We start from the raw sequence: 123,155 nt of genomic DNA on the forward strand, positions 1-123,155 counted from the left end.
CCTACGGGAAAGATTATGATTTTATGTATTTATGTAAAAAAAAGACTCATTAACATGACGTATTTTTATTCAAATAACACGACAATTGAGTAAAAAAGACTTAGCATATATTTGAGTATATTTTGTTTACAGCATATTTTTAGTCATGATAATAAAATGATTATGTTTTTTAAAAAATTAATAATATTATTATGCATTACTTTGGACATCGATCAAAACATAAAAGTTATGTATTATCGCTTTAATTGCGAAATGATTACTTTAATGATTTTAACAAAGTGCGTATATTTAAGTTGCAGCTACATAATAAGGTGAATTAATTAAAATTGAACTCTTGACATTTTCCGTATATACGAGTTTAAATAAAACTGTATGGTTCGTAAACAAGATGTTTGTATAAGGATGCATTTGATATTTTATTACATAAGTGGTAACGAGATACACGAAAAAATTATTAAATAAAGTCACTTTACAAAGATGTTTGGTTACATAAGTGGAAAACTATCAAAACTTTACTTACTTATATAGTAATGTAGTATGCCTACCTACTTACTTATTAATAAAATGTTTAAATATAAATAAAACTTACTGGTATATCCTTATCTTACGTATCTATTTAATTAATCCCTTTCATTATATTTACAAATGCGTATTTCAAAAACTATACTTATCATAATGAGTACATGATTTGCATGTGAGCGAAATAATTTGAGTATACATACATATAGTCACGTTTATATCCCTTGCAGGGTTGACAGAACCAACAGTTACATATACCTATTACAAACACAATTTAAATTATATGTAAGTAGGTACTTGCTTCTTTTCAAAGAAGTCTAGTGGCAAATAAAAATCGAATAAATATATAAATCAGTTATTAATTGTCCAAAACATTTTACCTAAGAATACTTAAATACTCTATTTATAAAAAAGATATAGTGAAAAATACTTACTATAATAGGTATAAAGGTATATATAGGCATAGGTAGTAAGTACGGACGGATATAAAATCATGCGTTGCTTTATCACAGGGTAAACATTAATTACATTAAATTAAAATATTCCTAATAATACATATTATATTTTCATAATAACATTCTACAAGTACTAAGACTACAAGTACTATATCTACCGGAAATTCGTTCAAATAAAATGAGTTTAATAACTGACAAATTATAATCGTTGTCAGCTTAATGGCGACAGTAACTCTAGCTTTTTCCGCGGAGGTTCCAATAAAACAAAAAATATATTTTACACGCAATAAATCCTAAAATCGATTTAAACATTCAGCCTCGATAATCCAAAAAAATAAAATAATAAACAGGTAAGTAAGTTTCATTTTTATTTCTTATTAAGCCCAAAATGTCTGTTATTTTGTGTCCTACCTCAAACTCATTCATTTCACTCATAAGATCAGATAACACTCGGTTCATGCACATTGTATAATCATGTGTAGCAATTGTCCTCATCGGCATGATCCGAGCAGTCAATGGTGCCATCACAGAGTTGTTCCAGGGTGATGCACCTTCCATCCACGCATCGCAGTTCCCCGCTGGGACAAGGGGAAGCGCGGTGGATGGAGCCCATGAACTCTGGCGCGTCTGGTAGAGTCGGGAGCTCGTCAGGTTTGTCCGTTATGGTGCTGTTCATTTCCAGAGACGCGGGAACTACCTCAGTTTCTTCATCTTTAGCCACTTTCTGAAATAATATTAAAAATGCATAAACCTGTCACTATTTTAATTTCATTTCCATCATTAAGCTGAACGAGACCTTTCAGACTTTTTAAGACTGTTGGCTCTGTCTACCCCGCAAGAGTTATACTAAGCCGGGTTAGTATATATGTGTACATACACTTGTGCACACAGTGCCGTGTGGTTCCCGGAACCAATAGTAAAAAGATTAGGACCACTCCATCTCTTTCCCATGGATGTCGTAAAAGACGACTAAGGGGTAGCCTTATAAATTGGAATTCTTCTTTTAGGCGACGGGCTAGCAACCTGTTACTATTTGAATCTCAATTCTATCTTAAAGCCAAATAGCTGAACGTGGCCTATCAGTCTTTTCAAGCCTGTTGGCTCTGTCTAACCCGCAAGGGATAAAGACGTGATTGTATGTATGTATGTATATGTACATACACTTTAACTGAGACACCAAGCTGGGTTGGATTGCGTAAATTATAATTGGAGTAAGTAATTGATTGTGTTCTTTCCTATGTATTTACAATAAATATGTTACACACAAACAAATAGTTCTGTCTACTTAAACTCTGTCATCTCCCTTATCTCTGCATGTTCCCAGATGCATCTTTCTGAGAGTGCTTCAGTCTAATAAAAAAAGGTATTTTATATGTTGCGGCAGCAGTAAAAATTACAATAGGCTATTTGACAAAGTTCTAAAAACTATCTAAGGGTATTTATTTGTTTACTAGCTGTGCCTGCGACTTCGTCCGCGTGGAATAGTTATTTTGGGCATCATTGAAGCCCTCAAGGATGCTCCTTCCCCGATTTTTTTCACATTTTCCATTATTTCTTCGCTCCTAATAGTTGCAGCTAGACGTTATCCAAACATATAATAAAACTGTAACTGAATTTTGTCTGTACATTGAAGATATTTAAGAAAAAAAATATATAAGGGGTCTTTTTATGGTCAATAGAAGCCAAAACAATTTTTTTTAGAATTTTTGTGTCTGTTCGTTTGTCTGTCTGCATGTTTGTACGCGCATCACGCAAAATCTTCCGAACGGATCTGAACGAAATTCGGCACAGATATAGTTAGTAACCTGGATTAGAATATAGGCTACTTTTTATCCTGAAATTCTATTCCAAGGGGATGAAATAGGGGATGCAAGTTTGTATGGAACTTCGTCATTTTTAAATCGATATAAAAAGCTATTAATAATTACAATACATAGACTGATAGACAAAACTGTAGTCAAAATCTATACTCAATATATTATAAAGCTGAAGAGTTTGTTTGTTTGAACGCGCTAATCTCAGGAAGTGCTGGTTCTGGAATTGAAATAATCTTTTTGTGTTGAATAGACCAATTATCGAGGAAGGCTTTAGGCTATATAACGTATCACGCTGCAACTGTAAGGAGCGAAGAAATAATGGAAAATGTGAAAAAAAACACGGCGAAAATTATTCACCCTTGAGGGCTGCAATGATGCCCGAAATAACTATTCCACGCGAACGGAGTCGCGGGCACAGCTAGTATAGCCTAAAGCCTTCCTCGATAAATGGTCTATTCAACCCAAAAATAATCTTTCAAATCGAACCAGTAGTTCTTGATATTAGCACATTCAAACAAACAAACTCTTCTGTTTTATAATATTAGTATAGATAAATTTAAGTGTCTATTTAAACTAAAAAAAATATTGTAATTGATTTATAACCAGAAATATGTACCTACAACTTACAAAAGAAAAAGAAATGAAAATAAAGTTGAAACGCCTGTGCAATACTATCTTGCCGTCGTCGGGTCTTCCCATACTCCCTTAGGGGAGTCGGAGTAGATTGGTGAGGGCTTTTGGCCCTCTTCAATGGCATCATCGCTGCCTACGACTGCAGGCAGGTCGATGGGGCGGCCGTGACGGCCTGGGTCTTCACGACTTCATACACTGGGAGTTCCCATCCCATCGGCGGCGGCGTTGTCACTGGTCGACGACGTCTGCCGCAAGGCAGCGAGGGGAGAGTTTCACCCGACGGCCCGGAGGGCGGGCGTGGAGCGGCGAGATGCCGCGCAGGTGGCTGTGTGATGACGCGTCCACCCTCTCGAATATCTAGGTTCTCCCACTTCAGGTCCCTGCGGATCGTCGAGTTCCTCACGCAGCGCGGGGCTCCGACGACTGCTCTGAGACTTTGGTTCTCTTGGGCTCTAAGTCTTCTCCTGTTGGGCAGAATGCGTACCACGCCGGGGCCGCGTACGTGAGGCGGGATCTGACGTACGTTTGGTAGATCCCGAGTTTCATCCTCAGGGGGAGGCTGGAGGAGAGAACTGCGTGAAGTCTCCCCCTGGCTGCCTTGGTCATGAAGCTTGCGCTCGCCTCGCGCCCCTTTTCTACCCTGCCGCCGTTAGCCGCGTCGAGCGCGGTAACCGTTACGCAAAAATAATCCTTATAGCATGATTCAGTATTTACGCGCGATGGCTTGCTAGCGTATTTCATTTCATGTATAACCCTAGATTACTAACCTTATTTTTCGACGCTTATTACGAATCTTCGTCGTTTCGACTACGATATTTTTCAAAGGGCATAAAAGGTTTTTTTTAAATAAAACATGTACATTTATATTTTTATTTTTAATGAATTATATTTATTCTTATTATTTATTGTGTTTACATAAACTAAAACAGCATATTTATTAATCAAACAGCCTTATGAATGAGATCATAGGTTTCATGCAAAGTCAGCAACATTAACATTTTTAATGTGCTTGTTTAAGTAGTATAAACAGTAAATGTGTAAATTTTTTGAAAAAATATTAATAATAACAAATGAAATAAACTAATGAAATGAAAACAGTGGTAAAAATCTAAAGACTAAAACATTTGTGACACACGTCGAGTTTGTGCTCCCCACACAACGATTTATTGCACTTGGTGCAACTAGTTTTAGTCATCCTTCGCTTTGCAGAGGGACACAAGGCACATATTTTCCTTTTTTTTTGTATAGGAGGTACATTAGGCGCATTATTCTCTTCAGTCTCTAGTATAGCATTCGAAGTACTACTTCCTGGTATGATTAAAATTTGTCTAATTGAATCGCGCAGACCAGTTTGAAGAGTTGGTATTGTAAGCCTTTTTTGTATGTGCGATTCAATTAACTTGTGATGTAGAGCTTTTAGGTAATCACGCCTCGATAATGGTTTTTTGTTAGCCTCTACATTGTTAGTTACATAAATAACGTAACTATTTATAAATGCAATATTGAGCATTCCGTAAAACATGCACAACGGCCAGCGCCGTGTTTTTCTGCTGCAAGAAGCAAGGGAACACATCTGGTCGAAAGTGTCTACCCCTCCTTTGGTTTGGTTGTAAAATTCAACAATTGTAGGCTTTTTAGTATTGTCATTTATTGCGCCTTCTTCGTCACATGACGATAGTAAAAAAATTACTTTTTGGGGTTTTGGTTTGTAGGATAACAGAGTTAGTTCCTTGTCATAACAAAACATAGCAGTTCCTGTTTTTCTCGTGCGTTCGTTTTGCAACTCCACAGGTATCTCTCTCTTATTTGCTCTTAGAGTTCCAACCAAAGTCAGTTTATATGGTTCTTTTACTAAACTTTTGGCTAGAGGTACCGAAGTGAACCAATTGTCCATAGTAATATTTCTATTTGTGCCGTGAACAGTGCGTGTTAATTTTTTTACAAAATATTCACCTAGTGGTACTCCATCTGTTTTAGTAAAAGAACCCAGATATGGCTCTGCATCTATCATATACTTTGTAGAATTGTCTACTGTCATAACAATTTTTATACCATATTTGTTTGGTTTGTTTGGTATATAAATGCGAAAGGGACATCTTCCTCTAAAACCTAGTAATTGTTCATCGATAGTAAGATAACTACCAGGTTTGTAATTCTCACGACATTTAGTGATGAACAGATTCCATAAATCTCGAAATGGGGCGAAAACATCAGCCAGCTTTCGTACTAGACGCGTAGATTTGTCGTCAAATCTAAGGCAGTTTATTAGGAACTCAAATCTATCACAAGACATTGTACTACGATACCGATTCCCACAAAATGTAACGTCAAATAATTCCCGAGATGGTAAATTATTGTCTTTCATAGCTGCAGATAATGTAAGTACGCCAATAAGGGCTCTAATTTCATCAGCATCCGTCGGTCTCTGAGTAGCTTTTATATTTTTGTATTTTTGGGACTTCATTTCTATTTCTGCATTGGTATGAGTCACAATGATGTCAATCATGTCATTAGTCATAAAAAATGAAAAGCATTGCAGAGGGTCTAATTCATTTTTGCAGGAACGTATTGGTCCAGGTCTAACATGAACTATATTCCTTGAAGCTATTCTGCTTTTTGACCTGGACTTTTGTGATGACCATTTGTGTTTGTCTTTTCCACGAAGAATGGTACGTGGCGGTTGTAATATCAAGTCACTGGATAGTACTGAAGAACTAGGTATCGAGCCTTCAACAGATTGTAAGGGAGAAGAATTACCACTTATCTGAACATCTTGACCTGGAATTTGCTGCTGGTTCATATTAGAAACTTCATCTTCTTCATCAGTTTCATAAGCAGGATCAGCCTCAAGATGGTCTTCTCTCTCACTACCTGACGAGTATTCATTATCGCTGTCTTCTTGCGATAATATCTGGCGAATTAATTCTAAAACAATACAATAATAAATAGAATTAAATAAAAACAAAACATAAATAAAACCAATAAAAAAATAAGTCAATAAAACAAAAACATAATTCAAATATACACCAACTCAATAGTACAAAATGTTACGTTATTACTAACCTTCGTCGATGCGACGAGCCATGGTTGCTAAAATGGCGCTCACGGGCACGCTGCTCCCGAAACACTACCGTCCGTCGCGGGGGCAACGGGTCAACTGAGATTACCTAAAATATGGAAGCCGTACGATCGCGCGCGCAAAAGTTATCGCGATTTCAGTAAACCAGCGTCGTCGAATCGACGAAGGTTCGTAATCTAGGGATAAGTTTGGTGTTTCTATACCGATTTCGATGATTCTTTTTTTATTGAATAGATACTTATATTAACTTTTAAGAATTACGAATGAGTGTGAGTGTTATTGGTATTATAAACATCAGAGTAAAGAAATATAATCAGAAATATCCGAACTGCTAAGCTATTAGGAATTACACGTGTTATTGTGAGTCAACTATAAAAGATAGACTTATGCTGTCGGAATATTTTTTTAATTATTTTATATAGAATATTTCCGTTATACATGGTTTCGCTTTATCTTTAACCATTAAGGCTGCACACGCGACGGAAGCTTAAAAATCAAGTAACTTCTCCCGTTTTCCCAATATTTCCTTTCACTGCTCTGCTCCTAGTGATTGTAGCGTAATGAAAAGTATACTATAACCTGCACAGGAGTATGAAGAATAACTGTACCAAGTTTCGTTTAAATCCGTCAAGTAGTTTTTGTTTCCATAAAGAACATACAGACAGACAGACAGACAAAAATTTTACTGATTGCATTTTTCGCATCAGTATCGATCACTAATCACCCCCTGATAGTTGTTTTGAAAATATATTCCATGTACAGAATTGACCTCTCTACAGATCTATACTAATATTATAAAGCTTAAGAGTTTGTTTTGTTTGTTTGTTTGTTTGTTTGTTTAAACGCGGACAACAAACAAATCTCAGAAACTACTGAACCGATTTGAATAATTCTTTCACTGTTAGATAGTCTTTTTATCGAGGAAGGCTATAGGCTACATTTTATCCCGGATTTCCTACGGGAAACGTCAACAATGCAGGTGAAAGTTGAATGGGTCGGCCATCTGCGAGCTTTCCACGCGAACGCTGCGCAAACCAACAAAGATATAGTAAAACAATGTACTAAAGATGTGAAGTACTCACTTTTTGCCACAAAAAAGTCCGCGAGAGCATATATCTATCTCTTAAGGTTTACTTACAATAACCACTTTTATGTTCATTTTTTAAGATTATTTTTTCATTATAAACATAAGTTATTTTGAAACCAATTTTCTTTAATTCAGTATTAATCCTTATCCAAATAAATATATTTATTACTTTCGGCTTTTCATGTAGACTAAAATTGCCATTTACAGTATATAAATCAGACGAATAGGTTTTGAGATATAGTCGTTATAAGCAATTTGCAGCGAAACATTTAATACGGCGAACCAGCGTTCTTTCTAATACGCGTGACCGCGTGACCCTATAATTGATAAAGCCGAGGAGGATGTTTGCAAAAATAAATATACATACATACATACATAAACTCACGCCTCTTTCCCGGAGGAGTAGGCAGAGACTACCTCTTTCCACTTGCCACGATCCCTGCATACTTCCTTTGCTTCATCCACATTCATAACTCTCTTCATGCAAGCTCGGCGGTTTCGGGCACTTTTGACCTGACCCTTCACCAGGACGTCCTTAATTTGATCAAGATATGTTCGTCTAGGTCTTCCCACCCCGACCTTTCCCTCCACACTCTCCTTGTATATCTGCTTAGTCAACCTGTTTTCATTCATCCTCTCCACATGACCGAACCATCTCAACATACCCTTTTCTATTCCTGTAACTACATCTTCTTTCACATCACAACATTCCCTTATCACGCTGTTCCTTATCCGGTCACTCAATTTCACACCCAACATACTCCTTAACGCTCTCATTTCCACTGCATTTATTCTGCTTTCGTGCTTCTTTTGCCATACCCAACTTTCACTCCCATACATTAATGTCGGGACCAACACGCCCCTGTGCACAGCCAGTCGAGCCTTTTTGGATAGTTTCTGACTGCTCATAAAGGCATGCAAAGCTCCATTCACCATGTTCCCCGCGTTCATAATCATAAATATGATGCCCAAAATAACTATTCCACGCGGACGAAGTCGCGGGCACAGCTAGTTTATTATAAGTATAGATAAGGAGCCCTACAAAAATACTTTTCTGCCTTTATTACAGCTATTTCATCAAAAAATGGAAAAAGAAAATGAAATATTCAAATATGCCGCCAAAACGCGACTTTTAGCAATATGGCGGCCATAGCATGCAGTGACGTAAATTTCGTGTAAATATCATACAAAGCTTGTTGGCGTTTCGAAAAGTTTTGATTTCCTCTTGTTTTATTTAACTTGTGCCACGTCATATGTGTGAAAATTATTAAAATGAGTTCCTATAAATGTTGTGCAGTGCCTCAATGCACTAATACAACAATAAAATCTCCTACGAAACTGTTTTTTTCTATGCCGATGGATTTGAATATTCGTAAGAAGTGGTTTCAGATCATGATCTCAGATCAGTGGTTACCAAAATATACTTATATTGATGTTTTCACATTCCTCAGTTCGGCAGCATAGAAATCTGGATTGTCTTTGAAGAAGACAATCCAGATTTCTTCTTCCAACCATTATTGCGTCCACTTTTGGTAGGTTTCAACTGTCAGCTTTCGCGGAATTGGTTTCCATTATTAAATACCTATGTTATCTGAGTAAACCTGAGCGATCAAACACTTATAAAATCTTGAAAAATAATAGCGAACACTAAGGAACGGTACGATCCACAGTCTGTTTATGGATAATTGACGTCATAATAGAAATAGCCAATCACTTTCGTTTTTAGTCACGTGACAGCTGCATATAAAAACCTAATTTTCTGAGACGGATTTTGTTTAAATAATGCAATATTTTTATCTCGCGTTATTATAAATCGCTCCAAAAAAATAATATTAAGACTGATGACATAAAAGAAATGTATATTTTTAATACAGTCAAATAGCCTATTTCTCACCTTCATCAAAGCAGCGCCATCTATGACTCTGTCAAGCTTATTCTTAGATTTGTCGATATAAGTAGACACCTCTTCTTGCGGACGAGGCGCTCTCACCTTCGCTGATGGCATTTTCGGCTCATATTGGCTAATCTCTGGAGATTTCTGTGATCCCTTGTCTTCTTTATCAGCTTGAAACTCTTCGAAAAATAGATCACCCATATTTACGTCTTCTCCTGACTCATTGTCATTTGTTTTTTTCGTAGATGTCTTATTTCGTTGGCTTATTCTATCAGAAGTCTTCTGAATATCATTCATACCATCGTCAGCAGGTTTGCTGGGTTTTTCTGTGGTTGTAGATTTCATCATGGGCCGGGAATACGGCGTCAGTCGAGAGGGAGAGGGTCTGCGAGTAAAGTTTCTCTTCAAAGCGTTGCTACTGTCGCTGGTGATTAGTAATTCCTTGCTGCTGTCATTGTCTCCTGGAAACATTAATTTTATATAGGTATCTACAGAGTACTCAAATCTGTGCAGATTAATGAATTTGATATTTAGTCAATCTATCAACTAAGCAAATTTTTTTAGAATGATAAATCCAACTAAACGTAGTCTTGTGACTTTAAGCTCTTTCTCTTCAATAAAGTATAAAGAAGTAATTTATGTCATGTTTGTACCCTTACCAGTTTGTTGCAGCTCTGGCATCCTGCTAAGACGGCGTACAGTAGGCGCGGGCGCCGATCCTTCGCCCTGTTCACCCGGTTCGCGAACATCCCGCCCGTCCCCTGCCACCGCCACCCTGCGCCCTCCTCCCACTGCCGCACCCCCTCGCCTTCTGTTCTCGCACATATCGTTTGACTCGTCTTCTCCACCCGGGCAGTCAAAGTACCCGTCGCACAGCCACCGCTTGAGGATGCAGCCGCCAGAACTACAGCTGGAAGCAAAACATTTATTGCAACAAAAAGTGGACATGATTTAAGATGTACCTTAGATATGTCACTATCCAAAAATTAAGAAATTTATAAGCTGAACCGATCGGAACGTTAATACTTAGCACGCAACCTTGGCTGAGATGCATTGGCGGCAGTTCAAGCGCAAAGTGAGACATTAAAAACACACTTGGAAGTCTGTTAAGGTGGACAAATTACCTACTCGTTCGCTCATCCGTTTCCTTAACATATCCAATCCCAAAAACATACAAGTACAGTTGTCTCTCAGAGCAAGGAGTATTAGCTGAGAGATATTGGCCACAATATTAAGCACATTAAAAGACATATGAATACAATACCGAAACTCCGACAAGGCGCACAGAGTGCACGCGGCCTCGTCCTCTCCATTGGGGCAGTCCTGGTTTCCATCACACACCCAGTCCCGCAGTCTGCAAGTCCCGTCTCCGCAGGGGAACTCCCGCATGGAGCATGGAGCCCTGGCAGCAATGCATTGGCTATTGCTGTATTGTTCGCAGTCAAACATTGACCCTAGCTCTTGTGGAATCAAACCTTCGCAACTGTCCACGATGGCTGAAAAGAAATAAGGACAAGAATTTAATAATAGTATAGGCCGCCGTTAAAAATTAATAAATTTATGAAATACCGCCAAGATAGAAAGTTCTTAAAGCGTGTTTATATAGATTATGAAATGAGCTCCAGCTATGTTGTAGGGTAGGATCCCATGGGTAGATAAGCGCTTTACTTACATTTGCATAAGTTCTGACAAGGCATCTGTCCGGGGCTCGAGACCGGACTGCATTCAGGCTCGAGCAGCGCGCAGGCGAACTGGCTGACGCGTTCGCTGCAGTTGGTCGCAGCCAGATACTCTAGCTGCGGCATCAGCACAGTCGCTTCTACGCCATTGATGCTGACGGGAGGTCCGGCCAAGTCATAGGGTAGGATCCCGCGGCAGAGCGCCAGGCGCGTCGAGCGGCAATGTGGCACTGAAACATAATATTTTCTTGATGAAAAAAAAAATGGATAGCATCGAAAGCATAGAGTTCTAAATAATGACCCCTTTTTAGTGAGCGGCACACATTTTCAGTGGAGCGAGTTTGTTCAGCTCTTTTTTGTCTTGTGTGTCCAATATGATGGAGTATTTTGGATTGTTATAATGATAGAGTCAAGAAAGATTGCGCTGTAAGAGAGGAAACGTGAGAGCAGCAAACTCCTCCCATGATTTTCATATAACGGAAATTTATATATATAGAACTGTTGGTAGAGCCATGGTGGGAGAGTATGTTATCATGATAGTAAATACTTATGAAGTACAAAATTAATTGTAAAAAGTAAGTCAAGCAATAATTTGCAATAAATGCTATTAGATAGTGAAATAATAAAGTGCAGATACGACGTTATTCACATAACGAATACACAAAACTGAATTTATAAAAAACTGGCACTGGATATTTTAACAATTTTTTTTCCGCTTTCTGTCATAATAATTTTCCTAATAATGCTCAACTTACCTTCTAAGTTTACGTTAACAGGATACTTTTTAGTGGTAGTGTCGTCTCTGTTTTTCCATGTGGGTAATGTAGGCGACACCCGGGTATTGTATGTTGAGCTCTGAGTAGTCGTTCTCATCTTCCCTACATCTTCGATGGAAAGGCCGAAAATTTTGGAATGACCTGAAGTGAAATTGACGTCAAAGTTCACCGGTTGCTGGCCGTAGTATTCCTCAGCTTCTGGTTCTCTGACTACTTGATTTTGCTTATTATTAATATTGTTTATATATTCTTGTATGTTTAACGGCCGATGATCCTTTTGAATCGGTGGATGCGACTTTACAGGTACTTCATCGACAATAGTTGTGTACTTTTCTCCATAATTAATCAGATCATTGTTAGTTTCTGCTTTGAATATGGTTTCCGTACTTGGATTTGCAATAGCAATTGCATCTCTAAACGAGATTGCTAAAGGCTTTTCAGGTTTATGTGTTATATGTGGTTTTAGTGTTGAGTCTTCGGGTAGCAAGTTCTTTTCATCTAATACTTTTGGAGTCCTTAACTTGTCAATGTCAGCTCTCTCATTGCCATATTGTACCTCTGGCGTGATATGGCTGGGAAATACCGGAGGAACAGGTAACTTCCTCGTCGGAACTCCTTGCCCGGACGTAGCTGTTGAAGTAACTTCATTTTTATCATTGACTGGATCGTAGAAATCTATTTCCGATATCTTTGGTCCTGTAATTATGGTTATTAGATGTTTGTTAGAAGAGAAGTGCTTACAATTTATCCAACGTAAGTGTGAGACAAAAGAACATGTTAGCATACAAAACATCACAACAAAAGGCAACAAAATGCTAGTGGTAATATGAAACACACTTACTATACGTTTCACACTTAAAATACAATTTAATTACTAATAGAAAATTTTACCAGTACGAGTACGATTTGGCGTCGTAGTTTGCTGCTTATCTTTCTTGCCCAGAGGTGCTCTCGTGCTTGGCGCCTTGGTTTCCTGAGGTCCATCATAATGTACCGCCTCCACAGCTATGGGGTCCGACATCCAATACGTAGAGTTCACTCTGTCGAGGTCAGACTCCAAGTTGTCTGGAAAAGAAATTATTAATAAGACAACCATACAATATGGCATACAGTATTAAAATATGGACAACACTCAACGGCCCATGCTGAGTTTTATGCATATGTCGTGGATTCGGTTAATATAATAATAAACACAATTTAACGAGCGTATCCACTAACACGACTAAAGACTAATTTCTTAGAAAGTTACAATAATTTACGGCATCCAATTTAAAACCTCTGGAGTCAGACTCAATATCATTTTACTTAGGAGCAAGGCTCTCCTAAAATGATATTATTAAAATAAATGCATTCATAAGTGTACGAGTTCACTGCCTTTCAAAATTTTTGTTACTTATCAAATCATCTAGGTCGGATCTTAATTTATCGAGAATTATTCATTCCTTAACCTTAACAAACATATGTATGTGCACACGTCTTTCAAGAATCAGTTACATCATTTAGGAATGATCATCTATCTCACCAAACATACTCTTGAAAGTGAAGATACAAAATCGGTGAAAGCAGAGTTCAAGATGTCATATACATCGTGCTCCGACGCGGGTTAATCTCAACTAGACTTGCGGCATTAATCCTTGTTACTTAACCAAATTATACGACTACGACCTATTGCCCGCCATTAGTTTTCATTAACAAATCACTGGTGGCTTGAATATTAAATGTAGAACTAAAAATACATAAACAACCCGTATTGGTACGGTATAAAACTCATATTCACGGCACCAAGCGAATTACTAAAGTTGTTTCATCCGTTCATACATATCTTTATAATTTTTGATTTGTTAGATACTAACTCATTTATCTGCTCTTACAGAACTTTGAAGAATTTTGTTGCAATGTAATAAAAATTTTCTTTATTGAATAATTTGACAAATCAATAATTGTTCTAGGTTTCATAAGTTTACCTATCGTGTATGAATGTAAAACCATGCATTGGAGGTCGATGCCATTCCACACAACTGTGACTTAAACAGGGAAAGGCAGGTAATTCAGCCTGACTTTTCTGACGGAATCCTAATAGATCATTAACTTAATTTGCAGTTACATAACTTGATGCTAGCTCGTTTAAACATAACATCATAACCGCACGTCTGACAAGTTCTAGTATAAAAGCTACCTATTAATTCAAAGTTCCGTTAACGTAAAAACAGGAAGCAAGGATGAAGAATATGTATGACATGAATATATAAGATTAAAATATAAGAAATTCATGGTTTCTTATATTGACCAAACTTTAGGTGCATTACGGAAAACCTTTTCAAATAATGTTCACCTCATTTATTCTTTCTCAATTACACTGAATTTGAGGTACTTACGTATGCTCGCAAACGCTGTCTTTAGCTGATACGAACGTCTAAGAATGCAGTTGAAAATGTACTCTGATGGTTTGTACATTAAAAGCATAATTACTTCATTTTGATAAAGTATACCCGAAAAATAGATAGGAAATCAATAGCACATAGACATAACATTAAAGTACGACGACCATAACGACCAAACGAGTAATTTATAGGTCAGTTGCCTTATTATTCAGATTCTGAGTATATATATACATTGTCAGATACCTCATGTACTGTATGTGCCCCATAATTTCACGCACTGGGTGCCTCGGGAACCAATTTAACACTCATGCGATTATCTCTAACTACTTCATAAATCTCGGCCACACCTTGAATGGCTAAATTCCAACTTCTTGGCGTGATATTGATTGGTATTCATTACTTATGAAACTATTATACAAAAAGGTATAATATGTTATGTATTTGTTCGATAAAATAACCATATAGAGTTGGACGCTACTTTGAAAATGAAATCTTTTGCGAAAACTTAGTCGTTAAATACAAAAGGGCGTAGCCGTACTTAATAATACTAAATGTATATAGGTAATTATACTGTAGACAGTACTTTGGTTGTACAGGCTTAAAACTAAAAGTTATAATCAAAGGCGCTATAATGCATCAATAACAATAGATATTATAATATGACAATGACATAATGTATGGCCAAAAATAATGTTTATTGTTACATAGCACTGACATGTCAAATATTTTTGTAGTGACAGCATTATAATATTATATGCGAGATTTTAAAAGAGAAATCTGTTTTCATAAGTGTACATTACGATAACAATAGTCGTCATCACGAGAGCTTTTCATCGACATAAGACTTATACAACTGTAAATACTATTTATTGATTAAAATACATTGGTAATCAATTTGGTATTCTTGTTTAATTTGATAAGAAAAACATGGTACCTTCGCTCGTGGTTTGTGTAACTTCTGAGGTTAAAAAGATTTTTGTATTCGAAAAGCCCCAAACGTTTAATTTAAAATTTTAGTTGGGACCGAGATTAACTACTTTTCGATCTTATATGTAGGTACACTGGTACATATTACAATACAATACAAATACAAATTATCTTTTTTGCCCTTAAAAAAGCAATCTCTTCCAGCCAATCTTTGGGTAGTGAAAGGTAAAATCCTGGAACCGGGTGGGCAGCATACATACATAAACTATAAATATAAACTTACACATATTACATAAAATAAATAAATACATAATGATATACATTCCTATATAAAATAGCTTGATTAAAATAAATATTATTATATACAAAGTAATGAAGAGAGATACTACTTCTTCAAGTTCGTTTTAAAGGGACCTATTGTTTGTGAGGTGCGTATGTCATCGGGTAAAGTATTCCACAGACGAACAGCCTGAACTGTAAAGGATTTAGAGTAGGCTGCAGTCATATTAATAGGAGTATTGAAGCGAACAGCAATTAGACTACGGGAAGTATGACTGTTATTCTAAAGAAAAAAGGTGAAGCGCTCTTTAAGATACTGAGGAGTAGAAGGAATGAAAAGTACAGAAAAAAGCAGTATGAGAATGTGATAGTTGCGACGAAGCCTGATTGGACTTTTAGCCACTTGTGTTGTGCATATTCTGGATTTTAAGTGTTTTTAATTAATAATGTTGAACCAATTTAATTATCAACTGTCGCTTCAAAGTACAAGGAGCTTAGAAGAAAAATTCGGCAGTACGAGTATTTACAATTACGACACTTTATCTTTGGCACCTCAGTTATTTCCTAGCAAAACTAGTATCATTCTAATTACTAACCTTAGTCACATACAAAAGATATGCAAAAATATTCCTTTTAGCCTGCAAGTGCAAATGAATATACCAAACTTTCCAATTCAAAAATTTTTGATATGACAACAAGTATTGCGACATGTCGTCTTTTGTTACCGGAATCGTAAAAGTAGGCTATTTGAATGCATATAATTTTCAGCTAAAATGTTCTCGTAAGAAAGTAGTACGTGGGTGTACAAAATGCTGGTGTTATGGACATCTCGTGTTCCGAGTATAGAAAACAATGCTGTGGTCAACTGGGGGCAACTTTCCTTTTTACTGATCCTCTGCAAATAAAAAAGATTTCAAAGCGACAAGGCAGAGTCACGTTTGATCTCGGGGTTCCTGATCATAATCTGAATACCATTATGTATACGGTAGGTACCAGATTTTTTTAACGATGCGGTAAAACGTCTTTAATATTATTAACCTTCTATGGGAAACTTAAAAAAAAATCCTATAACTGCTGTATTATAGCAGCATTTTGAGATGCAAAGATGAGTTGGTAGTTAATTTGGTGAATAAGACATAATTTTTTTGTTTGAATGTAAAGACAAGTACAGGGAATAGGTATTGGTAGAACCCTGTACAACATCCGATACCACGCGTGAAAGTGTCTGAATATTTATGGAGAATTTCGGCCTTAAATCAAAACTCTAATTTGCACATGAAAAAGCCTGCAATTGCTTCGAAATTATTTATCACCTCTCTCGTCTTTTACGTGGATCATTATTCGACTTTAACGCTCGCATTAACCTTAAAGCTTTCTATATGCAAATTATGACATTTAATTAGGGTCGCTAATTGCAAAATTACACATATCGACAGTAGCTAAATGACAGTTACAATTATTTACAAAAAAATCATGTAACATTACATCTTACTGAATTAAGATCCCATTTCAGGATAATGTTAGCAGATGAAGATCTATGGTGTGTTGTAACACTAGTTGTTAGTTTGTTACCACGTTTTTCGATGTGTTACGTTCCGATCACCTCTGACACCGCGCGTGCCCAAGTTTGCATCTCATCACATAATAATAATAATAACTTTCGACACGCTGACTCAAATAGATCGCCTTATTGAAATCTCTGACATAACTTCTTCACAAGCTACCTACCATTTGCATTTAAATAGGAGACGTACTACTACATTTGTCAATTGAAGAGGCATTGGTTATGTAAGTGTGGGTAACAAAAAATAAATTGATATGTTAATATTAATACTGTTGTTCATTGCTTTCATCTTACCATAAAACATGTTTTAGCCCGCCACCTCACCAGCTTGCTGAAACCGACCTCATCGTCTACTGATACCTATATTAGTACTAAATGTCTGTTCTAAATAGCTATCTCACCTGGCATGAGGAAGTAAACAAAGACAGCCAGAGCGACGCACACGAGCAGCAGCGCTACTGGCCATCGTAACATACGCAGCACCCTCACCAGCTTGCTGGAGCCGACATCATCGTCTACCGGCACTCTATACAGGCTGTCCGGATGAGAACCCTGTAACAAAAAAAAAATTGTTCTTAAGTATTGCGTTTGTGGACCTTAGTAGATCTAATGTTTTTCAGTGTATGTATATCAATATTCTGCTACTAATAAGTAGAACTTACGTACTAGATAGTAATAAAATGTTATAAATACCACATATCATTACATACATTAAAAGCAGGAAGCTATTAAAGTATCAAGAGCACAATAAAACATATCTCACATTCTTCTAATCATACGTTTATAATTTACGGTAAAACGCATTCAGAATTAGGAATAATATTAACATAATCAGCGCAGTGACGTCCACACATAGACTCATAAAAGTCCACTATATAAAGTTATAAAAACTTTAAAAAAAGCAAGCAATATAAAAGTTTTTACCTCACAGAAAATGATAAAACACGTTTATATAATTTTCTCTGAATTAGAAAAATTGTGCACAAATATTTATTACTACATAATCAAATTGTTCTAAATTAAATTCCAATACTCTTGTAATAACATTGTTAAGGCAAATATTACTCCCGATAATCGGTAATTACTACTAATAGGGGCCCCAATATGGCCATATTGCCCCACGGTGGAGATGACTAGAAATATGATTTTTAGAAGAGTGAAAAATGAAAGCTTATAACATACAGTCGACTGCGGATATTATAGGTACACATACATATATATAAAGTAGTACACCAGGGTCAGATCAGGTTAATCTGGCCTTAACTGTACTTACATAAAATGCGGAACCAATTTACGTCAAACAAATTTGATTTCTTTTGAATAGCTTTCAATTATAAAGGGATTACTATTTTGAAGCCCTGTCCTTTTCACTTCAACATGTCCTCGTTAATATGAATGAAAGAAAATTATCTTACCTAAAGTTCGCCCCTGGCAAACCCTACAAAAGTTACATAGATAAGCAAATATAGACCACTGTACGCGAAGGGGACATTAAGAAGCGAAGGCCAAGAAATTAAACGTACCTAAGTAAGTATAGTGTGTCAAGTCCTTAGTTTGCCTCGAAAACATGGAATAAACCCACATTACGTAACATTCACCAATTAGTTTTAAATAATCACCGGATTTAACCTTTCTTTTATACGACACCCTTTTAACCAAATAAAGAAAACTATAAAAACAAAATTTATGTGTGCGTTTATGACTGTAATCTCTCGGTAGCGGTATTAATAACATTTAAATTTATAATTTTATTTATAGTGTTCGTAAATATTTTAATCTTTTTGAAAACAAAAAGGGATGGGAAATAGTTACCATTTCATAAAGTTTCATTTCGGTAAAGTTAAATACGTAGTATAGTAGTAAGTAGTATATAGACAAAAGGTTTAATGTTATGTAGTTAAATAAAAATATAGTGATTGAAAAGGTAAAAGTGCGTTTTAACTGATTTAAATATAAACCAAGCAACTAGTTAGAATTATTTATAATTATTTTATTATAATTAATAGGTATAGGATACTAGTCGTCAAAAGTAATAAAAAAAGTAGGATATAGGTATTAAAAGAACTTATTTTCAGACAAATAATATGCATATAAGAATCTATGCGTCTCTTTAACTAAGAACGTAATCAAAATATTAATAATAAAATAATAATAAATACCTTTATTTTTTTATGTATAATATTATATTGTTATTTACATAAATATAATTTGATATGTAATGCCGTGGGTAAGCTTTAGTGTTGAGCTTTGGTTTCTTTATATTAGAAGTATCTTTAGTTTGATATTATACTTAAAAGTAAGATAAATATATCTTAACTTGCATGACTTACTAACAAAGTATGATATTAAATTCATGTCTACTATTAATACTTTAAGGGCTTTCGCTCTTTCGACAACCCGGAAGACTGATACCAGCGTAACACATACGGTTAATCAAACCTTGCACCGGTTGCAATAGTCGGCTATCAGTCTCATATCATAATTTTATTAACGAGCACTAGGGCTACATGCAACGAACCATTAATTCATATGTTGCATAACTGGTCCGTGATAGACTTGATTAAAATTGTAGCAAAGCCTTTACAAGTATAGCCTAGCTCTGGATCTTCAATATCGAAGTGAGAGCGCGTATAACGAAAGCTCGTCGAAAAATCTTACCCACAGTATATATGTATATATATAAATCTAGGTATACATTGATTTCGAGCTTTTTGCATATTATTATTCTGATGATAACTCTATTTCTTATTATTATCCGTAAAGCAAAAAGAAGATAGATAAATCAATTAATTGATTTATCTATCTTCTTTTTGCTTTACGGATAATAATAAGAAATTTTAATTTAATGATACATTTAATTTAATGATAATTTCAATTAATTGGTGTATTTTTCTTATAAGTTAAAAACTTTATAAAAATAATTACAAGTATGTCGCTTGTGTAAAACGGTTGTCTTTGAAAATTTTAAAAATATAGATACCAGTATATTAATTGACCGCCTCAGGAGTTCTTATTTGACAATTTGCCTTAATTGGCCAATTTGCGCATGAATTCCTACCTGGAAACTATATTCCATATGTCTGCCGATTAGTTGCGTGTAATAAATTCCACATAGCGAAAGCAGGAGTGGTCCACATGAGACCAATTAATTCAATAAAATTGTCTGGTTATCAGTCGAAGTCTAGGTGGAGCAACATTTTCTTAACCGAAGGATATGTCAAGCAAGAAGATTTGTGCAGGATTTCAACATCATTAGGCCAAAATGTAAAGAACTAGATGAAAAGTGTAATGTCAACTTTTTTATGTATTTAAAACTTAATTTTTGGTACTTTCGAATTATACGATAGGAAATACATTAAAAAATATATCTACTTACACATATTCAAAAATCCGGAGTTTTTTAATTTTGATTAGTACGTCACAATCGAAAGTGAAAGTGTGTAGAGAACAGACAGAAAAAGTCGAACTTACATTGTATCTTACCTTAGCTGCGAATTTCTTTACTTCCCTAGGTTTCGCAAAATATTTGTCAAGTTTGTTCTCGTAGCCGGGTATTACTTCGGTGACTTGTGGGCTTGAGGTGCGGATTCTGTATGTTCCGTACTGCTCGCCATGCTCCGAAATCGTGGGAAGGTTACCGTTTGGCGAACTACAGCTACTACTCGATCTAGAATACGCATAATTAACAGAGCCGTCCGCAGGGTTCTTCGGCTTTTTCGTAAAAGCGTAACGGCGTGGTCGCTCTTCCGACGGTTTCATATCGTATGTCTCGAATTTTTCAGCAATGTAATTTTCTTCAACATCCGTTGTAGGCACGTATCGCAGTAACTTTGGCTCCTTAACTCTTTTTTCATATTTTATCGAATCCGTCTCGTTATCAATTTGCGCCATGTTCAAGGAGTGTTGAAGTTCATTGGCCGTTCGATTTGGTTTTCGTTTGACTTTACGTTCAGCTGTCCGTGTGTGCACATGGTCGGCGACGATCTCCGAATCGGAGGCTGGTCGATCGCCGTAGAGTACATAATTTCCATTGACCATTGTTCCATTAACTTCAAACTTTTTAAGATTTTATGATTGGACTACATTTGAAGTCTAGCTTAGGGCGAATTTGTCGCCACAGTTTTTTGAATTCACTTTATATTTGTACAATTTAAACTCGGCATTAAATTTTCACAAGTTAGAACAGTATCTGTAGATCTTATCACTACAAAAACTATTGCAGTACTGTGTGAATGAATGCATGTGTTTCAAATACGGTTTATTTGTTTGTTGTTTTGTGTTTGTGATTACGACTGGTACAAAATTCTTTTGGTAAAATGGGCAATATTTAAATGGAAGTTGTTGATGTACATTTCCTGTTTTTTGGTAAATATTGACAACATGATACCTACATGAGAGACAATGGTATTAGTTAAATCAATATATACAGTAGGTACACAAGATTCGATATTTTCTAGTGTTGTGCGTGTAAGAGATATATTTTAAGCGTTTACTGGCTTACAGATATCCTGGGAGGTGAAAAGATATAGAAAAATGCGAAATTTATGCGCGTGATATAGTATACCTACACGGTATACTTATGTTTCACTATCAACAATAGGAAAAGTATATAAAAATCTAAAAACTAATTTATTACTTCAAGAATTTCTATCACAAAGTTTATTGGCTATTATTGTGATTGCGCCACGCTTAAATCAAACGGCTAGTAGAGCTGAGAATATGCGCAATGTTGTAAACGCGAGATAACATTCGAAGCGTTATGTCGGCCATTATTGTTTAGACGCATTTTCCCGCGCTTTTTGCCCTGTTTACGCGGGAACGTTCCCATTGCGCGTGCGCGACAATGGCGCGGGACAAACGAGAGTGAACGCGTGGGTTGTGCAACGAACGGCTGTTTTATGCAACTGATGTGCCGTTAATGCAGTCTGCACTGATAACTTAGGTCGTTTGTGTCGTTTCCTAGATGCTGCATAGTTATTTTAATGCATAGTTACATAAGGAATCACTCGTAAGGCACGTCGGTAGCCCTTTGAGGGATAAATTGTGTAAAACTGGAAAACTCTGATGGAAATGTATGTGCTTTCCTTAATGTTATTCTGATGATGTTTGAGATGTAAAAAAGATACCCATAACTTTGAAGTTTAATTTAAATACACAATACAAACTTAAAAAAACTGTTCCGTCAGATATACGAGAAAGAGTAAAAATTACACACATACTTACATTTTTTTTTCAGAAATTGCTTTTGATCGCGTTTTCACACATACGTTGAGTCATTAAATAATAAATAAAATAAAGTTTTTTGATCCTGACATAACTCTATCTCGTTTATAAATGGGCGAAATTAAATAACTTGAATAATATAGTACAATATTATATACGTAGTATTGCAAGCGTGAATGTAAACAAAAGTATCTACTAATATTTAAATACAGTCGTCATAATGAAAAGAGGCTTCGACGTATTTATATCAACGTTCTAGTTATATGCTACTAATATTTATTTATGTAAGTCATTCTCAACATACTTATTTAATACGCAATGGATCTTTGTTGCGTCTGCAGAGATCCAAATTCCTCTATAATTACGGAACTCAAGACCTGCAATTCACCTAATCGTTCGCATTGTATCATCCATGGAATACAAATCTAATCCTTGAACTATGTTCAGTGTAGGCAATATTTCGTAAGAAAATACAATGCTCCTCTCTATGCCAGACTTAAAGTTCGACTATAATTTTATCAATAGATCTGTGACCTAATTTTAAATTAATGATATGTCATCTCGCACTTTAAGTAAAGTTCACAGGCTTCTTTGTATCTTTGAAATGAGAGATTTCGAAACTAAAAAGCTATTTAGATTGTAAGTAATAGCAACAAATTATTCATGTATTATGTTCATAAAAATATGAAATGATTATTTGGAAGATACCTGCTGTTGTCAGTTAATGATCTTTGAACTTTATTGTTTATTATATTCCTTTATAGAAACTAGAAGCAATCATAGCTAGGAGTTTTTCATTCACTCAGATCGTATTTATTGAAAAATAAAATTGTCTTGCAAATTAGACACGCACGATATGTGTTAGACAATTATCACAAAACTCCAATGTTAACTTGATTTGACTTGATTTTTAAAAACAATGTGTAATATATATTTTTTAAACTATTCCATATTAACGGAAGGATTATAAAAGTAGAGTCGTGCTCGCACTATTAACTGCAATTACATTACGCGTCCTGTTCACAGCACAACATCTTTGAAGGTTAATTTATACAAATTGTTTTCATTATTTCCCTTGTTTGCCTTAACTCAGTTCGATTTACAGAAATTATAATTATTATTCCTAATAAAATATGAGTTAATATTTGAAATAAAGTTTTTTGGTAACTCTTTATAACTCACGTATACGATTCGTATTCATTCCGGAACTTCGCATTCTCTGAAGGTTATACGAAGGATGTGCAATTACTCGTCATAAAAATGCCTATTATATATGACTATATCTTTAAATATTTGTAGTTAATAGGTCTGTTATTTTTATTAACTCCTTGCGATTAATTTCGTAAAGTATCTATGAATGAAAGATTAATAAGTCGCTTTTGCACGGGGGTTCGCTTCTGTGGGAATTTCCAGAAAAAAAACCAATGTTACTTCAGTAGTTCTATTCTGTTACTATTCAAAATTTCGTTTAAATTGGTCTAGCAGTTTTAAAGTTAATTCGTAACAAACAAAAATACCTAGAAATCTCTTCTAGTTCTAGTTTCGTTTCTAGCTATGAGAACCATTAAGCTTATGGTAATTGAACGCGATTCATGGTCGTGTGTGTAACAGTTTGCGCAGAGCAGTTTTTCCTTTGATAGTAAATACTAACTATGTTATATTTAACGGACTAATACGCACAGTGATCTAGGCGTCAAGCAGTCCATAATGTGTAGCGGTACACGTACAGTAACGTCGTCACGTGTGAGTGGCGACCGCGGCAGAGTCAGCTGCGGGACTCATTATAACCTTACGGTTGATATATTTAATCGGACAATTGTATAGTCGTCTCTAATATCATACTATCCAAGCAATTACCGAGTCAAATGTACCATTTCACTGCATTTAAGGATCAAACTCGCAAATTTGTCATCGGGGACAAATGTAATGCAGCGTGAATGCGTCGGCGCAAGCATCGCGCGTGACCAGTGATTTTCATTGATTAGGGCATTAAACTGTGACATTGCGAATTAGAATATCGATGGACTACTCGTAATCGTAACACCTTATTAGTAATTACCGTAATTTCAAGAGAAATCAGCAGCCGGTCGCTGACTTCCACTGTAGCTGTATTTTGTAACATGCACTTATACAAATGAGGATATGTGCTCGGATGTCGTTTATCATACTCTAGATTTCAAGGCAGATTTGTGTAATTTGAATATTTATCATATTATTAGATTAATTTTCAATTGATAAAGTATATTACTCAAAAGTTATTTTCAACTTATAAAAATGTTTATAATATAACTGTATTCAATGCAGGGGCTTACGAAAAGCAATAATCCATAAACAAAACAAACAATATAATATCGGAAGATTAATAGTAAATCATTTGCTTTTAATTGATAAACTGAAGACAATAAAACCTTCTTGCGTATTTATGTAAACGTATCTAGTGGATAACGCCCTCGCCGCCCGCCTTTGAATTTCGTTCGCCCAGCCAAATCTATTTTGTACGATCCAATAAATAATTATGGTAATCTAAATAAAAAACAAGTAACATTATATCTTTTAAGTAATTGTTTTAGGGATTATACTTTAAGGCGATGGTCTAGCAACCTGTCACTATTTGAATCTCAATTCTATCATTAAGTCAAACAGCTGAACGTGGCCGATCAGTCTTTTCAAGACTGTTGTCTCTGTCTACCCCGCAAGGGATATAGGCGTGTTTGTATGTATGTATGCCCTTTAAGGTTTTAGTGCAAAGGTGTAATCGATGTATATGAATCTCTACATGTGACCATAACAACATAAAAATGAATGTATCAACACAATTGAGGAATTCCAAATAGTCCTTCCGATTGTATCAACAACACAAACACAAAACCGCACTAAGTAAACAAACAAACCGCATTCACAACTTGGCACTAAACACTTCACCGATCACTGATGCACTTGTATGCAAGCCAACAAGCGTGGTTGTCAGAGCAATGCTGCGCATGCGACTGATCCACCAGGTGCCACACACCACCGTTGCACCACATCGCATTGTCTTGACATCGTGGTAACCTGTGCTTTACGCAATCCATTATAATCAAGAAGATAGATCCAGCGAGCCACTAGAAGCCCACTGAACTAAAATTTGAACAATTGTGAAGTAACTGGCATGGGAGACGAAATGGTTTTCGTTGGGAATTATAAAACAAGTCATAACAGTAGCTAATTAGAGGTAATCAGATACGTTTTGACCTCTTTAATAGAACGACAACTCGATAAAGTTAAAGCGAAATAATAACTATAAGCATGAAATTGCAGAATTTAAAATTGTCAAAACATTGTCAAATCTTTTCATCCCAGTATATTAAAATTAACATGATATATCTCAAGTTTTTTAAGCAGACATTTAGTACGATGAGAGCGAGATATGATGTATGAAAAGGTAAACCTTTTCACTTTACTTACTGACTCTCATTAGTATAGCAAGTTTGCAGTAATTTACTTGTCACATAGTTCTTTGTAGAATATTGCTCTAAATTTCTCAACTGTGAGAATGCTAAAACAGCAGATTTGTCATTATTTTAATTCAAGGAGATTAAACATACTATTGCTTCACTTTCGTGAGAGCCTATTCAAATTAAAAATGTTGCAGTACCCTAGGGAAATGAGTAAATAATGCAACCACTTTTTACTCAGAATTGATTGAATTGGAACCTGATCTATGAATAAATTAAATGAAATATTTTTTACTAGACAAATCAAATAGAAACATATACCTACCCCTAATGTTGCCTACCGCTGCAATCCACAATTTTGCATTAAAGTCTAAAGTAAACATGTTTTCGTAGTCATTTCTAAACAGATATATATTGTAACACAATATTCTTCCATCATGTTGATTAAAAATTTGCTAACTAAAATTCTCCGATATTATTATTCTACGTAATAATTGAAAAAATCATACATTGCGTGCATTACTAGCAATTAACTTAAATTAACTTTAATGTTTTTGTTGTCTGTCTCGATTTTCTCTTACAATTAAATATGTACCTAACAAAACGCATCAATATGCGTTTAGGAAGTTATAAATAGATGTAGTCGGGGCAGAAATCTCAGAATGTCATGACGCAACTGTTACTTGTACGGCCTCTAGAGTAAGGAGACACAGTAGCTGGTTACAATTGAAATGACATTTCTTACGTGTGCTAATTCTCATAGGTCTAGGAAGTGTCCATTGCACCTCGAATTTGATCTCACAGCTTACATACATATATCACGTTTTATCCCTTACGGGGTAGATACAGTCAATAGTCTCGAAAATATTCAAAGGCCTTAGTGTATATTAATTGCAAATCTAAACAATTTCCTTTTTAAAAAAGAATTATGTTATCTACATGCATGTATATGATCACACCTCTTTTCTGGAGGGGTAGGCAAAGACTACGTCTTTCCTCACATACTTCTTTTACTTTATCAACAATCATCATGTAAAGACATCAACTGAGCTCAAATTGAGTGCTAATAAAAAAAATTATTTGTAAAACTAATTACCATTCTTAACCATATTCATTATATTCACTGTTGAAATTTACAAAAATAACCTTCTTTTGGGGTAGTCATTGAGGGTTTACAATTGCAGATCAATATATCGTGCCGTGTTGTAATACGGAAACACGCAATCTTTAATCGCATAAAAAACTCTTAGGTACTATTGTCGTATGAAAGCTTTCATATTCATTGTTATTATTGGCCTGAATTCTGTAATTGTGATTTCTAATAGAATAATGTCTTAGTGAAATCAATTGTTAAAAACTTGTGAACAAAACATTGAAAGTAATTCATCAGAAACTAGAGTGCACTCGTGTCTCGTACCCACGTGAAACGGTAAATCCCGCTTATTTCCATTACCGCAGGAATTTCGGGTAATTCTCTCTTTTTGCACCCCTAGACCATTCAATCCAGGTCACTCCAAGTAAAATTGCAGACACACTACAAGTAAGTCTTCGAGAAAAAGAAGAAATACCCTGAGACCACATAAGGAACATATTATTATTATTATACTTTTATTCCAAATTTGAAATCTAGACTAAACCATGGTCTGGCTGCATGTCGATAATGACTTCATTGTCCTCTTTTATACTATTTTATACCTATATGTGACTTGACGCGTAACCTGTGAAGACTACAATTATGCAACCTTATATAATAGACTTATAGATAATTCTATAGTATCTTATTCCCGTGCCAAAACTATATTGCCATTAAATTGCTATATATTTCGATTAAGTAAGACACTCATATAGAAGAACAGTTTTTTTTGTATTATACCTACACTCATCTTTTAACAAATTGTGAACAAAAGACATAAACGACTCTTACATATAGTGTTTTCATTTTTTTCCCTGTAAAGCTTGTGTTTATTATTTTCTTCTTTAGACAATAGCAATACTTACTACGTTTGAATTTAAATACTCAAACATGAAATAACATTAAACACAACAATAAAAAAAAAAACCTGCCCTATCACTAAACTAAATGTTATTGTACTAACAATTTGAAACCAGAGCTTCTTCGTTGCAACACTAGCAGAGAATTCCCATGGAAATGTATTTTGGTTAAACAATATAGTAGAAATAATTACTATAATCGTTTCATTCGACTCACTAGCTAATGTATGAAGCTTGTTGCTCAACTTTGTTCATAGCGCAGTTCGCATTGTAAGAAGTATTTTTTTATTTTTTTTAAAAAAGGCCGGTAACAAATATATTACCGGTTTTTGTAATGAACGAAGCTAGATTGTCTAAATTGCAAGTTTTACTTTAATATACATACGTTTAATCACGTCTATATCCCTTGCAGGGTAGACAGAGCCAACAGTCTTGAGAAGACTGAAAGGCTACGTTCAGCTTGTGGCTTTATGATGCAATTGAGATTCAAATAGAGACAGTACATTATAAATCCCAAGTTTATAAGCCTACCCCTTAGAAGCCAATTGGCAACGACATCTATGGTTATAAACTGGTTCCATTCTAACGTGCTGAAAACCACACGGCCTTAGGTATTTTTTTAAAAAGGTTATAAAGGTTCAATCTCGGATAATTATCTGTATTCATATATGTATCAAAATCGGTTGTTGAAAGCAAAATAAACAGTGTATATAAGTTAAATATGGGTAATCAAATATTACAAGCTCTATTAAAAACAATATAATTTTATTAAGATAATCATGTTTATAAATCATTGTTATATATGTTTTCGCCATATTTTAGTGAATTCAGTAACATTTTCTAACACTAATACCTCAATTAATCAGTTGTGTAATTGTCTGTGAAATATTGTAATTTTTCACGTCAGTGTAACGTAAACATATATTTGGTTGGATTCGGCAGCTATAATTTAAATTGAAACCAGTTATTTTGTTTTATTGCTGTTAATGTTATGACGCAGACATAAATCAGGTGGTTCACGCCTAAGTTGTTGTTAACTTCGATCAATATTAGTATAATATTATGTTACAAATGTTGTCGGGAAAACGGCTGATCCTATAAGAATTGTTATTTATTATTTGCACTACTACTGATATTCATTTATTGACAACATTAATATTTTTTCCCCATAAAGTTTTTGAATACTATAATTACATTGTTGTCTTAAAAGGAAACAACCCATTGAAAAATATTGTACATTTTTTTTTATTTAATAGACTAAATCTTGTCTTTGCCTTATCGCAATGGTAAAGCTCGGCTATAACGTTGCTTTACTCTTTGATTGGAAGACGTGATAAACGGATTATTTTTAAATGTTAACTCGATGCCTGAGGCGCCACTCGGAATATTCATGAGCTTAAGAACATCATAATAATTGCCCTCTGCTATATGATGTAGTATATTGATTAATGGCAACCTTAATAAAAATTAGGTTAATATCATAGTAATGAGCCGTTAAAGATAAAGCTTTGTTTCATGTTGAGAATGTTATTTTCTGTATAACATAAAGCAGTTGCCTGGAAGAGTTTGTAGTAACTTTTGTGTTATTTTTGTATAATATGTCCTATATGCTCTATGTTGCAATGAAGTGACAAAAAATCTGCCACATTCTGCTACAATACAAATCATTAGGATTTAATTGACGGCCTTTGTGGCGCAGCGGTAAATACGCTTGCCTGTGACACCGGAGGTCCCGGGTCCCGAATCCCGGTCAGGGCATGATGAGGAACGAACTTTCTCTGATTGGGTTGGGTCTTGGATGTTTATCTATATAAGAATTATGGTATCGTTGAGTTAGTATCTCGTAACACAAGTTTCGAACATACTTCGAGGCTAACCCAATCTGTGTAGTTTGTCCCATTTATATTTATTTATTTATTTAATATTTAATTGACCTTTGTATTTGACTCATATTTGCTATCAGTGAAATTACAAGTCAAGTATAACTTCTAGAGTATTATATTATTATGTATATATAGTTTTCGGAAATAAATGATATAACAAAACAACTAGATTACAGAGCTGTTAACCGAGATCAAAATGTGTGTTAAATTCATAATTAGAATATTCTATGTTTGTGTTGAAACGTTATTATTCAGTTTCGCAGATAATCTTGTGTGAATCTGTTTTTTGAGATAAGAAAACATCACAAATATGATTTCGCGGGATAATTAACATAATTGGAGTGGTCGTTAGCATCACTTTGGGTTGAGACGGAAAAGAAATTGTATAAAAAATGACGACAATGTCAGAAGTCAGTAAGTATTGGGTCGCGGACCAGAACGAGGTAAACATTGTGTAATCAGAGACGCCTGTTGGGTTGTGTTGTGATGTCTACGGCGTGGGCTGGTTCATTTTTAATTGATCAAAAAAAGAAACATATAACGAATAAATCTATACAACAGTTAGTGTATTTTAATAACTAATAATGTTAGCTAAAGGCAATAATGTTCATTTCATTACAACATATCCTGGTGGAAATAAACAAAGTGACAGAGAACCAAAACCAAGTAAAAATTAACTTCAATAAAAAAACTAAAACAAGGCCAATCGTAAGAAATCAATCACACACAATTAAGTAGGTAGTCAGAATTAAAACGTTAAGTTAGTTCGGATTTTATCACCACTCCGCCTTAAACTGAATACCAACATATTGATAGGATAGTAATCTTCGATCGATTGCTCACCTCGACTAGTCAGGTCACGAGGTAATTTTAATGGAGCCTATGGGGCAAACCATGCCTCATAATGCTCAACACATTGCTAAGAACACCGCCTAGCATCTCGGTTCTAAGCGACCTTTGTCTGGCATTTGGGGTACCAACACAAATTCTGATTCAAAGGTTAAACTCTATGCATCGAAAACGAATGCCAAATAACTGCCGGGTCAACCCGATGTGCAGGAACTGACTAAACTGCAAATATAATTAAGATTAAATTCAAATTCAAAATTTTTGTTCATTATTATGGAACATTTCAACAACACTTAATAACAGTCATATCTCTTGATTTCATAACATTGGTAGACGTCAAATTAATTGCTCAAAACTAAATTTACTGCCGCTTCCAAAACGTCAGTGCAGAAGAAGCGGAAACAAACTGCGCTGTAGCATTTTCTTCAATAACGTCAACTTTACAATTATCGAAACTTAGAAGAGAAATGTGGACATCAACAACTACTGTAAATCATAGCGAAGAAAATGACGCGCTCAGCCATTAGCAGCGAAGAATCTAAACCGCGCAAACAAAGATTTCACGGATTACAGCATTAATACAACCTCCGACTCAACATAGTCAGGAGCCGCGGTTTCCCACGCATATCACCTAGCCTGGCGGAAGATCTTCCATTTGGTGGCAGTCGGGCCGAATCATCGCTCCCGCTACACAATTAACTGGAAAACAATAAAAAAAACTAGATAACTTAATAAAAAAGCGGCAAGTCGAAGTTTCTTCTTAATTCTACTTAATCAATTTTTTACGTGAGGCTATCACTTTAGAACAATTGAATAACAATCTACAGATGAGTTACATACTTTTAACAGTTTGTTATCTTACTGATGTGAAATGCTTTTAATATTTCATAACGATTCAAAATTTAATGTGTTCCATTTGGTATGTCCATTTTGTATGATGATTTCAATCGATTATGCGGTAGCGGGTCACGTCACGAGTGGCGATTTAAATGAATCGAATGGGCAGGGAATCGTGAGTCGAGATAAACAAGAGCGTACGATGTATCGGGAGGTCAACTTGTTATAGCAGTATCCGGCTGGTGTCATTCTATATACCTACAATAAAGAGACAATGTAATAAATATCATGACCTCAGGGTGTAGTTATTTCATCTTATTTAAATAAACTGTTCGTATGTAATGTCTAACAAAGAATTGTTTTGTAATATGCATCTGCATCCTCGCTTAAATCTCGGCGAGCAAAAGCTTAAAGTTTACAAAACTTGCTTGAAAATTGCAGCTCGGAATATTTATTCGTAGAGCAAAGGCATTCATAAAATCTTAGAGTTCAAAATCTATTCATAAATGAAAAGAATATTGGAAGTTATATTTTAGTCACAATAAGAAATTAAATTAATAAATGAACTTTGATGTTCTTATTATCCAAGTTATTATGGAAAATTTACATAATAACATATACCTAAACTGACAGTTCGAGGTATGATAAGTAAAAAATCTGATAACTATTAATAGCACCTTAAAAATAAAAAAATCTGTTTACGATTATTGTGTAATAACTTTATTACCATACATATGTATACTAAAAGAACAGTAACTATATATACGATATTCTAGATTTTGCGGGATGCTTCAGTTTCTAATAACCCACCGACAAGAGCCTTCAGCTCTTAAATATGTATAAGAAGAAGATAATGCAGTTTCGCCCTATAGTGATTTTCAAACATACTCGTAAATAGCATAGTATACAAGAAATAATTTAGTTAAATATACAAATTTGTAGACTGCAGTTGGATATTCCCGGATGCGGAATTTTTCATCAGTATACGAAAATTTTCTGACATATTTGCTTTTATTAAGTGTATAGAAATTTTAACTGATGTGAACGTGGAAGTCATCAATAAACGTTATGTACGGATGTGATTGACAGTTTAATAACATATCTTATTATAATGCTCACAACTTATTATTTTCTTGTTCGTTCATTCTTAAATAACATAAATTACCGAGGAAGTTAATATTTGTAAATGGTAAAACTAAGTGGCTTTAATGTTTAGTTGAAATACAAGGTAGTAAAGTAAGTAGTACTTAATAATAAAATGAACTCAACTAAATATAAAAAGTGAAGTAACACAATACATAGTCTAACATGAACCTTACTAAGCCCATGGGAATTTAACTCGCCGCATAAAAATACAATAATTATTACATATTCAGAATTCTTTGCTCTATATATACAGTCAGTGTTACCATTAGTCATTAGTGTTACCAAGATATATGTATATAATAAACTAGGGAAATAAAGAAATTGAGAACCTTCCTTTTTAAAAGTCACTTGAAAAAAATGGGATTGGTCTGACAACAGAGTTATTGCCTTGACTTGTGTATATACATATACTTTCTGCCGAATTATTCTTTTTGTAAATTTTTTGATGTATCATGATAGATCGCACCTGTTTTCGGAATTTGTTTCAAAAAAACAACAAAGAAATCTAGAGGCCTGAATCATTTGAATCTAAGAGGGTGTTTAAAGAAGTAGGAACTGAAGAATAAGATATTTTAATTTCATGATTTAAAATGAAACAGAAATTTGGTACAGAAATAGATTGGTTTAGAAATAATTTAAAGGCGAGGAACTTCACGAGACTTGTCACCATTTTAAGATGAAATATAATTAGTTTAAAAGCGTTTCTATATTTTTTTCTGCTAAAACAATGTTGTCAATCATTTGCGAAACATATTCCTGGCCATAGGCCCTGACACGTTCCCACTAACCGCAACTATGAGACCTCCCGACCTATTGAAAATGAAAATTGCAAGAGCTCAATATCTACCGGTCTTTATTTATATGATGAACAAACCAACAATAAACTTGTTAACAAATAACCTTTATGTCCCTCCTTGCCAATAAAATGATAAAAGACCAGAACGTTATGCAGGGTTCGTAAAGAAAAACTTGCATTTTTTTATTCTATCAAAATATATTTTATATTTTGTTTTTTTTTATTATAATAATAAATGAGTTCCATATCCGGAACGTTTTTTTATAGAATAAAATTTCAAAGATACATTCACGGAGCAAAAAATAAATGAGCACATGACATAAGTTTGTTCAAAACAATGAATAAAACAAATACGATTATTTATTACTAGAGGCCGCCCGCGACTTCGTCCGCATGGAAACCCTATCAATCCCGCGGGAACTCTGGGATAAAAAGTAGCCTATGTGTTATTCTGGGTCTTCAGCTACCTACATACCAAATTTCATGGTAATCGGTTCAGTAGTTTTTGCGTGAAAGAGTAACAAACATCCATACAAACTTTCGCCTTTATAATAGTAGTAGGATATTACTTAACAGAAAAAAATATGTACGTAACAAATTACAATTTTGTAGAATCCAGTCCTTTGAAGGTAATGTTATGTTAAAGTAAGCGTCCAATCTCGAGCACAATTTATAGCCATATCATATTAAAGTAAAAGTAATGTAGACTGTGCTTCTTATTTATGTTGATCAGATTTGTTAATGATGCCAACAAACATATTACTTACATTTATAATATTCTCGCAGCAGCTACTTACATAATTCACTCAATCTCACTCATAATGTGAATGAAAAAGTGAATGAAAAAGAAAAATATTAATTGTACAATTATAATTTTGACCAAAAAATTCTTAGTAACATTTATCGCTCACAAATATATATATTTTCAACTTATATAGTTTCATAGATTTAAATTATGTTCTATTGGATATAAGTGGATTCCTCCCTAAGGCTAAGACTTATAGAGGTTGATAAGTTGTCTATTCTATCAAAAGCCAAACAAATGTTAAATACGCTAATTTATTGATCGGAACATTATTACTACAGAGCACGCGATTTTTATTCTTTATCTAGAATTATATCTTAAATTATCTCAAGCCTATTTACCGAATAATGTCAATGTAGATAAATGAACCAGCCTGTGAGCTGAACGCTGCACGTAATATATTAATGCACCATTAATTTATATTCCTCAGATGTACAATATACCAATGCACGAACAATTACACCGTCGAAATACATTTAGTAGATATATTTAATATTTGTACATGACCCTGGGGTCAGGCGGCACTCCTTGGAACCTAGTCATTTGAAGTTAGTTTCATATAACATTACTCACATGGAGTGCGATTTGTTTGATTCTAGACTGATGGACTGGTCTTTAGAGGCACCGCCTATGTTTACTATAGAATTAAATAAACCAGCCAGTCATCATGCAACCGTGCATACTTAGGTATTATTAACTTGAGTATACCTGCGCCTTTACACGCGTAAAGCTAAACATCCCGTTAATTTCCCTTTTCGTGACAGTTTAGGAAAATTCCTCTCATATATATCCCTAGATTACATGCTGAATTTCAAATGTCTAAATCTTGTGCTGTGCGTTATTAAGTCAGTCAATCAGTTTCCTCTATTACAGCAGTTACAATCGTTACATATGTCTATCGTCTATATCCCTTGCAGGGTAGAAAAAGCCAACTAACGAAAAGACTGAAAGGCCACGTTCAGCTGTATGGTTAAATAATGAAATTTAGACAGTGTTAGTATAGTGTACAGGTTGCGAGCCCATCGCCTACAGGAAGAATCCCAAGATTATTAACCTTTTACCTTAGTCCAATAATTTAAACAGATGATATGTATAAGAATGGATGTCTTATAAACATATGATTAAATCGCGTTCTTTTTGGAGGATGTCGTGGTCCTTGGCTATCGGCAGGTCTTCAAGAGTATCAAACGCGCCGCGCCAGGGTCGGTTAGATAACAGAATCTCGACCTCCTACATTGTTACACTTACCTTTGTTTGGTGAATGACTTTCGCTTTACAAGTAAACACATGCGACACGGTTTCGTGAATACGAGCACCGGACCGAGGGTATATTGCACCATTTTTATGTAGGTATACGCATGTCAATGCATTTAGTTAATTCTATCTTTAAGAGGTTTACAATATATTTCTTTTATTTTATTCTTCGGATAGACAAAACCGGACCGGTTTTGCTTATCTAACCTACTAGTTAATACATCTATGACTTCGTTCTCACGAAACTAAGGACAATATTTCCGTAGGAATAGTCGGTATAAAATTTTAGGAAAACGCAGTCAATGTGCATTTCACAATTGTTTGGGTTCCACTAAGGAAAACTTCCAGAGAATTCCCACATGAATAAATATTTCTAACGGATAAGGTAATACTTATCCATACTGTAAAATGTTTACAGCAATAAAAACATTCACATATTTTTAGCCAATTATTTATTCTAAATATTGGTATGTAACTTCATTAAGGTTGAGTATTAAAAACAAAGTATGGACTTATACGTTCAAGTTTCATTATATTAGAGAATTTACGCATCAACCATAAAAGGGAATTACTAAACCAGACGCGGCTAATTTAATATTTACTATTGATTTAAAGTCACGTGAAGATTATGATGTAATAATTTGTTCAAAACATTGATAGTGGTATCTCGTTTGTTTGGCTTATATTTTGTTTAACGAACAATTAGAACATAAATGTCCTGTCTTGTTTATAGCGATATATTTTGTAACAAATTACACCGTATAAGTGTACATTAACTTATAAAATTAGAACTACTTTCTTACTACCGGCAAAAATAGTAAGTACATAACAGTTTTTATTTAATAAGTAGTATGTACGGATAAAACACACGGATTGCCTAGCCTGAATGTTTCATGCAATCAACGATGCGCTTTCTGAAAAGACAAGCCAATTTATATGATAAAGGACAGGTCACAGCAGCAGCTTATTTACACATGTCTAAATGACTCATTACAATGAGCTAGTAGGCGCCAAAATAAAGTGCACCTGCCAAAACTCAGCTAACAATGCATGCTCAGTACCCACGCACCGGATGAGTCACTCAGATTGATTGCCTCACCTTGGCACATTCTTTACCAGTAATTACTGGAATCTGTTAGATTGTTAAATGTTAGATTTACTAGGCATATATGTATATGGTTGTGCCGCAGTCGTGGTGGCGTACCCTTTTTATTCGTTTCATTTTCTTTCGTGTATTGTGTCTAAGTTTTGTGAAAAGGTTTTCAGCTTAATAAACTGGAATTCTCAATGTTATAGTTATCCCTTTAATTTTTCATTTACTACATACTATATTTATGTTACTGAACTAGTTACATTAAATTAAAACAAACAAAAGATTAAACACACTTGTTTCAATCTGTTGCACAAATCTGCCTCGGTATTGAAAACTGTAATTAGCAAGCAATCACCGATTTCTTCTATTCGCCACGGTCATTTGCTGGAAAAGCGCAACGATTGCCGATAACTGATAAAATTTACTATCAATAAAATAACCTACTTAAGTAATAATATGTATGTGTGTTTGTTTTGAAATACAAACAGTATAAACATTCATATTTATCGATTGTTGTAAAAAGTTTCATTATAACGTAAAATATTTATTAACGTAGAATAAATATTTCTAACGGATAAGGTAATACTTATCCATACTGTAAAATGTTTACAGCAATAAAAACATTCACATATTTTTAGCCAATTATTTATTCTAAATATTGGTATGTAACTTCATTAAGGTTGAGTATTAAAAACAAAGTATGGACTTATACGTTCAAGTTTCATTATATTAGAGAATTTACGCATCAACCATAAAAGGGAATTACTAAACCAGACGCGGCTAATTTAATATTTACTATTGATTTAAAGTCACGTGAAGATTATGATGTAATAATTTGTTCAAAACATTGATAGTGGTATCTCGTTTGTTTGGCTTATATTTTGTTTAACGAACAATTAGAACATAAATGTCCTGTCTTGTTTATAGCGATATATTTTGTAACAAATTACACCGTATAAGTGTACATTAACTTATAAAATTAGAACTACTTTCTTACTACCGGCAAAAATAGTAAGTACATAACAGTTTTTATTTAATAAGTAGTATGTACGGATAAAACACACGGATTGCCTAGCCTGAATGTTTCATGCAATCAACGATGCGCTTTCTGAAAAGACAAGCCAATTTATATGATAAAGGACAGGTCACAGCAGCAGCTTATTTACACATGTCTAAATGACTCATTACAATGAGCTAGTAGGCGCCAAAATAAAGTGCACCTGCCAAAACTCAGCTAACAATGCATGCTCAGTACCCACGCACCGGATGAGTCACTCAGATTGATTGCCTCACCTTGGCACATTCTTTACCAGTAATTACTGGAATCTGTTAGATTGTTAAATGTTAGATTTACTAGGCATATATGTATATGGTTGTGCCGCAGTCGTGGTGGCGTACCCTTTTTATTCGTTTCATTTTCTTTCGTGTATTGTGTCTAAGTTTTGTGAAAAGGTTTTCAGCTTAATAAACTGGAATTCTCAATGTTATAGTTATCCCTTTAATTTTTCATTTACTACATACTATATTTATGTTACTGAACTAGTTACATTAAATTAAAACAAACAAAAGATTAAACACACTTGTTTCAATCTGTTGCACAAATCTGCCTCGGTATTGAAAACTGTAATTAGCAAGCAATCACCGATTTCTTCTATTCGCCACGGTCATTTGCTGGAAAAGCGCAACGATTGCCGATAACTGATAAAATTTACTATCAATAAAATAACCTACTTAAGTAATAATATGTATGTGTGTTTGTTTTGAAATACAAACAGTATAAACATTCATATTTATCGATTGTTGTAAAAAGTTTCATTATAACGTAAGAATAATTTTTTATGCCTACTACAATGGCATTAATAATAAGAACTTAAGTTAAAATTAAAAAATTAAAGTGAAAACTTGTGAGTGACAAATAATTCTCATTTCTTCCACAAACATGAAAATAATAATAACAAACGGGAACCTTAAAGTTATAGACGTACAAACTTTACGCATGGCAACACTACCCATCTTTTTAGAAATGCCGTATCAATCATTTTACTAATCTACATTATTATAGAGAAAATATTAAAGACAAACATGTTTACTACTAAAGCTAACTTGATAACCTAATAATTTGGTCAACATATACACTATACATTCCACAATTAAATATATTAGCATCATTTGTAAAACAATTTATTATCTACTCCACTAATTCCTGATCTCAGAAAAAACTGAAGACTATTATGAGAATGGAAAATTTCTTGAGATAAATTGTTTACCAATGTGTCTTTTAATAATACATTATAGACCCCACATCGGGTAGGTAACAACAGCATTATCATAACGATACGATGGTAGAGTAAACAGTTAATTATAATATTTTTCTTTTATCTTCTGCATACATATGGTTGTGTAGTTTATATATAGCATTTGTTATCTAAATGTTGTTTCTATCACATATGCTGTGTATTCTCTTATCAAAATTCTATTTTAGGTAACAATAAATGTAAGTAAGCTTGTAAGGGCATATGCATCAGCCACTGAAATGATATGTAATTACTCGAGTATTTTTCTTAAATCGAATCAATAATTCAAAGTACTTAACACGAACAATTTCTGTATGAGGATACTTACATGTGATTTACTTTTCACCGATACTGTCTTGCATGTGTTTTAGCAAATTTTTATTTTAATAACAATATAAATAAATCTAAACATTCTAATTTTGCAATTCAATATCTACAATATCATCCGCGACTTGGCGATGCAATTGATTACAAGTTGCATTGTATTTATATAGATCAGAGTTTCTGCTTCGCGAACTCCTTAATAAAAATGGATGTAACAACTGCTAAATGCTTGTTAGACTTCGTTTCGTTGTTTTCTTAACAAGTTGGCGCAAAGTATTACCTATCTCCTTTTTTGTCAGAGGCAATTTGATCCAACGTACAAAAGTTGTTAAACGTGTATTATGTAAGGTTTTCCTTTATCTAACAATAAGTAAATATCGCATTTTGACTATAAAAACCTCGTCAGTCACACTATAGTACATCTGCGACAGTCGTAACAAAAAGATATCATGTTGATCACATGCAAAAACTACCAATTTACGACTATGTTGCTTAACATATAATTTTCAGCATTCGGTTTTATTTGATTTTTAATATTTTTGTTCTATACATATTCACTTATACTAAATTCGTAGACAACGTTGCTATCATAACTCAAACTACTGATAAAAAGTACTATGGAAACAATGTTATGTGTTTAATTAGTTTGACTCGCGTGAAAATATGTTAAACCAACGGCATTATTATAAAAATAAACAGATTTTGCTCAAAAAAATCAGTCTTTATAGCACAATAGGTACGATTAACCAATTCGAATATAATGTGTCCATTCAAAAGATAAGGCCTTAGTTGAAACAACGATACAAACGATGAATATTTTATTTGTTCAACAGAAGAATGGCTTGTTTACAATGACAAGAATGCGTGAACTCGATAGAGGTACAACAATGTAAGTCATCGAAGTAGTGATGGACAAGTCAAGGCTCCCGCGTCGGTATTGAAAAGGAGACTAACATGGCCGGGGCGGAGTCGCTGCCGTGCGGGCTCCGTGTGGCGCCCAACATCACAATAGACGACATTTCGCAATGGAATAACACCCTAGTAATCTCACCGGTCGACATTCACACATTTCAAGTATTGATGAATGAAGTAAATGTACTGCGACTTGGCACATTCAGTGTTGAAACTACTGTGCCTAATCTTAGATGCACATCAGCGCAATTTGATGTACCGCGCATACGAATCAGTTAAATTGCCATATAAATTTAACAACATAACGAAAACCACTAGAAGAATTCGAAACAAGTTTAGTACGTTGCATAAAATTTATAGACTATATTAAACATATTGCGTTAGATGTATCTTTACGAATACCAAACAGGTTTCCTATGAAAAACTCTGAGTGGCAAGGTTACTCGATAATTATGTAATAACGATACTCTAATGATGCCTAAGTCGAGGTGCATGTTAAGGATAACTGCATATCTGGGTAATGATGACACTGATTCGGTTCACACCTGCACACTTCGCCTTGCCCGGTCACCGCTCTTCATAACATTTAAATATATTATGCGACATACATTTGCATATTAAAATCGATCTGTACTGTACGAATTTAGAACAAACAAGCAAAGGTCTTGAGGTTTATAGGTTTTAAGTTATAAACCACTTATTTTATATGACTTTTTGATAGTTTTATTGACAATCTTCGCCCCGCCCCAGTTTTTGGAAGTGTTACCTTTAATAAGAAATACTTAAACGATATTTCCCCCTAAGATACCACAGTCATTAAGTGTTTCAAGAAAACTAACCGTACACAAAATTGTGGTCACCTATTTTTTAGGATAAATTGTACCTATAGGTTGAAATCGAGTGAAGAAATTTAAAACGGCGCGGTTATTAAAACGCTTCATTACGCTTGATATATCTAAATTAGTTTACACAGAATTAAGTCTATGTGCAAATTTAGGATATGCCAAAAGCGATTTTTGTTTGAAGAGCGTGGGAACGCCGATACGTTCCTACGAGCGGAATGCGCGGGCGCCGGCGGCCTGCGGTCGCTAAGTGACGCAACATCGCACGCGGTCACGGGCAACATGCAAGTCAATCAGTATACATAAATCCGACATTTTATGGTTATAAAATAATTAAAACCAATCATCGGTTCGCCTCATATAAAACTGTTGGAATAACAAAAGATTTTGCGTAATCTTTGTCGGGTAGGTATAGTAACGTAAAATGTGTGAAAATTCTTGTTTATTTTTATAAAACAAAGTTTCGATTTAAAAGAAAAGCTTAAAACAAAAAATTAAAAATACCTTATTTTGTTTTAACCGAAGCCGAAGCAATAATTTTCTTAATTTTGTAGATCAATGTCGTAGCTACTACGCCTTAGCTACGACATTATTTTCTTCCCGTTGCGAGGGCTACGAATACGAATTCGCTACAAACCAAGAAAGGTTCGTTTTTCGTATTACAGGAAATATTATAATCTTTTCTCACTCTAAGTAAAAAGTGGTTCAGCTGTTCAAAAACAAAGTTTTAACAGTGCCATAGAAATCGAAATAAAATATTTTTACATTATTCCGAACACAATGTTGTCTGAATAAACCAGCAATTCATATTACCACGCACATTTTACAAAATATATACAATAAACACATCGTTGAATAGTGAATATGGTACATGTACGAGTAGATATAATTGCTATATGTACAAGAACGCAATTTTGACAATACGCAGCAAATGTTCTTACGTTTGCTTATTGACTTATGATACACTTGTGCTGCTTTTCTATACGACGGAGATAGTTCTAGACTTAGCACTAGACTGTCGCGTGACTCTCACTAGTCTACCGGCTGGTATGTAAATAATGATATATGGATCACAAACCAACTAGGGTGTGGAAATGAAACTACTGAACAGATTTCCATGAAAATTTGCAATCTTATATCTTTAAAATCTTAAACATTAAGGCATAACATAAAAAGTTAAAATTTCTAGAGATTTAAAGCGGGCCAAGTCGCGGGCAATAGCTAGTTAACTAAAACCTACATTTAACTTTACCGGTAACAATGTCAATTGGTTTAAAAAATGGAAAAAGATGTATGGGTGTTATAAGTTTGATGTGTCTGTCTGTCTGTGGCATTATATGTAGCTACCAAACATTTTATGTAGCTACATCATTATATGTAGCTACCAAAGGTCATTTATAATTTATTATACGCTGTTGTTTTCTATGCCTTATTTAATTTATGTAAGATATTCTCTATGCCATTGTTCCTCGTTCGCAATTGATAAGACAATGTTTGATTGTAATTATATCAAGATCTCGGTAACTTTCCACTGCGGGGTGCCATTTACTTATGTCATATCAGTCCTAATCGTCTCTGGACTACTTCGATAAGACCATTACTATTTACTTAGTAATTAGACGTCAGTTTCTTTGCTCAAACTTGTAATTTAATTTCTCTCTCGTTAAAGCGTCAACCCGTTTACTACAGGCTTCTAAGCTTGCTTCTAGGCTCTAAGACAGCCTATATAAAATAACCAATTTTATATGACTGCATAGGCTATTAGCCTGAAACCAGCATTGGGAATTTAAAGTACTTATTACTCTTACCTTTATTTGCCTCATATGAATTCTACAGGAAACGACGGAGAGTTTATTTTTTCTAGAAATTTTTGCTTCAAAGTCTTAATTTAATTCATTCAAATTCCTAATAATATATTCTTTTTTAAATTTTATTAAAATCTTGAAACAAATCGAGCTCGTGTATTATAATAGATCAAAACTAAACAGTTGCTCTTGAACTTCAAATATCTATTAAACTCAGCACCTAAATCAGTTTACCATCAATCGGCACCCTTGTATATCACGACTGTTAGTTTCCAGTCAAATAGGTCAGGAGGCATGCACCGAGCGTGCTCGTCGCAAATGTCATGACATTCATGCTGTTGGCAAGGGCGTCGCCGATTTACATCCTCGTAAATAAACGATTGCCACATTCTGAATTACAATGCATCTTCGATTCACGCTTAGGGCGCATTATTTATGTAAACAGCTACAATCTTTTGTTTGTGCCGTTCGTATGTTTGGTTTTGGTTAAGGCGGGATAAAACGTTTGGACAATGATTACACAAAGAAACCCTTAAACTGATTTATTGAAGATTTAAATCCGCTTGTCAGTTAAAACCAATCTCACTCGGAATTTAATAGTTTATTTTTCATAAATAAAATGATACGTAGGGCGATGCTTAAGGCACAAATTCGTCAATTATTTTTAATTTACTTAAAAGTAATCCAGTATTTTTAGATTTGGTCACGATCACGCAAGCAAATACATTTTTGGTGCATACCTAATCGCAGAGGTTGTAATTCTGTAACTGAAGTGAAATCAAGGTGCCTTCAGCCTATTGGCAATCGATTTAATACGCTCAGTAGTCTTATACTATTGGTTAAAGCTGTATTGTAAAGTAATCTAAAAGATTTACTGAATATCTATACGATCACTCGATTTAAGAAAATTTGGGAGTTCTACGGGGAATGAATAATATAAATATAGATGAAGACGGACATCGACGGTTTTTCTATTGTGAATCTACTTAAAAATATTGAGAGTAATCGGGAGCGAGCGAAATCGTCAAGAATGTACGAAAAAAATAGTGGATGAAGTAAGGAGGATTTGCAAGGATCGTACAAGTATCTGCCTGAGTTTCCACTGTATCATGTTAATGTAGTTATGTATGTAAAGATGAACATCCGGAACCGACCACAAATCAAATAAGATCGCGACAGATTACGGGCGGCGCGGCGTTGCGCTCTCCACAACTAGCCTGCTTTCATCGTATGTAGGTACTATACTGCACTTGATCACTGCGCATCTGAGGCGCATGACATGACTTCCGCATTACATAATTTATCATAAATCTTTGTTTCGCCAGCGATATAATATTTCATTCAATAATTACAGACTGCCTCCGAAGCCATTGTTCGTCTACTTTCCCGTGTAGTGAAGATGTCTTTAAAGATAAATTTATATCGACGTTGAGCAATGCCATTTCAAATATGCAAACGCACATCTTTATTAATGATCTTCTAAGTTATAAATTGAGAACAAAGCTTAACATAGACATAATTGGAAAATTTAAGATATTGGTGTGACGAGCGTCACCAATTAAAAACGCTTAACTTCTGATTTTTATTGATAATATTGTAAACTTTCAGGTATTTAAGAAATCTTAAATAGGAAAAAAGTCCCCCGCCTCCAAATTTATTTCCAACCTTCAACTTCAGCGTTAAGAAGACCCACAGATTATAACATACCTGTAAAAAGACTTAATGGTGAGCAATGAACGCATTATAATAAACCTTCAAAGATTTTAAAAGAATTCAAGATGAATATAGGAAAATCCTATTTCCTTAAAGAGGCTCGTCAAAGAGAGTAGCTCAAGTAATTACGCAATCGTAATGTAGTTATGTACATAGATCACAAACAGTAACCCAAAAGATAACGTCTCAGTAATTAATCGTGCAGCGTTCCACTGCGTCTTGCGGAAAATTCCATATCGGAGTCAGATGAACCGAGGAAAACCGGAGAGCAGTGGCTTATCAGCCATGGCAATAAGATTAGGATTCATGCGTTAGTCATGCCATTTTGTAATAAGCCTTATCACTTGCGCACTCCCTGATGCAACTACAGCTTTGATACTACTTTTGACCTAAATTTTACAGTTAGAAATATATTATCCCCCAGATGGAGAGAGTACTGATAAAGAATGACATGTAAATCTTTTCAAAATAAACGTATAAATGTGAATTCTAAAATTTTAAACAGCTATATATTCGGGCTTTAAAACAAGTGACTTGTGCGAAATTATTTAATTTTTTATTGATTAGGTCACCTGTCCAGTCTGACCAGTCTAATTGAGAACAAAGATGGTTTTACAAAGCCATGGATATTATGTTTTTACATCTAAATATGACTCGTTTATTAATAAATGATGTGATCAGGGATTCAGACTCGTAACATCCTGGCACGCGGCGAAGGCGGGGCTACACTAAACAACCTCAATGAACTTTTATTGACCTCTCTTGACTGACTGTTGTGACTCAGTATAAACTTTACCCGATCTTTGTTTATCTTTTGTATACTGTAATCTTAAAGCTATCCATTACTTTGATAGCTTTATGGTACCTGTGACGAAAAGGTCTATTGGCTGATGGCATCTATCTACCCCAAAAGTAGGCAAGGCAAATTTGGCAAGGACGGAATTCTTGAAATATCCCCGAAAGCGCAGCCCAGCAAGTCCCAGTTTTTTTTTCTGAGAAGCTTTATATTAAATATTGTAACTATATATATGGATATACTCTGACGCGTACAAATTACATGCCTAATTGCCAACCTTCTTAAAAAAATGGGTGCCTTGGGATGTCTTCTTATTACTAATAACTGTTACCTTGAAAATTGAACAGCGAACCGTAAAACACTGATTGTGGGCTTCAAGATGATTCAGATAAGGTCTGTCAGATGATCAGCAGATGGCATCTGTTAATGATATTTTATAGTTCATTTTGTGTCGCAACCTCGCCGACGTAAAGAAGGTATAATGGGGTCGGTTGCGCACGCGTGACCTATAAGGCACCCTTTGATGTCGCGATTCGCCACGGGGATTAAAGTTTTTAAAGCAATTGCAAGCAATGTGTCATAATGGCGATGAGATATAGATATACATAAGAAAAATCTCGCCTCTTTCCCGGAGGCCGGGTAGGCGGACAACTTTAATAGAATAAACGAGTTCATAAAAATCAAAAGCAGAAAGTTCATCTATACAATCTTACAGTGATTATGATCGAAATTCTAAAAGTTGCAAATAAGCTTTAAGATCACGTCAATATATAGGTAATGTACATTTCTTACACATGAAAAAACATTTAAATTTACAGCATATTATACACGACAGTTGTCACAACAAACCAAAACAAAAGATTTCAATTGATCATGCGATTTTTAACGTGAGAAATGGCCGTCGACAGATGAGAAGTCGGCCACGTTCATAAATCACTTTAAGTAAGCTTTAAATAGAGGCTCGTTGGCCACATAAGCTCACATAACCAGATAATTGCTGTTACAACTGATCCTCGGATATCTTAAAATCTACGTCAGATGATGAATGATAAGCAAATCCTCAGCTTAATAATATATGACGAGCGAGACTGACAATCTTGTGATGTAATTTATCTATAGGGATCTTAAATTTAATTAATAACGTAGTTTTTATCACCTCCGTGCATTTTATTTGTAATATCCTAAATTAATTATTACAATAACGTATTTTTCTTCTTAATGTATTATAATTTTTGCGCGTGATTTCGATCCCGGGTGATTACCAGGAAAAGTAGCCTATGTTACACCTGAAGTCTTTGTCTGTATCAGTGCCTGATATCGCATCACCAAATTGGAAAGTTTTTGAATTTTTTCGTTTTAAGTAAGACCAAAAATAGTTTCTCTTTGTAACATTAGTATGGAATATTCAATAAAAAATTACTGAAGCTATATACAAATAAACCACATTTATTACATATGTATTTTTGTCCGTAATAAAATAATCTAAGCTAAGAAGGTCTTACTTTGTCGAGCTGTTTACATATTTCACGGCACTTAACCATCGCAGCAAATTGCACCTAGTTACCAGTTAAACAAATCCTATATAACGCTTAAATATTTATCTATTTGCCTAAATTACACCCCGTGGATACAAAACAAGTATAATATTATTTAACGATATGTTAACGACGTGACAGTTGGTAGCTGATAATTGTAAGTGCTGCTACAATGTGAGACTATTATCACTAAGTATTATTTGGTATTTGAAATATCTAATATTGTGTCAATGTCTACCCACACTGGTGGAATTTAACTGATATCTCGACCAACCCCCCCTTGGTAACAAATATAATTGTCCTCATTAACTTTTGTTTGTTAATTACAATAAATATTTTTGATCCATGCTCCTAGATATTAAAGGTCAACAAATATAATCTCGTAAGTGATAAATTGTCAAATGACGTATTTGTTTCAAAAAGAAATAAAGTAAAAGAAATTTTAATCTATAAATTCACTTAATTTACAAATTAAGGACTATTCATAAATAATATGTATACGGTATAGCTTCTTGTGATGGTAGGATTTGTAGTATTCTACTAACCCATTCGCAAAATCAGGAATAGGTATTTCACAAATTTCTTATTTCCTTTATATCACACACAATTGCCTAGTTTTTGTTGTTCCACTGACCATACGTTACCATTGGTCAAACAAAGTAACTTTTTATTTACATAACTCAATTATTTTATGGACCAAAAGTGTCAAGGGGTTTCCTAATGCCATTAAAATGTACAAACATGCTAACAGAAGACAATTGTAAGCGTATCAAATTCAGTGGCAAATAGCAAAATTATCTGACAATCATTGTGTAAGCACCATTTGGCAACGGTTACGTGATGGGTCCGCTCATCAATTGCTCATTTTATCTGCACTGTAAGTCACGTCAATGGGTGGGTATCTTGGACCAACAGACATGAAGACAAGACCACAAATTAATTTTAATGCCCAGTCTAGTAGTGCTCTTACACCTAATGGCGTAATGCGTTCATTGCCCTAATTCTCAGTTGCTAATCGATTTGAACTTCAAGTAAAACATTACGATGAATTCACTCGTGTAAGATTCTTTGTTATACAATCTCAGATAGTTATCAAGAGAAAAGAAAATAGTCTGGAAATGTCATAATCCCACGATATTTGTTATTTAAAATAAGTCCTGCCAAATCATCTAGAAGCTATAAACTGATTGCTTAATTTGACAACAAACCTATTTTATTTATTACTAGCTGTGCCTGCGACTTCGTCCGCGTGGAATAGTTGTTTTGGGCATCATTGAAGCCCTCAAGGATGCTCCTTCCACGATTTTTTTTTCATTATTTCTTCGCTCCTAATAGTTTAATAGTTGCATCTAGACGTTATATAGCCTAAAGCCGATCGATAAATGGTCTATTCAATACAAAAATAATCTTTCAAATCGAACCAGTAGTTCTTGAGATTAGCACATTAAAAAAAAACAAACAAACTCTTCAGTTTTATAATATTAGTATAGATAAATCTAAGTGCCTATTTAAACTAAAAAAAAATATTCTAATAGAATTATAACCAGAAATATGTACCAACAACTTACGAAAGAAATGAAAATAAAGTTGAAACGCCTGTGCAATACTGTCATGCCGTCGGGTCTTCCCATACTCCCTTAGTGGAGTCGGAGTAGATTGGTCAGGGCTTTTGGCCCTCTTCAATGGCATCTTCGCTGCCTACGACTGTAGGCAGGTCGATGGGGTGGCCATGACGGCCTGGGTCTTCACGTCTTCATACACTGGGAGTTCCCATCAGCGGCGGTGTCGTAACTGGTTGACGACGTCAGCCGCAAGGCAGCGAGGAGAGGGTTTCACCCGACGGCCCGGAGGGAGCGGAGTGCAACGGCGCGATGCCGCGCAGGTGGCTGTGTGATGACGCGTCCGCCCTCTCGAATATCTAGGTTCTCCCACTTCAAGTCCCTGAGCATCGTCGAGTTCCTCACGTAGCGCGGGGCTCCGAGCTTCGTCCTCATGGGGAGGCTGGAAGAGAGAACTGCGTGAAGTCTCCCCCTGGCTGCCTTGGTCATGAAGCTTGCGCTCGCCTCCTGCCCCTTTTATACCCTGCCGCCGCTAGCCGCGTCGAGCGCGGCAACCGTTACGCAAAATAATCCTTATAGCATGATTCAGTATTTACGCGCGATGGCTTGTTAAGGTATTTTATTTCATGTATAAGTTTGGTGTTTCTATACCGATTTCGATGATTCTTTTTTTATTGAATAGGTACTTATATTAATTTTTAAGAATTATGAATGAGTGTGAGTGTTATTGGTATGATAAACATCAGATTTAAGAAATATAATCAGAAATCTCCGAACTGCTAAGCTATTAGGAATTACACGTTATTGTGAGTCAACCATAAAAGATAGACTTATGCTGTCTTGGGATATTTTTTTAATAATTTCATGTAGAATATTTCCGTTATACATGATTTTGCTGTATCTTTAACCATTAAAGCTGCACACGCGACGGATGCTTAAAAAATCAAGTAACTTCTCCCGTTTTCCCAACATTTCCTTTCACTGCTCTTCTCCTAGTGATTGTAGCGTAATGAAAAGTATACTATAACCTGCTCAGGAGTATGAAGAATAACTGTACCAAGTTTCGTTAAAATCCGTCAAGTAGTTTTTGTTTCTATAAAGAACATACAGACAGACAGACAGACAGACAGACAGACAGACAGACAAAAATTTTACTGATTGCATTTTTGGCATCAGTATCGATCACTAATCACCCCCTGATAGTTATTTTGAAAATATATTCCATGTACAGAATTGACCTCTCTACAGATTTATTATAAGTATAGATTTATAAAAAACAATCGGAAACGAAATTTTGTACTGCTTTAGTAAGATTAAAATTTACCTATATACTGTAGGTTTAGTGATTTTATGCAGTTGCGTTATTTAGTTGCAATAATATCAACAATTGAATGTCCATTACATTTTCATAACTTCAGGTCAACATATAAGATATCTAGGGGATTTCTATTCAAAGTTGTTACATAACATTGCTAAAGAAGATAATCTGCGTTTGCACATAATGAAGTTGCTTTATGAGTTTTCTAAATTGTGGACCCGCAAGATCGTGACCGTGATGAACCTGGTAGATCGTTTAGTTTCTCTCGCTTCCATACATCATCTTGACTTTCTCGTTCGAATTCTGTGTTCCTGTTTACTTTTAAAAATAAAAATGAAAAAAAATCTAATCAGAAGATAGTATCTTTGTGATACGTTCAGCCTAAAAAAAAACTAATTATGCTATTTTGGAAAATCAAGAATTTTTTTTTTCACACATCTTACCTAATAAGTTGAAAATTGTCTGTTTTTTCTCAACTTATTGTAAAATCGTGAATTTAAACTGACCTTCTCTAAGAGAAACTAAATGGAGAACACAATGTACCTACGCACAAATATATACGTCTTCAATTTAATTTTATTGTCTATAGTACCGCTTGTTACATTCCTGTGTTATTTACTTGTAATTTAGCGCCTATAGAAAAAGCTTTTGATGTCTTTGACCGCCAAATGATCATATTGTCTTGTCATTTATAAATGCTAAACCGCAAAGTGCAAATTGCGCAAACTTATTCTCTCTCAGATATAAAATTGATTTATGCGAATATATTACTTATATTTGTTTAAGAATAGAATTCTATAGCCAGGGATGATATGCAAGCTAATTAACTCAAAACTTGGCTGTAGAAGACCGACCAAATACCGGTTACGAAGTCCCACAATTAAGGCTGCAACTTAGGAAAACGGATGGATGAAAAACTAGGGAGTGAAACTGTTCTTATAGTTATACCGCCAATGATATTACAAATATTTATGCGAATCAAATTTACGACCAGATAACCTTATTTTTATCTCATGAGAAATTAAACAGATTTTAATTTGTATTCGTGCCTAAAAATGTTAAAAGTTATAAAAAGATATCTTAAATTTTTTTTTGACAAGGTAATATTTCGTCAAATATGAAAACTGACACTTAATGTGCATATTTCACTTTTCTCATGCATAAGTTGACATCCTGCAAAAGTCGTTTACACTAAAAGATAGAGCAGAATCGTCGTCGCTCATTGGCCAGCATCAACGTAGGACCGTGATAACCCCGCAGAGGAGGCCGGGCCGGGCCAGCAGAGTCGAGGTCTATTAGATTACAAACCAATCGCTTGATAGGGTTAACAAAGGTGATAAAAAAGCAGTAAATAAGATTGCCCCATTTTTTTTCCGCACACCACTATGTTGACTTCCATGAGTTGCTTTTTTATTGTTTTTGCACATGCTCTGTTATTTTACGCCCTGCCAATGAGATTTATTTTGTTATAAATAAGAAGCCTGTAAGTTAAATCTTCTTCTTCCTTCTGGCTTTGGTCCTGGTTGCATCCTCACCATTCTGGAAAGGAGCCCAGGTTATGCCTCTAACCATGGATCCTGGATTGATTGTGCCCGTATTGGATCGATCATGTTTACACATCCTTTTGCCTGATTGCGCAGGTTTCCCTTACCGTTAAAGAATCGGTTAGTATTCAAACTAATGTACATTACTTCGAAAATACTGATTGGTGGGATGTGGGTGAGTGAGGTGTGCTTTTAATGCGCACCCGTACCTTACCGATTCGACCACCGGCGCTCTGCGATCACCTGTATGTTCAAAATCTGATGTATTTCTATTCGAGTCAAAATTATTATAAGACCTACATTATTTGAAAATCCTCTTGATCTTGCTCATCCTAAGAAAGTAAAACAAAATAATGTCTCTTCTGACATCATATTTAAGTGCGTACCTATAGTCAATCTTAAAATCTATTGCGAATCACAATAGCCAATACGAGGTTGTATCAGTATAAAGTAGGTAATTATGATTTCAGCTAGTGATCTAGATCAGATTACAAGTAAAAATAACAAAACACCAACGTAATCGTGTTGTTGCAGCGTAGTATAAATAAAAATGAAAACTATATAAAAACATGGCGAATGTGAAAGGCGACGGAAACGGTAAAAGGTAACAAACAACTATACCGCCAATTAGGATAAGTACAATTTTATCAGTCACAATCACAGCCAAACACGCAAAGAACGGAACAAAAGAAGCCACGATAGACTTGCGTGGTTGTTTGATTTTGTTCTACAGACTTATTTGACTAGACGATCTTCTAGAGTTCATCGTACTATAATGAGTCCTGATAAATATTTTTATCGAGTTTAAAAAAGTAAAAAAGTACCTTGTATTCATTAAGTTGTTATTGTAACTTTTTATGTCAAACTTAAATCTGTTCAATAACAATTCTACAAAAATAAAAAAATGGTAGACGCTACATACCAGTTTTTTGTGAAACTGATAAGCACTGCAACCTATTTATAAATCATGCTCTCAGTTTACGTTAACAATGTTATATCCATATTTTTTATCTTCTCGGTTTCATCCAAATCATTTAAGCATCAAATTTTATCCACTCATTTTTTTTCAATATTATCATCAGCCAGCCACGTAAATTAAATGCGCAGTTACGAGCACTTGCGATACTTTATATAACCAACTTACTGCGCAATAACAGAATTATCAAATTCTACATCGACCCCTCATACGGCATTATTTGTATTATCTTTAAGTACTTAGTGAAATTTGATTTTCTTTTTAGTTTTAGTCTTTTTTGTTTTAAATGATTAAGAAACTTAATAAGGACAAGACAAACTTCATCAATATCAGTATAGGTACTACATATAATATGACAGTTAAAATTGAATGTCTGAATACATTTAATATTTTCCAAAAAACGAATAGCGGGCGATTAAAGAAAAGTACATAAATAATAACAATTTTTGGAATTTTTGTCTTCTGTCTGTCTGTCACGGATTCGAACAATTTTCACATGAAGATTACATATTAGGAGCGTGGTCAAACTTTGTTTCGTCAGAATCGGTTAAGGGAAAAAGAAGTTGTGGTCAGTTAAAAAGTACTTACTGTACCTACTGTTTCAAAACTTTTTATCAGAGTTGTATGCGGTTTACATGCGTTTTCTCGGGATTCGGAAACGTTAACCGAAACACAGCAATGCACAACAGCCCGGACCGCTGGGTCTAGAAATATGAAACTGCACTAAGAGAGGATTTCCCTAAATTCTCGCGGGAACGGTAAGTACCGGGATATTTTGTTTTAAATCTAAATACATTTTTTTTCATCGTCCCCTAATGTCCCTAAAAACATAAACGGATCACGAGCATAGTTCTATGAAATGCCCTTATGCACACCATTAAATACAGCTTTAAGGACGCGGAACATGTAAACACGAGATAAGTAGGTATCAACAGACATAATTTTAACTCCCCAAAATCACTGCTTTTATTCAACATTCAAGGCAAGCAGATAAAATATTTATTTAAACACATAGCAACAAATCCGAGCAAAAACTTCCGTAGGCATTGATAACTTATCAAAATGACTACGTGACACTTGTAATTAAGTCATTGGATTCTTCTAGTATAGGAAAAGTGGATAAACCTGTCTTAGGAGCGTGGTTACCTGTTATCACACGAGGAAAGTGCTTTTAACTCGTTTGGCGACCTGTCAGCTGTCACTGATGTCACACTCCCATGACAGAAAAGGGTTGGGTACTATACAAGCCCAATGGCCCTTTGTGACCAGTGAAATCTTCGTAACTAATAAATTACCATTATATAAAATTAATGCCTTATTCTATAACACTTTCCACTCTCCGGTGATACATACTAACAAAATGAAATTTTATTTAAATTTTACGTTAGGTCGTCTTTCATCGTAGGTATTCTTTTTATACTTTAATTTAAGTTTCCGGCTTAGAAATGGGACCTTTTGATCTTGTCTTGTGAAGGCAGCTGAAGAAGAAAATCACTAACATAATAAATAATTAATGTCAAACCAAATATATACTCAGCAGGTTTAGTACTCGTACCATAAACATTTATCTTCAAGTTTTAAAATATATATTTAAAAGTGTGCAAAATTTTAGTTTATTGTGAAGAATGATATCGAATTAACATAAAACGGAACATCGATTTTGTAAATAGGAACAGATGGAGTTAACGTTTTGCAAATAAATAAACGTTGCATATAAGAAATGCACTAAGCACAAATCACTCTTAGGTACATCAGCTACTTATTTGATGAAGAAAATTCAGCTTTGCAGAACATCCAGCATTTCTCGTTTTTTATGCAAAGCATCAGCGGATTTCCGTTACAACGATCCGTCTAGACAGGTGAATAGAGAGGAATCGTGCAGAATACAAAATACATCGTAGAAAGTGACAGGTTTCTAAATATTTATCTGTAGTTATCCCATAACTTACATGTTACAACATCGAACAATTTACAACCATGGTATTAATATTAGCAAATAATTAATTAGGGTATGTAGGCACCTAATTTAATACGTACCTACGTACATACGAGTATATCAAGTCTTTATTCCTTATGGGGTAAAAAGAGTAGAAAAACTCGAAAAGACTCAGACCAAGCACATTCATTATTAATTACTTTTTAGAATTTATTTTTTCTTGGCATTTTTTTTACTATAATCAAGTTATGCTTGAAATTTGATTGAAGTTGAGATAGAACGATTTTCAAAACTGAAGAAGGTAATATTTTAAGAAATAAGAGAAAGCTCTCAATGAGACTTTTTATATTGGTTATATTACCTATGCTTTAGTTTTAGATAGGTTTATAGCTTCACTGACGTGGCCCGCAAGTAATCGTCGTAATTATACAAATAATCGGTCACAAACAGGACACGACATACTTCACCCGATGATTGTTCATTTGTATATACATATATTTAAAAGATAAAGGTTTGATAAGCCCGTCTCGAGCAAGTAGGGCGCTGATTGTAGGCACGTGACCGAAGCCTGCCCACAGAACACTTGTAAAACGAAGTGACTACTTTTTTTAGCTTTTGAACTACAAGTTTTCTCGTGACCCCTAGTAATATTTCTTCTCCAAAAGAAATATAAAAAAAGACTAACCCTTTTTATTAGACCTAGACATTTTTTCGAGGGTAAATTCGTGATTATGCTTACTAAACAGATTTGGATTAAAAACTACATAAAAACACAGCTTAACATAAAACCTATCTATAAAGTGTATTGATCTCTGGATGACTTGCTGGCATAGATAAGCGCTTGCTTTGACGCCAACTTTTGAAAGAAAATTTCCCCATAAAAGTTACAATTAGTGAATAATGGTGATCAATAATGAAGCAGCAGGCATAATACCAACGCATTTAATCCTCTTACAGTAATCTGGGATATATCACTCCTTCACCCTTTGTATACAATATAAGTATTATCGACTACTTATTCAAAACTGTATTGTTTAAATGCGCATAATTTTCCATGTATGTATCGGCCCACGTAAACATATTTATCTCTTTGTCAGTCACGGGATTATATTTGAAATTTGTGAAGCGTAAGATTCTACATAGATATGATCACGTCTATATCCCTTGCAGAGCAAATAGTCTTGAAAAATAATAAAGAGTTTCAAATAGTGATATTTTTTTCTATTATATGGCTTTTTGACGCTTTAACTTTAAATAAGCTCGATAAGGCTTAGACTTCATATCAAACTACTACTACTACTCTACAGGCTACATACAGTAGTTGTTTTTGTATATGTTTCATTAAACAGTAGAGTGTCAAAATGTCAAAAGCGTCATTTTTATCACCAGCAACGTGATAATTTTCCTGTTGCAACAAATACTGCGTGTTATACATGCGCAGCTATTATACCTGTACAAGTTCACGTCTGTCTGTCTGTCAGCTTTCACACGAGAACGTCAAAATAATCGGATATAATGCTACTGCTACTGACAAGCCAGACAGCCTAAGATTATCTGACAAGGGGAAATTTGTTAACTTGATATGTACTAAACTTGTTCCCTTTGTATTGTGACATCAACAAGAGATTACTTCTACAAGTTTTACAAAAAAAAACAGGAATGATTATTGCCACTTTTTAATGAACCAATCAGATAATGTCTTTAAAACGTTTATTGTATTTTTTATTTATATCTTTAGATGCGGGCATCAATGAAGAGGCATAGTACTTAATCATACAAAATAAAAGTACAAATTTGTTTGCAGACACGGAAATAAAAATAAAAACCAAAATTAAAATAACCAAAATCCATTTACTGTTTTATTTAAAAACTTCAGTCAACCTAAGGCATTTTTTGAGATATACGAATCTAGTGTAATCTCTTTACTCGAAAGAAGAAGTTAGCTAAAGAATGTTCTAGCACAATATGTTCATGCTCAGAAATGTATTGGTAAGTAAGAATTATAGAACGAATTCGTCCGAGAACATAAAAATCTAACTACCATTAACTTTATAAACATGTAAATAATAATCATTTTTGAGTGCATTACACACTTAATTGCCACTCCTTTTACACGTACTATTTACTTCCTCAATAAGCAACAACAAAAAATACATAGGCGTGCGCGTTACATATTTATAAAGGTTAGTAAGAAGTTCATTAATTCTATATCATCTAGGAAGTTTCATGTTATGTCATGGGCCTGACACAAGACAACATTTTGTTTTCGTAAACTAATAATTAGGTAAGTTATTATCATAAAAATTGTTACTATAAGTCCAAAATTATGTCGTTGAATTTCCGAAATAGTCTTGTTAGTTTTCATAAATATCAAATCAACAGATTCTTTATATAAAAAATATTAGTGGGAACACGTACAGCTCAAAGCTTTTTTAATCCGTTTAGAAAAGGTTGAAAAGTGTTCTTTACATACAAAATCAGTAGAGATCATAAATTGGTATTTATTAAACTGTTAAACTCTTATTTCGAAATCAGTACCAAAAATAAACCCACGATCTGTAACGAAAGTTTAATGTGAATACTTTAAATATCCTTGATAGCTCTGGTTTACTTCTCAACGAAAACCATGACCTTTCACAGGCCCCGGTTAATGAACTGAAATACTACAAATATTCACGTCTCTAATTGATTTAAGCAAGCCCATATATACCCACATTAGATTAAACAGATTTAGTCCATATGAGGTTAAGTAAACGATTTAAGGAATATTTACTTGAATATTTGAATATTGAATTGATTTTTTGGGTGGCACAACATATTTCTTTAATTCCAATACTCAAAAGAATGTGCAGTAATTGGTTTACAATACTAAACACTAAGTATATTTAGACCTTAGACACCAAACCAAACCTTAGACTGCCAAGACCTCAAACCGCTTCGAGTAATGACAAAAAAAAAGAAAACCATAACCAAAATTTCAAAGGGCAAATATTTCTCAGAAACTGATGAACCAAAAAAATACCGCTTATTAAAAATGTCACGGTCATTCGCATCCAATTGCCTACTGCGGAAAGCTTCGAAGCTTTGTAAGTCGCGCCAGTTGTATGCGAAGCGTCCGTGCACTTTGACATTGAAAAATAATAATAGTCTTAAAACGTGACTGGGAATATTTTCAAAGCAGATAACTTGGCAGGTTTAAAAATGCATCATTAAAGTAAAAAACAACTTACGAAAAAAGACAACTCATCAGAACTGGTTGCTTAAATACTAAATTATTCAAATTTCTTGAAGTAAATTATAATTTATTAATTCGAGATAGCTTCCATTTTTCAGCGGACACTGTTACTTTCTAAAGTTTTACTAGAAGGAATCATCGAACTGGCCCGGCTTTAATAAGAAAACGATTCATAAGGAAACATAATAATAAACTACACCAATAAGAAAAACTTAAGTTCGTGAAAATTAATAAGTAAAATATAAGTCAAAAGTATCGTTTTGATAAGTTTTGATGTAAGCTAAAGTCACACATTCATAGTGAAACAATACGTTTCCAACGTATCCTTTTCTATCAATATCAACGTAGTTGATTTTAGGTGATCTGTCATCCAACCACATTTCAGTTAGCTTTGTCATCGAGATTCAATCGTGACTGCATCAGCCTTCGTATGCTTAACCAGGCTAAATAAATTAGAATACAATAGAGCGTAATATACCTGACATGCAATTAATATGCAAACAACATGTACATAAGTGTCCTGTGTAATTTAGGACCTATTTACATAGTAGTTTGTGACTCCTTAATTTATGTTATTATCTGCAGCTTTCAAGTTCAACGAACTGGTAAATAATTAATAGTTACTATTTAATAATGTCTTTATTCCTTACCGATAGTCTTGAATAGATTGAAAGACCACGGCTATATAATGACAGGTTGCTAGCTCATCGCCTAAAAGCATAAATAGCCTTTCCCTTGATTGACTTTTGTAATCGGCACGGAAAGAGAAGCTGACACACACGTATTATTTCTCTTAGCTGCCAAAACAGCATGGAATCCTACGCTAAATTAATCTCGCTTTTACAACATCAATGGGAAATAGATGAAGAAGTCCTATTTTAAGTAGGTACCACCACACAGCAGTAAAATTTAAATTTGTTGATAAATTGATAAAAGTTAGGAAACAAGAATTTCAAGACTTTTTTCTTTGAAAGTCGTGATTGCTAAGGATGATCAACTTTCTGCATGAACAAGAGTTATTGCGTTCTTACAAGGTTGATGTCCATTTCGACTGACCACAGAGCATGTATCTGTCAGTTTAAAAAACAATTACATCAGAAATCAACATGTTAGTACATCAGATTATAACGATTAGAACATCATAACTTTGATAACACGGAACCTGTCATTCATCTTAAATTATTCAATCCACAGAACAGATAATGCATGGAGTGGGCCCAACCATGCTTGTCTACTATTGATATTTAATGTTAATACGTTATTTTTATTTATATAATTGCCATCACTTAGCGCTCTGTTAGTTAATACTGGGGAGCAGTCTATTAATAATATGAAAGTAAATGTATAGTAAGAAGTTCTTATTAACCTTGTCTAGTCTTCCAATTGTACATGTTAATTATCATAAAATTTACGCCATAAAAAATATGCCGGAATCACGATTAACGCTTCAGCAAACGCGATATATAGGTATATTTCGCACCCGAGTTCCGTTCCGAGCCAAGTTTGTATTCCTTATGTTTTTTGACTTGATTTATAGCTATAGTAAGTACATTATTTGATGATGTATTGACATGCTAGAGGATTCGTTATCTTACATACCTAGTTCAATTTTGTTGTCTGTCTAGCTTGTTATATTTAAACTTAGGTACTTCATTTGAAAAACACTGGGAAAACCGAATGATGACAAAAAGAGAAGTTATGATACTTAAATGGAGGAAATATAGTGCATTGTCAAAGCCTTGACCCGTAGTGACCGTGGTTCTAACCTGTTCTAGACTCGAACTAACTGATGTCTCAACAAACTTACGCGATGATGAATATAAGTAATATTTACTTTCCGCTGAATTGAATGAACGTGAATTTTTTTTTTCATTTTCAGCATAGAGCCCTTGACATTTCTCGTCATCAAGTGGCCTGCATGATTATCTAACAATTTTCTAACACACATTCTTGTAACACATAGTTTTTGTGTTCCATTGCTAAGCAAAGACTCCACCTTTTTCTTCTAATCGTTTCGATTCAGTGCTATATCTTTTGACATAATTAAGATTGAAAAGTATTGAAGCTCGTAATGCCTTGCCTGCCCGAATGTGATGTAAATAGTATGAAAATTAACAGGGGTATTGCACATTTGTAACCAAATATCATGGGTTACAACAAAACCTATTGGGAACATATGCTTTTCCCAACAATCATCATTGTCAGGGCGTGAAAAAATTTGTGAGAAAGAAATCTTATAGGACTGTAACGTATCGATTGCAACGCGTGTTTTGCAAGCCACTTTCATTGTATTGTGTACATTTGACTGAATTGTTACAACTCTAAAAGAACTTCGTTGGTCGTACAATTTAGGTGCCCGATCAAAAATAAACGTCAACTTATTACAAACAGGTATTTGAACCAGCAGCCAGCCAACTCATGAATTTGATTCGAAATCGAAATTCGATCTCGATTCGAAATTCAGGTACCTGATATTATAAAAAAGGCATACTTCTATTTATAATATTATACATAGAAGTATATGTGTAGATAAGTAATGTACAAATTCTTTTTTAAGAATGAGCTTTACAGTTATTTCTTATAAACAATCCGTTTATACTACTCGTATTTGAGAATAGTATTAACACAGATTATTCATTTGTCTAGCCATTCAATTGACTAACACGATAAAGTCATGTTAAGTTACAGGTGACAAATTGTTACATTGGAATCTAAAGGACAAAACATGAATATTAAACCAATCAACTAATCAAGATGATAGTTGAATTGATTTACTGATGGGTGATTGATTTCTGACACGCCTCAAATCAAACCGCATCTGACTTGCTCAGTCAGCTGTGAAAATAAAACAATGGAATGTAGTTACAAATTGATTAATTATTGTGGGCTGATTGTTATTGAAGGTGAATAATATTAGGGTATAAATAATAAAGGTGTAGAATGTATACCAATAAGTGAAGGTAGAAGAAAGCCTTGCGAGTCATACTTAGGAATGTCCAAGTCTCACGACTACTTGTAAGGGTTTAGGTATTTGAAGTTTGATGCAGAATGAATAGAATATACTCCGGATCATTTAACTATGTTTCTCGTGTTTATAGTTGGGTACTATTTATAAGATTTGACTGTCTAGCCTATCTGTAAAACTATAAAGATTTAGCATCGCTCATATTTTAAAAATACTCATTTTTCTTGCTATGTATTTTAGCAGTGATACTCATTTTGATCTCTCTTAATATTTTCATTAGTGATTTGAGCTTTAATGATTTACCAAAAGAAATGATTTACCGGGCAACTTTAAATCATCGTCATTTACGTTTACCACAAGTTTTTATATATCTTTTAATAAAAATTAGGAACAATAAAATTTACATATTTCTAAACAATATCATACTGTCTCCATAATATCAAAACTAGGTATTTAAGTGTAATGAGTCACAGTGGTCGAGTTAGCAGTGTCCAGTGCAATGGTCGTAGGCATTGTAATGCTAATGGATGTGGCCTCTGCAGTGGCCTGCCACGCATCATTCACTCGACTGTTGCAATACTCCACGATACAGTGATTCTCAATCTTTTACTCATCGTTAAGCTAAGAAAATAGCAAGACTTTCTGATACACCCACATTTTTGCCTAACTAAAAATCCTCTTTTATACACGTTCGTAGTTGATCTTTCAAAATCAAATACGAACATGGATTTTTTTGTTTATAACCAGTTACGAAAATTAAAAACTTACTTGTCGTTTTTGTAACCATTTTATATGGTTGTAACCAGCCGCAATGTATATTTGTACACTTTGCAGTGACGAAATAATCGCATGTTTATCGTTTTTACTTAAAAATGTTTTTGGAATCATTCTTATTGGAAGATTTATTGTCTTTGCGATTCTTTTTTATGCTATGGGCTATGCACCTGAATGGCTAAGTGCATGTGGCATTCCCTTTTTTTTTAGCAGACATTCCTTTCTCTATACTTCTTGTTCGGGTGTTCTAATAATATTATTGAAAAGATCATACCTACACTACAATTAGACACCTATTTACCACTTAAATTCACACAACGTTGAAACTTATCCTTGTAACTGTTTGGAGGCAATTATTTACATATCAATTCATCAAAGTGTACCGCAGGTAAAGGAGTAAAGTTATCAGATAAACGGTCGGCCAAGGCAATATAATATATTTTTGAACCAAACACTTAAGTTGAGCTCAACTTAAGTGTTTAGATCATGGGACATATTTACAAAGAGTTAGTAGATATTTTCCACTTTTTGTTGTTCTAGTCATAGAAGAGTTCGACTATGTAAGTAAAAGAGTTTATAATAAAATCAGCAACATAAAGAAATAAAACTATACGTATAGGCATAGGCATATATACTCTATTTAAATATAATTTCTGCCTTAAATGACTTAATGGAGAATATCTTCAAGATTGAGAACCGCTGTCCTATTTTTACCTAATTTCCATACACTTGACATAAGTTGTTAGATGAATTATGAGAGCACGCCACGAAAAAGCTCATATCATCCATCTATTTACATTGCGGCTTCAGTTAACGCAATTATATTTACATACAAACTGCACAATTGTCTTTAATGTATCGTGTCTTATGTACGTATGGTTAGAACGATACTTGAATATTCATTATCATATGGTAAACTAGAATATTATGCTTATCGACCTGCCAGTTGTTGTGGCGCGGCACTCTCTTTCATTGTTCTCTTCAGAAACTTCAGCGTTAGAAATAATCTAATTGACACCGTGTAGGTATCAATTAAATATGGTCCAATTATTTTCGCATTTTAGATCTTCTATGGACATTGAAAAACGATTCATTATCAATAGAAGATTGTTAGCTATGCATGCAAAATAAGAATTCAAACGCACGACATAAATAAATTTGAAATTAATTAAAAAAGTAATTATACTTTAGCACACATTAAAAAAGTTACCAGTAATAAAACAATATATAACCAATTTAGCAAGATATTAGATAATACCAACTACCTCTGTCCATATTTTACACCCAAGCAATAAATTAGCAAAGCTTCGTCTGTTTTGTCTAAATGAGACATTGGAAGAGAATAATTAATTAAAAGAGAAGCTACGTAGGTCGGAGTTTGAACCTACACACTGTACCCGAGGTCCATAAGTCAGATTTATCTTTACAATAGTTAAGATACCTTAATTACTTGTTTGTATTTCAGCAGTAGGTACCTACTATGCCTATAGCAAAATATACCTAGAGCGTTTTATTTCAGATGCTAAACTTTTTTATAGGACAATTCAAGCCAGCTAATTACATATTTGCGATGGCTAAAGATAAAAAATAACAGCCATTAACGATGAAGCGTCAAAATTTTTAATTTTGTAGCCTCAGGGCGTATAAACATTAGGCTTATACATTAACATTAAGGCAGTGGTCATGTTTTCATTTTTGCGGTTTATGGTTAGGAAATCTTCTTTTTACAGAAATAATCAACGAACTCATCAAATGATTTATAGTACGAGTAATTTTTGTGAAATTATAAAATTGACCAAGATTAAATCACGAATGGAAATACAGACTATATTTTGAGAAAAATAAATACTTATATTTACAATAATTCGTTACTTTTGGATGTATAAAAATTTATGTTTTTATGTATTGGTCTCTAAATATTGATTAATTTATTGTCTTTAAAAAGTTAAGTATTTACAATCTACTTATGTAAATTGTTACTTGTGTATAATAGGTAATCCAATGAGAAATAGTAAAAAACTTACCTTGAATACTATTTTCTCCTTTTCCATTTTGAATCTCTTTTAATTTTTTCTGAAACATAAGAACAATGTAGGTAAGTATAAATATTCTTTTTCATTTATAATTGCGGATTTACTATAATAAGTTATTAGTACTATGTGATTAAGGCAGATGGTTAAAATCAATCTATGGAAATAAACTTTATAAACTTAATCTAGGGCTAATAACTGTCCTAAATACATTGGCATTACACGTGGCATTCAAGTCTTGACTATTGGCTCTGTTTACCCCGTTAGGGATAAAGTCATGATATATTTGTGTCTGTATTAGAAATGGATGTTCGTCACTTCATCATATTATAATGTCCACCTTTCGTCCTCGGAAAGTTGCGGACGAATGTTTTTCCTGATTGAAATTTTGGAAATTTTCTGATGAAGGTATAGGTATAATATCTATAAATGATACCCGTTCGAAGCCAGGTACGCTACAGGTCGCTAGTAGGTACCAAATTAATTAATCATTTGTTTTCGAGGCTGTGCAGCCATATGCTGCAAGATTGGTGCTCAAAAGGTTGATATGCAGGTTAAAAGTTCAATGTTCACTTCGAATAAAATAATATTTATTCTACAATGATTAATTAATTCATGTGATAGAAAACTTATAAAAGCAATAAGTAATGATTATTTAATACGTATAACTGGATGTGAATTTCTATATAAAAAGAAAATGAATAGTATTTAAGTATATATGAACTCAACGCTAAAAAACGATATAAAAATAATAGTCGAGGCTGACATATTCCAGTAAGCGTTGTTTAAATAAATTGCGCATTAAGTTACATGTGATTTGCAGATTATTCAATCAGTTATGCAACATGTAACATATCGCTATTTGTGTTAAATCACCGAGATAATTGAAGTGGAACGATAATTATTGCAATTATGATAAATACTAACACCAAACTAATTGTACCTTAGAACACATATTTAGTGTAAGAGATATTTATATAAGACTAGCCAAAAGAAGAATATTAGGTTCTAGGAGCATATCGTAGAAGGGTGGTTCTTTATTTTATTATTGGATTTGATAATCGATCAAATTTTCTCCCCTGCCAATTTCGAGTTAGTTTTTAATATTTTAAGAACAACAGACAACTTTACTAGGTATGCATTTAAATTTAAACTACTCTATTGTTGAAATTTAGCACCTTGCGGTGAACAAAGCATTCATCCGAACAGAATTTACTGCCTCTAGGCAATCTTAGTCCTTCGTAAACATCTCTCACTCTATATTTGGTATGAGACCTCGCAGCTCCAGATCTTATCGCCTAACATTTCCAAATAATTTCTGTGGGAATTTTAAATTAGGCAAATCAGTAGTATAATAGTTTGAAGGTATGTAAAAAGGCAAACGCATTGTTTGAATAAAACCGCCGAAGCTATTCGCTAATATTTCAATTTTTTAAATATAAAAGAGAGCCACAGAAACCTGAATGATTTTAATTTCTGTGATAGTCGCCGAAGATGGAAAGCATTGACAGTAAGTAATACCTATGTAAGCAAGTTTTGCTCAGAGACAGCGCATTTAAACAAACCTTTTGATTATAAATCAAAGTCAGTCAACAAAGCCACGAGAACGAAGCAAGCTTTTAAGATCATCTGACAGTTGGATATTTCTCAATCCCCTGCCTGACAAGAATATGCAGAGCAGCAGCGATCATAAAAATTAATGCGAGTTATAAATATGGGGCCTTACCACAGCGGCTGCTAAAGTACCTATATACAGCTTTATTTTATACCATCGAATTTTTCATGCCTTCTGAACATCTGAACGTGGCCCTCAGTCTTTTCTGGATATGATTATATGTATGTTATAAAATATAATGCTGGTAAAGCATGGAAGAGAATATAAAAAGGTAGGTACCTACCTAGGTACATACATATAATTTATAACATTAGAAACAATGTGTTCACAGGATTACCTATTCCCTATAATAATAACAGTAATATACACATTCTAACCCAACCATAAAACGATTCTTTTTTACTTTTAAATGATGTCATATTTTTCGTCGGAATGAATCAGATTCCATCAATTTTTACGGGTGGCAACAGACAGACCTTGTAAGTAGTAGTACATTAATGAAGAATCTATTTAGTATCTGCGCAGAGACTTCAAAATTTTGTGATCATAAAAAATGTTTTTAACCCTACCTCATTTTTAACTAGACATTAAAAATGTTTATATACTGTTTCATTTTTAATTAAGTACTTTATAAAGTTTTATATTCAAGGTTAATTGGCAATAATGATGTAACAGCGCATCGTAAAGTATTAAGCAGGTTGCGGTTTTTGCCGTTAATTAATTAATCTTTGTATTATTATATTGGTACTTCGATTTAATTTTAAATTAATTCCTCCTTAAGTTTGTAAAACAAAAACTTAGAAAATATGTCACAATACGAAGTCGATTACATTAAACGAAAAATAAATTAGTATCTAATGTATTTATTACACGGGTGTGTTCAAAAAATAAAAATATTTAATTTATTCAAATTGGAAATCGATTGAATTCGTCATTACGTTAAACGGGTTTGTAAGTAATAATGGCCTAGTAATCACGCGGACGAAGTCTCGAGTACCGGCTTACAAATCTATTGCTTAATCTTCTTACTCATGCAGTAAGGAAACACTTCTCGGATGACATTAAAGAAGATAGTTTTATTAGTTGTAATGTTGCAACATGTCCTTCTTAAGAACGTCTTATGTACCTAAGTAGGTACATTTCAAACTATACAAGCTGTTGAGAAATATTCTCTCTCTCCCTCTCTCATCGCAAAATATTCACGATTGCGTTTTCAGCTGTGAGCTTCAAAGACCGGGGTCCCATAAAGACAACATGTGATATTTTACAAGTTGTAAAATGTTATGGAAACTTTGTATTGTCGAAACGGTCTCACTTACTAACAAAAGTTGACTCAAAAATAACCGACGAATAGTCAAAATAACCGAAAAATTCATTCAGTCGGTCGGTCCAAAAAGTTTAGTGCGGGATAAATACTTACTTGTAACCATTAGAAAGGTGCATATCTAAAATACTGTGACTGTATTTTTTTGAATGTCTGTCTTTTCATCAGCGAAGTGTTGCACTGTTATTTTCACCCCATTAATCTAATTCGAATTTCGAAACAACCATTGAAACTCCATTGAAGGTAAAGATGGGGCCGAGAGGTCAAGCCGGATAGACCACTAGCGAGCTAGACTGCGCATGCGCACTTAAATTGCACAATAGTCTCATCGCTTACGCAAGGAGGGACATCGGTCTAGTCGCTGTTTGTTTGGAATGGTCTAATCGTAATTGTCGCCATTACTACGAAACATCTTTCTTCCTTCTCCTTGATTAAAATTATCTCTTTAAATTGCTAAAATAAATTAGTAATAAATATATTTATAGATAATAGTCTTTTCTTACCTAACTAACATTGAGGGTTTGTATAATGGTTTGTATGATGTCGAATTTTCATTCAGTGGTCACGGCTCAGCTCACGTAGAACATACCTACACGCTAAGCCTTAAAGACTCCAAAAATAAACTCTATCATTTGCTCACTTGAACTATGTTTATTAAATGAAAGCGATTTATTTAAAAGTTTGAATTAACTTTTCTTTCAAAATTAACACAGAAAAAGGACTTAAAGATTCATCGGGTCCATATGCCATTAGAATTATATAAAACACTGAGCGCACTTTAAATAGAAATATACCGTCACAGTTAAATGTTGCTTAGCATTAAGATTAAATTAAATGTTTCCTGAGATGTTAGTCGTGGTGTCTGTGTTGCAGTCACGAAATCGTGGTCTCGTGGTTGACGCTGTAATTACAGCTGTATGAAACTGTCGCTGACGACGAGCGTAAGTTTATGACTTGGAAAAATATTAATGTGGTGACGGTGTTATCAAATCATGCCTCTACATCTTATTTGTATTGTCCCCTCGTCGAATCCTCTTGCCACGATTCCTCTTTAGGTGCTCTGAATGTAACATAGGTACTTTTCTACGTAGGTTATTATAAGTTAGTTGTTGATATCCTTTTGATCAGTGGTTTCAAATTGGTAATAAGGTTCGCTTGTTTGAAATTTAGTAAACTTTTTTTGTGGGGTATCGAAACTGTAAATTACGAACATGATTGTGCATGTTTAAGGGAATAAGTATGAAAAAATATCTAAAGGCTACTAGATGTAACAACGCAATGCATAGTTTCCGATTCCGATTCAGAAGTATTATTCCTAGGTTACATGAGTCTACACTCACCATCATTTCCATCATCCCAAAATATATTCAGCAGCACCATTTTTACAAACTTTTGCTTGTAATATACCACACGTTTTGATGGATCGTGATCGTGAGCATACAAATATATACCTAATATACCTAATGGCTTGCTATTCCGATTTCTAAGATCCTGCGACTAATTTATTTAACTTATCTAAGTCATGAATCAAATGTCAGAGTACAAAGTACTGTTATGTGGGGTCAGTGCAAAGATTTGTTTATATGGTTCAATAGTACAAAGTTTACCAGACTAGTGATTTTAGAGATCCGCGTAGAAAATGTTAAAATTGAACATTGTTAGTCAACCTCTTTTATATTTTTATTTAGCTCTATTTATAACATGTATATTACGAATTAAAGTCATAGTATACTTTAAAGAACTGATAAAAACACGATCTTTAGGTAATTTTGACTCTCACTTCACCGATTTCATGATACCCACATGTAGGTAGGTATCATCTTAATCTTTACGGGGCAATGGAAGCCAATAAGTAGTCACTATCATACGACAGTCCGTTTATATTGTTGGCGTTATGATGAAATTGAGTTTCAGAGGCAGTTGCTAGCCCAAGGCCCAAAAGAAGAATAGGTACAAACTAAGTAAGCCGAGAATAACAGCAACTAGTCACACCATGTTTTTTCTTCGATATCATATCGACATATAACAGGCCCATCCTTACAAGCCACCAATTAAATAATAAATTATGATTAATACACCGCTGCATCGGTTGGGCGACTCGGAAGGATGCACGATTTCTAAGCGGAACAAACATTAGGAAGTCGTTACTAAATGCAACAATTAATGCTGCGTTCTGAAAAATGTTACTCAAGACTTTCAGGGATAGCGGGAAAGGTGAGTTATAAAGTTTAGCGTGAAAACCTTTTTTTTTTTTTTGAGGAGGAGAACTAAAGGAGAAACGTAAATTTCCAGTCTAGGAGCACATGTGGAAGGTTGTACACTCTGCCTACCCCTCCGGAAAAGAGGCGTAATTTTATGTATGAATGTATGTATTAAAAAATTAAAATATACTTAGCGAAGGTTCTTTTTCCTGCTAAATAGCAATGGAGAACCTAATAGTCACGTCCCGAAATTTTACACTAAATAAATAAAACTACCAGCTCCCTAAATTAAATCTCAATATCACATTTAGTACTATACCAAATTTTTTTACATTTACGTTTATACATTTCATAAAAGCGAATATAAATATTATCAGTAAGTCTGTAATTATTTCTCTTCTACGAGTACCTTAAACATTTCGAGATTCAACGCGAAAAATTCAACGATTAATCCAAATAAAGTATCTCAACTTAAAAGTTATACGCTTCTTATCTGATCGTCTATAGATTACTTTTAAGTAGGTAAGTCTAATGTTGAGATTAATTTATGCCAACTCATCAATAACAAACTAGGGAAGTCACCTCCCACAAATAAATGTCTTCCGGATAGATGCACTCAGTTTAACTAAGATCATCCAATGTTATTGTTTGTGTCATTTTATAGTGGGGGGTTTTCAGTACATACAATTCCCTAGACTCTGCGTTCCCGAATAAATTTAATATTTATATCAGAGATTTAAAAAAAAATATATTTTACTTTACATACAGTTATTAGCACTACATAACATTAGAATTCTGCCGCTATACCCAAATAAAACCGTTATCGGTCTCATTTTATTTAAAAAGGGTTAATTTAGATAAGCAATGTTTTTATGCAAATAGTTGATAATTTTAAGTAGACCATTTCGACATACTTACTTTTTAATTCAAATTTATCAATAACATACAAAAAAAACTTGATCACAACACAACAAAGTCCAGTGTTTTGAATACGGTTTCGATTTGTTTACGCGGTTGTCATAGCAACGCGTGTGAAAATTCAATGACGTCGAATGCGCGCGCGCCGCAATGTTCGGCCGCAGACTGGCGCGGCGGCTGCACTCGCGACCACCACCGAGGCTCTTCAAAAGCGAGAGGAAGAGCCTGTTTTGTTTGGCGAGGACAAGTGCGCGTACGCATGTATCCTATCTGCCATTGATTTGTATGCGTACGGCCCACAAAATAACACCTTCGCTTCCATATTTCTCATTCATTATATTGAATAGAAAATTAATGTTAAACTTTTAATCAATGAAGTTGTGACTGTCAGCCATCACCTTGATTTTCGTTTTATGTAGAAAATAAAAGTACTTGATAATAACAAGATGTCAGTTACAAATTAAAAACATTATTGTGTCATGTACATTTATTTTTTAAACATCACAACATAACTTGTTTAAAATAAACAAAGATAAAGTGCTTACATACGGATTAATTAGAGTAACTGTACGTAATCACATAATTTTAATTATGCAATTTATTATAAATCTACGACTGGTGTTGTTATAACCAGTAGCGAAAAAATTAAACACATAAATCTATTAATTGATTAAACTAACTAAAAATAATAATTCCATTTCATACAAAAAAGTCCCCGTTCAGGGTAGATCTCGCAAATGAAAATGTGATACAAAATAACGCGAGTACAGAATTGCCAATCTTTAGTATTAAAAGCATCAAAACATGCCAGTTAGGTTGTATTTACCTTTATTATTATAAAGTTTATTTTTGCTTCAAATAAAGATATATTTATAAAGATATTATTTTAATTTAAGTGCATCTCTTCTGTACTCTTTAATGCGTGGTTACGAAATGGTCGTCCGATTAATATGTTAATGTGCTACGATAAATCATTACATAGTTATTCTTAAAATGCTTTGTAAATAAAATTACATGGGTAAATTAATTGAGTTAAAAAATTATAATTTAATTAATTAAAACAAATGATATGATGCATTCTTGTAGCGCCAGCACGGAGGTGCGCCTCGTGTGAATATTTAAAGTATTCGGCACAATAGCTGCGTTAAGGACTTCGGAAATTTTACTAATATTTCGCATATTTTAACAAGGTACTCTAAATATGGCTGTCACGTTACAGTTTTATGTACTGTAATCATTCAAATACGAACCGCGAAGTTATTTGTAGAGTCTAGTAAGATGTGGTATCTAGATACAAAAAGCAACAATTTCTTTTTTTAAAGTTGCATGTAAACCTAATAAACAAACTATCGTGCCGATTTCTTACTATTAATAAATACAACACTAAACTAAAAGAACACAGTGTAATAAGCAGACGGGAAAGTAATAACAAACAAGAAAGCAACACAATAAGAAATTAATAGAAGCACAGGAAGTAACTATGTATAACATAACACAACTTTAGACAATCAATATAGGTACCTAATTATTTTATACATCTAATATTTTTACAAAAATATATGTATTTGAAATCTAACCTGTACTAAACTGGTATCAAATATATAAAATATCTATAATATCATTTAAAATTTACAACCGATAAGTATTTATAACCACAGCGCCGTTAAACTCAATTATTATTTATATACAAATCGTGCAATACAACTTACACGGTATTTACCACTTGGTCGAAACATTTGGCTACAAACTGTTCCTTATCGTCCAACTTCTTTTCTTCACTGCCCAAATGCCGCGTCAGCATAGCCTCTTGCAGAGCGGTCAGCGCTTCGGAAGTGAACCTCTTTCCTTTCAGGTGCGTGATGACTGAAGCTTCCCCGTGGAATCCCGACTCGACTAGACCCGGCGGGATACTTAATGTGACGTCATCAATCAGTCCTTTGACTACAGTCATATTGATTATCAGTTCTTGTGAGGCAGAGTACACTTTAGACGGAGCTAATAGCTCGAATGGCACAGGGAAAGTGCGACTGACTGTGAAGTCTGGGGTCCTGCCGAAACACCAGTCCCAGGTCTGAAGTTCATTCTTCAGTTCCGCGAGACCTATAAACAAAAATACATCATGTTAGTTATCAATGTTATTGTTATCATAATATGTTTGCCAAAGTTCGCTTCTATCTCGCAAATACGGATAAGTGATAAAACCACTGTTTATACTATTTATGAAGCAATAAGGATATATTTCAAAGGATATTGAATCGCTCGAAAGTCACATTTCAAGTTTTAGAATTTGAATCTCATCGGAAGTCAAACTAGCTTCTGTAAAATGGTTTTATGTTCTATCAATGAAATTTTTTTGGTTCATACTTCAATCAGTTAAGTAGCTGTTGCGTCACAGAATAACAAATAAGCTTGCATACTTTCGCATTTATTATTAGTAAGAAGAAAAAGAAGTTAAAAGTTTAGACTAGACTTTTAATAGGACAGAATTATTAAATGAGGAAATTTAATGTGACGAGAAATTTTGTTTGTTACACGATTACGATAACTATACAAGATTATAATAGGTAAGACTTTTTATAAAAAATAACAGATTCTCCGAATCCCAAACTCACCCGGGAACCATTCATCCGTAGGATTCACGAACTGGAATCCTCGTTGCTTAGCGATCTGCTCCTGCCCGCCGTCGTGGAGGCTGACCGCAGGAGTGCGCAGGTACTCGTAGCCCAGCGCCGTCTGCAGCGCCTCCACCGTCACCCGGCTGGTCAACTCCGCCAGGTTCAGCACCGGCGACGGGGTGGACGCGGTCGCGTTCGTCTGTATGCCATGCTAAATAATTACAAATGCCCTTAACTTCTTGGCGTGGAGGAGTGTATTAGTAAAACCAAACTAGTTAACACACCAAGAGTAGTACCAAAGCTTAAACAAAATCTGATTGCAATAATATAAAAGTGATTCTACAACAGACTACTAATGCCACTACTACAGCACAAGATTTACTTATATGTATATTATAGCGCGACTCAGAGAGGTGAATCTGTTAATGACACATTATACTTTGCAGTGGGACATCAAAAATACCAACAGACTGAAAATCTACGACCATACCAGCTAAAAGTAAGCGTAAGTATCTGACTATGGAAAATTTGTTAGTGAAACTTTGATGTACTTAGAACAACTTTACTGTTGTATTTAATTAGTCGGTTAATTAAATACGCATATATGATGAAGTGCAACAAACAGCATTTCATTAATGCTTTGTTTGTCGTTGGCAACAATGATTCATCGTATTTATAAAGTAGTTCGACCTCTGCCTTAATTGAATATTAAAAATGCCCCATTAAGGGTCCGATTGGAAAAGGTTTAGAATAAAAAATATATATCAGTAGAAGAAAGAGAACAATATGTCCGCCATTTTGGACTTTGAACTTACCTCACGCTTAGCGAGGGCTTTACTGAGATCTGCCTTGTTGGCATTGACTAGAAGTGTGCAATGGTGGTACCCCGTGAGACGTCCAAGCTTTGCTGCTGTTCCGGATATCTATTCATACATTATTAAGGAAAATTTGTTTTCTAAATAATGGTTGTCTTAAAAAATGGAAAGAACAAAGAAAGTTTTTTTGTGTATTCATGATTTTAAACATTTCCAAATTCTACTATAAACAATTATTACAAGTTGATAATAAAAAATTCAGTGCATTGTAAACAAAAATAAATATTGTCTACAACTGAATATGCAGTTCTAATGTCACACAAAGGTTTTATTAAGGTGCTTATAATCTCATTCAGATTAATATGGTCACAAGATATGTATATTTTTTACTAAAACCTGAAGAAAATGTTTATTAAATATCATTGTAAAAAGGATACTTTATATTTGTCACGAACAACAATGTCCTGTCGCTCATTGATGATGGACTTGATTCCAAATTCTCTGTATAATGCTCTTTTGACCAGTTCCAAGTTGTACTTCCTGTCATACCTCTCGCGTGGTGTGAAGAAAGTGATGTTGAGGTTGCCGCGGTCATGGTACACAGTGCCCCCGCCACTGTTTCGGCGGGCAAGAGCTATTTCCCTCTCGGAGAGCAATGGGACATTTGCTTCTAGCCAAGGGTTTTGATGTCTTCCAATGACGACACAAGGCTCATTTCTCCAAACCATCATCACATGGTGGCGACTAAAGTCCATATTGCGGTACATCCAGTCCTCAAGAGCCAAATTGGTGTAGATGTCAGTAGATTGAGACATGAACACAGACTTGGTAACCTCCCCCTCGGGCGGCAATTCATTTTCCTTCTTCTTACCCCCCACTTTCTTACTGGTAGCAGTGGCCAGACTACGGACACTAGCCCTTCTGGTCAGTGCCATCACTACACCACTGACTGTGAATCCTTTCATCACTGTTTGAGCCATCTTACTGTTTGTTCTAAATATATATACTTAAACGGATACTTTTCTGTATGAATGTTTTAAAGTTAATCTTTTAAGCGTAAATATTCACTAATTTTTAAAGTTCTTAAGTTTAACTTATTTTATTAATTAGACAGTCCAAATTAGAAGAATCTAGTGCTTCAACAAGAACTTAGAACAATGGGCATCTGTGTCAGCCGCCGAGAGGGAGATGAGGTATTCGTGGAGGGCGATTGTTTGATGCAACCACTTCCAGGTCTGGTGCAGGCTGTTAATTCGAAAACGAATTCCCAGACAGTCTCGACAGTCACTTTGCATTCCTCCTCTTGGATGCAGGATAAAGAGAAAAATCACAATTATGGTTTAATAACACAAATATTATACTGGAAACAACTATTATAACAATTTTTGGATTAACACAGAACAATGATAAACTTTAATAATTTCGGAAACCGTATAGACGCGTAGTTCGTGCGTGGAACCGCGACAGTATCTAATGATTTCAACACGGAATGTCTCTCATTTTATTCATACTGATAATGATAAGCGGCAACTAGGCGGTCGAGCGAGGTCATTTGATGTCACCACGAGCCAGGCAAACAGCCTGATAACAAACACGAAGGAGACACGCATATCAGAACTATGTAAGCTAGTACCTACTTATTGATAACTATAGATAAAGGTATTAAATAGGACAGCCGTTCTAACGCATCTGTTACTTAATATGCGATTATTATGCACGTTCTACGCTTAAAATTTGATAGATATATACCAATGTAGGTGATGATTAGGATACTGGTTATTGCCAGCGATCACATCGTCACCCAAAGATGATTGTTACAACATAGACACACAATGATAAACTATATTTGCTATTTAAATTAAAATATTTATTAACCTACCATATAAGTCGAAGCCTTTTGATATATGCACCTGATTAATCGGTCCCAAGTCTCCTCAGGCAACTTTACCAAAATATTCATTTTCATTCATCCATTCCCTAGTTATTTGTTACTTTCTCGTCCGTACGTACCCTCACTCATGAAATCAAAATCATGGTGTATTGGATTAGTGTCAATGTCAACGTCAATGTCTAAAAGCCGACGTAAACGTAAACCAAGGAATTTTAAGTAAACGATGTCAACCACAGTCTTAAGTAGCTATATTGAAGATAAAAAAATGTTTAGGAAATGAAATCTTTCTCTTTCTTTGAAAAAAATAATTCCAATGATCCCTAGTTTCTCTACTTTAAGGCAAGAAGGCGGACAAATACCAACGTTGGTGTTGGTTGGATACCTAAGTTTAGATATGAAGCTTTTGGGGCTTTAAGTTTTTCATGTAATATTTACATTTGGAAAATAAATGTCTTCTTTCATACCTGATCTGACTTTGATATGATAATTAAAGATTATTATTTATCGCATTCCCTGAACTAAAAAACTTTACTATCAGTCAGGTCAGGTTATTATGTTATCTATCTTGTTTTTTATAAAATGGACCTATATTTTTTTATAAATCGATTTTTTGAAAATCGATTTTTTTCCGGAAAGAATTGCCATCCCTACAGTGATGCTGCCGTAACCCAACCCAATCGACTTATGTTATGCTCGATGTATTACATCGCGTTGACAGATGTTGACAAAAAGTATGTAATCACTATGTTGACATAGGGATGTGACATTGCTGATAAAAAATCGATTTTTATTCAATCGGTTTATTTCTTAAGTATGAAAATCGATTAATAAATAATTGATTTTTCTTAAGAAAATAATCGATTTTAATATATTGATAGTTTTTGTTCCTAATTTATCAATTAATGTCATAATAAATGCCATATAAATTATATCAACAAATTTATTCATTTAAAATAAACAACAGAAACAGTAAGTTCTTATATACATACATACATACATACATATAATCACGTCTATATCCCTTGCGGGGTAGACAGAGCCAACAGTCTTGTAAAGACTAATAGGCCACGTTCAGCGGTTTGGCTTTAAGATGGAATTGAGATTCAAATAGTGACAGGTTGCTAGCCCATCGCCTAAAAGAGAATCCCAAGTTTATAAGCCTACCCCTTAGTCGCCTTTTACGACATCCATGGGAAAGAGATGGAGTGGTCCTATTCTTTTTTTCTTTTCGTGCCGGGAACCACACGGCATCTCTTACTTAGGTAGGCAGTTCTTACATAATCAATACAAATTAAAGTTTTAAAACAATCAAGTTTGAAAAATAAAGTTTCAACAACGAATAATGAATTACATATCAACCGAATGTCGGAATGTTTGATTAAATGAATCATCTAAACTGTTTTAAAAGCACAGACAGAATGCACAGATGGTGTTTAATGTAATATTATGGAGCTATGATAGTGTTCTTTGGCAGTTCGCGTTCCGGGCTCCAAGCCAGAAGACCAAACGTAATGTCGGAGTGCATGATTATAAAAAATCGATTATTAATAAAAAAAATCACGTGCTAAAATCGATTTTTAATTTATTATTTCCATAATCGATTATTTTTTCACATTCCTATGTTGACACATTACTACAAAATCTGACACTGACATTTAATTTTTAGTTAAGAAAAATTCGTATCTTACGAAAAATTTACCATTTCGTTGTGCAACCACACAACAGAAATAAAGAGATTTATTGATTAATACAATGGCACTTAGAACTACTGGGGTTGCTTTTAGTAAGTATAGTATATATTTGAACATTGATTTGTTTGCTGTTAATACGAAATAAGTTACATAACCCATGTTTTCTTCCTTTCAGGCAGTCTTAAGAGGTGGGCTTATAACCTTTCTGGATTTAACAAATACGGTACGTTTAGCAATACTTATTCAGATAGAAATGCGTTATAAATGCAGGCATTGCTATACAATGGATACAAATATCACATTGCTTATGTATGTATTTTTGGTAAAAGAGACTGCCTTCTTCCGTATACAAAATTGCGCACTCTTTCGTATACCACAATGGTGAACTTATCCCAATCGGGATTTCTTCCAGTCAACCCCAAAATAAAAAGGTAAATTCATCATCCGGCCTCTGGCGCAGCGGTAGTGCGTTCGTCTGGGACGCCGGAGGTCCCGGGTTCGAATCCCGGCCAAGGCATGATGAGAAACGAACTTTTTCTGATTGACTTGGGTGTTGGATTTTTATCTTTATAAGTTTCTATTATAAAATATAGTATTGTTGAGTAAGTATCTTTTATCACAAGTTTTGAATGTACTTCTAGGCTAACTCTAAGTATATATATTTATTAATTTATAATCAAAGGGACAGCACACATTAAAAGCATTGAGGATGTGTTTCAAAAATCTATTCATTTCCAATTTGTTAATGATAAACATACATAAATAAAATATATATAGGTATAAACTTCAAAAACATACACTCAATTGTTAGATGCATTAGAATAGTCTTTTGATTAGTGTTTTAAAAGAAATAAGGTCTGTCTTCATACAAGTTTGTCAGTTTCATATATATATATATATTATATATATTATATAAACATTCATATCCCAGAGGGGTAGGCAGAGACTAATATCTTTCAAGTGTTTGTTAGTTATTTGTTCTCTGAGGTTGCCACTTAATAGCAAAGATGTCCACATTGATCAGTATGAAGAAACTAGTTGATTGTTTTTCAAGCTGTGCTTAAGTCTTATTTAACATGCCTCTAATACCACTTCAATTGGAACAGTATGTATATATTGAAAGTGATAATATTTTGATTTGTAGGTCTTCTCCGTGATGACTTACTCCATGAAACTGAAGATGTGAAAGAAGCCCTCCGTCGCCTCCCTGACTCAATTGTAGACGAGCGCAACTACAGACTGGTCCGTGCCATGCAACTCTCCATACAGAAGAGTATTCTGCCCAAAGATGAGTGGACCAAGTATGAGGAAGACAAACTCTACTTGTCTCCTATCGTAGACCAGGTCAAGAAAGAGAGGGAAGAACGGGAGAAGTGGGAAAGTGAATACTAAAGTTTGTGTCAGATATTGTTTAATAATAATGTACCTATTAATTTAATAAATTTAGCTGTTATTTGATATTTGCTTTTGAATTCCTACAGAACCATTGTGTAGTGTATTTTGTTTTTGTATTTTTTATAGGAGATTGATGACAATGCTTGTCATTATGCATTGATCAATAAGTATTTTAGGCATAAATTGATACAATGAAACAAACGAATTTGTAAAACATTTTATTATTCCCATGAAAATAAAAGTACTAATCAAAAAGAAATATTTAAAATATGGCAAAGAGTGCACCATAACGGCCTCTAAACATTGGGGCATTTTCATAAATAGAATTAAAATGTATAGGTTTTTAATTATTATGATATAGTTAACGCATGGTCCCTCTAAAATAATTTCAATTTCTTTAAAATGACAGTAACAAATATGGTGTATATGAATGCATAAACAATATCATATCAACATAACACATTTTCACCATTTACAAAAGCTCAGTGCAGTAACAAATATAATTTAAAATGTAAAATAATGAATGCATAAACAGAATTTAAAGATTTCCAAATTGAGTAAATTATGCAAAAAATGCCTATAAAAATGCCTTTGTGCAATTTGTTGGTTGGTTTTTCTCTAGATATGTACATATTAAATCTTATTTGACAGGAAAAGGGATCCCAAAATGGGATATAAGCTGTATATTTATTTGTGTTCACAAATATCTTCTTTCTAGGCCAATTAGGGTGTGATAATAAAATAATGGCCAAATCATGTTTTACCCAGACAATGGATATTTGAGCACATATTAACCAATAAGGATATGTTGCCAAAATTAGTTGGTCATTTTCGACACCCGGTGTTATAATTAAGAAGCCACTTTGAGCCAAAGCAACGGAAAAAAAGCATCTAGGCTAGTCACGTGATTGGCAATATGCATCCGATTATCCGATTTTTTAAGTATAGGACTTCTTAGGATCTTATGAAATATGTTGAGTCCACTTATTCAAGCTTATGATGAGCATTTTAATTTTATAAAGCCAAATCAATAAAAGTTTATCTGATGACTTCCGCAGCTAAATAGCTACATTGCTTGTCTTTCCGAAAGACTATCCGCGAACGTTGATAAAGCATAAGTCTTTCTATAACAATAGTTAATCGGAGAGAGAGAGAGAGAAGATAAAACACATGCCTTATCAACTTTCGGAAAAAAAAGTTGTCTGGGGTTGTGGATATGTTGTCTGTGTCCAAACAGACACAGGACTCAAATATTATGTGCGCCGTCAAATTTGTCTTATTGATTGATAATAAAGGCTTTTATTGATAACGAGAACATAATATAAAATATACACGTTATACGTCAGCTTTTGAAAATAATAAAAATGAAGGTAAGTGGATTTGTTTACATTACATAAAAAGTTAACTCAGAATTATAGTCCATTAGTTATTATCATAACAAAAAATATATAAACATACCTACATGTGTATGTAGATAACATAATATTGTACAATAATATGTCATTATATATAACGCCAAACATTTTCATCATAAAATAAATATTCAATAAACCATTCCAATCAATATGGATTGTTTTACCTTTTCCTCTTTTCCGCTAATTATGTAAAATCAACACCTTATAGGTCAGTTATCCTGTCGGCACTGTTGAATTTAGTTAAGGTGGATATAACGATATTGTGATTTTTGCCTATTAAAATTTGAATGGGTCGCTGGTGGGACAGCTTTGAACAATCCACAAATATTAAGAAGACAAGATACAAAAAGTACATTTTAATATTCGAGGTTAAATCGGACGCCAGAGACAAAACCGTTGATATTTTAACATTTCATTCTTAAAAAGCTATTAAGACCATTCTTATCCCGAACTCTTACTTACACTAGATCCCCTGGTCTCCGTAAGTTATAAAAGTAATAGTGATATACAGACTAGGCGGTTTCAAATAAATTCTTTTAGGCCTAGATATATACTACAAAATGTAAAAAAATAATAAAAGGAACGACAAATAAAAACTGATTAATGGCTTATATTATAATAAAAAATTAAGTAGATATACATGTGTGACAGTATCACGGGTAAAACTATTTGATCCTTACATTTAAATCGTAACTAGATATGTTTCTTAGTGTATGGCAAAGATCGCAGTATGAATAAAATTTAATTTAATCATAGCCTAAGAATCTGGTAAATTTTATCTATCTGAACACTTATTTTATGGATAGACTTATTTTTAGTCTTCATTACAGGACATTTGGCATACTTTAAACTGAAAATAAAAGGCCAAGTTAAGATGGAATGTTTGCATTAATTCTGAGCCTGTATTTGTAATAGGCATTTATGATATGATGTATTATGCAGATGTCTATAAGATGAGAGATTGTATGGAATTCTAAGTAACTGAGTAAAGAATTTTAAAATTCGACATGATTTTATGCGACAAATATCCCATAATGAATACGTATATGTAGTAATTATTGTAGTTACAATAGGAGCGTTATATACATTTTTTTTAAACTTACATAAAACGTTGGCAACTTTTACCTCCAATGATGAGCGATTCTTTGGAACTGTAGGTATTGCTGTTTCATTGGCGCGAGGTCTATAGTTCGTCATCTCCTATAGCTTCAAACGCATTGTTCTCGACACAGTCTCTGCCGGTTTTGAAGGCAACGGACGCAAATTTCTCAGTCAATTTCTGAACTGAGAATATCTCTCTTGAACTGCTTGAAGTGCACGAGTCTCCGTTCTGAAAATGAGTTTGAATGAGTTACTAAATTGCGTTAGTTTTTTTTTTGTTAGACTATGAGATCATAATTTGCCTGAAGGGTATTTACTATCACGGCGCGACGTTTTAGGCCCTTGCCTTAAAACGTCGTTAACTGCTTTTCGGCGCAAAAAAGCGCAGGAGAGTCCAAAACGCACGAATTTCGGCCTTAGATTTTGTTAAATCTAACCTAATATCGCCTTATGGGCCTAATAGGCCTACTATAGATACTAATACAGTACTCTTGTCGGTGTGAAGCGCCCTCGTACATCGCGGGACCTGGAAAACGAGTTTGGCGTTCAATTTGCGGTATTGTGTCATGTAACCCTACGGTGACTCACATAGCTGAGCGTGTCGCTGGAGGACGACGGCGTGATGAGTTGGCTGGAGCCGTCGCGGCGCAGGAACGTCACGCTGCCGCGCTTGCTGCGGGGAGACGTGGGGCCCGACCCGTTCTTCTGACGCATCAGCTCGTCCACAATCGACTGGAATACATTCATTTTAAGTATTTTAATAAAGCGTTGACAGAAACATGAGAGGTTAGGGAAAATCGTACCAAGTGGAAATGATAGTCTCTGCCTACCCCGATGAGAAACAAGCTTGATGAGGTATGAACAATAGAACATTAATATATGATCAGGATTTATGAGGTAAGATTTTTTTTTAAGTAAAACCAAAATACCACAACACAAATCGATCAAAAATTGCAGATTACCTAATTTATTAGTTAAAAAAAAATTACTTCTTCAAAATTTTTAATAAAAATAATAATAAAAAAACACAAAAAAATAAAAAAGCGTTCTCTCCGGCGGGGAATCGAACCCCGGTCTCCCGCGTGACAGGCGGGGATACTGACCACTATACTACCGAAGACTTGACGATATTGGCGAAAATTCTTATCTGTTTATCAATGTTGTTCAACAAGGTACATTGATACTAAGGTTATTTTATTTTCGAACTAGCAAATTTACACATGACGTGCGGTGTAATTGTAATTTAAATACTCGACCATGACCCAACAGATTCGAATCCATATAAACGCTACTAGTTAAGTAACAGTTAAAATTAATTTAACTGTTTATTTTTAGAGATTATTTCTTGATAACCACTATAAAAGCAACAAAATTGTATTTACCTGCAAACAAACGCTTATAAACGTAGCATGTTCTGTCTTCAAGGTTATCCATTTCAAATTGTCCTTACTAATGAGATACTCAAATGACAGCTCGTAATTTTTATTGGAGTCTTCTAAAAGACCATGACCATTTGCGTGTGGCCTCTCCATCTAATAATGTGAACAATAAACATTGAGTTAACGTGTGTCAAGTATATGAGACACAATAAAATTAAAAACATGTTAAAGTAAAAGACTTTAATATCAAAGAGAGATTGAGATTTTGTTGGGTAAAGAATATGTTAAATGCTTGTAAAAGAAAAGAAAATAATAAGTATCTTGTTAAGTGAAGAATGAGCTAATTTAAAACCAAATCTAGCCTTCTATAATCAAATAAAAAGCATGCTATAAGTATAATCATTAACTTAAGTAATAGTTCCACCATCTTTGTTGTTTGGTCACATCTGTTTTAGTTATATTTGCTGCAATTTTGAACATGTATTAAGTATTGAGGTGAAAATATTTATTTCAACGCAGTTATTATTTTCTCTTTGTTATTAATTTCATTAAAGAACCTCTGTTTATCAGGTAGTTAATTCATAAAAAAATATGTATATTTATGTCGCCATTTATTGTAATGTCCAACACAATATTTTACCGAATTATTAAAATTTAATTCTTGAAAAATTAAAATTTGCTACTTTCAATTGCAATAAATAAATCTTACGGTGTGCAACGTGGTAATCCTCCAGCACCGCATCCTAGTGACCTTGTACCGTTGTTCCCTTCCCTGGGCGACGCTCGTCAGCGTCAACTCCTTGGAAGCTAAGGACACCCGCACACGGCACGGATCTGAGCTGCTGCCCCCGACATTCACCGCCTCGGTGGACGCCAGGCCTGCGGGCACCCTGCCGTAATGGCGCAGACTCCGCGCCAGTTCAACATACTGAAATGGTTTGGTACATGACTTCTGTGATAATCCTAAACTTTGGCTTCCATAAATATGAAAAGACATGACTTACTTAATTTTTCTTATGTCATTACTTAAATCTTTAGGCAAAACGATGTTATGACAAATACGTTATATACCCTCTTCCAATGCAGTATTGTCATCGAAAAACAAAATTTTGTAAATTATTGATACGAGGTCAAATATATGACATATGACACGAAAGTAAGTACAGTTTGTTGCCTCGTACCACGATAGACAGTTATCAAATCATGAAAGTAATAATGAAATAAATGATGAGAGTCATTAGTGTTTTATCTGCCTTATGCTATACAACAGCGCACTTATCATTGAATATAAAATTATGACTGCAGATAGTTGGGGCCACACCACTGAGAATAATTTCAATTTAACATTCATACATACAATCACGTCTATATCCTTAGCGGGGTAGCCAGAGCCAACAGTCTTGAAAAGACTTACTGGCCACGTTCAGCTGTAATTGAGCTTGATTAATTAGCTGATTATGTCTTGCTTGGGGAGGAGCAATATACTTTATCATAGGATCACGTATATTACCACACGTCTTCCATGACCTCAGTGACCATGTTAAACAAACCTTACCCAGCTTGGATCATAGTTGTAACTACGAGTACCTTTATTGAAAGTGCTTATCTATTAGTTGCATTCTAACGAAATCTTGTAACTGACATAAGACCTATTTTAGGTACTACCCATGTAGAAACCAAACGGAAATACGGTATGTAACAAAACCGGAAAGATAAAACGAGGAAATTGTTTCAATGGAATGCTAGTTGACCAATGTAATGATAATATTGTGTTACTAAATACAAGTGCAGACAATGACGCTATTTGATCACCAACATGAGTTCATCATTGAAACACTATCATTGATGTGACAAGTATATTGAGTCATAGATAGATAATTAACATCCAAATAAAATATTGTTAAGACTTTATTTTATTCACTCTTTGTACCACCATTAACAAATCGTTGCTGGTGGTCTTTGTGGGACAATTGAAATGTGCCTATCTATGAAACAAACTATCCGGATTTGAAACCCGGTTAGAGCCTGATGAAAAGAAATGACTTAAATTATTTATTTATAATTTATGTATATTTATGCACAGTATGGCATACTGAAAAGCAGAACAATTGTATTGTTTCTTGTTTTGTTGAAAAATAATGGGAAAAGGATTCTTTATTGTCCACATCTCATATAAATACTGTAATATACATAAATGAGGAGGGAATAAATGATTATACCAGTTGGCAGTAACCAGGTATTTTAAATCAACATGTTGTTTATTCTAATACAGATGAAGGTATGAGAATCTCATTCACCAATCATATTAAACTTTAAACCAAGAAAATATATGAGTTCTGTTAATAGTAAGTAGAAAAACAAAAATACCTCTTCTGGCTATACATATATATTACAACAAGTTCTTGCCCACATAAAGAGTTACCTGAATATGAATATAAATTTCATACCAATATCTTTTTTCTATGTAATGTAGTTATATTGCTAGCTGTATGCTTTGATGTTGTAGAAAGAATATAAATATAAAAGCATAAATCATAGTGGCACTTTGGAAGGGGTAGTAAATATAATTAGATTTAAGTTATGTTGATGTTAATAAGTGACACCTTGTATCCAATTTTGAAAATAAATGTATTTTATTTAATGACCTGGGTCCTTAACTGGTTCATGGAAGCCATATAAGAGTCCCTTGGTGAATTGTTTACTTCTGGATCCTGTAAAAACCAGGCACCTCCGGAGGCATGCCATAAAATATATTTACAAATTAAACTCACCTCTCTCTTTTGTTTCTTTGCTTCATATGATGATAATATTTCCTTGGTCTGCAAGTCTGCTGTGATCCATCCCAAGTCCAAGTCTTCAATTATTTGTAGATACAATAAGTCCAAGCTGACTCTGTCTATCATCAGATCGACATCATAACATGGATCCCAATAACTGAAAGAAATCATATTTTAATTTTTATGATTAATTTAAGAACAAATAGGTACCTACCTAAAACATTGACTAAGGAAGTTTGTTCATTCATTGCTTATCAAATATTAAACAGTCTGTAACAAAGTGGCATTAGGTTACTTCAACAATCATTAAATCTTATGTATTGGTAATAAGGTAAAAACAAACCTTAACTATTTTATTTATGTTAAAGTGTTCTTCTTAGCAAGCAAAAAAGGATAAGAAAAAACCATACATACCTTTTTCTCAAGACAATTTTATCTTCAGGCCTAACATACTTTTGTGAGATATAAGGAGATTCATAATCCTCCAATTTTTTTAATGCTGGCTGCCCATCTTTCGCACAGCTCCAATTGAATAAATATAACGAGAAATATTTAGACAATTCTTTAGGCAAGTTTATATAATTACAGGCTATATCCAGTATTGTACTAGAGGAGTCTGTGGAGGATACTGAGAGAGGTATTCTGTAACCATTCATGAGTGAAATTTCTATATCTACTTCATGCATCCGTACAGAGTGGGTTTCTTGCTGAGCAGAGAATAGGAATGTGATTAATAGATTGGAATTTGCCAGAACAGGGTTTTGGCCAACTGAAACGAACAACAAATATGTGAGTTAGCCTTTATAAATATGTTCTACATTCCACTTACTAAACTTCTTGCTTCACTTACCTAACTGTATGTATTTTTCTAAGAGAATGCGCCTCTCTTCCAATTGGGAACTTGTTAGAAACAATTTCTTCGGTGGAAACTGTGGTAATTTTGTATGAGGATTTTGTGTTTGCATCTGTTCATGTAAACTAAGCAACTGTTTGTAGCGGGCAGTACAGTGGAAAAATCCATCAATGTAAATATTATATCCCTGGAACCAGAAACAATAATGAAAAATATATGTTTTAGAAATAGAGCAATAATAACTGGGAAGATTGAGATAAATACAGTGTATGAGATTCCATTGTCGTCGTGAAACTGTTGCAGGTCAGGAATTGAGAAATGCATTTTTGTGTCCTAGACTCACGTATTTCATGCCTATACACACGAAATAAGATTTGATTGATTACACTAAACACAACTTGATGATTTGCTTTAATTTTGGATTAGCAAGAACATTTTACGAACAACGGCTGTGTAACAAATTCAGCTGTCTCGTCAGTCAGACAAACAAATTAACATTCCCTCCCCCTTCGTATTTTTATTTATTTTCTTCCATTTTCTTCAATGAGTTGACCAGTTGACACGCTTGACACTAAAGCTGACATTGACACATTCAGGTTCATTCAAGTTCTATGGTTCATTCTTTCATTTTGTCGCTGGCCTGTTTCACACTTTGCGATATGAAAGCGGACTAAATTGCTACTTATATAGTAAAGTTCAACAAAATCTAATTCCGGTCACAGTGACCAGCCATGCCCTTTTATTAACGTTACAAGACACATGTTTATCGTTCCCTCTCTTTGTATCATTGACCCCAGTCTCTGAGCCCCTAAATATTGTTTGATTTTTTTGGTTTGGTATATATATATATATATTAGTATTTTTTTAATCATACAAAAAAGAAAGAACGACACATGTATCAAGTATTAAATTTAGATCTTATGTTTACTAAAAGGCTATGTACCTTTTTACTCCCAAATGTACCATTTCGAGAACCTTTTGAGCACTCGGCTGTGGCAACACTGGTTTGATTATTCATTATTGGTTTGAATGAATCAAAATAAAATTAAATTGGGAAAAAACGGGACCTTATCACTAAGGTTCATTACTTTACATTACAGCTACATAGTATCTCTATTACTTAGTGATTATAGCATCTGATTGCAAATTTTGCAAATCACATCGTATTTTATTTCGGCAAATATCAAAAGATAACAATGGCATGTATGCCAGTTGTTACTATTCAATGTGATTGGAATGATGTGATCAGGTAAAAACAAACACTACTAATTCTACTTGTATTATAAAATTTTTGTGTAAATAGGTAATAACTTTATTTAAAATAGGTATACATGCCAATGCTTTGCAGGTTACCTCATGGAGAAGCATGGATATCTTCAAAGTTTCTTCATCAGACTAGTGTTCATGATAAATTAACAACAACAGTTAACGAGATTGATGGAAAAGTAAAAATAAACTTTACTGACAACTTTCAGTATATATCTCATGGGTGTTTGAATCTTGTTGTGAAGCACGTAGGCTCTGGGTTGAAGGTCGTTTTTGTTGCTCCTTCAAAGGCTCATAAGTTGCATGATAAAGGTGTTTATTCAGTGGATGCTTCAGTCAGTCCAATTGTGGTGTCGTCCTGTGAAGGTAGCAAGTTACTGGTATGGGATAGTACAACAGGTATGTTTTTGTTTTCACTTTTTGTTGTATTGGATGATTGGTTAGTTATTTTAAATGCTTGGATACATTTTAAAAGTAATCTGCACCTATTCCCACAATTATCTGATATTGTGATAAGAAATCGAGAAGTCACCCCCTTGTGCTAAATATTATTGAAGAATAAACAAAAACAACTAATAAAATGTTTTCTTTATGAAAATGAATTCCTCTTTGACAAATTTAATGATATGTATTTTGCCTATGACAATTTTTTATTTAATTATTTATTTTTATTTCATATAACATACCTATATGGTAAAAAAAAATGCTTGAATAATTTTTATTAAGTAATTCACAAGTGAAATCTTTTTATATTGTCATTATCTAATTTCAACATTTGTACAACTACCTACTACTATATTGATGGTAAAACATGTTGGCACACTATGATAATTTTGAAATCTTAAATGCATTTTTATGTTATTGTACACATGTTTTAGCCAATAAATTTATCTTATCTTAACCATAACATGATTATAATTTCTAGATGAAGTTATCCAAGACTTAAAAGGTCATGGAGGTCCAGTATACAAATGTAGACTTATCCAACCAGAAATAGCTTTCTCATGTGGTGCTGATGGTGCCACTAAGGTATGGAGTACAGAAACTGGCAACAATGCTTTCACATTAATTGGCCACACAATGGCTGTTACAGATATCTCCATTATTGCAAAGGGAAGAAACGCTATTACAGTAAGCAAGTAAGGGTTTAAATTCAAATCTTAAATGCCTATAAAAGGGACCTATATACTTTTATTCAAACATACTTATTTAAAGGTCCATACTGTTTTCAATAAATAAATACAAAATATTCAAAGTATAAATTTGCTTCTAAATTTTTTATTTATATATAAAAAAATATAAAAAAATTGAGGTCTTACATTAGTGTAAGACTTTAAATTATGTATTACTTTTTTCAGAGATGGAACTGCTAAACTATGGGATGTTAGTTTAAAGAATTGTTTAGGGAATATTATAGAACCATATGGCCCAATCAACTGTTGTGCAATAGGAATTTCTAATAAAGAAATCCCAGTAAAAAATGAAAGGGAGGTAATTAAGATGTGGTCTTTTAAATAATAATTGTACCTATGTCTTATTAAGTTTAATTTTTTTGTTGAGACTCCTTAAATACATATATATAATTATAGCAGAACAACAAAATATTAATTAGGAACTTAATAAATGTTTCAGATAGCTACTGGTAATAAGTTGTTAGTAATTGGCTGCGAAAATGGTGCTATAAAATGTGCCCATGTGGCAAAGAGGGAGGAGTTGTACGTCAAACAACTGCAAGAACCGTGCAATGCGTGCATTGTCATTGAAAACAGCATCATAGCAGGCTGTAGTAATGGAAAGGTAATAAACAATTGATAAGCATGCTTATATTATGCAATAGAAAGCCTTCATCAAACTTTGAACACAACATTTCATATAAATTTATTAGTATTTAGTTTTTGACCACCTTTTTCTTGCATGTTCAACCTAGTGGGCATTTTTTTATTAACTACGTATTAGGTCCAGGAAGACTTCTCGTGTATAGTACCTACCTACCTTTGTAAAAACTTTTAAAAAAGCTAGTGAAAAAGTGCAGGTTTATAAATGCTTGTGTCATCCTTGCTGTTATAAAAATACTTTGATCTTAAAAAGTTCCAAATGATTTTGATCTAGGGAAAATAAAGTTATAGGTAAATATTTATTTTTCAAATATTTATTACAGGTTGTACAATTGAATCTTCAAGATGGAGCATTGATAAAGGAGTGGCATGAATCTGCTAGTCCAGTTCTCTGCCTCGCATCGCTGACCAATCATCTGTTTGTAGTTGGCCGTCAAGATGGCACCTGCACAGTTCTGTCATTAAATGACGCACATAACACCTTAAGAGTTTATCTGACAGGTTCAGATTGTGATGGCATAAGAGATATATCATTCAATGGAAAGTGGATATTCGCTGGTTGCCGGGATTCTTACGTGAGAAAGTATGACTATAATCAAGTTATTGCCTATTATAAATGATTGTTAAGGTAACACAAGTTATTGGTGTAAAAAGCTCCCCAATCACTTGTGTTATTTATTGTGTGTAATTATAATGGAAATGTGTATTATGTGTGTTGTTTTGTGGATGTGTATTGTGGGTTTGCTGTTGTTATAATGAATATGTGTGTTGTTATAACAGACATTATTAAATTATATCTTCCATTTTTGATGTGGATTTGATTTTAAAATGTTTATGTATCCATACTAATATTATAAATGCGAAAGTGAGTTTGTTTTGTTTCCTCTTGACAGTTAAAACATTGAACCGTTCTGCATCAAATTTTGCATACATTTAGTGTGGATTACGAAGAAGGTCACAGGCTTACATACCTTTCATCCTGGTAAAAACTAAAAATCCCGCGCGATTTGCGAAATACCTGTATTCTTTTATATGCGGCGGGCGGGTTAAATTTATGCGAAGCTGAGGGTAAAACTAGTTTCCCATAGTTTTGCATTTGCATTTGCTTGAAATTCCATTGTGCTGAAAAAGAAAGCAAATATTAAAGCACCAATGAATGTAATTGCAGTGGTGAGAGTTCTCTCATGAGGAAAAAATACTCCAGTTACCTTAGTTTTATGCCTGTAGATGTATCTGTATTTTTTCAATCTCTTTCTTTCACTGTGTTTGAAATTTAACCAAAATTTTGAATCTTTATGGATGTATCTATATAACTTTGTCCAGCAGTATCGGCTCCTTTGCCGACAAGCGTTTGCTCTGTTTAATTTATTACATTCTGAAAGTATTCTTATGATAATTCGTATTTACAATATGTTAGTATAAGATAAACATACGTTACTAATTTTTGTTAATAAAATATATGACAATGTGTTCTCTCGACTTGCGCTATTTTACTTTACATGAGAATTCACCTGATTTTCGCCTGACATATCTGATATTTTTACATGTAATATTTATCCAATCATGCCAAATTTGAAGATTCATATACATAATGTTTAAATTTTTGATCCAAATCCGTAAGACTCTCTCGCATAACTCGTTTTGATCTGAAAAAAATCAACCACTAAAATAGGGTAATTTAACCTTAAACCCTCTTATGTCTAATACTTATTTCAAAACCTGGTCTTGATTGGTCTTACCTTTGGTTACATGGTGTTGAATTAATTCTTTAGGCTCCCCAGAACCTTTGTTGCAGTGATCTGTCAAAACCCACGATGGAGCAGTTCTAGCATCCACTTCTTTTTCATGAAATAAAGGAATAAAGTGAAATCATGAACTCTGTACAAAAACAGTATGTCAGTGTAATTATTTCAGGCACAACATATAAAGTTTAATAAAAATCATTAATCAAGTAAAATAAAAAAATTAATGACACCTAATATTTCTTTAATAATACATTTATGATCAAAAACCTTTCTGAGCGAATATTGAATACAGTAAATGCTTACTGTAGTCCACTTTCATTTCACCCATTATTTCATCATCTTCCAATAGTGATTGATCCAAAATTGTTGATTTAATATGTTCAATTTTCTCTGTAGTAAATTTAGAAGATTCATGTGCCATAACCGAATCTCCTTTCACATTGCCTAAAATGGTTTGTTTAACTTCTATTTCTTCTGTTTCGGTTTTAGGTAAATTATTTATAGCATCACCAATTATTGTGACATCATTAGGTTTTTCAATGTCTGGCGTTGCCTTTTTAACATCATCATTCACTTCAGATATCTTTTTCTCCTCATTTTCATCAAGATATCCAAGAGTTGTTATCGATTTACTGACAACAGCACTAGGTTTTTTAGATATTTTAGGAACATCGTCAGGCCAAATCTCATCCGCATCACCTATACAAGAAATAATCGAAGTTCAACTTTAAATCTATTCATTGTGTATAAATGGAGTAAAGCATTTTATTGAATACTTACTAAGTAAATGGTCATTGGGAGGCGCGAACATTATATTATTTTGTTTGCTAATCGAATGTATTCTTCCTTCATTTTCATTCATATTTCTATAAAAAGTAGAAAAATGATATAAAATTTCAGGACGTTATTCATGTCCCGAAATTTTATCTTTTTTGTTTATTTCAGTTACAGGGTTACAATTTTACTTGTTACTTACATTTTTTTTTGTTCAGAAACTTCTAATCCTCGAACTGTAAAAATACCAAATGGTGTAATTTATTATGATGACCATTGATTCTTTCGTCTTTATTAGAATTATTTTAATTATTATACTTTCACGATACGTAAAAAAATAACAAAATAAATAAATTACCCTGATCTATGTTGGAAAATTTCACTGTTAGATTCTTTTCATCAAGTGATTCTTCTGAATATTTCTTAAATGTTTCACTCACGTTAGCTATTTCTCCACTCAAGTCTTCGGTTTCGGTATTTAAAGCATCCCTCACAGCCACAAAACCATCAGGTGAAATATTTAAGTTTTCTATTGCTAAATCAGTATATTCATCGGTGACTTCTAAGTCCGGTTTAGTCTGTTCTTCATCGGCTTTTATTGATTCATTTTGTTCTTCATCGGCTTTTATTGATTCATTTTGTTCTTCACCGGCTTCAATTGATTCATTTTGTTCTTCATCGACTTCAATTGATTCATTTGTTTTTTCTATTGATAAAGTAAACACATCTTCATCTGCTTCACTAGCTTGCTTTACTTCGTGTTCATCATTATCAGTAAAGGTTGCAGATTGTTCAGACTCTAGATCTGCCGTGGAATTGTTTCCTTGTATGTCTGCGTTGGTATATTCTTCAACGGGCTCGCAAATAAACTGAAATCGTATACTTATTTAAACCACGCAATTACGCTACTAGTAATTTCTACAAATTAACTTTTTAACTTACCACTGCATTTTCTATTAAATCATCGATAATATCTAAGACAGGACCCGCAATTTCTTCAAGTTCTGCAATTTTATGACTTCTGTTATTTATTATACATTTGTTTTTGTAATTTAAGTATATTACAATGCAATTAAAACAAAATTAAAACGATAGTAAGAAAGTTTGTTGATAATCAAAACGGCACACGCATAATAGCACGAAATAATTTTAATAAGTTACCCCTTAAGTCATCTTCTAAAAGTTTGTCTGACGTATCGACGAGAACATTGTCTATCCAAGCTGTTATCTGAAACAAGTTTAGATTGCGAAGTTTAGATTGCGATAAACAAGATAGAAGATTATAGGTTTACCCAACTATCAAACTTTTACTTCCACTACTTTTTTGTCATAAAAGAAACAAATAGGTTAATACTGGCTTAAATAAAGTTCAAACCTTTCTTGATATTTCATCTTGTATTTTTTTATCAAACTTATTTTTTTTATTTTTAGTACATGATTTCTTACTATTTTTCTTGGTCACTGAGGAAATTTCATAAGAGACCACTCTGGATATTTTTTCCAGCCTGTAATAAAAAGAATAGTTTCAATACTCTTTATTGCACTACAATAAATAAATTTTTAAGTAGGTAAGTATTTACTTAGTTATCGATACGATTTTACTGAAAAAAGAGAGTTATTAATAGTATTTGTCCGTTACATATCGTACAAGTCGTTCATGTAGCCGAGCCAGCAACCTGTTCCTAGGTTTTCCACTCAAAAAGCTAAACGCGCCCGATGATAACGAGCGTGAAGTCTGCCTACTGTTTCGCAAGAAAAAATTACTACTTACTGCGGGTTTAGTGTTATGTTAAGAGGTTTTTCTAATTTTTGTGCCACACAATATGCAAATATTGCACTAAACTTTCTCATGTCTGCCATGCATGCGTCACTTATTCTGGACTTGCAGCTCCTGGCACTTGAACTGAAATATTAAGTTACCATGAAAAAAATCAAATTTAAAAAGTGCGATATGGTCAACTTGAGCCTGAAAGTTTTACGAACAATATTGACTATCTGATTAGCCTGGCTGGCGTAGCCAGAAGTGCCAATCAGAAATATTCTTACCTTTTTTTTGAGACACGCTTTTTAAAACAATTTATAGCATCTGGAATTTGCACTAAGGGCTTTTCATCCATTACATGTTGGCGAATCCTTTCCACCTGCAATATTTTTTAAATATTTATTTTGTTGAGGATTTGGTATTATTTGTTCTTGATAAAAATCAATGCGTCTAGCATTCAGAATTAAGACTTGTAGTTGGCCACAACATTTAGCTCTATTGTATGTCTATATCATCTTAGTCATAACCTGAAAAGGAAAGATGAAGCACCTCCATCCAGCCTACACCTCCAAATGGGGGAGTATAAACTTGGAGCAATATATCGTCATATATCATCGTATAGTGTCATATTATTATACTACCATAATATCGGGAAGGATATGTGATTTGCATCGCCACGTGTCCAGACAGTGTCTCTTTGAAGGGGCAGCCAATTCCATAATCCTCAGGGGGCATTGTTTGTGTTGAGCCAAACATGCCTTAGATTTTTTACAAGACTTTACTGTACTTGCTTGAGGACAACATCCGCATGGCGGACAAGGCGGGCATCGGTTGTTGTAAACGTCGTAACATGGTCTTTGATGGAATTTCCTGAAAAGTTACAGATTCAGAAACTATATGTAATGCGATGTCATGGTACGAGTTACACTACCTTTACACTACACATTCTCATTGTAAAAGTGTGCGTTAGCATGCATTGGATCACCGATTGAACGAACGAGCATGTCTTTTGTATGGATGGACTAATTAACTAGGTACCAAAGATAACCCAGTGTTAGATCGGTAATTCAAGTTGTGAGAGACCCTGCCACAGAGAAAACTAGGCAGGTAGGTTATCTAACTAAGTCCTCCACAGTGAAGTCACGCGGAGATAGAATTTCTAATTTTCTAGTCTTCAATAGCGTAGTAAGTGATCAAAACTAACTTGTAACTCTGCTTCTTTACCGCACAAGGTTTTATATAGTCGACGCAGATTTGAATATCATTTTCATTCGGGCATGACGGTTTGCATTCTCGAAGGTGCTTTCCTTGGGTCACGGCAGACTCCACAGTCATAGGTGTCCAGTCGGTATCGTAATCTGTACAGGCTTCATTGTCGAATGTTGCTAAATCTGGCTCAGGACATGCCACTATTTCTGTGTCTGTATGTGTTAGTTGCTTTTTATTTTTTACAAACATAATGACTGAAGTGCAGAACCTATAAGAAACGTTGCTCGCCCATCGCCCACCATGTCAAGGATCCCAAGTTTATAAATTGTTATCCCTTACTCGCTTTTTATGACAACAATATAAAGCGGTCCTATTCTTATGTGTCGGAAACCACACGGCGTAAACTAGGTAGGTACTTAATTCGATTTTATTCCGCTAAGCTCACCACCCTCACAAAACGGACAACCCGATGTTGTTTTTAAGAATATTGAAAACCTATTGTCAAGTTAGTTATCATAGAATGAAAAATGAAATTTAAACAATTAAAATTAAAAATAAGTAGCCACCAAGTAAAAGTTCGGTAGGTAGGTACCTACCTAATGCAAGCCATCTCTTCATTTAGTAATAAGTAAACCTACGTCAGCTACACGAATAGATACGTGTGCAGTCCTATCTTCATGGGTTCTATTCAATGCTAATAGCTATGCGACTGTGGTAGATATTCCTTACATTACCTACGTTTTTGTCATTACTTACCTGATGCGGTAACTGGAAAAAAGGCCATGATATGAATAAAATGATCAGATTTGATTAAAAAAATTAACCGAATTCAAAAAGAAATAGTGTATGTGACATGATGATTTGTAAAGACAATGTTCTGTTGTTAATTTTAACGTTAATCTATATACCCGTGGCGTCCATATGGATTGATCCCTAAGTAGGTATTAATACAGGGCTGGATCCTGTTAGTTACCCACAGGATCACTTTCAGGCGCTAAGGTTCAAAGACTGATCGAAGTCCAAAGACGAAGAAAAATCCATTATAATATTTAGATAATGGAATACTAAAGGGAATACTTACGCAACCGTTTAAGCAACAATTTTCTTAAGTAGGTACCTACACCTACTTAAACCTAAGTATTTTTGTCCTTTTTGCATTTATGGTCCCTTAATTTTTTTTTAAACTATCTTATCCAATTACTTAAGTACGAATCTACCTACTAGTAATAATCCTGTGGTTTTCATAATCAACTTGACTCATCATGATGAAGTTACAAACTCCCATTGGGTTGGGAAGGAACATTAATATTATAGGATTCCCGCCAAAAATGAAGTACTAGGTAAGTTCTTACCTGTTCCTCGCGTTACGCTGAACCGATTTTGATGCAGTTTTCAGAAAAGTGTTTGTTACTCTTAGGAGGTTTTAGTAATTTTACTAATTTAAAAAAGGAGGATATCGATTGTAGGTTCTCTATTTTTACAAAAGTTATTTTATTGTGTTTAGTGTTTTTTTTAAATAGAATTTCATCGATTGTTAGTTGTGACTTTTATACAATTTCATTTTAGGATGGGATAGAGACCTTGTTTCAACAATTTATCATCCTTAAATCATTTCATAGACGCATAAAATTTAATTTCATAGACGCCATTAAAGGTCTTACGGAAGCTCTGATAGATGGCGCTAATAATTTGTGATTAAAGTCGCCAGTACAAGAAAACACCAATTAAACGTTTCCTAATATATTTGAATAATATATTAATAAAACATAATATTAGTAATATTTATTCTGTTACTTAATAAAGCGAACACCTCTATTATTGTACTTACGTCAATGCGCAGTTTTTGATTTCCAACTTAGGGTTCCTGTCCTCAAGTTTAAGGACAAATAGTGGCAAAAGAAAGATACTTTTGACTTTGTAACAAGGTGGTAACAATACTTGGTGGCTTTCAGTGGTGGTGTAATAATGGAACAGGAATAAAAGTATATAGACGTAGCAAATACACAAGGAGAGTGTCAATGTCACCTCACACTGTGTCTATCCCTTCGAGAGGCTTGGCCTGTGTTTGCATAAACAAATTGGGGACAATTTTAATTAAGGTTGGTAATACTGGTTATTAGCAAACGTCAGGTCAGTTTGCATAAATAGGGAAACGCGCAAAAACAAGAACAAAACAAATCTTTATCTAACGTTTGTCGTATGTATCGCATACTTCGAGTATTATTTTCTGTAACGATTCATGGTTTTTGGCTTTAAACAATTAATATTTATTCGATAAAGTGAGATAAATGAGACAATTAAATATAATGTGTTAACATTTCGTCCAATGTTTGGAATCATAATTTAGCTTATAAGTATATATTACGTGGCATTTCTTTGTTTGCTTATTTTTATTCGTTGTGGTGTTCTAAATTTGTAAACAAAAGAAGGATTGCGTAAATTAAAATGTGGGCACATTTAGAGCGTGGAAGTTCTCCGGTGGATTGGTGCGAATCCAACTACTCCATTTCACCAGTAATAGCCGAGTTTGTCAACACAGTAAGTTTTAAAATAAATAAATTGAAATCATACTGAACAGACTCACAATTCATATTAAGGATCACAAATCTGAATCTTATTTTTTATATGTAAGTTATTTATATAAATTTCAGTAACAATCTTCTTTACTAAATGAAGAAATTAATGTTGTGTAAAATAAGTTTTCACATTTTCATACTGTTTACATTTAAATCCAGCTAGACAAAACCTTCAAATCCTGTGTCATCGTATTTATAAAAGATTTTTTTGATTTGTGTGTATATATTGTTAATAGGTCAGCAATGTTTTGTTCTTCTTGTTCCCACCGGTACTGATCCACTTGTTTCAAGAGTATGCCCGGTTTGTGAACCCGGCCATTAATGTGCTCTGGGTGCTGTTGATGGTGGTTGGGCTCAGCTCAGCTTATTTCCATGCTACTTTGAGTTTAGTTGGTAAGTTTTTTGTAAACAAATAAGCAATATAAATTTTTCCTTTTATCCTCTTGCTCTTGTTTTAGAGTTCAATAGAAATATTATTAATTATTTATTGGTCAAATGTAGTCACTTAAATATTATCTCATTATTCTAATATATATTTGAATTCTATAAAAATACATGCATTACAGGCACAATGCCTATGCCCAACAATAGTATAGAGTAGAGAAGATCCCTTGTTATAGAAATGAAGAGAATGGCCTTAATTACCTATATCCATAATCATACTAAAAATTTTATTTGGAAAGAAAGAATCTACTAAGATTGAGTAAATTTTAAAATATTGAGACTATACAAGTATTTATTGCAATCATTTGTATTGCATTTTATTAACTTGATAAAAAATTACTTGCATTTTGTGAAAGTTGATTTAAAATGGGGAACAATATGTACATATTTAATATTCATCTTCATTACAAAGGGTCTAGTGCTTTTGTCTACCACTCAACTCAGGTGATACGAGGGTCAAACTGAAAGTTTTTAGAAAATCAGAAACTGAGCATTCTACTATAATATTAGTTTTATAATATCTTTTCAAAATAGTGTCCCTTTATGTCAATACATCGCTGCATCCGATGGAACCATTGGGAGAAGCACCTTGCCCACTCTTACTTCCTGTCTCTTCGACGGCCCTTTCAAACGCAGCGACTGCTTCCTCAGTGTTCACAAAACGTTTACCGCAAAGTTTTTCTATTATTTTGGGAAATAAATAGAAATCACAAGGTGCAAGGTCGGGGCTGTATCGTGACCCAATAATTCCACATTTGATGTCTCTAAAAAGTCGATGGTTCGCCTGGCGGTGTGCGCCGAGGCGTTGTCGTGATGAAGGAGGATTCTGCTGCGAGGTCGTTTCTCCCGAACTTTTTCAAAGACAAGTGGCAAACAAATATTGGTGTACCACTCTGCATTAACTGTTTTTTGATCCTCTAAAACAATTGTTGCGTAATGGCCTGTCCTTCCGAAGAACGAAGCCACCATCTTTTTTCCCACACTTCTACCTCTCTTCACTTTTGTGGGCAACTCCTCGAACGGAAACAACCACTGGGCCGACTGCCTTTCAGTTTCTGGATCATAACAATAAATCCAGCTTTCGTCACCCGTAAGTATGTCGAATACAGCATTTGAGTCACCTCCGTTAAATTTTTCAATCATATCACGGCACAAAGCTTCCTGACGTCAAAATGTTCATGGAGGATTTTATGGATTTGGCTCATACCAATGCCTAGACTTGTCGGAATCTGCTTATAGGTAACTCTTTTGTCAGCCTCTATCATACGCCGCACACCGCTCTATCAGTCGTCGCCGTAGAAGGCCGTCCCTCACGCAGATCATCGGTGAGATTAGACCGACCACGCTTAAATTCATTGAACCAGTTGTAAACAGTGGCACGAGATGGGGCTTCATTATGAAAGGCCAATCGAAGTCTGTTGTAACTTTCTTGTTGAGTTAACTTACACCGAAAGTCATAAAAAATCATTGCACGAAAATTTTCTCGCGTTAAATTCATATTTTTGGCACGAATTATTTTCACTTTGACGCCAAATTGCAAAAATAATGACAATTGAATAAAATTTTTACTCATAATTATTGCTAAAGAGTTCCATTTTTTAAATCCGAATTCATTTTTTTAGTATATAAATAACAAATGGCCAGTTCTAAAAACTTTCAGTGTCGCCCTCGTATGTGATAGGTAGCTCTCTTTAGACAGAAAGGACATATGGTAGACATAAAAGATAAATAATTGTTTTAGTTGACAGTATTAAATTCTTATTGCAGGTCAATTGCTCGATGAGCTTGCCATATTGTGGGTGTGCATGGCAGCTTTTGCAATGTTCTTCCCAAAAAGATATTTTCCCAAATTCCTGGGTGGAAATCGGTGAGAAATTTTAATTTTAAAAATTATTTCTATTATAGAAATTTTTTTTTGAAGCAGCAATACAGTTCATTTGAATTTAAAACCATTGATTTTTTTCTAGAGATAAAACATTAAGTAAATAACTGTCAGAGCATTGATAAATGTTAGTAACGAATAAACTCAAAAACTATTGAACTGATTTTCATTAAATTTGGCAGAAATATCAATGTCTTGGAAAAGAAAAATAGGCATAGGCTTTTCTGGATTAAAACATTATTTCCATGTCATGCATAATACGAAAGTAATAAGAATGTTTCTACTAATAAATTCCATTAGGTACTTAATCTGAATTTTATTTAATATTTTTTTGTTATAAATAAGTGGTTTTTTTTATTTTTTACATAAATAAATGTCAGATAAATAAGTAAAATCTCTGATAAATTAATGAAAAAAGTAACAAGTTTTGTTTGTATTTTCTTGAGTTGATCTTCTGAAGTTCTTACAACGATTGTTGCCGTTTAACCATGTCCTTACTTCATCTTCGGGGCACTTCCAAGCGCGTCATGATTTCATCTCCCAAATTTCAATAGGCGCATTGTTATCTTATCACAAACGCCGGTCTGTATTTCCTCAGAATATACCTCAATTGCTTTATTAGGAACAGAATTGTGTGCTTTGTTCAGAATTAACCTTGGTGGTCATAATTATGATGATTATTCCTTATTACGGATTAACACGAGAGTTTGCTAACTCTGGTGCAAACGTATTTGCTAATTTTCGTTACAACATTGGTTCTTTAATATGCTCTAGTTTTATGATCACAATGATGGTATATTTTTGGCTTAAATTTCTTTATATACAGTATAGATCTCGGTTTGGTCAGTTACGATTTTATTTGTATGAATTGGATAGATTAATGTAATGGCAGAAAGTGCTATTAATACTAGCTGAATGCTCAACAAAGTTTAAGATAAATAAATGCTTCGAAATATTAATATACAAATTCTAACAAATGTTGCTTAAAAAATTATCAATATTTGTACTGTATTCTGCTGAAACTTTCATACAGGGCGGAGAGGTTAATGAAAATTGATATTCAATAATAGATTTATATACATATATGTAGTCTTTACGATAAATATTGTGCTTCTAACCTAAGTATCATACCAACATAACATACCTTAAACTTCATTATAATGTTGATAAGAGTAAACTACTATTTGATGTAAGATAATTTATCGGCTATAATAATATGGCCTTTAAACTGTTACTCAGGACTCTATTGCATTATTTTATACATCTATTTATTTATTAATATTATATGTCCCTGGAAAGTAACAAATATGTCACATGAAAGGTCGCAAATTGATAACTTGCAAAAGTGTGATCGTAAGATAATACAATTAATCTCTCGTTTAGAATCCTACGAAAGTTTAAAAACTTCCTAAGAAGTTATATTTACGGTTTCTATATTTTAGTACATAGTTACTAGCAACTAGGCAACCGTCTATTCTCTTGAATAATTCTATCTATAAAAAACGCATCAAAGCAAGTTTTGTTGTTTTATAGCTAGGATTAACACAAAAAATGCAGACAGCAGAAAGCGACTTATTTATATTATTTTATATGGATAATTGAAGATTGAAAAATTTAACCTATTTCCAGGAGGAAACTAGCATTCTTCTCTAGCGTGTTCGCGTTTCTATCTACCGGGTGTCTCGTCATGGCTCCAGCCGCTAACGCGTTTGCTCTCATGACCTTAGCTTTGCCAGCTATTGGATTTTTGTCTAAGGAGTTAAATAGGTAAATATTAAAAAAATCTAGTTCTAATTTTATATTCATAGATTTTTATTAGCAGAACCATTTAGAAAACATGGGATGTAAAGAAAACATTTTTTTTACGGCGCGTACATATTCTGCATTTTCTTATCGCTTCGCTTTCGTTTTGCAATGAAAAGCAAAATTAAACAAAATTTATTGTTTTAAAATGGTCGTGAAGTTTTTCGATCCAGTTTTTATACTGATGAAATTATAGTTACATCCATTACACACGTAAAGTTAACACCGTATTATCCTATTAAACTTATACTATTCCTATTAAACTGTGAATTTTTTTTCCAGAGTGAAATGCCCTCGCGTTTACCGCTTAGGGCTCCGCTGTGTCGCAGTATCCTTTCTAGCTGTGTTCTGTTGGGTCCTAGACAGACTTTTCTGTGACGCGTGGCTTTCCATTGACTTCCCATACATGCACGGGGTTTGGCACATTCTCATTTTCATAGCAAGCTACACAGCATTAGTTCTATTCGCATATTTTAACGCCTTAGACGAAAGGCCAGAACAGAAACCACAACTGAAGTATTGGCCGAGGAATGATTTTGAACTAGGCGTTCCATATATTACCATCAAACATCCTTGCCAAAAACACGACATGGCCATATAAAGTCATTATTCGCGTGAGTAAATTAGAATTGTTCGAAAGATTTTTTTTTGACATATAAGCGTAGTTTGAAAAATTAATGTGTGCCAATCTGTGATGTAATGTATTATTATTTTTTCTCAAATATTTTTACAAACACGTGTTGTAAATTATTTTTTAAGATTGTGATAGGCGTAAAGAAAACTATTTGTGTAGGTATTCTGATGAGTCAATTAGTTCATAAATATCTGACTGCATGGGTAAATAATTTGATTTGTAAATGAAAAAAAGTAGTTTGACTTTGGGATGTTCAGGAAGCATTCATATTGAACCTTTGAAAATGAATTCATTCACTATTAGTATTTTTAAATTTTATGCAAGGGTAGACGTTTAAGTAGTTTACAAATTTTATCTTATCATGTAAGGGTTTTAATGTTGTAGTAAAAAATTAATAGCTCGGTTTTTTTTGTGTGTGCAACTGTGCAATGCAATAATAAAATGAAATTAACATATTTTTGTACAAAGTAAGTAGCTTTTAAAGCAGTCTATGTTAAGTATTTGTTTTTGATTGTGATGTTCAATATTTGTGAGATTTAGGCGATTTAAGTGGAATAGTTGATAAAACTTTATTAATTATATGATTTTTATATAGAAATATATCATGGGATTTGTGAGAAATGTAATTTCCCACTTTATAACAACATATATTTTATTTACATACTATTTTTAGAAATATAACTACTGACTTGAAAGCCAATTTCAAGTAAGTATATCTCATTTTTCAGATCTTAATTTTAAAGTTAAAATTTTACACATTTATTTGAAAATAACATTTTGTAGGGCCAATTTTTATGTTTCCCTTTTTGTGATGATATTTAGTATTATGGTGCAATAAAGAGTAAGCTGATATTTATCAAAGTATATGTACTGTTGTATGTTCAGTAAACTGATTATAAATAATTGGGTAAATTGACTTTTCATTCAACTTCCTTTTAAACTTGCTTTTGTAACATAAAACAACTTTGTATTAGCAATGGTTGATTTGATTCAATCAATGATCGCCATAGAGACTGTGGAATCAGTCGCCATATTGAACAGACGCACCAAAAAAGTCGACGGGAGTTAATTGTATACTACAATAAAGGTTATAAGCACATTGCTACTGAATGAAACTGTACAACGGATGAAACCTTAATGACCATTATGTCCCACTTCCTAAAATGACCACTTCTTGTCCTCGCAACATGGCACGAGCGAAAAACTTTCGCTGTCCTGTTTAAAGTCATAATAAAAAGCGAGTTTTTGGCGCGTGTCATGCTATTAGGGGCCGTTCCCCAGCAATGACCTTGTGTAACACGATGTTAATTCATAAACTTGATTTTACTTTATGATGTTAATTCATAACTTCATTATGCTTTATTTTCCAATAAACCAGGCAGATTTATTTTTAGTATAACACTTTAGAAACAATTTAAATAATATATAAGAGTTTTTCTCATGGAATGCTTTAATATAAACAAGCTCAATGATATATACTTACAACACTAATGGCATAACATTAACAGTAGAAATATAAAAAATCTTTTATAAAATAAACAAAGATCAAATTTGATTAATCATTCAGTCCGAGTCCGAGGACACATTGAAGTTTTTGGGGTGGAAGCTGGAGTTATCGGGCTTTTTCCTGGGGTAAGTGCTGCCTCCTCTGTAAACCACATGATTCTTTTCAGTTTCCAGTATTTTCACCTCATGTAATAGTTGCGGTTTTTCCATCACCTTTTGAAGCTGGTCCCATATAAATATTGCCAAGTTCTCTGTTGTGCTCACCTGAGAAAGATAAGGTGGAAGTTTAACATATTAAATGGTTTTGATTTGATGATAGACCTGGTCTAGCTTGTTTTTAGAAGAATATATTTTTATAAATATCATAGTTTACCCCTATGACATTTTTAAAAGGTCTTTTACTAAGTAAGTTTTGTCTGCTGGACACATTTGTGTCTAGTAGACATAAATACTTACCACGGCCTTAAAATATGGCACATCCTGATCCAAGTTTTTATGATCTAATGGGTCCATGATTGCTTGCTGCATGTATTGTTTTAAATCATGCACATTCATCACCATGCCAGTGTGTGAATTCACAGGACCTTTCACTGTCACCAAAACTTAAAAAAAAAAAATAAGTTTTATTTTTCCATTACAATAATTTTCTGAAAAAATGTAATAACTTAAATTTATTTTAAATATTGTACAAATAATCTACCAAAACTTAAGTTTATTTATATGTATTTACAAAGTTTAAAGGATCTTGCATGTAACAAAAAATCAAATTAGTTATCAGGGTGGTTCTTTATTAATTTTACATGGTAGGCTTCTAGCCTTTTTTTCCACTAAGCTGGAGTTCTGTTATAAAAATAACTTATTCTATGATTTACAAGACTCTGTTAATATGTTTGTGTGTATTCATCATCTTACCCACATAGTTATGTCCATGTCCATTGGGATTGTTGCATTTTCCATACAACTTTTTATTTTCTTCATCACTTAAAAAGGGACTGTAATTAAAAACTTTATTATTATTAGTATTAATTATGAAACAACTCAGCAATATGAAACTTTAAGTAAATACTGCAATTTCCCATAAATTTGTTAGAGTATCCACATACACAGAAAAAAGTTCAATACAGTCCAGAAGAGACAAACAATGTAATATAAACATTCGTTATTATAGAAGTTGTACATGTCAGGCCATCTGGTATCAGTTGCAACAAAGTTGGATATCAGCATAGGTTTGATTAAGATAACCTATGGAGACTGGAACTGTATTTCTTTAATACCGGAATGTTTAAGATGCTATTGTGATACAAATGAAATTTTACGAGTTTAAGCAGCTGCTAAAAGGTATCTCATATGAAAATAATCATAGCTAACAAATCAAATATTGAGGTATGAATGAAGGTAAATATCATATTTAAACAATTCTTACCTGTGCAGTCGGTGACAGGAACTAAATGTTTCTCGTCGGGTTATTGAAACGATAGGAAGAGCCATTTGCTCACTGCTTAATTTAATGAAGTAGTTGAATATAAATATTAGAAAGCAAGCTGAAGCTGGAAGATGTTTAATTCGATTTATTATATGAGTTTCGAGTTTGATTTCAATTCAGTTTAGTCAGCTCAGCCAGCTTAACCCTAAGTTCGTTGACCTATGACACTTGACACCGACTGAAATGAAAGATGACAGTGACAGAAGTGTTTACTTCTGTTAGTAAAGCTGTATTTAAAAACACGATATCGATTTGATTATTATCTACAAAAGTAATCGATTCTATTATGACAATCACTATTAGTTGGTTTTGGTTGGTACTATTGCAGCCACACAACACTATTTGTGACTTTGTTTTGTCGAATGGTGGACTTTGTATTGTAACCTTTTTATTGTAAATACATATCAAGTATAGTTTTATTTTAATCCTGTTATTGTAAAATTGGTAAGAAATGTTTTCGTCTCAAAGCAGGCAGTTGTTATCATCGCAGGTAAGATAATCAAACGTTGATAAAATTATCCAATTGGTTCAGGGTGAGTTCAAAGTTTCAGTTTGGATTGATAAAAATTTTACTTTTTTCAGTTGCGAAGGCTCCAAAGCACCCTGGTCATTGCTGAACACAATAATGAAACTTTACTACCAATAACTCAAAATACCTTAACTGCAGCAAAGAAAATTGGTGGTGATATTTCAGTACTAGTTGCTGGCACCAAATGTGGTCCTGTAAGTCTTATCTAATGACGTTTGTTCATCGTTACAAGTTGTTTATAAGGCATCCACTAAAGTCTGTCCTATTGATTTGATTCAGCATTCTAGTTTTCCTGTCAAATGAAACAAATAAATAGACTAGTCTTATCCCTGTATGAGCAAACTTAGGACTGGGTTTTCAATATATTGAATCTTATTTGCTCATATAGGGAAATGTATAAATAAATACAAAATTTCAAAATATCCTTCATTGCTTCTTGAAATTTCATTTTGTTATTAAATTGTTTCATTCTTTATTCATAGGCAGCAGAATTAGTAGCCAAAGCTGGTGGCATTTCCAAAGTGCTGGTAGCTGAAAGTGATGCTTTTAAGGGTTTCACAGCAGAGTCTTTAACCCCACTTATCCTCGCTACTCAGAAACAATTCAATTTCACACATATTGTGGCCCCAGCATCTGCTATTGGCAAAGCTGTCTTACCAAGAGTGGCTGCCAAGCTGGATGTATCTCCAATATCTGACATCATTGGTGTTAAGGATGCAAATACATTTGTGAGGACAATTTATGCAGGTTAATATTTGATTTGTACTTACATTATGGTGAATATCCTAAAAATCTCTCAGTCTCTCATCGTTATGTTATCCCTTAGAGTATAGACTTAATTTTACATTATTATATATTATGTTATCCTAATTGCTATCTTGGCTGGCTGTGGTATTAATATATCCAATTTTGCTATTTTCAATACCTTTTCCAAAACAATGTTGTGATGCCCATGGGATTTGAACCAATTCTGTCACTCAGTTGCTTGCTGCAGTTAAAAACTTGCTTCTTTTTTCAGGAAATGCTGTGCTCACATTAGAAGCAAAAGATCCCATCAAAGTGATCACAGTTCGAGGCACGGCCTTCCCACCAGAGCCCTTGGAGGGCGGATCTGCAGCGGTCGAGAAAGCCCCAGAGGGTGACTATAAGACAGATCTTGTGGAGTGGTTGTCACAAGAAATCACAAAGTCTGATAGGCCAGAGTTGACAAGTGCTAAGAATATTGTCTCTGGTGGTAAGGAAACCTTTTTTTCTACTTATTTACTTGCATAATTTGATTTAAGTTACTAAATTACTTTAGTAACATAAATTTCATAATGATACCTTCTAGGCTCTTAGGGTATAACCATCAAATAACTTTTGTAAAATAAAAAACTACCTCCAATCCATATCCTCCTTTCTCATCAAAAGCAAGATTATCATGGACTAACATACATACATCATACTAACTGGTCTAACTGTAAACCGCATTCTATTTTTAAGGTTGATCTTTTTACCGGAAAAGTTTATAAGTATCCTATTCTCTTCCAATCATGCATAAATATAACAAAAAAATCTGTTTCAATTATGTCAAAAACTCGCATATGATCCCAGGTCGCGGTCTGAAGTCGGGAGATAACTTCAAGCTGCTGTACGACCTAGCCGACAAGCTGAACGCCGCCGTGGGCGCCTCCCGTGCCGCGGTGGACGCTGGGTTCGTGCCAAACGACCTGCAGATCGGCCAGACCGGCAAAATTGTCGCCCCTGTAAGTATAATATGCTCTTACTTCGTCTGTACTTCTGCTATACTTACTACTTACTCTTCATAACATTTGCGGAAAGAGGCGTGAACATATCACGCCTCTTTCCGGAAATATAGATATTATAGATAGTGTTGGGAACCACACGGTATACACATGTATACCGTGTGGTTCCCGGATAGAAAAAAGAATAGGCCCACTCCATCTAAGGCGACTGAAGCTAGGTGTCTAAGGCTAGGCGATAAACTTGGGATTCTTCTTTAAGACGATGGGTTAGCAAACTGTCTCTATTTGAATTTCAATTCAAATAGGGACAGTTTGCTAACTTTTCTTATTGTATTTTATCAAATTTAAAAGTAATCAGTTCAGACTTTTCGGCTCAACTGTTTATTGATATTTTTTGCTTTTGAAATACTAACAGAGTATGGATAGATGCTGGCATGAAGAGAGTTATGAATGTGGATGCAGCGATTGTGGCAAGTAGTAAACTGTAGTCTCTGCCTACCAAAGATTTATGTATATATGGATAGATTTATTTTCCTGCGCATTTTTGTTAGACGCATGTAAAGTATTCACATGATTATTAAGTTTTATTTCCTGATTAATTATTTTTTAATATTCCAAAACGTAATATAAAATTTCTATAATACTTTAGGAATGAAAAAACAACATTAAAAAAACAACAATTTTTTTACTTTTTTTTATAAAGGATCTATACATAGCTGTCGGCATCAGTGGCGCGATCCAGCATTTGGCTGGTATGAAGGACTCCAAGACTATTGTTGCCATCAACAAGGACCCTGAAGCTCCCATTTTCCAGGTATCTTTTTATTTTTAATTAATAACTAATAGTTTTTATTCGTAGCTTTGTATTTAGCGCCACTTACACGCGAGAATTTAGCGCCAACTACAAAAGAATACAGGTTTTTCGCAAATCCAACGCGAACAATACTTTTTCCTGGGATGTAAAGTTATCCTATGTCCTTCTCGTGACTCTTTATTATTTGTTACGTGTCAATATAAACACAAGCTTACGCATTTATTATATTAGTTGGGATATTCTTGTACCTAGATATTTTTTTAGCTTATTTATATATTTATTCTATGTTGTAACAATTACAATTTGCGAAGTACAATAGGTGGGTTTAATGCTAATAGTATTATCTAACATTTAGCTTATGTAACGAAAGATTCCTAGGTTATCCCTGTTATCTTTGTAATCACTACAGTAAGAGTACGTTAGGCGGGAGACAGTCTTTTTTTTTTAAGTTTACGTCTATCATCGGCTGTGAAACTATCATCAAAAGCCATCAAAACTTTAATTCAGCTATGTAATAGCTAAAGGGTGCTTTTGTATGTAGTAACGAAGGCAGACCCCAGGGGCTCCGAAGCAAAGTGACGTAGGGTGCAACTGGGAACACGCAAAGATGGGAGAAAGTGGGAACGAAACGACGCTTATAGCTACTTATATAAAAGTAGATTTTTTTTTCTATCGTTTAGACGATGACACGTAGTTATTTTTGTTATTATCGTCACGCAACAAGTTCAATGTAAATAATTTTTATCAATTCTTATCAGCACATTTAGAGACATTCTTGATCATTAAATTTAATATTGAAATGAAACATACGGTTATTATATTTTGTATGAAACTGTATATATAAAAATTGAGGAATTTTCACGATTTCACTGATAATCATTTTCGAATTGATACATTGCAATTATTTTCAATTCATCAATTTCTAGAAAGAAAGAGCTTAAATATAAATGAAATAGATCACACGCAAAATAGATCGGTTGCGGAGGTCAGATGGGAGCCATATATATAGTCCAATAGCCAATCCAGGGTCCAAGGTCAAAGGCATACCCCGGGCTTCTTTCCGGAGTGCTGAGGATGCAACCGGGATTAAAGAAGATGCTTAAGGCTGTTTTTTTTTCAGGTCTCAGACTACGGATTAGTAGCCGATCTATTCAAGGCGGTACCAGAACTCACCCAGAAATTGTAAATAACCTGATTGAAGTGTTCGTAGTTCATTTGTATGATGTGATATTTTTGGAAGCGTCACCGTTGAGGACATATTTATCATGTTTGTAAAACTTTTTAAGAATAAAATGTTGTTACTCTATATTGTTTTTGATTTCTCTTTAGCCTCTGTTCTTCTGAGCTGAGGAGCCGCTGCAGTACCGCATCAAATTCTCTCTAACGCAATGTTTTTGTGGTTGCCTGGAAGAAATTGAATCATGTATAACGTGACATGGTCGCCTTAGTACATTATCTTAGCATTAGTTTAGGATAAGTTGGGTTATAAGTGGGGGGAGAGGTGGGAGGTTATCTTTGTGTAAATACACCCATACACCCACCATTCATTATATTATATTTGTGGACAGAAAAATATGCTTAATTTGGCTAAATACAAGACTAATTCTATTTTGTTACTATTGAAACTTACGTAGTCACCTGTTTTCTTTTACTAGACTACAAATTTCAATGTAACTTAGGTAAGGATATGTATCTTTTGTTCCGAAAGAGGAGAGATCTGAAGATGGAAAGCTTATTGAAAAAAGTGAATAGCTTAATTTGTTGTTGTTACGCTATTGCCTCATAGATGGCGCGAGTTGCATTAAATTAAAATAGAGATGGTAACATTAGCATCCTAAATTATAATTATGAATTCTTAAGAACCAAAATCAAATACCTACTATAAAAATTCGTACAAAATTATAAATTTGAGGATTTATGAACATCTGTCAATTAACTATTATATTATCAAGCGAAAAAACAAAAGTAGATTGATAGTATTACTTTATAATTGATACAGGAACTTTATAGATAGGTTACTATAGGAACATTCCTTTTTTATTGATAACACAAAACTACAACCGATGGAATTAATCAATTAATGTCAAGAATCAGAATTGAACCTAGTTAAACCGGAGATAATAAGGCGTGTAGGTATGCTATAATACCATTAAATCAACAAGAGGTAACAGCGCAGTCAATCACGCCGGCAGTAATGATAGTACCAAGAAGATGTGGTTTACTTGTCGAGTGGCATCCTCGTTATCACACTGACGGCGGCGGGGGCTTGGGGCGGAGTCCCCGGGCGCTCCGCCCCGACGGCACGCCCGGCCGCGCTTCGCGGCTCGCTCAAAGCACAAAACATGCCGCGACCGCCGCGCGATTTCAACGACGACCAAAAACCACCATTCTCCTACATATCGCTTACAGCCATGGCGATATGGAGCTCGCCGGAACGCATGCTGCCGCTGTCGGAGATCTACCGTTTCATCACGGACCGGTTCCCGTATTACCGGCGGAACACGCAGCGCTGGCAGAACTCGCTCCGGCACAACCTCTCCTTCAACGACTGCTTCGTGAAGGTCCCGCGAAGACCAGACAGACCCGGGAAGGGAGCGTACTGGACTCTGCACCCGCAAGCCTTCGACATGTTCGAGAACGGCTCTCTGCTGCGGAGACGGAAGAGATTCAAGTTGCATCAAGGAGAAAAAAATCACCTCAGTTCAGAATTGGCTGCCCTAGCTAATTTCAACTATCTGTTTCTTGCCAATAATAACATCAGTATCCAATCATCTTCAGACAGGGTATTGGAGGTGGAACACCTTCATTTATTATCGCCGGCCAAAGAAAAGCCGAAGATGTCCTTTTCAATAGACAATTTGTTAAGCAGTGACATAGACAAGAGTGTGGGTGTGAGTGAAGAAATGTACGTGGTTCCGTATCAGCGGGAGATGCTGGCCATGTCCTCGGCTGTACCCTACAACATACAGACTCCAATGTTAGGACAATTGCCATTTGGGCTGTATACTAGTTTGCATGAGCTATACAAACAAGCATTGTTACAATTACGATAACGATATAAGAGGTAGATTTATTTAAATTAATTATAAATTAAAATATATATTTATTTTACAAAAATCCTGCTTGTATTAAGTATTTACTTACCAACGTTTTTTCAATTAGACTGTATTCTATTTTATGGAGCAATGGTTCTGATGTTGAATATGATTTATTTAGTTTGATTTGGATTGGATTTATAAGTACTTAGGAAATTCAGGGTATTGTAGACATTATTGATCTTATACAATAATCATTGTTTAATAAAATAGTACTACGAGAAAAAAAGTTAATATTTTTGCCACAGTTATTATAATACACTTCTCAACCTTATCTGGTTGTTATGGACTGCCAGCCCCCTTAGGTAGGTATACTTAACATGGGTTTTTTCGCTATGTGGTTATCGGTGTTAGCTATTAATCGTATTAATAAGAAGTATGCAATTTAGGAACATGTTTGAAAATAATGATCTAGGAATAAAAACAAAGGTATTATAAGTATATTGCCATCCTGTTAATAAAATACTATGCTTACAACATAGAACAGGATAACTCTCTTTCCATCCTGTGTGTATAAAATACGACTTCACTAAGTAAGGCCTTAGGAAGTACTGTAGGAAGATACTTAGGACCTATAAATTCAACAAGTGGTAATTTTTACTCACAAGACATGTAACAAAGGTTTGTAGGAGTATTATGAAAATTATTTGTTGATCTCTTGCAGTAAGGGATAAATCTGCGATTTGAGCGAAAATTTTAGTGAATCCATCATTCATAGTAACAGACGAGAAGACCGAGATTAAAACATTGGCTTTCTTTATTTTTTAGGCTTGAAGTTCAATGGTTTGTCGCCTCGTAACGGTTTTTATAGGCTGTAGACGGCTGTTAACTCGATTGAATGAATTGAATTGGAAATAAACGAACGCTCAAAATAGGTAAAACTACGTGCTAACTTTAATAAGACATTCCTTTACAAGATTAAATACCTAATAAGAATCTATTACTGAATGTTAAGTAAGTAGGTAAGTAGTAAAGTAAAATCTAATGCAATTTTCAAAGGTTTTATGAAAAATCTAATAAGAGTGTTTAGTAGTTTAGGTCGTGATGTCCTTTTTGTTTTTTCGCGTGTTACTACAATCACAAAAATAAGAAATCTAGAACAGAAATCTTTGATTTGAAAGATTTTGCGCCTACGCTGAATGAAATGATTATTCACGATGAAATTCACTCTGGACTCCTGCCGAGGGCTTATGATCTTGGATTGAAATAGGTTGAAGTAGTTAAGTTATATTAATAACAGTACAACCAATATTTAAATTTTTTTTACTTATAAAATAATAGTGGTTAATACAAAAGCTTTTTAATGTGTTCTCTCTTTAACAAAACTGTCTATAATTTAATTTGAACTCACAGCAACCAGAACAAACCCCACCTCTCAAACAAAGAGGCAGGTGCATTCTGAACATTTACATGGATTTTACACTAGTTTATCCTGCATTTTAAATTTTAAAAGGTGATGAATCGCCTCCCTTGCTTCGTTTAAGCTTGAGGAGGGGTAATGTAATCGGCGGAGTCAGACCCCGTGACCGTTTTAGGGTAGATGCGCGTCATTTTTTGTTATTTATGTGCAACGGGTCAGCTCTTCTAGTAATTAATATAGAGAAATGGTTAAATTAGTGCCGTTTGCCCCCGGGCGCGCCTGCTGGTGAGCCGAACACCTTTTGGTGTGCTATCACCGACAAATTTAATTTTCTGTCACCGATTTAGTACACGTTTACGCCGCAGGGGGATGTTTTTTGGATTCAAAATGTGGTTTGTGTTAGTGATTTAGACGTGCACCCATGATTTAATTAGAACTAAGTTTTAAGTAAGTACTTAGTGATCAGATTATACGAACTGAAAAAAAAAATATTGTGAAAACATATTCGTCAGAGAGTGTACTCTTGGTAATCCCATCTTATAAGTACTCACCTCACATTAAAATATCTCAAAATACATAAGTTTTACGTCGGCGACATTCAAAGACATAAAAGGAGCCACAAAAAGAAGCCAATTCAAATTACGAGGTTCGTCATGAGATAAAATAACACCCCCCTAAACATAATGCTGTCACAGGATCTCGATTTAGTCGGCAGCGAATTACAAATATGCGGTGAACACTGAATACACAATAGGTGCTTGTGGTGCGAACTTCATACAAATATTGACGGTCAATTTCTTTGACGACATAAAATTTGCAGTCTCCTCAACTTATCTTGGTTAAATGGTGCTGTTAAATATATTTACGTTCGGGCGAGTCATGCGCCTTCTTGCAATTGGCTCGCTAGTAGTATCGTTGAGTTTTAAGGATATTTTTTAGTCTTTATTTTATTGTTGTTGCATCCTGTCCTGTGATTGATACCTATAGGTTTTGCTTGTAACTACAAGTAACATTCTATGAGAATGAAGGTTTTACTGCAAAGTTTATAGTAGGCATATTTAAAGTTGAATGTTTTTGTTATTTTTAATAGCACCTAATACTTCGTACTACACCAGCTTTCACAACCGCCGTGGAGTAACATCGTGAGAAAACCTCTACAGTCAGCCAACCGGATGTGTACCTAACTATGAACACATTGGTTAGGTTTCCCTGCAAAGGTATCGAATATCTGTACGTATGGGAGACGGGAGTCATATTGTGTAGGTAAACCTAATTTACCTAATCCGAATATTTGTAGGCGCTGGCACTTCTTCAGAGTAGAGCGGTTGCAACGCAACTGGGACCAACGTCATGGAGATAATGAATAACCGCGTAAGTTCATTCATACAATGCAGCAAGTAGGTAACTATAAGATCTTTTTAAAAGAAAATGTAAATATATCACATCAAAGTTTTTGTCGGGTTCAGATAATGAACCGTTTGATCTTACTCTGCGAAGGAGCGATAAAACATTTAAATCTGGGCGAAAAATTATTGAATGAAATTTATTTTCTGGCGCTTAATGACTACAGTGAGTCCGAGTGTCTGTGAGAAAGAATTCAGTGGCTTGACGACAAATATTTATTCCGGAAGTTCCCCGTGAGGTCTCGGCGTGCCACCAGTCCGTAGCTGGCGAACAAAGCGGCTCCTAATCAAATTGTGTCGAAGAAGCATGGCATCAGAGGGGGCCGAAGAAATCGTTTCTCACGGACACGCGCGCCGGTATCGACAAAAAATCTGGTCGACACTGGATGGTGGACGGTAGCGCGTATTAATCAGCTGCAACTACCGCTAAAGCATCGTCTGCCGAGTACTGTCGAGATCTAAAGTATTATTCATTTCAAAACGGAAAGGGTATTCACAACAAATCTGTCGCACACGCAGAATACAGCGTGCATTCGTCTGAGGTACGGGGTTAAAAACATACAGGGTACAGTTGATCATGGTGTTTTAAAAGAACAGCGATGTCATTATTACCGCCAGAATGTTTGTATTTAAAATGCGTCTAAAATTTTTCACTGTCACATATTCAGCTCAAATTCAAAATTAAAATTTTTACGCGCCTGTTTCTTCTTCTTGCCGTAAATCTCGGTCACGTGCTCATTTAAATGAAGTCTACATACCTACTTATTTATTACTAAAGGTAACAATAATTCCCGCCATTATCAAGTGAAAATAGTTTTAAATGTTTTTCCTACTGAATTTCAAACCGAAGCAGACTTAATCAATTTAATCGATGTTATAATTGGATGTCTTTTGTTTAAATCTTCCATATTAGCCAGGCAGGAGTGACCTATCGACATTATATATATTAGGGTTGTAGATGTTTAGTTGAGTTTTATGGTACATTCCTTTGTATTTTACCTTCTTTTCTTTGAATGCTTTGTGACGGATGTAGAGATCTTGCAAAGCTCAGACTAAAGACAACAGTGTATAGATATAGAAGAAGAGAACCAATTATGTGTTTGAATGTACACGGTAAGCCAGCTACTGTCCGTGCGTGTCGGATCCACTCAGCATCGAATTCACGGCAAGTCAAATGTTTAATTTGCTCTATAAATCACGCCATTAAAAACATTTCAAGGGTGTCATCGCCGTACCGATCTCATTGGAAACGTGACTGAGAGCTAGCTGTGTGGTCGCTGGATCGTCGCGGGCGCAAGTCACTCCCGGCACAAACCAATTATAGTACAGAAAAACTGGCCATGCTAGAGTACGGATCGTTCTATGAAATACTTAGAAATGGTTATTGCATCAATGCGCTTTAAAGACAAATTTAAGTCAGGTTTTATTTAGGTTTCAGGTACCTAATTAAACGTGCAAGTTAGATTTACTTTTATTTCTGTTCTTGACAACTACCTAAGTATAGATAGGTACTGGTAGTCTAACATTTCGATAAACTATTTGGATCATAAAATAATTTAAAATCATGATTAATAATTTAAATGAGAATAATAAGGATAATAGCACTCTATACTATATGACTTCATAAGACAGTATAATAAAAAAGCTTTGCCTTAGAATCTATATTTTGGAAGTAACTCTTTACTTTCGCCATTTTGTATTTCATCATCACTCTATATTGGTATTACCGCCGCATTGTTGATATACTCATTGTAAGAGATATAATGCACTCTGTATATCAAATTCAATTTGTCGAGATAAAATTGAATTAGCTATTGAAGCCTCTTGATGTTACAGTTATTTGTATGAAGCGCAAAATGAATTGATTCGAGCAATAATTGTAACGAACGGTAAGATGACTCGGTATCGTGCAACACATTGATTGCATTTTTTTTAAGACATGCAAAGATATTAATAAAAACTAATTGAATTCTACTTTTTTTATGACGGTGATCAGAAGCAAGAGCATTTACTGGATTATAATATTACTGTGTAACAATATTTAGGTTAGTAAATACCTATTTTCTTTTTTTAATTGTACCAACCTTGGAATAAAAAAAAATGGTAGAATATGTATGTGTGAGCCTGATTTTATTTATTTACTTGAGGCCGCCCGCGACTTCGTCCGCATGGAAACCCTATCAATCCCGCGGGAACTCTGGGATAAAAAGTAGCCTATGTGTTATTCTGGGTCTTCAGCTACCTACATACCAAATTTCATGGTAATCGGTTCAGTAGTTTTTGCGTGAAAGAGTAACAAACATCCATACAAACTTTCGCCTTTTTAATAGTAGTAGGATAGGATGTAACTTGAACTTAAAATAAAGAGAAATTTAATACAAGGGCACTTCTTATTTCTAGAGAAATTTCTTCCGGTAGGCCCACGATAGGACCTGTAAATTGATAAATAAGGTTCTTCCAAATAACTAAAAATTCTTCCTTATCCGTTCAGTACCTACATTTTGTTTATTTATTTATTATAAGATTATTGACTCACATTGATGATATGGCGTAAAATCAGTAACTTAAGTACTTTACAAATCTCCAATGATAGAACTTATATAGGCAACATTTGAACCGACAATATAGTACAGAGCAAACCAAATATTCTGACTTAAAGACATTTGGCGTGAAAGAGTAATGAATCTACTTAGTTTTCGCTTCAGTGAAAAGAACACAATTATTACTGATTTAGTTACTTTATAATAGGTAAATCATGACAAATAGGTAATACCTATTATTATGATTTCTATGACTACTTATTGATAATGTAAACTATGGCATTTTTGTACTCCATTTGTTTTTAAATTATAATAAAGTATATGTTGGGAAATACATCAGTATCAGTGATTTTAAAAGCCATTTTTCCGCATTATAATTTCGGCACGATTTATATAAAAAAATCACTTAACTAAATTGACATACTCAAATGTTGCATAGATTAATGTACTTTATATAGTTTGAGTAATTGCTTGAAATGAAATTGTGGGTTGCGTGACTGAAACCAAACTGTCCAGCCAGAGGAAGTTTGGAGCGCAGTCAAATTAAATTAGATTAAATTGATTTATTGGTTGAACGCGCGGCTTTTAAAAAAAATAAAATATCGAAGTTACATAAAAGAACCCTCTGAGATTAAACTTTGAGCACTCAAGAGGCTTTTCAGTTCCTTTCCCATTTCTATAGATTGGACTTATTTGGACTGTGTTCTCTATTGATTTGTATTTTTTAAAGGTAAAACGAATTCCGCGTTTCAGTATTGCGGATGATCAGCCGTTTATGAATCTATTATTTAGTATTTCAAACAATGGTAAAATTACCGCGATTTTATTTGCGATACCTGTCTGCCCACCACTAAACTCTAGAAATGTAAATCTCAGAGTAAATTACGTATACGAATGTTACACATAAGCTTATTCTCTTTTCGATTTTTACGTCATCACAAGAAAGAAATGGAGTAGTTCTTTTCTAAAATACCGGGAATCATACCATAACTACTGTTTTTTCCGGTACCTACTTCAGAGTCGTCACTTCTATCATCTAGTTAATGTAACTCCAGGCTCTGTGCGTCCCGACCACTCCCGGCCACGTCTCGCTTCGTTATCCGCCTCTGCGGCTACAGCAGCCCTAATTAATGACATTCGATTTGGAAAATAAGTGGAAAATAGACCGCCGTAGTTGCATCTTTTCTGATCCTGGGAATGAGAAGATTGAATTTATAATTAAATAAAATTTTTAAATCTTGTAACGGAACCTGTAGCTATAGTATAATAGGTTATTAACTTTATTAGGCACACGCAAAACTGTGTTATTAGTCTATTCACTGTTGCAACTTGAGCGGTGTTGTATCTAACCTCGTTAATTGACGAGGGTACTGGAATACTCCTAATATTCAAATAACTACAGTCTTAATAAGACATATTCATTAGTTTCACTAAAAATTAAAAAAGGCACCTTTGTCAATATGAAGATGCGTAAGCGTATGATTTTCATCTTTGTTTTGTATCGGTTGGTGTTTTCTTGTCTACTGTGGGAGATATTTCGGCGGCTATTGTTCATTAAAATACCTACACAACTCATTAGTCGACTATTGTTTTGAAATAAGTTATTGTGTTGAAACTTAACTACTGCATTTGTTATGTTTTTCACTAGACATAAATCATGAAGATAAAACAGAAAACTATAAACCAAATTTTAATTTAAACATTTGTTTGTAATATAAGTGGTCAAGAAAAACAATGCTATTATATTTTTACATCTTATAAAGTAGGTAACTTTAATTAATAAGACAGAACCGCCGTCATAATACGAGTAGGTACTATACGCTTGGTAAAATCATAATTTTCTTGTCTAGAGAAGAAATAAAGTAGTTATAAAAATACCATTCCGTTCTAGTCAATTAGGTACTTTGGCATGGTTTGTTAACTTAGTCCAGTTTACTTGCTAAGGTCTTAATTCACACCGGCCAGCGGTTACGCAAGCTATCATTCGTATAATCACACAAAAAGTGATATACATCACTTGAATAATACCACAACGGATTATTAACCAGATTCATTGAAAAGTCAACGAAAAAAGTCGAGAATTGAACACAAAAACGTTCACATGGAAGTGTAGCGACGTATAAAGCGATTTATACGCGATAATTCCGATACATAAAACATTTCATTATAGGCAGCGAGGCCCCATTATTCAAAGATATTTATTCATGTCGAATGATTGCCTTTCTTTTGTGAATCGACAATGGCGTCGCCGGCGTATTCCATTTGCGCGGCATCGTTCATTCCTTATTGTGCACGCGAGCGCCGAGCGTTTTGTTTTGAATTTGGAACGGCTTTTCACGCGCTCGCCTCCCGCGCCGCCTGGCCCACGGTATTCTATTCTAAAATTAAATGGAGCCAAGATTGATGAGTTTAGACACGACCTGTGACACGCACTACTGAATGTTACATACACCTCAGCGTTGTAAGCTACGTTCGATTGTTTGGAATGTGCTTTATTTCACCCTTTATAAACGGTAATTATTGGTAGCGATCGCGAGCGCGGCTTGTTTATGTAGGTAGGTACGAGGATATGGGTCCGTTTTTGTTTGGCGTTTGAACGTCTAATATGATTTTTTGTAAGCTTCTATTGAGTAGAGTAGCCACATTAAAATGACGTTAATTTGTCTCTTAGTTGTGGTTGCTAAAGACTCGATAAGCTCGTCGGTTTCTGGTTAGCTAATTGAACGTGAATTATTTTTATTAAGAATTGCTGCAAAGATTTTTACTTTATTGGTTAGTTAATTAATTACCGACCAAGGTGTCAAAATTTGTTATATAAATCTCTATTAATACTAATTACTTATTGACTTAATGTTATTTTGCTTGGGAAACACGTTATGAGAAATATAAGGGTAATTAGATTTTACATGCAAATATAAGCTTCATATTACCCATCTTTTTTTACAAATATTTTTTTATTCATTATATTTGAAAGGGTCACGGTGAAGCGATAATATTTTACCTATAGAAAAAAAATTATTAACATTGATCTACACGAATGTATGAAACTCAGAAAAGTGTCTTTGCTACTCAAAATGAAGAAATGAAGCCGAACTATGGAATTTCTCTACGCAATTTCTTTTAATGAGCCAAAACAATATTGGGCACAAAATGTTATCGATCACGATCCAATGAAAAAATGAGTATCTGAACGTGTATCGGAGTTATTATAGACCTCGAGTTCTCATTACACACAGAGTGCGCAGTGCATTACTTTTTTTAGGACGCTAGTTGTTGAGTAACTGTAGAATTAGTAGGATAGGAAGCATAACAAATTAGGTCATTTGATTTTGAATCAGAAAAAGGATTTTTTGTTGGCACGGTTAAGTGTTAAGAGGGTCGCATCGATGTATTGAAGCTCCTAAAATTGTAAGTGCCTAAAATTTCCTTAAGTAAAAGGTGCATGCATACAAGCATACATATAATTATATCTTTATACCTTACGGTACTCCTGCCACAGCCTTCAGAGATTTGACTTGTTTTTGTTTTGATATAAAAAATATGCTGATTTGGTAGCGAAAAAAAGCGTAATATGTGTCAGCCTGCAAGCCGCTTCTCCTTCTACGCGGAGATAACCTATAAAAGTCAAGGAAGGCTTGTTTATAAACTTTATTATTTCTTATAGGCGATGGACTAGCTACTTTTTCATCATCTCAGAATCTCAATTTCATCATTAAGATTAACAGCTTAACGTGGCCGAAGGTCAATCTTGTGACTACTGGCTATGTTGTGTCCCTCTGAACATGTGTAAACAATAAGTTGGTAAGTAAATGAGTAGTAGTTTTTATATTCTGTGATTAAACCTATAATTATTAAACGATAATGAATATCACATTTTAAATAGACGAGCATTCTACGGAAAAATCTAATAATTATTTTATTGCGTATCTTCCTCCTTCTCACGCGGCTCGCACTCTATTGGAAATAAGTTTACTAGTTCTATGTTACCTATAGCCTAATTCGAATGTTTGGGCAACAGTGAGGCCGCGGGAAATTGGGGCAAGCGTGGTGGTGTGCCCTGCCCTGTAATTTGCCCGAACCGCCGCGCCGCGTGCTTCTTAGAACCAAACTATCAGCTCTATTCCAAAATGTAAACCATTGTGTGTAAACAAAGGAGAAAAAATCTAATTGAACATGTTTTTTGTACCCAAATATAAAACTCATATTTTTGGAAGGGACGATATCTTGGAAAGTTAAACATGGCACTAAAATTCTTGTGTTTTAAACGATTCCCACCAAAGAGGTCGATGTGTAAATTTAATAAATACATGCATACATATAATCACATCCCTTACAGGGTAGACAGAGACAACAGTAGGTATTTTGATAGAGCTTTGACCACGTTCCGTTCAGTGGCTAATGAGAGAATTGAGATTCAAAAATTGACAGTCTGTAGCCCATTGCCTAAAAGAAGGATCCCAACTTTATTAGTATTTCTTTTGACACAGACCATGCTTTTTCTTCGCTATCAGACTAGCATAGCAGTGTGGAAGCTAAAATAAGCACGCGTTAACAAATGCGAGAATTTAATTACGATTGATTAGTAGATAATAAATAGTTAGGTATTGGAATATAATTTAAACGGTATGCAAAAAAGCTTCTTTTGTATATGTGACAACATTTATCTTGTTATTCAGTAAAAGTACACAATATAAATCAATATACTCGTAAAAATATAAAACAAGTTTTGTGATCTATAACTTTATGAAATTAAAATTTGACTGGATAGACAGTTTAATTCCAGATTCTCAAAAACTTCTACAAATATTAATGGATAAAGTTTAAAAATGAAATTTGTAGAATAAACCTATACCTACAGCAAGTGAATAGAGTAAGTTGTGTTCTTGCCTGTACATATTATACCTATGTATGTGAAATGGTTTATGCGAGTTCAAGTCAATCAAACGAGTTGAGCAAGTAAACGGGATTTGTATGTGATAAAACAGCGCCTCGTTACCCCTCCTAGCTTTATTCCCAGTTAGCTCTATATACTAACTGGATAAATGACATTGTCGCATCGCTCAATTTGTATGGGATGTCTAAATGAAGGACACGGGGCTATATGGCTTGGCTTATAGAAGCTTAAAAAGTAGACCATAATCTTCCCGGTTACTTTTAACATTAATATAATAGCTTAGCATTTTAATTGCTCAATAAATTGCGGTCTTTTAATACAATACTGCATTATTAGACTGTCATTTGCATACAAAAGTGGCATGATTTGATTGTATTATAAAAATAAATGTTTATGTTGTTTGTAGGTAAGGCTGCTATTAGAGAGGGCAGTGGGGAGAACATAGAGTTCATATCGTATCATTACGCAGAGCGCGACGCGACTTCCAAAGTTTCTACTTATATTGAAAATTTGATCTTATCAATCTCAATACCATCTTAGGCGTCACAAAATAGAAAGGTTTTATATTATCTGCAATTTAATTAACATCTTAGGAGCCATCCTGATCACATTATTATTTATCAAGAATGTCATCCGGATCCGGTTAGCAATTTTTGTTGGCATTGAGGTCTAATATGTTTTGGTCTCATTCATAAGAATGTCCGGTAATTTTGTGCACAAATGAGGATTAGATTTTACAAAAAGCCAAACTCCTTATTACAATTTGAATGATAATAATCTTTCTTGGTAATAACTTACGCATTGTTCTGGATGCATTTTTTCTTTAGTTGAGGATATGAATATAAACAAGAACAGATGGATACTTTACCATAATCCACACTGGTGATGTATTTATTCATCTTTATACAGCTCTAAGCTTTAAGAATTGCATAAGTATATGAATAACTCAAAGTTCCTATGACGAAGCACGTTGCGCACTCTTATCGTGTCAAAAGACGTTCCTACTACTTCTATGGAGGGAATGTTCGTCCGATTTTTATCTCAAACGGTGAGCCGACGTTTCCATCGTCGTAATTACAGAGTTTAGGCTATAGAGTGAATTATTAGACGCGTCGGGCCGTAATCAAGAGAATAATTGTTATTCACGAGTTTGGTGTTTGGTGAGCGCTGCGGTCGCCCTCTTCGTATAGTAAATTGAATTTTGTTCTGACATATAACGGATCGCTTCGATTTTAGAGTTCCGTATTGGATTTAACTATTTCTGACTTATTTGGATACCGTGAATTAATCATTTTGGTTAAGGCAAATTTTATTAGCAAATTTGTTTTTAGAAAATTTCTAGAAAATGATAAGCATAGGTACTTACCTATTTGATAAAAATATGCCAGTTTTTAAAGTTAGACTTGCAGTAAAACAAACGTACAAAAAGAATCAAATGAATTTAGCATGTATTTCGTTACCTATAGGTATGTATTCTAAAACAGAAAAATAGAAGAAGTTTTATTGAAAACATGGTTTCAACAGCACCCTAGTTTGCGAGCTTCGTATTTTGTTTATTGTGCTAATAAAACTGAATGGTAGTTCTCTTATGGCACTTTGGAGTTGGAAGTTTGAGCTTTTCTGTAGAGGCTTGTTTCGATGAAATACGGTGCCTTCACACGAAACTTTAGTAAACTATGATCGATTGGCACAAACGGATATAACTTTCTATTTAAAATGTCTCGTAAATTATTAATTTAATATGCACAATAAACTGGACCAGTCTACTACAAGATTTACAAGTAGTACACTTATATTTGTGGCTACCATTGAAAAGTAATATTAATTTTATTATTTTACTATTATAGACGGATGATTTATAAGAACATAATACATATATACGAGTAAGTACTTTGACGCAGTATTAAGACGCGTAGCCAAGGCTTCGTAGGTATGGGTATATATAAAAGAGCAACTGGGAACATGCAAAGATGAGAGAGAGAAAGAAAGAATGCGCTAGAACTTCGTCTGCTAAAAAAGACATGAAGTAAATTTTTACATGTTGTGAATACATTTCATAAGACAGGCAGAATTCTTACGATTGGTTGGTTGCTTGCTTGATTTCGATCCGTCAACTTTGTATAACGAGTATGTTTGTTTTTAATTATACACGTATAATTGCCAAAATATCATTGCCAGTAAAAAAATATGCTATTACATTATTTATATTCTTTTGTAAACTGTCTTTTGATAAATACCTAACGGAATAGGCTATTACACTCTTTTTTGAAAACTGTTTTAAATCAATCCTGAGACTGTGTTATACCTATAGAATTTTTATTAAAATTTTTTGAAGCCGAAAAGTGCTCTAAAAACGATTTATTATTTATGATTTTGTATTTTCGCGCGAAAACGCCATCCGCCATGCTGTTTTGACTCGTGACGTCATACTTTTAGTAAACAATACAAAAAATAGGTTATGTTGGATTGGTTGTGTAATAATTTACCTATTATAATTGTGTATTGTAAGAGAATGTTTAATACAATAAATACTTACATCGCTGTTTTAACATTTCTTAACTCAGCAGAACAGAAATCGGGATTGGACGCAAAAAATTTCGCCACCATCAACGTATTAATCCTCGGTAGATTTATATTGTCTGCTTTCACAAAACCGTCTTCCATGATTCTATTAAATTATTAAAGAGTAAAAACCCAAAAACGTGATAGAAATTTTAAAATTTCAAAATAAACAGAGCCTGACATCATCAATATGTTTTCGATTCGATATTTGTTTACTAAAAGTATGACGTCACGTCAGTACCCAACATGGCGGATAGCGTTTTCGACTTTTGAAGAACAGATTAAAAAAGAGGATTTTTTAAATTGAATTATAAAATCCATATTGCACTTTTATGAATAATGAT

General features: G+C 34.1%; 12 protein-coding genes and 1 non-coding gene across 17 annotated transcripts; 5 read left to right on the forward strand and 8 right to left on the reverse strand.

The window, feature by feature from the left end:
- Positions 1 to 822: 822 nt before the first annotated feature.
- Positions 823 to 69,322, reverse strand: LOC106140071 (uncharacterized). Of its 2 annotated transcripts, none has more exons than XM_060948345.1 (10): positions 69,019 to 69,322; positions 62,955 to 63,003; positions 17,492 to 17,642; positions 12,831 to 13,004; positions 11,919 to 12,569; positions 11,157 to 11,393; positions 10,749 to 10,980; positions 10,144 to 10,394; positions 9,485 to 9,945; positions 823 to 1,698 (listed from the first exon to the last, which is right to left on the reverse strand). In XM_060948345.1, exons 2-10 carry the CDS (start codon positions 62,979 to 62,981, stop codon positions 1,447 to 1,449), a joined length of 2,436 nt encoding a protein of 811 aa, XP_060804328.1. In that variant the 5' UTR covers positions 62,982 to 63,003; positions 69,019 to 69,322; the 3' UTR covers positions 823 to 1,446. The 2 variants fall into 2 exon arrangements, with proteins under 2 accessions (XP_060804328.1, XP_013197050.2); XM_013341596.2 differs by having other exon boundaries at positions 11,919 to 12,635.
- On the reverse strand, positions 4,228 to 6,577 carry LOC132902579 (piggyBac transposable element-derived protein 4-like). The gene is made up of 2 exons (XM_060948347.1): positions 6,488 to 6,577; positions 4,228 to 6,349 (listed from the first exon to the last, which is right to left on the reverse strand). The coding sequence occupies exons 1-2, from the start codon at positions 6,507 to 6,509 to the stop codon at positions 4,533 to 4,535; spliced, it is 1,839 nt and encodes a 612-aa protein (XP_060804330.1). The 5' UTR covers positions 6,510 to 6,577; the 3' UTR covers positions 4,228 to 4,532.
- Positions 62,663 to 77,488, forward strand: LOC106140155 (cytochrome b-c1 complex subunit 7). Its single transcript, XM_013341706.2, has 4 exons — positions 62,663 to 62,666; positions 76,075 to 76,122; positions 76,206 to 76,253; positions 77,175 to 77,488. Exons 2-4 carry the CDS (start codon positions 76,092 to 76,094, stop codon positions 77,420 to 77,422), a joined length of 327 nt encoding a protein of 108 aa, XP_013197160.1. The 5' UTR covers positions 62,663 to 62,666; positions 76,075 to 76,091; the 3' UTR covers positions 77,423 to 77,488.
- On the reverse strand, positions 69,488 to 73,441 carry LOC106140163 (lipoyltransferase 1, mitochondrial). 2 transcript variants are annotated; one of them, XM_013341716.2, is made up of 4 exons: positions 72,886 to 73,441; positions 72,449 to 72,556; positions 71,631 to 71,844; positions 69,488 to 71,118 (listed from the first exon to the last, which is right to left on the reverse strand). In XM_013341716.2, exons 1-4 carry the CDS (start codon positions 73,426 to 73,428, stop codon positions 70,724 to 70,726), a joined length of 1,260 nt encoding a protein of 419 aa, XP_013197170.2. In that variant the 5' UTR covers positions 73,429 to 73,441; the 3' UTR covers positions 69,488 to 70,723. The 2 variants fall into 2 exon arrangements, with proteins under 2 accessions (XP_013197170.2, XP_013197171.2); XM_013341717.2 differs by having other exon boundaries at positions 69,489 to 71,118; positions 71,631 to 71,832.
- Positions 73,579 to 74,241, reverse strand: LOC106140164 (uncharacterized). Its single transcript, XM_060949002.1, has one exon. The coding sequence runs from the start codon at positions 73,741 to 73,743 to the stop codon at positions 73,579 to 73,581; it is 165 nt and encodes a 54-aa protein (XP_060804985.1). The 5' UTR covers positions 73,744 to 74,241.
- A 2,338-nt stretch (positions 77,489 to 79,826) lies between the features above and the next one.
- Positions 79,827 to 85,516, reverse strand: LOC106140154 (sorting nexin-17). Of its 2 annotated transcripts, none has more exons than XM_013341705.2 (8): positions 85,395 to 85,516; positions 84,948 to 85,137; positions 84,512 to 84,866; positions 84,092 to 84,254; positions 82,030 to 82,248; positions 81,324 to 81,473; positions 80,530 to 80,673; positions 79,827 to 80,170 (listed from the first exon to the last, which is right to left on the reverse strand). In XM_013341705.2, the coding sequence occupies exons 2-8, from the start codon at positions 85,060 to 85,062 to the stop codon at positions 80,024 to 80,026; spliced, it is 1,293 nt and encodes a 430-aa protein (XP_013197159.2). In that variant the 5' UTR covers positions 85,063 to 85,137; positions 85,395 to 85,516; the 3' UTR covers positions 79,827 to 80,023. The 2 variants fall into 2 exon arrangements, with proteins under 2 accessions (XP_013197159.2, XP_013197157.2); XM_013341703.2 differs by having other exon boundaries at positions 85,215 to 85,512.
- On the reverse strand, positions 80,990 to 81,061 carry Trnad-guc (transfer RNA aspartic acid (anticodon GUC)). The gene has a single exon. It is a non-coding gene; the product is annotated as a tRNA-Asp (tRNA).
- A 448-nt stretch (positions 85,517 to 85,964) lies between the features above and the next one.
- Positions 85,965 to 88,859, forward strand: LOC106140188 (proteasomal ATPase-associated factor 1). 2 transcript variants are annotated; one of them, XM_013341751.2, is made up of 6 exons: positions 85,965 to 86,199; positions 86,276 to 86,615; positions 87,142 to 87,355; positions 87,575 to 87,707; positions 87,849 to 88,013; positions 88,375 to 88,859. In XM_013341751.2, exons 2-6 carry the CDS (start codon positions 86,282 to 86,284, stop codon positions 88,669 to 88,671), a joined length of 1,143 nt encoding a protein of 380 aa, XP_013197205.1. In that variant the 5' UTR covers positions 85,965 to 86,199; positions 86,276 to 86,281; the 3' UTR covers positions 88,672 to 88,859. The 2 variants fall into 2 exon arrangements, with proteins under 2 accessions (XP_013197205.1, XP_013197204.1); XM_013341750.2 differs by having other exon boundaries at positions 86,299 to 86,615.
- Positions 88,860 to 88,962: 103 nt separating this feature from the next.
- On the reverse strand, positions 88,963 to 94,325 carry LOC106140186 (uncharacterized). The gene is made up of 16 exons (XM_060948896.1): positions 94,298 to 94,325; positions 93,537 to 93,753; positions 92,974 to 93,202; positions 92,617 to 92,711; positions 92,342 to 92,473; positions 91,946 to 92,075; positions 91,732 to 91,798; positions 91,513 to 91,574; positions 90,929 to 91,439; positions 90,773 to 90,806; positions 90,577 to 90,662; positions 90,100 to 90,495; positions 89,791 to 89,889; positions 89,563 to 89,697; positions 89,260 to 89,426; positions 88,963 to 89,173 (listed from the first exon to the last, which is right to left on the reverse strand). The coding sequence occupies exons 1-16, from the start codon at positions 94,323 to 94,325 to the stop codon at positions 89,126 to 89,128; spliced, it is 2,436 nt and encodes an 811-aa protein (XP_060804879.1). The 3' UTR covers positions 88,963 to 89,125.
- A 1,127-nt stretch (positions 94,326 to 95,452) lies between these two features.
- Positions 95,453 to 101,524, forward strand: LOC106140189 (alkaline ceramidase). The gene is made up of 5 exons (XM_013341752.2): positions 95,453 to 96,079; positions 96,354 to 96,510; positions 98,329 to 98,428; positions 100,073 to 100,210; positions 100,529 to 101,524. Exons 1-5 carry the CDS (start codon positions 95,987 to 95,989, stop codon positions 100,845 to 100,847), a joined length of 807 nt encoding a protein of 268 aa, XP_013197206.1. The 5' UTR covers positions 95,453 to 95,986; the 3' UTR covers positions 100,848 to 101,524.
- On the reverse strand, positions 100,987 to 104,059 carry LOC106140109 (6-pyruvoyl tetrahydrobiopterin synthase). Its single transcript, XM_013341641.2, has 4 exons — positions 103,810 to 104,059; positions 103,299 to 103,378; positions 102,843 to 102,988; positions 100,987 to 102,650 (listed from the first exon to the last, which is right to left on the reverse strand). The coding sequence occupies exons 1-4, from the start codon at positions 103,872 to 103,874 to the stop codon at positions 102,444 to 102,446; spliced, it is 498 nt and encodes a 165-aa protein (XP_013197095.1). The 5' UTR covers positions 103,875 to 104,059; the 3' UTR covers positions 100,987 to 102,443.
- Positions 104,060 to 104,182: 123 nt separating this feature from the next.
- LOC106140089 (electron transfer flavoprotein subunit alpha, mitochondrial) lies at positions 104,183 to 108,263 on the forward strand. The gene is made up of 7 exons (XM_013341617.2): positions 104,183 to 104,359; positions 104,452 to 104,592; positions 104,881 to 105,145; positions 105,417 to 105,632; positions 105,992 to 106,143; positions 106,847 to 106,957; positions 108,078 to 108,263. Exons 1-7 carry the CDS (start codon positions 104,321 to 104,323, stop codon positions 108,141 to 108,143), a joined length of 990 nt encoding a protein of 329 aa, XP_013197071.1. The 5' UTR covers positions 104,183 to 104,320; the 3' UTR covers positions 108,144 to 108,263.
- Positions 108,264 to 109,299: 1,036 nt separating this feature from the next.
- On the forward strand, positions 109,300 to 110,010 carry LOC106140069 (fork head domain-containing protein FD4-like). Its single transcript, XM_060948903.1, has one exon. It carries the CDS (start codon positions 109,300 to 109,302, stop codon positions 110,008 to 110,010), a length of 711 nt encoding a protein of 236 aa, XP_060804886.1.
- The last annotated feature ends 13,145 nt before the right edge of the window (positions 110,011 to 123,155 follow it).

Source organism: Amyelois transitella, chromosome 3, assembly GCF_032362555.1.
Source record: "Amyelois transitella isolate CPQ chromosome 3, ilAmyTran1.1, whole genome shotgun sequence".
Taxonomy (NCBI): domain Eukaryota; kingdom Metazoa; phylum Arthropoda; class Insecta; order Lepidoptera; family Pyralidae; genus Amyelois; species Amyelois transitella.

Bases quoted from the DNA above. Each gene is read 5' to 3' on its own strand.
- LOC106140109 (XM_013341641.2), bottom strand. From the start codon at position 103,874: ATGGCTCTTCCTATCGTTTCAATAACCCGACGAGAAACATTTAGTTCC. The intron at 103,379-103,809 runs GTAAGAATTGTT...TTTTAATTACAG, and splicing joins TCCTGTCACCGACTGCACAG to TCCCTTTTTAAGTGATGAAG. The intron at 102,651-102,842 runs GTAAGTATTTAT...TATCTTTCTCAG, and splicing joins TGCCATATTTTAAGGCCGTG to GTGAGCACAACAGAGAACTT.
- LOC106140164 (XM_060949002.1), bottom strand. From the start codon at position 73,743: ATGCAAAGTGACTGTCGAGACTGTCTGGGAATTCGTTTTCGAATTAAC.
- LOC106140089 (XM_013341617.2), top strand. From the start codon at position 104,321: ATGTTTTCGTCTCAAAGCAGGCAGTTGTTATCATCGCAG. The intron at 105,146-105,416 runs GTTAATATTTGA...TTCTTTTTTCAG, and splicing joins TGTGAGGACAATTTATGCAG to GAAATGCTGTGCTCACATTA. The intron at 106,958-108,077 runs GTATCTTTTTAT...TTTTTTTTTCAG, and splicing joins CTGAAGCTCCCATTTTCCAG to GTCTCAGACTACGGATTAGT.
- LOC106140071 (XM_013341596.2), bottom strand. From the start codon at position 62,981: ATGGAAAAGGAGAAAATAGTATTCAAG. The intron at 17,643-62,954 runs GTAAGTTTTTTA...TTTTTGTTACAG, and splicing joins AGGAGAAAATAGTATTCAAG to GGTTCTCATCCGGACAGCCT. The intron at 13,005-17,491 runs GTGAGATAGCTA...TTTCTTTTCCAG, and splicing joins TGTTTACTTCCTCATGCCAG to ACAACTTGGAGTCTGACCTC.
- LOC132902579 (XM_060948347.1), bottom strand. From the start codon at position 6,509: ATGGCTCGTCGCATCGACGAAG. The intron at 6,350-6,487 runs GTTAGTAATAAC...GTATTGTTTTAG, and splicing joins GGCTCGTCGCATCGACGAAG to AATTAATTCGCCAGATATTA.
- LOC106140189 (XM_013341752.2), top strand. From the start codon at position 95,987: ATGTGGGCACATTTAGAGCGTGGAAGTTCTCCGGTGGATTGGTGCGAA. The intron at 96,511-98,328 runs GTAAGTTTTTTG...TTCTTATTGCAG, and splicing joins TGCTACTTTGAGTTTAGTTG to GTCAATTGCTCGATGAGCTT. The intron at 100,211-100,528 runs GTAAATATTAAA...TTTTTTTTCCAG, and splicing joins TTGTCTAAGGAGTTAAATAG to AGTGAAATGCCCTCGCGTTT.
- LOC106140188 (XM_013341750.2), top strand. From the start codon at position 86,147: ATGGCATGTATGCCAGTTGTTACTATTCAATGTGATTGGAATGATGTG. The intron at 86,200-86,298 runs GTAAAAACAAAC...AATGCTTTGCAG, and splicing joins GATTGGAATGATGTGATCAG to GTTACCTCATGGAGAAGCAT. The intron at 86,616-87,141 runs GTATGTTTTTGT...TATAATTTCTAG, and splicing joins GGTATGGGATAGTACAACAG to ATGAAGTTATCCAAGACTTA.
- LOC106140069 (XM_060948903.1), top strand. From the start codon at position 109,300: ATGCCGCGACCGCCGCGCGATTTCAACGACGACCAAAAACCACCATTC.
- LOC106140155 (XM_013341706.2), top strand. From the start codon at position 76,092: ATGGCACTTAGAACTACTGGGGTTGCTTTTA. The intron at 76,123-76,205 runs GTAAGTATAGTA...TCTTCCTTTCAG, and splicing joins AACTACTGGGGTTGCTTTTA to GCAGTCTTAAGAGGTGGGCT. The intron at 76,254-77,174 runs GTACGTTTAGCA...TTTGATTTGTAG, and splicing joins TTCTGGATTTAACAAATACG to GTCTTCTCCGTGATGACTTA.
- LOC106140154 (XM_013341703.2), bottom strand. From the start codon at position 85,274: ATGCATTTCTCAATTCCTGACCTGCAACAGTTTCACGACGACAATGGA. The intron at 84,867-84,947 runs GTAAGTGAAGCA...TGTTCGTTTCAG, and splicing joins AGAAAAATACATACAGTTAG to TTGGCCAAAACCCTGTTCTG. The intron at 80,171-80,529 runs GTGAGTCACCGT...ACTCATTTTCAG, and splicing joins CCAGCGACACGCTCAGCTAT to AACGGAGACTCGTGCACTTC.
- LOC106140163 (XM_013341716.2), bottom strand. From the start codon at position 73,428: ATGGCTCAAACAGTGATGAAAGGATTCACAGTCAGTGGTGTAGTGATG. The intron at 71,845-72,448 runs GTAAGTTCAAAG...GTAATTATTTAG, and splicing joins AAGCCCTCGCTAAGCGTGAG to CATGGCATACAGACGAACGC. The intron at 71,119-71,630 runs GTGAGTTTGGGA...TTTTGTTTATAG, and splicing joins TACGGATGAATGGTTCCCGG to GTCTCGCGGAACTGAAGAAT.
- LOC106140186 (XM_060948896.1), bottom strand. From the start codon at position 94,325: ATGGCCTTTTTTCCAGTTACCGCATCAG. The intron at 92,474-92,616 runs GTAAGAATATTT...TTAATATTTCAG, and splicing joins AAGCGTGTCTCAAAAAAAAG to TTCAAGTGCCAGGAGCTGCA. The intron at 91,440-91,512 runs GTAAGTTAAAAA...ATACGATTTCAG, and splicing joins ATTTAATAGAAAATGCAGTG to TTTATTTGCGAGCCCGTTGA.